The sequence below is a fragment of the Telopea speciosissima genome, chromosome 4, assembly GCF_018873765.1.
Source record: "Telopea speciosissima isolate NSW1024214 ecotype Mountain lineage chromosome 4, Tspe_v1, whole genome shotgun sequence".
Lineage (NCBI taxonomy): Eukaryota > Viridiplantae > Streptophyta > Magnoliopsida > Proteales > Proteaceae > Telopea > Telopea speciosissima.
Genome location: NC_057919.1, coordinates 37,977,036 through 38,121,214, shown reverse-complemented (window position 1 = coordinate 38,121,214; position 144,179 = coordinate 37,977,036). Strand labels below are relative to the sequence as shown.

At 41.9% G+C, this 144,179-nt stretch overlaps 2 protein-coding genes across 2 annotated transcripts; one reads left to right on the top strand and one right to left on the bottom strand.

Annotated features, from left to right (window-relative positions):
• Positions 1 to 123,685: 123,685 nt before the first annotated feature.
• Positions 123,686 to 124,396, bottom strand: LOC122659272. Its single transcript, XM_043854403.1, has 2 exons — positions 124,344 to 124,396; positions 123,686 to 123,950 (listed from the first exon to the last, which is right to left on the bottom strand). The coding sequence occupies exons 1-2, from the start codon at positions 124,394 to 124,396 to the stop codon at positions 123,686 to 123,688; spliced, it is 318 nt and encodes a 105-aa protein (XP_043710338.1).
• Positions 124,397 to 125,363: 967 nt separating this feature from the next.
• On the top strand, positions 125,364 to 125,939 carry LOC122659271 (uncharacterized mitochondrial protein AtMg00310-like). Its single transcript, XM_043854402.1, has one exon. The coding sequence runs from the start codon at positions 125,364 to 125,366 to the stop codon at positions 125,937 to 125,939; it is 576 nt and encodes a 191-aa protein (XP_043710337.1).
• The last annotated feature ends 18,240 nt before the right edge of the window (positions 125,940 to 144,179 follow it).

Here is a 144,179-nt window from a genome sequence, read left to right as displayed (position 1 = left end):
AAGGATAAAACTTATCTAAAATCACAGTAAAGGACGATCCTACCAGGGCGTAACCTGAAAAACCCCTTGCGGTAGGTAATTTTATTACACTTTCTCCCCACACTACTAACACCTATAATGGGCCATTGCAATCATGGAATAAATGTCACCGCCACAATTCTGGTCCATTATAATTTATCACGAGAGTATGGAGGACTTTGATTGGCCATAAAACTCTTTGAAAACTCTTTTCCAAAATATATTTAATTTAATATTAATAAAATAAAGTACTCTTTGCAAACACTTTACAAAATACCAAGGCCTTGGATTTGGCACAATCAAATCCGTTCACTCTCTTTTTGGTGTTCTCCCTTTATGACAGTGGAAACTTTATTGAGCATCACATCCATAACTATTTACATTGTGCACACTGAGCGGCCGATATATAGTCAGTCCTTTCAGTAGACATCAACCATTGACACACCATAAATGTACAAAACATAAATAAAATGGCTAGTGTCTCTCAAGTATAGAGAAAATAACTACCGGAGATTCCCGTTGCAACTACAACTTGACGGTGAATAATTCGAGAATCCCCATGGATCATGTTCAACACAAAATGTGCCTATATTTACATTTTGGTCCAATCACTATTATATGAATGTAAAATATAGCAACCATAGAACAGATTGCCCAAATCTATCTGTAGTTGTGAACAAAACAGTTTGAATTGGGTAGATGCAATATACAATTATGACAAGCACATAATTAAATAAAACTAAATTAATTAATTTACTCAAACTAAATTGGGTTTGATGGACACATAAACGTTACATCCAACACCCAATACTGGCAGGGAGATATTGTTGGGAATCTCATTCTTGGTTTTTGCAGTAAGCTCAAAGGTCTTAAGCAAGTGCTTTGTTCTTGGTCTAGGACTGCTTTTCCTAACATTAATATGGCATTGGAAGCTGCCGAAGCCAAGCTAAAAGGATGTGCAGGATAGAGTATGGAGAGGGATGGCATGAATGATAGTCTTTTTAATCAAGAGATTGATGCAAAGATGGCGCTTTTGAAGGCCACGGAGCTACATGAGAAATCGTGGATGGAAAAATCAAGAATTAGGTGGATGAAAGAAGGGGATAGAAACTCTATATTCTTCCATCTTTCCACCTAAATTCGTAGAGGTAAGAACATCATTCGGTCTCTCAAGAAGGAGAATGGTGAGGTAATTTCTAACCAGGATGCTATTGCTGATTATGTGGTTAGCTTTTATGAGTCTTCTCATAAAGAAGTTCCCCTTATTCCCCATCGTGATCTCCTTGATTTTATCCCTTGTGATATTGATGAGGTGGATAACATGTGCTTGGAGATGATTCCCTCTTTGAAGGAAATTAAGTCTGTTGTGGGATCTCGACCCAGATAGCTCTCCAGGTCCGGATGGTTTTCCAGGGGCTTTTTTTAGAAGTGTTGGGAGGTGGTGTCTTATAATTTTTGTGCTGCAGTGAAATTATTTTTCTCTTTTAGAAGGCTGCTAAAGGGGTTCAACAATTGTTTTATTACTCTAATTCCTAAAATCGAAGGGGCTCAGTCCTTGGATAAATTTAGGCCTGCCTATATGGGCAACTTTATCTGTAAAACCATCTCAAAAGCGATGGCCATGAGACTGGTGAGTAAGCTTCCCAGGTTGGTGTCTAAAGAACAGGGTTTTTTTTAGAAGGGGAAAATTATTTATGATAATATCAGCTTGGCTTCTAAGTTGGCGAATCTTATGTTCTTTACTACTAAAGGAGGTGGAATGGGTATTAAAGTTGTCATCTAGAAGGCGTATGATACCCTGTCGTGGGATTTCCTATTTGGTGCTTAGAAAAATGGGTTTCTCTGAGGTTTGGGTCAGGTGGATCCATTAGCTCCTTCTCTCCTCTAGAATCTGTGTGTTATTGAATGGCGGTCCGGTTGGTTTCTTTGGAGTTGAAAGGGGTCTTCACCAGGGTGACCCAATTTCCCCTATGCTTTTTATCTTGGCGAAAGAGGTGTTGTGTAGAGGGCTTCGATCCTTGCTTACTTCCAAAAAGATTAAAGCTCTCCTAGGTCCGAGAGGGGTGTAAACTCCAAGTCACTTATTATTTGTTGATGATGTATTTATCTTCATGAATGCTTCTAGCATGTACATTCTTAATCTAAAGAATTTTCTAACAAAGTACCAGGAGTTTTTGGACCAGAGGGTGAACTTGGAGAAAAGCAAGTTGTTTTTTGGCAATGTCCCTATTCAAAGGTGTAATAGGATCTCTATTGATCTTAGTGTCCCTATTTGCTCTTTGCCTATGAGATACTTGGGAGTGGAGATTTTCAAAGGCCGTGTCAAGCATGATCATATTTTACCTTTAATGGATAAGATCAAGGCGCGTTTATTGGGTTGGAAAGGAAGGTTATTATCCTTGGCTGGGCAGGTGGAGCTAGTCAAAACTGTGATCTTTGGTATTCTAGTTCACAACTTTTCCATTTATTGGTGGCCTGAGTCTTTAGTGAAGACTCTTGAGAGGTGGATGAGAAATTTTATTTGGGCAGGGGATACAGATTCCATAAAAAAAATTATTGGAAAATGGGACTCGGTTTGCAAGCCCAAATCGGAGGGAGACCTAGGTATTCGTCGTATGCGAGATGTGAATATCTTCTATGCAAGCTTGTTTGGCAAATTAAGCATGGGCAATCAGGTTTGGGTCAAGGTCCTTAAACCAAGGTTAAAGAGTTGCTATAACTCCTCTTCGATTTGGCTTGGTATTAAACGGCTTTGGGGCATGGTTTCTACTAACGAGAGATGGGTGGTGGGCAATGGAAACCGCATTCTCTTTTGATTTGATAAATGACTGGGTCATTCCTCTATAGCTAAAATGTCTTCGTTAGAGCCGGCTGCTTTCAAGGGCTTTGGAAGTAGGGTGGCAGATTTTATTCATGAGGATCTCATTGGAGTCTCCCTCAAGTGGAGTCGACTTTCTTGAAGAATGTTTTTGAATCGGTGAGGTAGATCACCATCCCCTCTCTTCGCTGGATGATAGGTGTTTTTGGACTCTAAAACCTACTGGTGTCTTTTCAGTGAAGTCCGCTTCGGAGGTCATTCGCCTAAGAAACCCAAAGCCGTCGTGGTCTTCTTTGGTTTGGAATAATCCATTCTCGTCACTCAATCTTTGGTTGGAGAGTGCACCATGGTAAGCTTCCTATCGATGATCTTGTTAAGAAGTTGGGCATTCCTTTTCCTTCTAGATATGGTTTTTGTTTTTGGGCCGAGGAATCTTTGCACCATATTTTTTGTGAGTGCCCTTTCGCTCAATTTCTGTGGTCTTCCTTTGTGAATCTATTCGACATTGGTTGGCAGCATCACAGTTCTTTTATTGAGTTGAGCTCTTGGTGGAAGAGAAAGACAGTGTCGATTCCTCTAAGAGAAGTGTGGATTTGTGGCCTGATTTTGATTTAGTATTTTATTTGGCTGGAAAGAAACGGTAGAAGGTTTGAAGGCCGCTATAACAGCCAATTACAGGTTCGAAGATTGATTCGTAGGGAATTAGTGGCTATTTCTCAGGCCTTCTCTTGCCATACTATTTCCATTCAGGATTTTATGCATGGGAGAAGTCTGAATATTAATTTGAGGAGTCGCGGCCCTACTCGATTATTGGAAATTTTTTGGGCTCAGCCTCTTCCAGGATGGTTCAAACTTAATGTGGATGGATGTTCCCTGGGAAATCTAGGCAGATCCGGGGCAGGGCGAGTTTTTCGTAACTCTGATGCTCAAGTGGTATTTTTCTTCAGGGAGTTCTTGGGCATGGCTACAAATTTTGAGGCTGAATTTCATGCGTTAATCATGGGTTTGGAATTTGCCAAATCTCTTGCCATTTCAAATCTCTGGGTTGAGTGTGATTCAGTGGCTGTCTTTTTGTTAGTTTCTTAGAAAATAGTCCCCTGGTTCTTATGGCAGCGTTGGTATGGTCTCTATTCTTTTCTGGAGACGATCATTTGGAAAATCTCTCACTGTTACCAGAAATCAAATCCAATTGCTGATTTCTTGTTAAAATCAGCAGCGACTCAGCAAATTTCTTCTATGATGGTGCCATTCTTTGCTTTGATTCAGGATGACCTTGCATTGGATGCGCAGGGTAGACCGAGATTTAGATTGGTTTACCCCTGATTTCTTTGTTTCTGTTGTTTGTTTGTTTTGGCAATTAGTTCTTCCCTACTGATGGCATTGCCGAAGGTGGGGGAAACTTTGTTTGCTTTCTGGGGTTTGTTCTTGGCCCTTTGATTTTTTTTTTGGTTCTCATTTTTTCATTTATATATATATATATATATACTAGTAAATATGCACCTGCAAATGCACGGGTGAGCATTTATTATATGGCAGAGAGAGAGAGAGAGAGAGAATGTAGTTGGATCCAATGAACCACCACATGAGAGAAAGAGAATATGTGTGTGTATGAAAGAGAGAGAGAGAGAGATTGGGTGTGTTAGATTAGCATTATCACCTATCAGAAAAATAATTGTAATTTTTCATCCCCTGCTTTAGAATGTTCTCAATGTATCACATTTATATATAACAGTGAGCGACATGCAGAACATATTTTGTAAGGTTAACAATACCCTTTAGCATGGCAGCTATATGTTTTTCACACTCTCATCACATTTGACTGACAAGGTTGTAGCGATCTACCACCTACAATATCAGAAGTTCATACCAGAGAGCAACATTCAACCACACTCATGAGTGAACTGTAATCTTACAAAATATAGATACATATTCAAATGCAGAATCCACATAGATACAAAAGGGAAGGATTTACAAACCCCCAAGTTTATCATTTGGAATGCCAGGAAGCCATAGAAAATGTATCCTATGGTTATTTTACAATCTGATTTTCCATCACTCATCAGGTAATAACCCAATGCTTTGTTAAGGGGTGCGTTCCTACAAAGTGTCCAAAATCTAGTGTGTTTTACACTACAAATTCAAATTGTATTAATGCCATCTCTAATTATGGAGAGGGAAAAAGGAGCAATACTTTGTCAACGTACTTCCTCTCAAAATACAGTATGTGCTTATTTTGACAAGTTTTCAGAGAGAAAACTCAAGTATGTTAATTTTAACAGAAAGCTGCACATAATAAACTGCAAATTTTATTCTAAGGCTGATTGATGAACGAACATATATTCAAGAAAAGAAAATTCTGTCAATCTCAGAGATTTCAAAATTATGAAAAGCAACAATTCATTCTTGTTCTCTCCAAATACCATTAAAGAACCAAACTACTTGATAAAATTTTCACATAGAAACATGACAAAATTCCCATCTTACCATTCTCCCATTAGGAGCTTTTAATGGACATGCAGAGGAGTACTGAAATCTAGTCTGAGGAAGAATAACTGGTTGTTCTCCTATAACCCTAATTCCCCTGCTAGAAAGAAATTTCAAGTTAAAAACATTTTTGTAACATCCCAATGCAATAAAAGGATAATAATCTAAGAAGATGATAGGAAACGATATTAGTAAATAATAATAGGAATGAATGAATTTACAAATGATGAAACCGACCAAACATGCTCAACTTTCCCATTGTCATCTGTGATGATCAAATGCCTCCTAAAGAAGCTGAACAAGGCGATCTGAATTATTAGCAATTCTGATCTTACACAAAGTAAGTACTACTCTTTTGAAGGTTATCTACAACCCTCATTGTACACACTCCTGACCTAGATGCTAATCCCTTAAAAAACCAAAAAGGGCGTACCCAGTGCATGGGGCTCCCACCATTGAGGGTTCTGGGGAGGGTAACTCTGAAACACCCATAGAGGAAAATATTGAGGCAATTAAATCATTACTTAGAGAAAATCATAAGGAATAGGTAGCTGAAGCATTTCATGGATTCATGTTATTTATAAAGGATGTAAAGAGTGATCCAAATTCCTACTTGAAGAATAAATACCTCCATCCACACCTAAAAACTCTATTGATTAGAAAATTAATTTTACTTCAGATTTCATATAATTCTTTAACAAAGGAGTCTTTCTCATATTTAAAAAGCCAGCTTCCGATTTTAAAATGGTAATGAGGATAATCAAAGTAACTAAAGAGTGGAACAAAGATGCTGCAACTCTTATCGCTGCCCTTAGCTTGTTTGTATAAAATGTCACCAAGCAAAGAAATGAAACATTATCTGATTTACACAAGTGAAGATAAAGATGTAACAAAAAACATTGGGTGTCTATGGGGAATGACCATGTATCTCAATGAAAGTCATGGTCACAGAGATTTGAACATCCCTTCAATCATTAATGGGTTCTATCATGGTGATGCAGTGAGATCTCTCATCATTCTGGGCTGCATCTTGGCCAATTGATGTGTAGATACCAGTGACTATGTTGCTTGCATGTGCATTGAAACCACCCAGAGCTTTGACCATTGCTAATCCATGCTAGGTTCTTGAGCATGATAAGCTCTACAAGTGCAGAGACACTGATTTTGAGTACCTTTCTTACCACATTTTCTTTGATAATTGCATCGCAGACTACAGATTTTGCACGCCCCTTAATCCAGTTCACCACAACTGGCTAATTTGGAACAAAAATATCTAGAAAAGATGAGATAGAGAAATGATTTCAAAAATAAAATTGAGAGACAATGCTATTATGTTGTCAACAGTTGGATATTAATCAAAACGACATCCATAACCATATGCTCCTACATAAATTCCCTTCAACTGCCTACCCAACTATTGACAATTCGATAAAATCCACAATGGTGATTACAGAGTCAATAACTCTTGGACTATAAAGACATTAGTCTAGTTTTTGTACTTGGAGTCCAGCCAAATCAATATAGAGTCAACAGTCCCAGTTAGAACATCAAATAAATTTTCATTAGTGCAAGGTGTGGGACGGCTTTTTTCAGTCATACAAAATTATTCTGAGATGCTTTTCACAAAAAAAAATGTGGAAGAAAGAAAATTGCAACTTCCAATGAATACAAAATATAAATTACCATCCACAAGTGGGAAAAAGAAAAAGGAGAAAATGCTAAGCTTCACATATTTCATAGACAGAGCATGTGCTGACTGACAGTTGCATTGGATGGCATTAGGATTGGGGATTCTTAACCCTACTATAACAGCTACAGAGGGATCCTCTTTTGCTGCAGTTCCCATCTAATGTGATTCAATGAAAGATGGACATAACTTTAATCGAATGGTTGCAATGATCCTCCGTTAATGATATGAGCTCGAAGTAGCTCCTCCTCTCAAACCTGCTTGTCACAATAAAAAAGAATTAGGAGAGGAGAAGAGCGACAATAATGGAGTACTAAACTCTCTGTCATCACTCTAGATTAAACTTATGACAAAAAAAGAGAAGAAAAAAAAATCTGAAGCCATCAAACCAAGGAATTCCAAAATTCTACAGTAGAAGAATTAAGTTTCATCATAAAATTGCAAATGTTCAATCTTTCATCTTTTTCCCTCCTAGCAGTGATTAAATTATTTCAGCTATTCTAAGGAATATTTTATTGCTGCAAGTGATGCTTAGAAAGTATGCTTTTGGTGGTGGGGAGAGAAGGATGGTAGTTGTTGTGTGACAACAGTACTATTAGTTTGAACAATAAGGATAGGTTGGGGTTAGCTTTTTCAGATGGCCTGATAAGAACATTATTACACCAAAAGATTGTTTGCCACAAGTCCCATAAGTCAAAAGAGAATTTGCAACTTTTTTGACATAAGTGGTTTTCTTCTACTTGGTTAACCATGGATGAGTTTACTTGCTCTTTAAATACCCATTTAACATCCAGACTCCCAGAGGCATAAAGAGTATATGTGACATTAAAATAATCCTGAACTAATCAAGGTTAAAAAAAAATAATATTAAAATAAAATAAAATAAAATAAATGAAATCGGGAATGGGACTGGTTTTCATTGATTTTGATTTGAATCAACTCGGAATTGGCCAGTGTTTGCGGCCCAAACCACCTGATTCTGATTTGGTTGGGCCAGGTGAGGACCAAGAAAGGGCCATCAGTGTTGGGCCGAAATCAAGGAGGAATACAAAGACGTGGTTGCACCCTGGCAGTTAGAGGGTGGCCCACGTGGCAGAGGCATGGGTGGTTCCAGGCGTAGATCTGGGTCTCGCAGGGAAAGAGATTGATGGCAACGTTGGTGGGACCCACCACTGCTACAACAGTTGGAGTGAGAGCAAGGTTGGTGGCTTGCATGGCAGCACTTGGTTGGAGCTTGGGAAGCATAAGCCGAAGAGGATGGTCTTGGAGGGAACGGTTGCACAGGCTGATAACTGCCAAGGCTTATCCTATATAAGGAGGGAGGCTTTTTCGTGGGGAAAAGGACACACACATCTGACAATCAACATTTTTTCTTTACTCATTTTGCACTTTACTTTTACTTGTTTGCTCTGCATTTCTTTATTGCTTTTTGTCATTTGAGGCTGAAGGGAATGTACGGTCACATACTAAAGATAGTAGGGGTGTATGCGCAAGGCTCGCACTTGTTTCTGGTATGATCGGTTAATGCATTTACTATTTCAGTTCATTATTGTTTGTGTCTCAAGGTTCTTTCCCTTTTTATTTGAGCAATAGCATTTTTGGGCTGCAGTCCGTAGTTTGTTGGCTTAACCCAAAAGACCTTAGAGCTACTCAGGCAGGAGGGAAACCTACTAGCCTGGTAAGGAGTCGAATTAGGCTATTCTCGGCCTCATTTGAACCTGTGCAAAGGTTCTGGCACGCCCACATTATTCGCACCACATGCGTACCGCGCGTGTAAGTGTTTGGGGAGTTTTTTCACCAACACATTTTGGCATGCCCTGTGGGACCCTTATAAGCCAACGACTGCTATGGTCAAGCAAGAGAAAGGACCAGGACGTCCTCGTATCCAAAAGGAAAATATGGTGGATGAAGAAATGGACAATCCTACGGCGGCTGAGTTTGCAGACCAAGCCGAGGACGAACCATGCGGTTCACATGGCAGTAACGCCAACCATGACTCAGCACATCAGCTGGCGGTCATGGTACATGATGCTGTAGACCCCCTCGCGAGCAGTATACAGCAGCTTGTGGACGTCTTTAGACCCATTTTCGATGATTTACGCCACATGATGGCTGCGGTTGATAAGTCCGTAGCCAGTCAGCAAAGTCAATTCGAGGAGTTCCGGGAAACCCTTGTTGCCTTGAGGCAGCAGGCCACGCCAGGGGCAAGACCGAATGCCACTGTCACACCACTTGATGGGACTATCGTAGGGGCCGAAGGTAGAGGACTAGAGGTGGGCCGAATAGGCTTGTTGGCTCAGGCCACGCTTGGCGGTAGTTCGAGCCAAAATCCCTTTGTTGGGGACCGGCCAAGGGTCAGTCTGCCAGCAATGACTTTCATCAATCCCCTGTATCAGGCCGTACCACTCGGTGGGGAGCTATGTGGCCAGCAGCCCTCTCGCAGGCATCTAGGGGGGCGCTAATCAGGCAACAACCCTAGGGGTAGGCCATGCACCCATAGCGGTTATCCCCGCGGTGCTGCAGTGGCTAGCAGCTGCGAGTACTGCCCAAACAGGGGGCATCAGGTCCATCCCGGGGTCCAGTAACACGGCCGCCATAGGGCCAAACGCTGTTCCTTTAGGGGGATACCCCCCTCTAGGACGTGGTAGTGCGACCACAGGAGTGCCTGGGTACAAACCCATAGGGGCTAACATCAGGGATAGTATGCCTGGATTCAAACCAAGGCCGGAGGCGTTCCCAAACGCTCAGCCCGGCCTGGCTTATCCCGGTAGCCAATAGCCGCCACACGCGGCGGGGTATCCAGCCGCTCAAGGGGTACCATTGATAGTTGATAGGGGAGAACTGGCCAGGATCATCCAGGACAACATTAATCCCTTCTATAGGACGACCCCATGTCCTGCATATAGGAAGCCCTACCCCGAGTATTTCGATGCAGTGGACCTCAGGAGGAATCCCAAGATCCCAGAGTTCACCAAGTTCTCAGGCAAGGACATGGTGTCCACTATCGAACACATAGCCCACTTAATGGTCCAGTGTGGTAATTTGGGTGGACTGGAAGCGGCCAAGCTCAGGATGTTCCCCAACTCCCTTACGGGATCGGCCTTCACTTGGTACTTCAATTTACCTGCCAATTCGGTTCAGAGTTGGCAGGCAATGGAGGACCTCTTTCACACTCAGTTCTACCAGACCGAGCCTGAGATTACCATAGGGGACCTGGCCAAAATGACCCAGGAGCCAGGTGAGGCTATCGAGAGGTTCATTACCCGGTTCAAGACAGCCAAATACAAATATCCGACCACTTTGCCCCGAGGCCGAATACGGGAGGATGGCCTTGGGGGGACTCGATTTTGAGCTTCGAAAAAGGTTTGCTGCTTAGTACTTTGCTGACCTCGGTCAGCTGGTGCTGCAAGCCACGCCCTATGAGAAGCTCTTAAAAGAGGAGGGTCAACAGAAAGCGGCCTCTATTGGAACATATTATAAAGATGCAGCTAGCCATGCCTTCTTGCTATTCAGAAACAGTGAGCAAAAATAGATTGACTACATTGAGTTTGAGGTAGATGCTGCAGAAATCACAGAAGGAAAACCCTATGTATGTAAGGCTCTGGCCAGGCCGAATGATCAGGCCAAGTAGACCGAGCCATCCAAGGCTGCTCCTCAGAGGACCTTTGATTCGAAGGTGATATACTCCTTCGACATTTCAAAGGCCGAATTGATCTTTGACCAGTTGCTCAAGGATAAGCAGATTAAGTTGCTGCCAGGGCACCAGATACCGCCCAGTCATGAGCTAAAAGACCAAAAATACTGTAAGTAGCACAACACTCATACCCACGCTACTACTAACTATGTGGTTTTATGTAATGCCTTGCAGAAAGTAATTACAGCTGGATGTTTGCAGTTCCTTGGAAAGGAAAAGGGGGTCATGATGGTCGATGAAGACCCTTTTCCAGTCAACATGGTTACTGTCGACTTTTCAAGGATGGCCAGTCCAAGAGAGGATGTAGTGACAACTATGAGGATCGGGCAGGGAGCCATCCACACATGCCGAATCCAGCGGCATAGTCATCAGGATCCCATTTGAGCCCATGGGCCACTCCTTTTCGCACCCAGGCCAACAGCGGCCGGGCAGCTAACAATCTGGGGGATGCATTGGGTGAAATGGCGCAGGTGTGCTTGGCCCCACCTGAGCGACCCAGGGCACCTATCATGGGCCGGTCCAGTAATGTGCTAGCTTAGTCTGAATAGCAGGACAGGGTCCAGAGACGGCGAAGGAGGGGCAGACGGCCCACAGTGAATCCTCGCTATGAGTTTAGGCTGCAAGAGGAACCAAGAGGGGCAGAAGGACTTAGGACTGGCACACCCAGGCTGAGTGAAGCACCAAGGATCAACCAGGAAGTCTGTCCCAGTTGCAGTCGCTCAATCAAGGGACGACGAAATAGAAACGCAGCTTGGTCAGGCCGAGCACCGTCTGATCAGGACACATGGTCTTCCCTCAGGGTACGAGAGGAGATTAATCCAGTAGATAGGAGGCAAGTTCCTTATCAGACATCACACACTTCCAGGCCGTCCGCCAAAGACCGGCTTGGGAGGGCTTCAGTAAGGAGGCGTTTGACGTATGAACAGTGCGGACTTAGCTACTCGCGCTCAGAATACTCTGGATGGGAGGCTGCTCACCACCAGGAGGGCCACAGGCCGAGGATGGTTGTTCCTAAGATAGATGAAGAACGATGGAAGGTTGCAAGGCATCAAAAGTTCCTGGCTAGCCCTGATCCAGCTCGCCTATCCAGAGCCCAAAAAAGAAGACGATAGAGAAGGAGGGGGGCCCAAAGATGGTACTAGCAGGCCCAGACCAACGAGGGCCATACTAGGGGATTCCCCCAGGTCTAGGTCGAAGAGGGCATAAGCTCCGAGGTACAGAGCCAGGTGATCAAAGGGGCATCAGGGGCAAAAGAACCAAATAATGCCGTAGGCAGAGAAGGAGCTCTGGAGCCAGAGGTGTCAGACTACAAGACCGAGGACAGTAACCCTGAAGTCTTCAGAGACATAGTGATGGGCGCTAGGCTAAGAGTTGACAGTACGGACAACAATGGCCCCATCCAGTCACTAGATATCGACTTCGGGGGGTTGGTTGAAATGATGTTCGGCTTGATCCCGACTCAGTTACAGATCTCAACGGTGTATGTCCTGCCAAAGACATTCCAGTATCAGCCCGGCCAGGTGATGCAGCTGAAGGGAGACGTAGATGAGGGAGGCTCGCATCCAGAGATATTGGGGATAGAACTGGCACCCAATCAAGAACAGACCGCGAAGAAGGTGGACTGCAGTGAGCCAGACCAGCAGGGCCCCAAAGACAACGTTAGGATAGTCATCACCAAAGACACACAGTACACCTTCGATAATCCAGTGCCATGGGGGAAGGTGGCCGACATATTCGAGGAGCCAACTCGTAAGATGATGCGGCACCTAAAGTCGTTGTACATACAGTCTCATATGGACGGCAAGCCAATAACCAGGGTTTTGGTCAATGGAGTGGTTGTAAATATTTTACCCTCAAGGATGATGAAATGTCTCGGTAAAGATGAGACCGATTTGCTACCCGTCGATGTATCGGTCATAAATTTTCTGGGCGGCTCGACCAGGCCAAGAGGAGTACTCCCGATCGACCTAAAGGTGGGGAACCATACGTCCTTGATGGCTTTCTTCGTTATGGACGCCATGGCCAACTACAACACCCTCCTAGGACGATACTGGATCCATGCAAATTCATGCGTCCCATCGTCCTTACACCAATTCTTAATACTATGGCGGAAAGGGAAGATTGAGTTGGTGCTGGCTGATAACCGGCCGTTCATGGTCGACGCCAACCATCCGGAGGTCGTCTTGTACGATGGATGCATCGACCCTATCCAGTTCACTGGAGTAGATGAACACAGGAGGCCTACATCTCTGATTACCTCGTCTATGATCTTAGAAGAAGTATTCTAGTTGAAGGGACCGCAGACGAAAGCCCTGCCGAATCTTGGAGAACGGCGGAGGAAGACTGACTAATACTACCTATGAAGACAAGCCAAAAGGTTGTAGCAGACATAATGCGCTGGCTGACAGTTGCAAGCCTAGAGCAGAAGATGTCTCACGAAATAGGATTGGTGGCTGAGGTCACGGCCAAGGAGCAAGCCGTGGCTGGCCCTGAAGTCAGGCTGCAAGATCTACCACCAGCACTGTCGAAGATGGAGGAAACTTTGGCGAAGGTCCAAGATCCCTTGGTAGTAGTAGACTTAGGAACGGCCGAGGACCACCGGCCTATTTATGTTAGTGGCCTACTCTCACCCGAGTTAAGGGGGGATATTGTAAGTTTATTGAAGGAATTTAAAGACTATTTTGCTTGGGACTATTCTAAGATGCCTGGTTTAGACCGAAAGTTGGTCAAACATCGATTGCCCATCAAAGATAACTACAGACCCATAAAACAGCTACCTAGGCGAATGGCACGTGACGTTGTCTTGAAAATCAAGGATGAAATTGAACAGCTGCTTAAGGCAGGCTTCACCAGGACTGCCAGGTACGTGGAATGGGTGTCGAATATAGTGCCGATCATAAAGAAGAATGGAAAACTAAGGGTGTGCTGATGAACACATTTATGTGTGAAATCTTAGGGCATAAAGCATACATTTTACCACATTGGACAGAGTTACTTGGTGCTTTCTTGTGCTTTTCAGATTTTAGGTGAATTCTTGTGAAAATGGAGGAGATGATGCTAAGAAAATGTTTTTAAGCTATTTAGAGGTGTTAATGCATGGATACGTAGCCCATCGAGTCAGCTTCGTAACGGTTCAAACGACACTTGATTCCGAGTTGAAACGAAGAAGTTATCGTCGTTTCTGTAACGACGCGCGAAAATGGTCTATAGGGGTTTATTTATAATTATTAACAGTCGGATAGGGACAAAGTGAAGCGGAAGTTCGGATTTCAGGGGCCTTAATGCAATTATCAGAAGTTACTTTACTGAACCCGAAAGATTCCATTTGGAAGGCTCTGGACAGTCCAACTTCAATTTGAGATATCTTGGGCTCCCCAACTCCGAATTGGACGAAATTTGGGTCTATTTTAAGTGATTTTTTGCAAGGAACACAATGGTGAGGCCTATATAAGTACCCCATGCTTCACATTTTCTGAAGGACAGAATGGGTATTTTATTTATTCTTAGAGGAATCCTAGTCATCACCCTTACTCTCTCTCTCCTCCAACTTCTCAAGGGCACTTCTGGAATTCTACTTGGGATAGATTTATATTTTCTCATCTATGGAAGGTTGAAAAATCAAAGATGCTTTGATTTTATTGCTTGGAGAAGATATCTACAAAGAAAAGGAAGCACTTGTTAGAATTGGAAGTTTATTTTTCTAGAAATAAAAGGTCTATGTAAACAATCTTCTCTTCTTCTTTTTTCTATTTTTTTCTTTTTTTCTTAGGATTCAAGGCATTGTAAAAGAGGAAAGAGAAGAGAATATTCTCTTTTCTTAGGGAATATTTCTCCTACACTTCCATCTTCTCTCTTCTCCTTTCTTCCACCTATAAATACCCCCTACCTCTCTTGTAAAAATTGTTCATTCACTTAGTGAAATTTCTTCTCTTCTTCTCCTTCTAATTTGTGATTTTTGATTTTTCTAAGTTCTAGTTTGCTTTTATGATTTTTAGTTAATGGTTATAATAGGTTTAGTTTATACTTTAATTTCAATTTAAGTCTTCAATTGGGTTGTAATTTCTTAATTCTAGTTTAGGTTTTAAGCCTTCTAGTCTAAGTTCTTAAGTTGATGACAAGACTTGAAGATTTAGAAGAGGAGGCCATGGTAAGTTTATGCAAGTATTCAAGCTTTTCAATTACATTCATGCAAGCACATCCAGGTTTTACTATCTAAACTCTCAATCTCATTCTCCATCTCCTCTATCTCTCTCTATCTTCTTCTTCTTCCCCCTCTATTTCTTTTATTTTAATTTTATATGGTTGTGGTTTATGGATGCATTTTTATTCCCTTATTTCTTTTTATGTGGTTAGTATGTGTGGCTGCATTTTTATTCCTTTCAATTCGCTTTAGTTTGATAGGTTGGATGCTCATGTGTTAGGACGCCGAATTAATCCCTTAATTTTGTTAGATGCTTATGAGTTAGGATGCATTGATTTTCGTTTGTTTAATTAGTTTAATTTAAAACTTTAATTTGGTTCACTTTGCATTACTTTTAAGTTAGTTAAATAGAGTGACGTATATCTCCTCGTGTTTGACCCGTAGCTACGATTGACCTGTACGCTTGCAGTTTTATTTTAACTCAAACATGTGCATTGACCTTAGAGACCTGAACAAGGCCACCTCCAAGGATGAATACCCAATGCCAGTGGCCGTCATGCTGGTTGATGCGGTCTCAAAAAACCACATCATATCTTTTATGGACGGCCACATTGGATATAATCAGATCTTCATCATGGAAGAGGATGTCCCAAAGATAGCCTTTCGATGCCCGGGCGCTTTAGGGACGTATGAGTGGCTGGTCATGCCGTTTGGGTTGAAGAACGTTGGCACCACTTACCAGCGAGGAATCAACACCATTTTTCATAACATGATTGGCACCTTTGTTGAGGTTTACATTGACGATGTTGTGGTCAAGTCGAAGCAGGAGCACGAGCATCTGGAGCACTTGAGGCGGGTGTTTTCCAGAATGAGGAGTCACGGGCTGAAGATGAATCCGTTGAAATGTGCCTTCGGGGTAACGACTGGTAACTTCCTGGGGTTTTTGGTTCATCAAAAAGGAATTGAGGTAGATAAGAATAAGGCTAAGGCCATCCAGGAGGCAAGGCCACCTACAAAAAAAAAGGAGTTACAAAAGTTCCTGGGATAGGTGAACTTCCTTAGGTGTTTTATTGCCAACTCCGTAGGGTGGACAAAGGTCTTCTCCCCGCTGCTAAAATTGAAGGCTGACAAGGACTTCAGATGGGAGGAAGCCCACCAGGAGGCGTTCGACCAGATAAAGGCCTACTTAACAAAGCCTCCGGTCCTAATGCCTTCAAGGAAAGGAGTACCTCTAAAACTGTACGTGGCCATGGCGGAAGGTTCAATAGGGAGCCTACTTGCGCAGGATAACGAAGCCGATAAAGAGTAGGCTATGTTCTACCTAAGCAGGGCCTTAACGAAAGTAGAGCAAAAGTATCCTGCGATCGAAAAGCTTTGTCTGGCATTGTTCTTCTCCTGCAGCAAGCTTAGGTACTATCTATTATCGGCAATAGTGGACGTGGTTTGCCAGACCGATGTCATCAAGTACATGCTCACAGGCCCAATTTCTAGGGGGAGGGTGGGAAAATGGACTCTCGCACTTACGGAGTTCGCCCTCTATTATGTGCCCCAGAAAGCAGTCAAGGAGTAGGCGCTTGCAGATTTTCTGGAAGATTAGCCACCCATCAAGGCTGAAAGGGAAGTAATAGAGGTCTCCCTCCTCGGCCTAAGGCCATGGAAGCTTTTCTTGGATGGGTCCAAGACCGAACAGGCGCCCCAGGCAGGAGTTATCTTGCGGTCACCAGAAGGAACGGAGACTTAGGTAGCGTTTCGGCTCGACTTCCCTTGTTCGAACAACCAGACCAAATACGAAGCTCTCATACTAGGGTTGGGCCTGCTTTTGGGCCTTAAGGCCGACACCATGGAAATCGTCGGAGACTCATAGCTGGTAATCAAGCAGCTGGCCGGGGAGTATCAGTGTGAGAGCGAACACTTGGTGGGCTACCTTACGTAGGCCAAGAAGCTAATCGAAGGATTTCAGGACGTAGGGGTGCGTCACATCCCACGATCAAGGAATCAGGCCGCGAACCGATTAACACAGGCGACGTCTGGCATTGGTCTGCCAGAAGGCAGCGCAGAGAAGACGATCGTCATCAAAAGGCAGACACGGTCTGCGGTCCATGATGGCAGCTACTTAGAGGTCAACCACGTCGAGGATATGCAGCCTGACTGGCGAACGTCGATCGTCCAGTACTTGAGCAACCCCGGGCCAGGGTTTGACCGAAGGATCAGAGATAGGGCGACGGGGTACGTGTTGATTGGGGAAGACCTTTATAAGAAAGGGAAAGATGACTTGTTGCTCAAGTGTGTCAGCCTGAATGAGGCAACGTTGGTCATGGCTGAAGTTCACGAGGGCATCTACAGAGCGCACCAGGCCGAGCCAAAGATGAGATGGTTGATCTGGCATCTTAGTTATTATTGGCCAACCATGAATACCGAATGCATCAAATACGCTAAGGGGTGTTGGGCGTGTCAGACTCATGGGCCAGTGCAGCGGTTGCCAGCGATAGAATTCAACCCAGTGGTTAAGCCGTGGCCATTCAGGGGTTTGCCAATGGACCTCATAGGGAAGATTACCCCGCCAGCAACACAGGGGCATTGCTTCATTATTGTGGCCACGGACTATTTAGCTAAGTGGGTTGAGGCCGTGCCAATGAAGGGAGTCAGTCAGGCCGAAGTCATCCAATTCCTCAAAAGCCACATCATTCACAAGTTTGGACTACCAGAGATTGTTACATGCAACAATGGAAGCGTTTTCGTTGGGGATGAGGTGGTGTTGTTTACAGCAGAGTTAGGGATAACGTTCACCCATTCCATACTCCCGGTTGGGACAAAGGATCCTAGGTCGGGCAAATGGTCCCCAACATGGGAAGGACCTTTTACCGTCTGCCAGGTGCTCCGAGGTGGGGCCTACAGGTTGCGTGACTTGGAAGGCTGCATCCAGATCATGCCGATCAACGGCAAGTTCCCAAAGGCCTTTCATCCTACGATCTGGGATTTAGGGTGAACAACACGAGGATACCACGCCATTGGAGGGAGGCCGCAAATTAAGGGAAAAGTAGGCTTTACTCCTAAAACAAGTTCAAACACGGCCTAAGAAGGCCGAACACAAAACAAGCTAAAAGACAAACAAAGTATCATTGTTCTTTTGGCAGGGGAAGGGAAGGCACGCAGGCCCATTTTAGAAAGTCCTGGGGGGTGGTCTCTTGCAGTTCACTCCACTTCTTTTCCATCACGGTCAGACGTTCCCTAGCTACGGCCAGATTAGCTTCACGACTCGGTCTCAGCAACTTCAGCTCCTTAACTTGGGCCTTGGCGACCGTTGCATCCTCGGTGAGGGCCCAAGAGCCAAGGAGTTTTTGTTTGTTGTCCTGGTTTAGGGTGGTTCTCTATGATCGAAGATCTGTGAGCTGGGTCTCCAGGTCCTGAATGTTGCGGTCCAACTGGGCTAGACGATCGTCTCCTTCTTTCACCTCATCCAGCACCTTCTTTAGGCCGTCTCGCAACTTTCGAAAATGCTCATCCGTGGTGTCGGTCTCCTTGAGGAGGGTCTCGTAGCGCTGAACGTTCTGAAGAGCGAGAGGTGCTGAGGTAGTTACGTTAAACATAAATGCAATGGCCCCATCCAGCCATGCCTGGGACGGGTCTGGGAGATTTGGGGAAGACAACAGCGTCCGAAGGGCCTTGCCGATACCTACGGCCTTACAAAAAGGGGATTGAAAGAAGGACTATAGGCACACTTTCACCTCAGTCACCTGTGCGGGGGTGGGACTAGAGCCCGAGGTGGCACCGACATCTTTATCGTCTTCGGAAGAGCTCAACTTGGCCAGAAGCGCCTCAAGGCTGATGACCTGAGAAGAAAGGAAGGGTTAGCATCAACGGAACGTGAGAGGGAGCGATGGAGTTAAGAGGCATACCATAGGGGTCACTGCAAGAACAACTCAGTCTGGGGAGGCCGGAGGCTTTGGGTAATGTATCAGGGTTTTGGACCTACTAGGCTCTGTCTCTCCATGACCACCAGGAGCATCGCCATTGTTGTCTCCTTCTTCTTCTTCTTCTTCTTCTTCTTCTTCTTCTTCTTCTACTTCTACTTCTTCCTCGGAGCTACCCTCTGATTCATGGTGGGAGGAAGAAGCAGACCTAGAGGTGGAGGAGCTGGTGACAACGAACTGGGCAGTCTGACTGGACACCGCCTTCTTTAGGCGCTCGCTCGGTCGTGTATGGTCTTTCACAGTAGCTAGAGGAGGTGCAACTGGGCTGGGAGGCTTGGTACTTATGGCCTGACCATGTGAAAACATGCGAGGAAGTCCAGCTCGGAGAGGGAAGGCTTTCACCGGGCTGAGACTCTTGGATTTCTTGCTGACTGGAGGGGGTTCCTCTTCTTCATCTGACTCTTCAGGGTCGTCTGGTGATAGACCGTTGTCTCTTCGCATTGACTGGGCTGAGGAGGTTGGTCGGGCTGAGGACTTGGCAGTGGCCATAAGAGGTGTCAGTCCAAAAGCGGGTGGGGGGTGCTAAGGAAAAGGGGACCAGCCTTAAAACTTACCCGTGGCTGGCTGGGAGGCTATTACTTTCTTCCACTTGGAGGGAGTTGATTGATGACTGGCAGTGCCTGAGGCCGACGGAGGACGCTTGCTGCCTTTGGGGCAAGTCTGGAATGGAAGCAGAGAGGCGAAGTACTCACCCCACCAGGCTGTGAAGTCTTCGATCGTTGTTGGCTCTAGGAGGAAGTACTACAGGTCAAACTTGGAGAGGACCAAGGCATTCAAAGCCGAGGCGTGGAGAAGGACAACGACCTTTGAGTAAACTGATCTTTCAAATTCACAGTCCATAACTGAATAGAAGTTGGGACAGGGGATCATTTGGCGCAGACCGAATTGACGCATGCAGAAGTGGGGGTTGTACAGTTCAAACCCATAAGTATTGTTACCGGACGGTTCAAGAGTGGCACCGATATGCAGGTCTCGATAGACTAGGAACCTGGCCCATAGGGCCTGGGTCGATGGAGGACAGTCCATGGCCAGGGAGAGCCATTCAGGGATAGCGTCCCTAGATTCGAAGGGAAGGAAAAAGGTACCACCGGAATCAGGCTCAAAGGAGGAGAAGAACTGGTAATACTCTTGAAGGGGCTTCAAATCATGAGAAGGGGAAGAAGCAAACAAGTACCTGGCCACGGAACAGACTGGGAGAGGTGACGGCATAGCATACAGGTCAGTGAAATAGGCCTGGAGCCACATTTGGAGTAGCCAAAATGGGCCGCCACCATAGTCTAAATCAGACTCTATAATATCGTGGCAGCCCCAGAAGAGGGCGGCCAGGGCGAAGGAGGCCAGATCGATCACTCAGCCTAGCGCTAGGGCGTTGGCAAGGCGAAGAAAGGTCTTTGAGATCTTGTTGGAGCGGACACAGGCTACATAGCGATAGATCCAGAAGAGGAAGAAGGCTGTGAGCTCCCGAGCTGAAACAGAACCGCGGGTTTGGCGGTAGGTGCGCAAGTAGTAGCTGTAACTGGATGACTTGGAGAATTCTAGGCCATGGTCAACCTCATTGTCATGAGCATCGGTTTGACCTACCGATGAACCATTGAATCCCTCCCCTTCGGCCTTCAGGCCGGTCAGGGCGCCAACATCCAGAAGGGTAGGGCCTGCCATGCCGAATCAGAAGTGGAAGGTGCGGATGACCTCGACCAAAACTGAAGGGCGGCCATAAGCAAGGGACGATCGAGGGGGACTGGAGTGGTCGAGAGCTGTATGACATAGAGGACGTTGAGGTTGATCAACAAGTCAGAACGATCACAAGCCACCCGGTCAACCCAAGTCTTCCAATCTGGAAGAAAGTGAGGCCAGAGTCACACAAAAGCCTTCTCCTTCACTTGCAAGGGGGTAGGATTTTAGAAGAGAAGTTGCTCTTGGTTATATTTGGGGAAATTCGACACATCAGTGGGGCAAGAAGTGAATACAGGGCCCAGCGCGAAGACAGAAGATTTGGAATAAGGGATTAGTAGCTCAAGTTGGACCAAACTAGGCAGGAGCGAGCGTTTTTGCGCCAAAAGGCTTTCCACCTCTTCTACCATCGGTGGAGCTGCAGGTTTTCAAGCCATGGTGAGAGGAGGAAGGTAGAGGCACGATGGTGAGGGGTGACGCTTTTAGCAAGAGAGGAGAATGGAAAAGAGAAGAAGAGGGCAAGAGTTCGTTGAGCTCTCAAAAATTGGGGAGGGTTTAATGAAGGCTGGAAATTGTGTCATCATTATGGCGCTTGGGTTTAAAATTTAAAACCCTAATGGCCCGAGAAGACGAAGCAGTGAAGGATTTTCGCGTGGAAGGACAGCTGAAGGTGACCAACGTTTCGGCCACAACCTCCCAGAGCTTGGGCTATGTGGCGTCGCTCAGGGAGGTTGTGAGGGGCATTGTTTGCGGCCCAAACCACCTAGTTTTGATTTGGTTGGGCCAGGCGAGGACCAAGAGTGGGCCATCGACGTTGGGCCAAAATCAAGGAGGAATACAAAGACGTGGTTGCACCTTGGTAGTAAGAGGGTAGCCCACGTGGCAGAGGCACAGGTGGTGCCAGGCGCAGATCTGCGTCTCGTAGGGAACGAGATTGATGGCAACATTGGTGGAGCCCGCCACTGCTGCAACAGTTGGAGTGAGAGTAGGGTTGGTGGCTTACGTAGCAGCACCTGGTTGGAGCTTGGGAAGCATAAGCCGAAGAGGATGGTCTTGGAGGGAATGGTAGCACAGGCTGATAACTGCCAAGGCTTATCCTATATAAGGAGGGAGGCTTATCCGTGGGGAAGAGGACACACACATCTGACAATCAAAATTTTGTCTTTACTAGTTTTGCATTTTACTTTTACTTGTTTGCTCTGCATTTCTTTATTGCTTTTTGTCATTTGAGGCTGAAGGGAATGTACGGTCACATACTAAAGACAGCAGGGGTGTATGCGCAAGGCTCGCACTTGTATCTGGTATGATCGGTTAATGCATTTACTATTTCAGTTCATTGTTGTTTGTGTCTCAAGGTTCTTCCCCTTTTTATTTGAGCAATAGCATTTCGGGCTGCAGTCCGTAGTTTGTTGGCTTAACCCAAAAGACCTTAGAGCTACTCAGGCAGGAGGGAAACCTACTAGCCTGGTAAGGAGTCGGATTAGGCTATTCTCGGTTTGAACCTGCGCAATGGTTCTGGCACGCCCGCATTATTCGCACTACATGCATACCCTGCGTGTAAGTGTTTGGGGAGTTTTTTCACCAACACATTTTGGCACGCCCGGTGGGATCCTCATAAGCCAACGACTGCTATGGTCAAGCAAAAGAAAGGACCAGGACATCCTCGTATCCAAAAGGAAAATATGGTGGATGAAGAAATGGAGAATCCTACGGCGGCTGAGATTGCAGACCAAGCCGAGGACGAACCATGCGGTTCACATGGCAGTAACGCTAGCCATAACTCAGCACATCAGCTGGAGGTCATGGTGCATGACGCTGTAGACCCCCTCGCGGGCAATATACAGTAGCTTGTGGACGTCTTTAGACCCATTTCTGACAATTTACGCCACATGATGGCTGTGGTTGATAAGTCCGTAGCCAGTCAGCAAAGTCAGTTTGAGGAGTTCCGTGAAACCTTGGTTGCCCTGAGGCAGCAGGCCACGCCAAGGGCAAGACTGAACGCCACGGTCACACCACCTGATGGGACTGCCGCAGGGGCCGAAGGTAGAGGACTAGAGGTGGGCCGCATAGGCTTGCCGGCTCAGGCCACACTTGGCGGTAGTTCGAGCCAAAATCCCGTTGTTGGGGACAGGCCTAGGGTCAGTCTGCCAGCGACGACTTTCATCAATCCCTTGTATCAAGCCGCACCACCCAGTGGGGAGCTATGTGGCCAGTAGCCCTCCCGTAGGCGTCCAAGGGGCGCTAATCAGGCAACAACCCTAGGGGCAGGCTATGCGCCCATAGCGGTTATCCCCACGGCGCTGCAGTGGCCAACAGCTGCTAGTGCTGCCCAGACAGGGGGCATCAGGTCCATCTCGGGGTCCAGTAACATGGCCGCCACAGGGCCAAACACAGTTCATTTAGGGGGATACCCCCCTCCAGGACGTGGCAGTGCGACCACCAGAGTGCTTGGGTACAGACCCATAGGAGCGAACATTAGGGAGAGTATCCCCGGATTCACGGGTGGTCTACACTCACCCACAAATCAAAACCTCCTTATCGTTCAAATCTTCGTTCAGTAATTCAATTGCCATCATTTTCGACTACTCACAGCTTTCAATTGCAGGTCCACGAGTGGAACATCTCTGCAATTTCCCGCAAGAGGATCAGATTCAAAAGCATTGCTGCTTGTTTTTCCTGTTTCATGGCTTCCTTTTGGCAGCCTTTTTGCTCAGAGTCTTCCCTTCTTCCTCCACAACGGTGGTTTTAGTGTCATTACTGTCATTCTGAGAAGGGGTTTAAGGTGGGTCTACAGATTCTAATGCCAGAGAGAGAATTGTGTATTTTTTATTTAAAGAAAAACATAGAAATTCAAAGATCAGATTGTCATTAACGGAATAAGAGTGACAGTATCTTGGTTACTGGTTCATAACAGAGTAATGCCGCATCAAATCTTTCCAATTGGAATCGGTGGGAGGACGACGCAAAAATCAGCGGGAGAATCTTATATTTAGTTTTAGGGAGAGAGAACTAAGGAAATCGTGGAGAGAGGGAGTGGGAGGAGGATTTGGAAGATCTGACAATCTTATACAATTTTATATTTAGTTTTAGGGGGAGAGAATTAAGGAAGTCGTGGAGAGAGGAAGTGGGTGGAGGATCTGGAAGATCTAACGAATAAAGAAGGGATACGAAGGGAGGATTTGAAAGATCTGACGAATAAAAAAGGAAAAAAAAAAGATACTTTTTGTGGATTCAAATAGAGAGAGAGAGGGGAGAATGGGAGATATCGTTGAGAATAAAGTATTTGTTGAAAAAAAAATAAAAAAACAGCAAGCAAAAGAGATAGAGAGAGAATGAATATCTACCTTATTTAATTAAAGGTTTTTTTTTAATTGCCTTAATTTTATGAGAGAGAATTGGAGAGATTTTCTCTCCATAATTGTTAACCGATTTACTTTTGGTAAATCTAATTTTGTGGAGAGATTTGTTTTAAATAATAATAAATATTATTAATATTAATTATTACTAAGGGTACCTAAGATTATGAAATTATAAGAAAGAATGACATAAAGATTAAGAATTGAAGAATGGAACTTTAGATAAGAATGAAGGGTAGAATAGGTAACTGAAAGATTTCCCACAACGTGCTTTTATATAATAGTATGATAGTATGATATATATATATGATCTTTTAGCGAAAAAACATTTGATTTGAAATTCTTTACCATGATTTGCCTTGTATGAGATGTAGGAATTAGTTTATTAATTTTCAAATTATGTGTCTATATAACCATAACTTGTTGGTCAACTATATCGCAATATATACTTGGATTTAATTAAAAAAAAAAATTCAATCTTACTAAATAAGGGAATATAGTCCTACTCTATCTCGCATACCTTGATGGGAGGTTGCATACTTGTTAATTTTCTTCATTATAGCAGTGGAATCAAGTAAGGGAGAATGACCTGCCTTGGGTCCTGACGTAGTTTTTCCAGACGTTGTTGTCCAACTCTAATAATGTCCGTTCTCTAGTGAAATTTTCCTTAATCCAGAAATGTATCCGTGTATTTGTCAATGGCCTCACAAATGAAGATTATTCTTTGGCTTTTGTCTCTCACTATAACGTATGAGAAAGTGTTAGATATGGGTATCCATCAAATCCGATTCAATCCGGTTCGACCCGGTTTATTATGTATTAAACATTTCATACATTTTTGTTTAATATGACCACATGCGATATAAATTTTCTAAGCAATGTATGTCCATAAGTATTACTTTAAATTGGTAGTCACGTTTACCAAAAAACAAAAAAAAAATTTGGTAGTCACAACTCACGACTAGGGATTGGGTTGGGCAGCCCTTATCATATGGTCGTCGCATTGGGTATGCCTAGACATGTTTGATGTTGAGGTACGAATGCGAGTACGCACATGTCAATGTGTGTAGTGGCGAAGAATCTTATTTTTTCAATTCCTTCATGTATTACTGCCAGATGTAGCTTTGGGATAGACATGTGTCACCGAAACCCAGTACCTGAGAGGGCCTTGTCACTGCATGATGTGAGCATATTCTTTGGTTCACCAATGACTGCGGTTCAAGAGAACTAAAGCCAATGTTTTGAGAATGCGTAAATATTATGTGAGTGAAAGAGTCACTCAACATGGTATCCACTGCTCGATTGAGGAACATCAAAGGGAGTAAGTTTGTGGATGGTCATATTTGATTTAGGATCCTATACCGTTTTGTTAAATGGTTTTTGCAAAACGTATTTTCACATAAAATGATATATTATAATTATGTATTTGATTAAATTGTTTAATCTTGTTTTGTGGATTCCGATCACGTACATAGATGCTCCGATACGGGCATGTACATGGAATGGGGTTTGGCAGTATGAGTGTACATGCCCTGGATTCCATGACGATGATGTTGTTTAGTGGAGGGTTAGTGCATAAATTGATATGTAGGGGTATTTCTGGGATTTTCTAATTATAATTAATTTATTTAAATTAGTATGGATTTGATGCTAATTAATTTAAGGCCCATTAATGTATAAATTTATTAATTATAAATATTTCCTTTTAGATTCTACTTCTTTACTAATTAGAAGCCCATCAGGAAAGCCCATCAGGGTTTTAGGTCAAACAAGAGAGAGAGTGTCAAACTCTCATTGGGAATGAGGGAGCTCCTTAGAGCTTCACCTATTTAAACACACCAAGGAGGGCGGAAGGCATTCCAGCCTTTAACGAATTGTTCTGTTCCCGCTCTAGAAAATTTGCCCCCTGGCACTCTCTCTCTCTCTCTCTCTCTCTCTCCTCCTTGGTTCTCTTGCTCTCTAGAGTTATGAGACCATGTTAGGGTTTTGGAAACTTGGATTTTTGGATTGGATCCAGTTTTTGGAGAAGATATTATGGTTTGGCTTTAGGATCTTCTACTGCATCAAGGAGATCCAAGTTTGGGCTTTCTTGAATGGTTTGTTAGGGGAAGAACCATTATCTGGAGGAGGAGCAACACTTGAGGCTCTACAGGTTAGCAGATCTTAATGTTTATTTTATATATTAATTATTCGGTAATCATGGGATGTGAAAGTAACCAGCATCGATTTATTTTATGCTGCGTATTTAGGTATGGCATGGAAAGAAGATGACCTGCTCTATTCTTGTGAATCCCATAATTTTATGGGACAGGAAAAGAGAGGGTTTGGTGCAAAAGTTTTATACCAAACCCTAATTGGGATTCACTAGGGTTCCCATGGACAACCATGGGAGCACCCAATTTTTATTTAGGGTTTTCATGGGCAACCATGGGATTGCCTTAGGGTCCCATGGCTGACCATGGGGTGACCCAGAGATTTCCAATAGTTGTGAACCCAAGATGATCCCATGACTATTCCAACAGAAAGATGGTATGCTTGTTGCACAAAGTAAAGCCAGAACCCCGATATTATATAGTTCCTATCTAGGCGTAACCACTGCAATCAAGCAATTACCCATTGTGATAAGTGACTACGTTAACCACCCACTAGAAAATCTTTGGGATGGTGATACGGCATTTGGGCTACATTAGCCAACTTTACTATCTTTATAAATAGGACTCAAGTATTGGGAAATGTTTCTCTCCACATAATTGTTTTGATGATAATAAACACATGAATATACTAATGTTTATGTCATTGATCAATTGTAGTAGCAAAACTCAGAAATAATCAAAGCTCAAGAAAGAACTTAGAAGATCTTTGCCACTTACACAAAAGATTAAATTGAAGATTGAAGATCATCTCTTGAAGAATTAAAGTACAAGCACTCACAGGCAGATAAGTCAAGTACAAGCACTCACAAAGCAATGAAGTCATGAAGATGGTGGTGTCCATTTAGGACACAGTTGAATAATGTATTTTGCATATGCACATCATGTGCATTTTCTAGAGGCCCTAGGAGACACTCGAATATCCTTTTTAACCTTAGTATAAGTTGGAAAGAACACAGAATAAAACCACAAAGACAGGCTGCCAAAACTAGCAAGAAAAGCCTCTCGATTGATCCATCAGTTGACAAGTAAAACAGGCCTTTTCGATCGGTAGAATTAGAAGGCACAAACTGGTAGACTTGTTCTGGTCGACCAGATCATACCGATCGTTCTGCTGGTCAACCGAACATTGACTAGTAGGACAAGAAATGTCCCAACAGTTAGATTTTCTTCAATGGTCATATTCTTTGGCTGACCGGTAAATCTGTAGGTTGACTGGTAGGACAAAAATATAGCAATTTTATATCTGTTGGAGCTAAAAGTCACATGTCTTTTGGAGCATTAAATGAGGCCTAAAAATATAAACATTGTCAGACCTTTTAACTATCCAATACAGTCCAAAAGAGAACTTTATTAAGAGTGACATACTTGACTTAAGGAGTTTGTCAAGTCCAATCAAGGTTGACTCAAGCATTCAAGACCTTTCTCTCCTTGAAGTCTACATCATCAAAGGAGTTCTAAAAGAAGTTTCTTTATTGTGCATTCATTTCATATCATTCTTCACATAAGCAAGGAATATCTGTCACACGCCTTGCCTAGGTAACTCTTAACTATTCTATTTTAATTCTTACTGTTTTCTCTTTGAGTTGGTTTAGCTCTAGATCTGTTACATTCGTAACCAATCCTATACTAATTTAGACTTATGTGTAGGGGTGGAACTCTCCTATGTTGGTGATCTTTGGACCATTACCATGACGCCGACATATAAGATCTTTGGGAGGTCGAATGGAAACCCCGTTGAGGAAAGATTCCTTGATAAAATCCATGGAAGGTTCGTCAATAACTCCAGACTTGTGGACCTCCCTCCGTACACTTTCCAAAGATGTAAAGAAGGCCATAGGAAATACCCTAGATCACCCTCCTCGGATGAATGAACGTAATGCATTTTATATTTTAAGGTTCCAATTATACCCTTGGGTAGTTTAGCGTGTCAACCTTATGGGTTATGCCCACTACTGCCCCCATCACTTGTATTGACCCCTCGAGAAAGCCCCATCCCATTTTAACCCCCAAAAGTCACATTTTGGACCTGACGGCTGATACAGCAGGCGGATGATGCATGAGCCGCCAGCACATCATTCACCAGGTAAATTTAACTTAGTTTGATCCTAACCCAGCCTAGGGTTTAATCGTCACCTAAATTAGACCTTGTGGGACCCAAATGACTTAGCTAGACCCTAAGACCTTGAGCCTATGATCTATGTGGGTTCCACCATGTGCCAAACCCATTTTGGACCTTAAATCAACCCCAAACAAAATAAGGCCTAAGGTCCTTAGCTAAACTAGGAAGGAATCCAGTCTCTCCTCATTTCTCTCATCTCACAACCCTAAAGAGGACTCAAAACGTGGAGAGCAAGATAGGGGAGAAGAAGGAGGGAGGAGAAGGAGCAAGAGAGAGGAAAAGGAGGAGAGAAGACCCCCAACCTCCATTGGAGCTGCCCACAAGCTCACAAGACCATCCACCTACTGATGTGCAGCTTTGAGAAGCTTGGATTTCGTGGGAGCTGAGGAGTTGAGCCCTACTTCAACCTTGGAGCTTGCCCCTTGATTGTTCTAGCTTGTTCATGCGTAAACCCTCTAACCTATGTGAATTCCTAGCTAATTCCTACATTGAATTGATTGGAATCTACCCAATCTTATACCTAACCTTAGGGATTTTCATTCTTGATGATATATTTGTCTAATTGGATGCTTAGGGCAGCAATTGATACTTAAGAATTGTCCTAATCCCTGCCCTTTGGCTTAGGTGCCATCAAAGCCCATTGTAGACCCTCAACTTTGGAGGAAATTGATGTGAGGAATCAAACCCTTGCATGGTGGATCCTAAATGGATCAAATCTATTGATTGGGTAACTCCCCTGGGGGCCATTGATACCCCCACATAGACCCTTGATGGCCCTTGGCCATTGGCCAAAGAAAGGCTCGAGCCTAGGCCAATTGCTGCATTTCTAGCCTAGGCAGACGATACAGCAGGTAGACGATGCATGATCCGCCTGGCTACAGAGCATTGTCCGCCTAGTGTAATCTGCTACTATTTTGGAGTTTCAACTCTAGGACTTCAACCATACCATTTCTCACCTATTGTACACCTGTGTATTGGCATGCTAGGCTAACATACGCGTATGAAAGGAGCGTGCATTGGATGGGAGCTAAGATCATCTACGTTCCGACTTCTGTGAGTGGATTGAACATTTGGACTATTTTATGGCGTGTTTCTCATTAGGCATCAATCTAAGTTATACATGATGATTTGTGTGAGTACTTTGCATGATGAGTTATTTTACACCTCTTATTATTATGAATTGGTACGAAGTGCGATGAATTGTAATCTTGTATGAATGATGCTGTATATGGGAATGGAATGTGGTTAGTGTGTAGAATTATAATTGTGGAAACCTTTATGATGTTTAATTGATTGATTGAATTCGGGTGGTGACCGGCCGACCGTTACATCGGTATCATACCCACCGTAACTTTACTTGTGTGGGTGTAAGCTAGAGGGGCGAGAAGGTAGCTGGCCTCCGGATAAGGCCCTATGGACTCGACCTCTAGGCTACACTATAGACGCTAAATTTTGTCACCCCCCTAGCGATGATGACAATTGGACGTAGAAGACTAGTAATATCCTTGAAAACAAATAGAGTATCAAAGAACATCTCCTCCCATCTTGTAAAGCGTACATCGTGCACGTGATTCCAGACAGTCCCTACCGTGCGGTGCTGTGGCCTGCATGGCCCTATCATGCGGTCCCTTGGGCACCCAAAATCTGATTTTTCTCCTTTTTTGCTTTGCTGTGGCCCTACCATGCGGCCCCGTACATTTTCCGCGGCATCGCCGAACCCAAAATTTGCCTATAAAGGGGGGTCACCCCCCTCATTTGAAATAGAGAAGTTTTTGGGAGAGGGGACACCCCTAGAGCTCCAATTTTCTAGTTTGTCCTTGTTTTTCTTGTTTCAAGGCTCTTCCCCAATACGATTTTGAGCCTTCGAGTCTCGCTCCTCTGTCCGAAGTCCGGGCTATCCGAGTCCGGCTTCCTCGACCCTTTCTTACCCAAATCTCGGAAACCTCCCATGATGTAGCTACTTTGTCCGGCCTTTGAGCCCCTAGTTTCCAAAGCCTTGAAACGCCGTTATTCTGTCCGAGATTGTAAGATTCGACACTCGCAAGTAGTTACTCTGTCCGACAAAGGGACAAAGTCAGTCTTTTGCCTCCACCTGAGCTGGGGAACGCCGTCTGTTTTGCATAATTGCATTTATTTAAAGAGTACAGGTATACATTTCTTCCATTAACATTTAATTTCAATACAATGTAGTCCTTTCAAGTACTCTTGTGTAGTGTACAGTAGTTAGTGTAACATAGTTTAATTTAATTAAATAGTTTGTACATCATTATTTAGCAATAATGTGGGAATAAGACATTCATAAAGGGAGAATATTCGAAAACAAGCATCTAGTAGAAAGACCAGTTCATCCGGGCGAGGTGGGTGCTTAACACCTTCCCACTCTCGTAACCTGACCATTTACTCCGAATCAATAACCAGGCCAACCGAAGTCTCGTAGCCCTAGAAGGGCTACACCAATTGGTCCTAGGCCCTAACCCTGGGTGGGGACTCCATTTTATTTTATTGTATGTAATACCAGTGCCCAAAATATAAGGGTAATTTTGACTTTTTACCTTGTGTGCAGAATTTGTACCAGTGGACCAGTGAAGGATAGAATCTTGGTCGTTAGTATACACACTCGAGGTAAGAACCTTGCTAGTATGTTTAAAGTGTAAGTGCTTGGTAGGCATACTTGTAACTTCACCTGTGCATTGGTTATAGGCAATTTTTATGTAAATATATTTATTTGTAGACCTATTAATATCTAAACTAGTTAGCCTAGTGGTTAAGACTTGGTAGTTTATAATCAATGATAAGGTCATCACCATCTTGGCCAATCCTGAAGTGAAAAGCATGCTTGCCAATGTAGAGGCTAGCAAAGAATCAGATTCTCAAATAGCCGGTTTTTAGTTCGACATTGTGTGTGTCACATACCCGGCACAACCCCTAAGGGAGAAGCTTCCCCTTACCCACCTAAACAGTCACAATGTAGCAGTCCCAAACATGCTCAAGAAAATGGGGTATTTTCCGGATATGGACCTTGGAAAGTCACATCATGGAACGTCTGAGTTCGTCTTACCCTCTCACAACAAAGAATACTATGGTCTAGGTTACACCCCAACCAAAGAGGATCTCTTCAAACGGGTCCAGAAAGAGAAATAGAGAAGGTGGGAAGCTTACATGAAAAAGCTATATGAAGAGGACCCTGAGGAGTACAAGAGGGTAAAGAAGTCAAAGAGCCCAAAAGCTAAGGTAAATGTCACTACATCTTACCCTACAACTCTCAATGGATATTTCATCAAAGAAGGGATACCCTCCCTTATTGTGGATTTAATGAACCATGGTATGATGAAACTTCTCAACTACTAATGCCAGAACTTGAAATCTTCTTTATAGTTCAAACGGGCTGGTGGGAGATCCTTCAAGAAGATCGTGCAGACTCCAGCAAACACTGGCAAGATAAAGTGGCTTCTTTCCAAATTGAAGACCTATTCGAAGGAGTGACCGCAACACTAGTCGGCCCTGAAGATTAGAATCCAAATCCGCAAGCACTGATCTATCCAACTGAAGGAGTAATACCGAATTGGACCCAATTTCTGGAGTACCGCTTCTATAAAGATGTCGATAGTTCTAGTCCTAGCCCTAGTTTACATTTCAGGTCTTCTAGTTCCAGTTCTGGGTCTGAGTCCGAGTCTAGTTCTTCCTCTAGTTCTTCTGAGTCCATGTTTGAGTCCAATGTTTGATTTCAATGAATTACTTTATTCTCGTTATATTGTGCCTCTTCTTACTTACATAAATGAGGCCGAGATGTTCAACGATCCTCCACCTAATCTCCTAAAAATAATCCAAATGAGGAACAAAAAGCTCAACCCTCCCCGAGAGCTTTAAAATCATCAATTTGGGATCATCAGAATTGCCAAAAAAAATAAAAATCGGCTCAACTCTGAATGAACAGGAGGTTAAATCTCTGATTGAACTTTAAAGGAATTCATGGAAGTATTCGCATGATCATACGTTGACATGCCCAGAATTGACACCAACATTGTCACACACCATCTACCTTTATACTTGGGGATGAAACCAGTAAAGCAAAAGCTCAGATGAATGAGACTGAAATAGATCTTAAAAATCAAGAGGATGTCACTAAACAACTCGAAGCAGGATCCTTAGAAATGACGGAATACCCTGAATGGTAGGCCAACATTATGTTAGTGCCCAAGAAGGACGGACGAGTCCAAATGTGTGTAGACTTTAGGGACCTGAACAAAGCAAGTCCAAAGGACGACTTTCCCCTACCACACATTAACATACTCGTAGACAATACGGCCAAACACATTCTTCTATCCTTTATGGACAGTTTTTTAGGGACAACCAAATCAAGATGGCACCCGAAGACATGCAGAAGACATCCTTCATAACTCAATGAGGAACATACTGCTACAAAGTAATGCAATTTGGACTTAAGAATGTTGGGGAAACCTATCAAAGGGTGGAAACCACCATTTTACATGACCTGATGCACAAAGAAATCGAGGTCTATGTCGATGATATGATCGTCAAGACAAAAGAACGTGAGGGACATGTTGAAGCCTAAAGAAAATTCTTCGAAAGAATTAGAACATACAAGCTAAGGCTAAACCCCCAGAAGTGTGTGTTTGGAACCATGTCTGGAAAACTCTTAGGCTTCGTAGTCAGCCACAGGGGCATTGAGGTCAACCCCAACAAGCTTAAGGCAATTCTAGATATGTCACTACCCAAAACCTAAAAGGAAATTAGAGGATTTCTTAGAAGAGTATAATACATCAGTCGTTTCATTTTTCGGTTGACCATGCTGTGCGAACCAATCTTCAAGTTGCACAAGAAGAGTGAACCAAAGGAATGGAATAAACAATGCTAGGCAGCATTTGACACAATCAAAGAATACATGGCCAACCCTCCGGTATTGGCACCGCCAATATCAGGTAAGCCTTTGTTGTTATACCTGTCTGTAATAGACACGGCCATGGGAGCAATGCTAGCACAACACTAAGAAGATGGCAAGACAGAATAGGCCATATACTACCTGAGCAAAAAGTTTGTGGACAATGAGACTAGGTATACACCACTCGAAAAGGTCTATGCGGGTCTGATCTGGACCACAAGGCGGTTGAGTCATTACATGATAGCTCACCAAGTATTTTTAATCTTGAGGATGGATCCAATCAAATACCTAATCAAGAAACCTGCCTTAGTAGGGAGATTAGCACGATGGTTGCTCTTATTGTCAGAGTTTGATGTCAAACATGTGACACAAAAGTCAATCAAAGGACGAGCAATTGTTGATTTCTTGTCAACACATCCCACCCTTGAAACCATACCATTAGGAGATATATTTCCCGATGAGGACATTGCACAACTGGAACTGGAAGAAGCCGATACGGTCTGGCAATTATTATTCGATGGAGCAATCAATCACAAGGGTTGTGGAGTAAGCATACTACTAATTAATCCTAATAGAACCCATATACCCTGGGCATTCAAACTAAACTTTGAATGTACCAACAACATAGCTGAATACGAAGCTTGCGCCATAGGACTTGAGGCTGCCTTATCAAAAGGACTCAAGAGGCTAGAAGTCTATGGGGATTCTTCATTGGTCATATGTCAAATACAAAGAAAATGAAAAACAAAGGATGAGAAATTAATTCCCATTCAAGAACATGTTGAGACACTATCTAGGGAATTCGAGGAGATCACTTTCTCCTACATGCCAAGAGATAACAATAGGTTTGCCGATGCTTTGGCTACATTGGCATCCATGGTTCAGATGGAATCCGAAACAAAAGTACATCCATTCACAATCAACCTCCGACATCAGCCAACGCACATCAATCACATCCATACATTGACGGTTGATGGAAGACCATGGTATGCAAGCATAGTGGACATCATCAAAGAAGGACGATACCCTAAGGATGCTACAACCAAAGAAAAGCATTTCTTGAGGAGATATGCTACGCAGTTCATTCTATTGGAAGACATTTTGTACAAAATAGGTACAACTGTTATGTGTTGATGAAGAACAATCACAACTAGTCATGGATCAAATCCACCAAGACATATGTGGGCCTCACATGAATGCAAGGATGATGGCCAAAGAGATCCTTAGACTAGGATATTATTGGAACACCATGGAAGCCGTCTAGGCATAATACGTAAAGAAGTGTCTCAAGTGTAAGATATTTGGCAACTTCGTACATACACCACCTTCAGAGTTACACACACTAAGTTCTCCTTGGCCATTTGCCACTTGGGGTATCGATGTCATCAGCCAGGTGGTCCTTAAGTCTTTCAATGGTCAAGAATACATCCTGGTCGCTATTGACTACTTCACTAAGTGGGTGGAAAGCCCAATCTTTTGCCAAACTCACGATAGCCAAGGTGGCCAAGTTCATAAGCAACCATATCATATGCCAATATGGAATCCCTCGCAAGCTCATATCAGATCAAGGGTCTCACTTCAGAGGAGAAGTGAAGAAATTATGTGTCAAGATGAACATTTAAAGGCATACATCATCACCTTACAGACCTTAAACTAATGATGCAGTAGAAGCCACCAACAAGAACATCAAGAGGATAATATAGAAAATGGCCGACAAGCACAATGATTGGGCTGACAAGTTACCCTACGCATTGTGGACTTACAGAACATCCATCCAAACTTTAACTGGGGCAACACCCTACTCACTAGTCTATGGAATGGAAGCGGTCCTTCCGGTCAAATTGGATATGCCCTCTCTTCGGGTCATGATGGATAGTGAAATTTTAAAAGTGGAATGGATCAAGACCAGGTTCCAAGAAATAAACCTCATTGACAAGAAAAGGATGCGTGCCATCGATAACATGAGAAAATATCAACAAAGGATGACATAAACATTCAACAAGAAGGTAGTGCCACCCCAATTATCCATTGGCGATATGGTACTCAATGAGCAACGAGCACCTATACATGATCCACGAGGCAAATTCAGGCCCAATTTGAGTGGCCCATACATGATCAAAGAGATTCTACCCGGCCAAGCAGTTCGAGTAGTGGATCCAGACGGTATCGAACTCCCTTATCTGACAACCATGGATCAGCTCAATAAGTACTATGTCTAAAGATTCCTAAACAATAGAACTACGTTCGACTGGATCCCTTAAAATCTTAAGGGTACGTAGGCATCTTGGTGAAACAACATCGAGACCGGTCATATCACATAAAAAAAAAATCAAACTTTCAAGCTAAGTTAAAGTTCAGTCATAAATTCAAAGTCAGAGCCACATCAAAGTTCAAAAAGAAAAAAAGAGCAAAATACAAATGCAAAACAAACAAGTATAGCACTATTCTTGGCAATCAAAATACCCTAATAACTCAGGTCTTCCAGCTTCTTCTACAACATTATGATCCTTACTTTCAAAACAATTGGGTCATCCATGTCCTCAACATCGTCTTCTTCCACTTCTCTGGAACGCTTGGAACTTGAAGAGCTTGAAGTCTCCTTTCGCTCCCATGTCAACCTTCTCCTATAGCCTTCTCTTTCTTCTTTCCTTGAGTCTTCACCCAGTCTTCATACTCAGTAGTCACACCATCATCTTCAACCACTCCCATAGTCTTCAATATTGTCTTGGATCGCCATAAACTTACAATCCTTCCCGCCAACTCCTTGTCCAATTATTCCGATGGATAAAAATTCACCAAGTCCTCAGGCACATCTTGAGTCAGTCTAAATTGTCGACGCAGCCGATTGGGTATATAGAAAGAAGTGTGACCTAATCCCATCAAGCGTACATAGTTACATCCAGAAGAATTTAGCACCGGGGCATTGACCTCCCACCAAGAGCATCGCCAACGGATGTCGTCAAAAGAAATGTAGGATAAAGCTTGCTTCCAAGAATCCCAGTAGTGATACTCCATCACCACCGAATAGAGACGATAATGTTTGATTTTGAAATCTCCTCTCATTGGCTTCACAAACTGCAACCTCTCACAAAGCCAAACTTTCCATACAAATGGAAGCAAGGGTAATTCCAAACGCATGGTAGAAAAAGAAAATTACAAGGAAAAGAAATACCTGCAGCAAGTACGGGCTGCCAGCGAAATCTTCACTATAAGGAGTGTGACTTTCACTCAAGATATCCAACACCCTCATTGGATTTGCCTAACAACCTCCATTAGTACAAGGGAAGCACCACGAGCACCAGAACGAAGAAGAAATTGAGCAACTACACACAATAGGAAAGCCCTCTTCCTACATTCCATGAAACCATGGTTACCCCTATGTTGGCTAGCAAAAAGGTGAATAATTGCCAGAACATCGACACGGTGACCATGCATAAAGTGGGGAAGGCGTCCTCTTTCTAATCCAAAGAAGGACATGATATCTTTGGAATAGCCATCCTTCAGGAGAGGACGTATTATAGCACCATGACAGGGGGAGAGAAAGCATGCACGAAGTTCTTCATAGATCGGACATACCTCAGCCATGCCAAAGTGGAACACATGAGTTTTTGGGATTCAATAGCGAGAAACACCTCGAATCAAGTCCCATGCAAGCGTCATGTTCTTCAAACCCATCAAAGGTTGGAGATGCACTCTCCCAAGGCTTCATGATCATCTCTCAACGTGGAATCCATCCACAGACTCAAAGCCTTGTCTATCGAATGAGAGGAAACAGCAAAATAAAGAAGGAAGAAGGGAAGATCCCAAGCAAGCACCTCAAGAGTAAAGCGAACAAAAGTAGAGAATTTCTACACTCCAGAAGTCCCTTAAAACAACCCCAAGGACGAGCAAAGGCCTAGGAAGGGAAAGCAAATAAAAAAATCTTGCAACTGGGCATTCCAAAAAGGAAACAAACTAAAATTGGAAACACAGAGTCGATACTGAGAGAGCCCGATTCGACAGCGAAACATGTCACCATCGACATCGAGACTTTGTCGAGGAATCCACTTCGATGTCGACCCAAAGTAGCTCTGTCACACACCAAACCACCCCCTGGGAGGATTAGGTAGGTGACCCAAATTGCATGCCAGCAATCCGCTAAATCCCACTGATCTAGAAGCAGTTTATCCATTCATAGACACACATCCACCATAATACAGCATGTAAAACTGAGGGTGCTGTAGAAAACTATATTTACATTAAAACATAAGAGAAGCGTAGCAGTACAAAAAATGATAATATGTACAATAATGTGTCTGATCATTCCCTCTCTCACTCCCACAGATAGAACAGTAGTAACAACCATATACAACTTCTAAAATAAAAGAAAATATATATACAAGACGAGATAACTCGAGCCCCAAAAAGAAGAAGAAAACTAAAGGCAGAAACGGGGAGAAACTCTTGTCAAAAACAAAAAGGAGTTCCCAAGATAAAAAGCATCAACCACAACAACACCCTTCACAGGTCATCATCAGTAGTCACCAAGAACACTCGCATCATCGGTACGACCTCCGTCGGGGTCCACACCAATATAGTCATAGCCACCATGGCTCTCCTCCGGGTAACAAGTCTCCCCGCTCCCCGCCACAGTGACATCTACCTGCAGAATCATCTAACAGAAAACATGTATAATAGAGTGTGAGCTCCACGAGCCCGTGAATGAAACATATCATCATGCATGCATATGCAATCACAACCATATGAGTCCTACATGAGGTGTAGTTCAATTATTTATTAGCCACCTAACATCACAACTAAGGCAAGTTAGTGCTACTATAATCCCCAATACATGTATCCCTGGTGCGGGCTTTTAACCCCTTCCCGCAATACACCCATTGAGTTGTCGAAGAGGACCAGTCAGCTCCCGCATCAGTCAGCAAGGTCAGCTCGACTAGCCCTCTATGATTAACCTATGAGGCATCCATCCCTTTTTCTTTTCTTTTCTTTTCTCTGGCTTATAGCCCATAATTCACCTTTTCGGCGCAATCACATTTCTTTCTTTTCTTTTCTTTTCTCATATATATGGTCACTCTCACAGGCATCTAACAACTTAAACCCTATTGGCAAGGGTGCGTAGCATGGGTGATGAACCTCTAGCCCCATGTCTATATGGCATCATATGAGTCGGGCGGTGTCAACCGTATCCCATTCTACGGGCTACCACAGGCCTCATTTCCAAGCGACATCTAGTCTAGCATTCACATACAACATTCAATGTCCATTTATAGAATCCAGTAGTCAAACATATAATTATTTTCAGATTTCAAGATTTAATGAATTAAATAAACAACACAATTCATTATGTTTAATTCATTTCAGCATATTAATTATGTTACATCTACATACACGACGACATTCCACTCACCTTGGTCTGGTCCTACAGGTTCTGTTGCTGGTTCAGTTTTGGCTAGTGTCTGGCAGTGCACCTTGAGCGCGGGATCAAATCCTAAAGTAATAAATCAGCAATGTATTATTTAGTTGATCAAAACTATTTTTGGTGTCCTAGTGCTGATTTAGGTTCACTGGTCTGACTCGGTGTTCAGTCTGGTATCACTTAGAATTCTCTGGGTCTTGCACTGGGCCTTCGGGTCCAAGTCCCGGTGCACCATCCAGAGATGTGGAATAGGGTCAGATCTGGTATTTACCAGTGTAATCAATTGTACATGGTCCTGATAGTCTTACAAATCAGTCCTCAGGTTAGCAGTTTAGCTGGACCATTACTGGCAGGGTTGCTAGGCCATGTGGGGCCCACTTGGGTAGGTATGAATACAAGTGAACAGAAGTGAAGAGGGGTATTTTGGTCATTTACCACTCCCTCACACTATATATGGTCCACTGGTGAAGGCCCACAAGAGATAAGACATCAATATAGTCCATTTCCATTCTCCGAGCAATTCTCTGGTCAATAGGGTAATCGCCCAGTGCATCTCCTAAAGCCTGTTTGAAGCATGAATAGGTTCCAATCCTAGATTTTTCTACATGGGCAGTGCCTAGGTCGATCCTCAATGCATGTGGGGTTGTTGTGGACACCCTGAAGAGTGGATTCCAATGGTCCACATTGATCGTGGCCTGGGTCCACCATTTGGCAGCCAAGAGCTGTCTAGCTAGCTCAAAGAACAGCAGCCAGCTATGTCTCAGCTCAAGGCCACATTTTGGGGAACATGCAAGGACAGATTTATGTGCAATATCATGGTAGTAGGCTGTCCCTACAAAGATCCAGGCAAGGGCTAGCTTGTATGCACAAATCAAAGCCCAGACTGCCTGTTCTGGGTGTAACTAGGCAGTGCAGTCTGGCACAGAGACTGATCTTAGTCTCAGATGTACAATAGCAGGTATAATATGAGTAAGATGCTTAGATCTTACATGCAATAGGTTTGCATGTCAGATCTGAGGCAGCACAAGGCAGCCCCCAGGTGTTCTGGGTTGTCCTTGGCCAGATTCACCTCCATAGAATAGAGATCCATAAAGGAAAGCAAAGGACAATAGCATGAGGGGATGTAGATGTATACTTGAGATGGCAGACGGCTGGAACTAAAGCCAGATGCAGCAGCTCAGCTATGTTCCTCCTCCTTCCTTCCCTCTTCTTCTCCTTCTCTTCTTCTTCCTTTCTCTTTCTTTTTCCTTCGCTTTTTCCTCTCCTTTCTCTCTTCCACGATTTGAACAGTGTAAGGGTCTAATTTCAGGGCTAGAACTACCTATTTATAGACCAGCCCAACTTAGGGTCTGTTTGGCAGCCAGCCCCCTCCTCAAGAATGCATTCTTCAAACTGATTCTGGGCCATTCTGACCACACCGGTGGGGTCCACAGGGGTCCAAGGGTAGGTAATGGTTCCCAAGACTCCCATCTACCTCTAGAGGGTGTCCATGGTCTGGAGTTCAAAATAATTAATTCAGCCACTCTAGGTGATAGGTCCAATCGCTCAGTGCATCGCCTAGAGAATACAACAAGGCTGTAAATCCTCTGTGCTTGCATAGGGGCTTGGCCCAGGGCTTAGGCCTTGTACCTACATCTCACCCAGGGTCCAATACACATCTTTCCAGGTGTGGGACCCACATTTTTGGATAGGAGAGAGAATACTTGGAGTTTATGCAGTACATTATGCAGTGTGCAGTGCAACTGCATGGAGCTGCAATCCACCTTCTGGCAGGTATGTAGGAGGTCATCCTTAATGGTTCAGCTACTGGTGTGATGCTCCACAGGGTGTTTTGATACTTGGCCATTCATTCAAAATTTCCAGCCAGTCAATGGTAGGTTTGACATTTCTCCCCACCTTACAAAAATTTTGTCCTCGAAATTGGCTTACCTTATAGCTCAAAAAGTTGGGGATACTTTTCCTGCATTTCCTCTTTACGTTCCCATGATGCTTCCTCTATGGGATAGTTTCCCCATCGAACCTTAACGAATGCGATTGTACGGTTACGGAGGTTATGTTCTTTCCTGTCCAATATCTCCGTAGGCTGTTCTTCATAAGTTATATCCACATCCAATTGTTCAGGTTTAGCTGAGAGTACATGTGCCGGATTGTTGATGTACTTTCTTAGAATCAACACATGGAAAACATCATGGATGCCCTATAGAGATGGCAGTAATGCCAGCTGATATGCTATGGGTCCCACTTTGTTAAGTATTTCATAGGGACCAATAAATCTTGAGCTCAGTTTGCCCTTCTTGTTGAAGCGTAGCAATCCCTTCGTTGGAGACACTCGGAGAAATACCTTCTCTCCAACTCTAAATTAAATATTCTTGCTCCGATTATCGGCATAACTCTTCTATCTTGATTGGGCCGCTTTAATCTTCTCTGTAATGATATCCACCTTTTCACAGGTTGCTTGTATCATCTCAGGCCCAAGATACTTTCGTTCTCCGACTTTGTCCCAATACAATGGGGTCCGGCACTTTCGACCATAAAGAGCTTCATACGGTGCCATGCCAATGATGGAGTGATAGCTATTATTGTATGCAAATTCCACCAAAGGTATGTGGGCATCCCAATCGTCATTCATTTCCAATACACAGGCTCTGAGCATGTCTTCTAGAGTCTAGATCGTTCTTTCAGACTGTCCGTCCATCTGAGGATGGAAAGCTGTGCTGAGATTTAGTTGAGATCCCAGTGCCTTTTGTAAACTTTTCCAAAATCTTGAGGTAAATTAGGGATCCCTATCAGATACAATGCTGACAGGCACGTCATGTAAGTGGACTATATTCTCGATGTATATTTGGGTGAGCTTTTCCATCGAATAGTTTATTCTGATGGGAATGAAGTGAGCCGCTTTCGTCAGTCCGTCTACAATCACCCAAATTGCATTCATCCCTTTCCTGGTGTTGGGTAGATTGGTTACAAAATCCATGGTAATTCTCTCTCATTTCCATTCGAGAATAGGGAGTGGCTGCAATAATCCATACGGTCGGTGTCTTTCCACCTTTATTTGTTGGCAAGTGAGGCATTCGGACACGTATATAGCAATGGTTTCCTTCATCCCAATCCACCAATAGTACTTCTTCAGATCCTTGTAGATCTTTGTGCTCCCAGGGTGGATTGAATAGGGTGAGTTATATGCCTCCTTAAGGATTTGGTCCTGTACCTCATAATTGTCAAGCACGCACAATCTATCTTTGAACTTCAATGCCCCGTCATGGGCCAGTGAAAAGTCTGGCTCCTTGTGGACACCTTGCTGCACTTCCCAGATTATCTTGGCCCGTTTGGGGTTAAAAGGCTGCTTTTCGATTATCTTTTCCCGGATCGACGGTTGTATATCCATGACTGTTAGCCGCGTAGCCGTTCCCTCGATTATAAGCTCTAAATCAAACTTTCGAGCTTCTTCTATCAGTTGCTCACTCATAACCAAGGAAGCGAGAGATGCGGTCTGTGATTTCCTACTTAACGCATCCACCACTACATTGGCCTTGCCAGGGTGATACTGGATCTCACAGTCGTAGTCCACCAATTCTAACCATCACCTCTGTCTCATATTCAGCTTCTTCTGGGTAAAGAAATACTTCAGACTCTTGTGATCGCTGAAGATCTCACTCTTTTCGCCATAAAGATAATGTCGCCAAATTTTCAACGCGAAGACTACCATAGCCAACTCTAGGTCGTGAGTGGGGTAGTTCTTTTCATGTTCCTTCAGTTGCCTGGAGGCATAGGTGGCCACTTTACCTCTCTGCATTAACATGCCACCCAATCTTGTTTGGGATGCGTCGGTGTATACCACCATTCCTCCAGTGCCATCTGGAATGGTCAAAACTGGCACCGTCACCAATTGGCTCCTTAACTCTTGGAAGCTTTTCTCACAAGCATCATTCCACTCAAACTTTGTGCCTTTCTTTGTCAGCTTCGTCATGGGCGCCGAGATGCACGAGAAATTCTCAATAAATCAGCGGTAGTATCCGGCTAAACCCAAGAAGCTTCGATCTCAGTGGCATTCTTTGGAGTCTCCCACTCGAGAACCACCTCCACCTTGTCTGGGTCTACCTTGATGCTGTCCTTGGTGACGATGTGTCCCAAGAATTCAATTTGGTGAAGCCAAAATTCACACTTGCTGAACTTGGCGTACAGTTGGTGCTCTCGCAATCGCTGCAACACATAGGTAAGGTATCGAGCCTGCTCCTCTTCGCTCTTGGAGTACACTAGAATGTCATCGATAAATACGATAATGAACTTGTCCAACACGTTATGGAACACTCTATTCATCATATCCATGAACGCAACTGGGGCGTTGGTTAACTCGAATGATAATACTAGAAATTCATAATGTCCGTACCGAGTTTTAAACGCCGTTTTATGAATATCGCCACTCTTGATCTTTAATTGGTGGTATCCGGACCTAAGATCGATCTTGGAGAAAACTCTTGTTCCCTGTAGTTGATCAAATAGGTCATCAATGTGCGGCAATGGGTATCGATTCTTGATCGTCAGTTTATTTAGTTCACGATAGTCGATACACAATCGCATACTCCCATCCTTTTTCTTCAGGAATAGCACGGGTGCTCCCTAGGGAGACACGCTGGGTCGTATGAAACCCTTCTTCAGTAAGTCTTGTAGTTAGACCTACAATTCTTTCAACTCAATAGGTGCCATTCGATATGGTGCCTTGGAAACCAATGCCGCCCCAGGAATCAGATCAATTGCAAACTCTGTCTCGCGATCAGGGGGTAGCTGGGTCAGGTCTCTGGAAAAATGACAGGAAATTCTCTAACGACGTTGAGCTCCTCCAAAGGTTTTATCCTTGTCTCGGTATCCATCACCGTGGCCAAATAGCCTTGGCACCCATCATCCAGCAAATTCCACGCCTGGAGAGCAGATAAGGTTATTCTTTTAGTCTTCCTCATCGGTTTACTTTGGTAGGTGAAAACCGAGCCATCATTTAACTTGAATGTGATCTTCTTCTCCGCATACATGACATTTGCTCCATATGCGGATAGCCAATCCATGCCTAGAATCATGTCAAAGTCCTTCATATCAAACTTGATCAGACGAGCGGCCAGGTTCTTCCCACAAATCTCTATCGGACAGGGGTCATAAACTCCAGACTCATGACACTACTAGTCGGTGTACTGACTACTAAATCATGCCCGATGTCTCTTGGTTGTACAGTCATCCTACTCGTAAAGATAGTGGAAACGAAAGAGTGGGATGCACCCGAGTCGAATAATACTCGTGCAGGAAAGGTTGAGACATTCAGGGTACCTAGGGTTTATATAGAATTTAAGTTTCTTGCATAAACCAGGTTATTTTCTACAATTTAGTAGTGTCCAGTGGAATTACCTGTCATTACATTAGGGTTTGCCTCCTCTTTTGTATTAGTCAGCGCGAATACCTTTCCTCGTGTCTGATCGTCCCACGGCTGAAAAGGTCGAGTGTGGGACTGGTTTGGCGAGTAAGTGTTGTATCCGCGGTGCATGCATTCCCTGGCCATATGTCCTGCTTTGTTACATACATAGCATCTGTTGGACAGTATGGTCGGTGATGAGACTTGGCTTATGGCAGGTCGGGCTGGCGAAGCTGCTGTTGTCGCTTGACTCGTAGTTGGTTGGGTAGGCCAGTTATAAGTGGGGCGGAAAGGATTGTGGCCTACACCTGGCCTACGATACAGAGTCGGATTGGGGCTCGAACTAGCTCCTCGAAAAACCTTGTTCAGCCAACCAAAATTTTGGTAGTTGCTTGGCCTCTTACCCAATCCGGGCGACGTTGTAGCTTTCTCTTTTTCTTTCTCCTTCAATCTATCTTCCATAGTTTTTGCCTTGTCGACCATCTAAGCGTAATCCTAAATATCCATAATTGACAAAACGGACCCGATCTCTGGTTTGAGTCCCTTCTCAAATTTCTTCATCTTACTGACTTCCCCTTTTAGGTGTTCTGGAGTGAAATGGAACAGATCTTCAAACTGCTGTTGGTAATCCAGCACTGACTTGGTTCCTTGCACAAGTGCAGAGAACTCAGCTTCCTTCCTATCCCTAAAGCTCTCTAGGAAGTAGTTCTTGAAGAAAACATCTTTGAATTGCTCCCAGATAGGATTGGATGAGCGGCTTCGAGATTAGGCTTGGTGGCCTTCCACCATGCTTCAGCCTCATTCTGTAGTTGATAACCTACACATATCAGCTTTTGCGCATCCGTACATTCAAGTACATCGAATGCCTTCTCTAAGGCGCTAATCCACCGTTCCGACTGCATTGCCTCAGAAGTTAACTTGGAAAATGTGGGCGACTGGAGTTTCTTGAATCTCTCCATCACCTTGGCTGTAGAGTTTTTCGCTAGGCGTTGAGGCACAGACGGTGGAAAAAGTATTGGTCGGTTGGGTGGTGGCAGTGGTACTACACGCTCTTACATCATCGTAAATTATGTAGACATTTGGCCCAGCAGCTCCTGTTGTTGCTGCATGGTCCACATCATAGTGGTCATGAAGGTATTCACCTCTCCAGCTGCTATACCTGGCTGAGGTGCAGCGATAGTGGCTTGGGCAGCCATAGGTACCCTCGGCGAGGTAGCCGACACTTCAAAATTCTGAGCCTCAGTTTCGCCCGATAGCTCAACTTTTGGGACATTTCGAGGGCGTCTTCCTCGATGACCACCTCGATTGGTTCTAGTGTTGACCATGGCTGTCCTTTTGGAAGAAGTTACACGTTCAATATTCCAACACTCTTATCAAGGTCAACAAATAACTTCTAACCATAACATGTACATTACCTATTCCAATGAAATCATGTTGTCATCCCAGTAAGGTGTGTTATTTATTTAATGTCTTATTCGTGTTGTTTGTTTTCTGTTCGAGGAGTGTTTTATGCTATGATATGTTATGAATGATGTCATGTTGAAAAGTTTTTAACAGAAAATTCCTCAAATTTTATACCTGTGTCTAGCATGCAAGCCTCTGCAACTTCCACCCGGTGATAAGAGGCTGCACGTAAAGGTATCCTATGTCACCTCTAACCTCGTCAGCTAAGGAAAGGTAGATGGCTCGACCCACCGGTCCACTAGTATCTGCAAGTGCTGGGTAAACAACCAATTAGTTCTCGGCACAGGACTGTATCTCTCGTATCCGAGCTAGTCTCTTTCTCAGTTGTCTAATGTAAAGCATGTTGTTGGGGTCTCCAAGCCCGAGCAACACAATAAGGTCCTGTCATGGAGAAGTTCTAAGTATCAGGTCACTATGGTTACTTATTCTTAAAATTAAGTACGGCACTATAGGAAAATTAAGTAGAATAGACAGGAAAAATAAATAGGTCAGCCCGAGGTTGCATGCGGTATCTCAGTACATACGGGTTTCAAATCTTACTCGGCAGCCTATTAGGTCTAATCTTTGTTGAACTAGGCTATGGGCATGGTAGGGCCTACGTTCCCTAAAATTCTACATCCACACAATTCAACATACCTATATACCTATGTTCAAGTTTGCACAGCATCACTCATACCATGGTTCGTACACACATGTATATATATACATAATATTTAAATAATTAGGTGTATAGATTATTTTTCTAAATTAACCCAATTAAAAAGAAAAATTTTATTTTCTTAAACCCTCTCATTCCTTACTTTATTAGTTTATACCTATTTGATATTCCCATTTTTGCTTTATTTATCCATTAATATTTGTTATTATTTATTTATTTATATTATTATATTATATATATATATATTTTTTTTTTATTCACCTGCTAAAATTTCATTCTTTGGGCGATTCTCTGGGCATTAGGCCCTATCGCCTAATGCATTGCCCAGAGAATCAGGGCTCAGGCTATTTCAGTCCGAGAGCTGTCCTTTTCACTCCATTTTCAAATCTAAGTCTTCTAAACTCCTAGAGCAGAGCTCCAAGGACCTCTTTGACTACTTCCATACCAAATCCACGTGTTTGCACGAGTCCCCTACGCACCCACGCAAGTCTAGGGTAAGTTCTTCACATTTTCTTCTATTTTGGACTGCTATCCACAGTCTTCTTGCCTTTTTGCTTTGAAATTACAAATTTTGGTGCCCTAATTTTGTTTTTATTCATTCATCTTGCTTGCAGCACCATGTCTACAAGTGGTAGGCATAGTACGGCGAGGAAAGCAGTAACACGCAAGCGGCTGCAGTTTGATCCCGTACCTTCTTTGCCATCTACTGTACCTGCTGCCTCACTAGGAGAGGATTCTTCATTAGAAGAGCCAAAGTTTGATTGGTTTTGGTTCTCTAGGTTTGAGCATTCAAAGGACTGGGCAAAATTTAAATCTAAGAGTATAGTGAATGGGAGGATGGTGTAGGTGGATGACTTCCACCAATATGGGCTATATTCTAGGTTTAATGCCCTAGGTTGGGCATCGATGCTGTCACCCACACAGCCATGCTACCCGAACCTGGTTTGGTACTTTTACTGCAACCTTGTACCAGCCTCTGGGGTGCAAGGGTTTGGGCTGGAGGGTAGGGTGAAGGGAGTTAACATGAGATTCACCCCTGCCATCTTGGCAGAGATATTGGGACTGCCCAACATAGGTAAGAGATGCTACTACAAACCTAGGGTAGATATCTCTGATATGTTCTCTCCAGAGACCAGGAGGATAGTGTTCAAGGCATTGACTGGGTCAGAAGGGGTTCCAAAAGCTGAGGCTGACTATAAGCCTACGCCTAGGATCATTAGCAGATGCATCTCCTACAACATATATCCGAAGGGCGGTAACTGAGGTAGTATCTCTATGCTCCGGGCTTATATTACCTATTGTTTGTTGGGGGCTAGTAAGGGGGGTCCGGTGATCAACCTACCGTATTTGCTGATGCAGGCGATGCTTTATCATGCGCAGAACCCATCTAATGGGAACCTACCCTATAGGAAGTTCCTAACCCTGTTGTTTCTGTATTTTGGAGTTACATTAGCTGGAGAGTATACGGATGGGGACAGGTCGAGACCCATTAGTAAGACCTCGATCCAGAAGATGAAGATGCAGGGGGAGCCTGAGAGTGATCCTAAGGGCGGTGATGAGATGGAGATGGAGCAGGAGCAGGAGCAGGAGTAGGAGCTGGAGGTTGACTTAGATGAGCAGGGTGGTCTAGAGGGTACTAGGACACAGTTTACAGATCTACCCTCCTATAAGCTAACCGGTGCTACTAGTTCACAAGTGCCAAAGTCCTACGGATGGTCTGACATGATAGCACAGTTTCAGGGCCTCCGCACCCAGCTTGCAAAGATGTCGACGTGGATGGATCAGGGCTTCACTTCCCTGGAGGGAAGAGTAGGTTCTGTTGAGCGGCGCTTAGACTTCTGGGATTCCTATTATCGCATCGACTCCAGATAGACTCAGCCTCCGCCGAGCGACATACCTCCCCAAGAGTAGCCTTTCAGCACGAGTTTATATATAGTCTGACTTGACGTAGTTCTCTCTCTTTTCTTTTATTATCATGGTGTATGTAGTTTTTTTTTTTTTTTTTTTTTTGTTCTAGCAGATGTATTTGGAAGTAGTACTTCCATTAAAACTTTATGTAGTGGCTCCGGCCATAGTTTACCTTATTAATGTTCAATATATGTGTTTTTATGTAATTACATTTACCCCCTGTAGCTTTTAATTATTGCATATTTTATTTTCTTGCAATTTATTATTCCTATTCTACTGTCTGTGAATGTAGAAAGAGCTTCTCGCTCTGATACAAAGCTCTGTCACACCCCAAACCACCCCCTGGGAGGATTAGGTAGGTGACCCGAATTGCATGCCAGCAATCCGCCAAATCCGACAGATCTAGAAGCAGTTAATCCATTCACAGACACATATCCACCGTAATACAACATATAAAACTTAGAGTGCTGTAGAAAACTATATTTACATTAAAACATATGAGAAGCGTAGTAGTACGAGAAATGATAGTATGTACAATAATGTGTCTGATCATTCCCTCTCTCACTCCCACAAAGAGAACAGTAGTAACGACCATATACAACTTTTAAAACAAAAGAAAATATATATACAGGGCGAGGTAACTCGAGCCCCAAAAAGAAGAAGAAAACTTAAGGCAGAAATGGGGAGAAACTCCAGTCAAAAACAAAAAAGAGTTCCCAAGACAAAAAGCATCAACCACAACAACACCCTTCACGGGTCATCATCATTAGTCACCGAGAACACTTGCATCATCGGTACGACCTCCGTTGGGGTCCACACCAATATAGTCATAACCACCATGGCTCTCCTTCGGGTAATAAGCCTCCCTGCCACAGTGACATCTACTTGCAGATTCATCTAACAGAAAACATGTATAACAGAGTGTGAGCTCCATCGAGCCCGTGAATGAAACATATCATCATGCATGCATATGCAATCACAACCATATGAGTCCTATATGAGGTGCAGTTCAATTATTTATTAGCCACCTGATCGTGTCGTTAACCGGTCAAAAATAAAACCCTAAATTAATCTAGCAAGTAGCAAGTAAGGGGTCGATCTACGGGGAACTAGAAGAAATATTGCAAAGAATGAATTAAGCTAATTAAAGGTAACTAGAAATTAAACTGAACATAGAACAACGATAAACAAAGAATAATGTGAATGATAAGATGAAAAGAACTATCCTTAGGTCGAATTCACTCTATTAGATTGATTTAATTCGCTATCTCGCACATTACAGTTCACTGTGGCTACAAGCCCAATGACACAACAAAGTATAGGGTTCCTCCTAGATATAGGGTATCTTGACAAGTACTATCATCCTTCGCTACAAGGCTTGGCAGGCTTAGCTCGTTCAGTTATAACCTATCTACGGTACAACCACATGGGAAAAGAAAATCACTATTTGAACGAATCAATCGAATCACAGAAACAAAAGATCCTAACTAGATGTCATCATTAAACCAAATCAAAGAATTACAGCAGTCTTAACATCAAATAGTCAATGTGCAAAGAAAATAAAATAAATTAACTTCACAAAGTTTCATCTCCCAGAGAATAGGTTGGGAATTTAGCTACACATGGCGATCAAGGGAGCACAGCTATAGTCGATCCTCATGGCGGCAATGGCAGCGATGGTGATCTCGATGTCTCCAAATAGAAACCCTAAGACCCTCTCCACTCTCTTGGCCGCACAAGTATGGTCCTCCTCTTTTTTTCTTCTTGCTTTTGGTGGGTGAATAAATCCCAATCTGAATTCTCTCCACTAATTTAATGAGTCCCTTTTTAAATCAGTCCCCCTCCCACATGACTAGGTTAGATAGGTTTTTAAAATTAAACCAAGATAAAGATAAAGGGGATCGGATTGGAATGGGAGAGTAAAAGAGAGAGAGATACGTGTGAGATGGGGATGAGAGAGAGAGGTAACATGTGAGATGGGGATGGCTTTTTAAAATTAGAAAAAGATAAACAAAGATAAAGATAGAATATGGTTTGGAATGGGAGAGTAAAAGAGAGAGAGAGAGAGAGGCTTATGTATGATGAGAGATGGAGAGAGATGGAGAGATAGATATATAATGGGATTGGTTTAAAAATTTAAAAAAAAAAAAGAAGAGATAATGGAGTTAAAATAATGATGAAAAAAGGATTTTTAAATTTGCCATCTTTCTAAATTGCAATCAAGTCCATCTTCTATAATGTATTCCCAAGCTGCCCCCTTTAGCAACAAATATCTGTAAACTCCAATATTCCTATAATAACCAATAATTCAAGTATTTTAGTGCAATAAACCATAATTATTGGACAAGAGCTGCTAAATTAAACAAGAAATGTATATATAAATGCAGCTCAATCACCACCTAACATCACAACTAAGGCAAGTTAGTGCTACTACAATCCCCAATACATGTATCCCTGGTGCAGGCTTTTAAACCCTTCCTGCGATATACCCATTAAGTTGTCAGAGAGGACCAGTTAGCTCCTGCATCAGTCACCAAGGTCAGCTGACCAGCCCTCTGTGATTAACCTATGAGGCATCCATCTCTTTTTCTTTTCTTTTCTTTTCTCTGGCTTATAGCCCGGCTTATAGTCCATAATTCACCTTTTCGGTGCAATCACATTTCTTTCTTTTCTTTTCTTTTCTTTTCTTTTCTCATATGTATGGTCACTCTCACAGGCATCCAACACCTTAACCCCTTTTAGCAAGGGTGCGTAGCATGGGTGATGAAACTCTAGCCCCATGTCTATACGGCATCGTATGAGTCAGGCAGTGTCAATCGTATCCCATTCTACGGGCTACCACAGGCCTCATTTCCAAGCCGGCTATGACATCTAGTCTAGCATTCACATACAACATTCAATGTCCATTTACAAAATCCAGTAGTCAAACATATAATTATTTTCAGATTTCAAGATTTAATGAATTAAATAAACAACACAATTCCATTATGTTTAATTCATTTTAGCATATTAATTATGTTACATCTACATACACGACGACATTCCACTCACCTTGGTCTGGTCCTACAAGTTCTATTGCTGGTTCAGTTCCGGCTGGTGTCTGGCAGTGCACCTTGAGCGTGGGATCAAATCCTAAAGTAATAAATCAGCAATGTATTATTTAGTTGATCAAAATTGTTTTGGGTGTCCTAGTGCTGATCTAGGTTCACTGGTCTAATCGGTGTTCAGTCTGGTATCACTTGGAATTCTCTGGGTCTTGCACTGGGCCTTTAGGTCCAAGTCTCGGTGCACCATCCAGAGATGTGGATTAGGGTCAGATCTGATATTTACCAGGGTAATCAATTGTACATGGTCCTGATAGTCTTACAAATCAGTCCTCAGGTCAGCAGTTCAGTTGGTCTATTACTGGCAGGGTTGGCAGGCCCTATGGGGCCCACTTGGGTACCCAAGGTATGAATACAAGTGAACAGATGTGAAGAGGGGTATTTTGGTCATTTACCACTCCCTCACACTGTATATGGTCCACTGGTGAAGGCCCACAGAGACAAGACATCAATACAGTCCATTTCCATTCTCTAGGAGATTCTCTGGGCAATAGGGTAATCGCCCAATGCATCGGCCAGAGCCTGTTTGAAGCGTGAACAGGCTCCAAATCGTGGATTTTTCTACATGGGAAGTGCCTAGGTCGATCCTCGATGCATGTGGGGTTGTTGTGGACCCCCTGAAGAGTAGATTCCAATGGTCCACATGGATCATGGCCTAGGCCCACCATTTGGAAGCCAAGAGCTGTCCAACCAGCTTAGAGAACAGCAACCCAGTTGTGTCTCAGCTCAAGGCCACATTTTGGGCAACATGCAACGCCAGATTTATGTGCAATATCATGGTAGTAGGCTGTTCCTACAAAGATCCAGGCAAGGGCTAGCTTGTATGCACAAATCCAAGCCCAGACTGCCTGTTCTGGGTGTAACTAGGCAGTGCAGTCTGGCACAGAGACTGATCTCAGTCTCAGATGTACAATAGTAGGTATAACATGAGTAAGATGCTTAGATCTTACATGCAATAGGTTTGCATGTCAGATCTGAGGCAGCACAAGGCAGCCCCCAGGTGTTCTGGGTTGTCCTTGGTCAGATTCACCTCCATAGAACAGAGATCCAAAAGGGAAAGCAGAGGACAGCAGCATGAGGGGATGTATATGTATACCTGAGATGGTAGACTACTGGAACTGAAGCCAAATGCAGTAGCTCAGTTGTGTTCCGCCTCCTTCCTTCCCTCTTCTTCTCCTTCTCTTCTTCTTCCTTTCTCTCTCTTTTTCCTTCTCTTTTTCCTCTCCTTTCTCTCCTCCATAATTTGAATAGTGTAAGAGTCTAATTTCAGGAGTTGGGACTGCCTATTTATAGACCAGCCCAACTTAGGGTCTGTTTGGCAGCCAACCCCCTCCTCAAGAATGCATTCTTCAAACTGATTCTGGGCCATTCTGGACACACCGGTGGGGTCCACAGGGGTCCAAGGGTAGGTAATGGTTCCCAAGACTCCCATCTACCTCTAGAGGGTGTCCATGGTCTGTATGGGTGGTCCCCACTTGTCTAGAGTTCAAAATAATCAATTCAGCCACTCTAGGCGATTCACTGGGTGATAGGTCCAATCGCCTAGTGCATCGCCCAAAGAATACAGCAAGGCTGTAAATCCTCTATGCTTGCACAGGGGCTTGGCCCAGGGCTTAGGCCTTATACCTACATCTCACCCCAGGGTCAAATACACATCTTTCCAGGTGTGGGCCCCACATTTATGGATAGGATAGAGAATACCTTGAGTTTATGCAGTACATTATACAGTGTGCAATGCAACTGCATGGAGCTGCAATCCACCTTCTGGCAGGTATGTAGGAGGTCATCCTCAATGGTGTAGCTACTGGTGTGATGCTCCACAGGGTGTTTTGATACTTGGCCAGAAGTCCCTGTCCTTCATTTAAAATTTTTAGCCAGTCAGGGGTAGGCTTGACAGGTTCACTGTCGAGCAAAACCTTCTAACTATCTAACTCAATTCGATAGCCAGTGAATGACACTCGACAGTCAAGAAGTTCCTTTCAATGTCGATGATAAGCCCTTCACTATCGATCAACACGACTTCGATGTTGATGTTGTGCTGTTCAGTCTAAGTTAAGCTTGCACATTTTTGGGTAGTCCGCACTACATCGGTGGATCCCTGCCATCCCCACACATCATCCTGTACCTTGGGGTCATGATGGACCATTCCATAACACACTCACATCCACGTAACACATTTTCACCATTCCACATAGTCAATTGATCAAAAATCCTAAATTTAGATTAAAAAAATTAGACGTTCAAAATCATTCAAAAACCTTTACAGGGCTTTAAAGCCTGAAACTATTTTATTATCCATCCACTTTCAAAACAAAAAAAATCTACCGATCTACCCCGTCCTCATCAGACTCATCTCCATCCTCCTCCTCTCCCTCCTCATCCTCCTCATCCTCAATCTTGCTCCTGCTCTTCTCTTTCTCATCCTCAACCCGAGCCCCGTGACCACTGACAGGATCATCAATCTGGATAGCAGGAGGGTCAAGCACATAAGCCTCTGTAGTTGGGGCAGTCTGGACAGTACCCAAAGCCTCATCCCTCTCCTTCTGAAGTAGATTAGTAGTCGTCTTGTACCCTAGAATGTCACCCTCCTACATTATATGACAAGCATTAGCATCCATATATTTTAAATGTATAGACTAACCATGTAGGTACTAGCACAATAAGAACCACCACTTACCAACTGAAGGATCCTCTTACTCTGCGAGGCAACCAATTCCTTCAAACCGGCAGCCATCTCCTTCAAACCGGTAACCATCCCCAATAGGTCATCATACCTATAACCAGGGACCTATACGAGCAACGATGGTCACCCATTACAAAGGAAGAGAAATACAATACATGAGAAGGGACAAAGTTCTTAAGAAGTCAAAGCCGCACGGATAGCCGGCCACAGAAGAAGAAGGACGAGGGATAGGCACCTCCTTACCCTGACATACAAGGGACCACCCAGGCACTGGGAAGAAAGCATCGGGTACCTTGTGAGAACACAAAGGAATCGACGATGACCTAGCAGTAGTATCTGGAGGAGGGACCGTCCCAGGAGCAGACTCGAATGAGGTGGCCCCACAAGTGCCAACAACAGCAATGGTCTCATCGACTTCATAAGGCTCGAGGCCAGTCGGAGCCTAAGTATACCACGGAGACAGTTAGCAAACAAATAAGCAAATAGAAGGACAAGAAGCAAATGAGTTTGAAGCTTGCCCATAAACCCTGATGAGCACATTTATGTGTGAAATCTTAGGGCATAAAGCATACATTTTACCACATTGGACAGAGTTACTTTGGTGCTTTCTTGGGTTTTTTAGGTTTTGGGCTATTCTAGACTATCGGGATGTCCCAAGTTACACATAAAGTTGCCATTTTTCCTTCCATGGCTATAAAGAGGACTAAATTTGGAGCAAATTGGACGTGAAGGAACGCAAGTATGCATTCGTCTAGCCCACCGTATAGTTGATTATTCTTTTCAACCCAAGAAACGATAATGGGTCAGAAAGGAGCTGTAGTGCAAACCCATAGTCAGTCTACCACCGCCTAAGGAAATTTTTAACATTATAGAAGATATTTCTAAGAAATGGTGGAGATCTATTGCAAGTACAGGGCCATTTTGGCAATTTTGCATTCTTGAAGAGAGAGAAGGACTGCTACCCACATGGAGGGACCCACATTGCCATTACATTCTATTAATTTTGAAGGCCCACAAGGTGTCCACGATTTTTATGGGCTGCATTTAATGCCCCACGATTTTTAGAGGACATTTTGGGGATTTTATTATTTGGTTGAGTGGAATCCTAGTCATCACTCTCTCTCTCCTCCAACTTTTCAAGGGCATTCCTAGAATTTCACTTGGGATAGATTTATTTTGAAAGATATTTTCTCATCTATGGAAGGTTGAAAAATCAAAGATGCTTTGATTTTATTGCTTGGAGAAGATATCTACAAAGAAAAGGAAGCACAAGTTAGAATTAGAAATTTACTTTTCTAGAAATAGAAGGTTTATGTAAACAATATTCTTTTCTCTCCCTCTTTCTATGTTTTTTCTTTTTTCTTGGGATTCAAGGCAATGTAAAGGAGGAAGGAGAATAGAATATTCTCTTTTCTTAGGGAATATTTCTCCTACACTTCCTTCTTCTCTCTTCTCCCCTTTTCCCTATAAATACCCCCTACCTCTCTTGTAAATTTTGGTCATTCACTTAGTGAAATTTCTTCTCTTCTTCTCCTTCTAATTTATGATTTTTGGCTTTTCTAAGTTCTAGTTTGCTTTTATGATTTTTAGTTAATGGTTATAATAGGTTTAGTTTATGCCTTAATTTCAATTTAAGTCTTCAATTGGGTTGTAATTTCTAAATTCTAGTTTAGGTTTTAAGCCTTCTAGTCTAAGTTCTTAAGTTGATGACAAAACTTGAAGATTTAAAAGAGGAGGCCATGGTAAGTTTATGCAAATATTCAAGCTTTTCAATTACATTCATGCAAGCACATCCAGGTTTTACTATCTAAACTCTCAATCTCATTCTCCATCTCCTCTATCTCTCTCTATCTTCTTCTTCTTCTCCCTCTATTTCTTTTATTTTAATTTTATATGGTTGTGGTTTGTGGATGCATTTTTATTCCCTTATTTCTTTTTATGTGGTTAGTATGTGTGGCTGTATTTTTATTCCTTTCATTTCGCTTTAGTTTGATAGGGTAGATGCTCATGTGTTAGGACGTTGATTTAATCCCTTAATTTTGTTAGATGCTTATGAGTTACGATGCATTGATTTTCGTTAGTTTAATAGTTTAATTTAACACATTAATTTGGTTCACTTTGTATTACTTTTAAGTTAGTTAAATAGAGTGGCGTATATCTCCTCGTGTTCAACCCGTAGCTACGATTGACCCGTATGCTTACGATTTTATTTTAACTCAAACAAGTTTTTGGCGCCGTTGCCAGGGAGATTATTGTCCATTTTATTTATCTGATTTTTAAGTAGTTCGAAGTGTTTTAGTTTATTATTCTCTCTTCTTTTTCTGAAGAAAAAAAAATCTGTTTTTGAAAACCTCTTCTGTTTCAAATAGTGTACGCCCAATCTAAAGTCCTTTATATGCTTCAACCCTCCATCTTTTGGTGTCTCTCATAGGATTAAGTTACCTATGACGCTACATCTTGACTTGGTTGGGTGGATTGGCATGTGACTTATCTTTGGAGGTGACCACTCTTGATAACAGGAAAGCGACATAGTGAAAGCGTTGGAAACATAAACGTATAGTAGTCATCCACTCTACATCAGAATCCATTTGGAGTCGCCCATAGGTGGCTATAGAAGACTATACGGGTTCCCTTGCTATCAACCTATATGACATCCTTACAGCTTTGGAACCATTGTTTCAATTTTTGAGGGATAGATGCCCTATCTACCTTGGGCTCCCTCTTATTTTTAGTATTTTTTTTTCCTTAAGTCTTTTTTTTTTTTTTCTTTATTTTTCAAAGGACACCTTATATCTGTTTAGGTGGCTACGGTGTGGACTCATGATTCATCTAATCGTCTTATTAGAATACCACCTCCTCCACTACCCTTAACCCCATCTTTGACCATGGTTGACCAACAGCCCAAGACTCTTAAGGATAGGTTCTACCCCACCAAGGCTGCACAACCCTCATGCATTAGTCTGCCTGTTGTTACACGGAATAACTATGAACTCAAGACCAACTTCATCAGCATGCTACCCCATTCCATGGGATGGCTAATGGGGATGCATATCTTTTCCTTAGGGAATTTAAGGAGGTCTGTGTTCTAATTAAGGTCCAGAATTTGACTGATGATGCAGTTAGGCTTAGGTTTATACCATTTGCCCTGAAAGACTAGGCCAAGAAGTGGCTTTATGGACTACCTACAAACTCCATTAATACATGGGATGAGTTCACCATTGTCTTTTTTTAAAAATTCTTCCTTCTTCACAAGACCAATAAGCTTAAGAGTGACATCCTCCAGTTCAGGCAGAAACCACATGAGTCATTTTCTAAATTCATGGAAAGATTCAAGGACCTCCTCTTAGAATGCCCTCACTATGGTTTCGACTTGTGGCAACTATGCCAAATTACTTATGAGGGTATTGATTATCAGACCATGCAACTTGTAGAGTCCATGTGTTCAACAGGCTTTACTTCTTTTTCTGAGGAGAATGATGCATGGACATTCTTAACCAAATTGGCTGATAAGACTAGGGAATGGGAATCTTCCCAAGAGGCTGAAAGGACCACTAAGGGGTATCTCATTGAGGGTATGCCAGCCAAGGAGGCCAAACTTGACAGCCTCATAAAATGGTTGGAATCCATAGTTCTTAAAGAGTCTATACCAGTTAATCAGGTCAACCATGTGTCGGTATGCAGTTGGTGCCAAAACCCTGGACACCTTTCTGAGGAATGCCCCAACACCTTGGTGGGCAATTCCAGTATTGAGAATGTAAGTGCTCTCTACCAAAATAACCCATATAGCAATACTTACAAACCAGGATGGAGAAATCACCCCAATTTCTCCTGGAATCAAGGGAACCAAGTAGGCCCATCCAACTTTAACCATCAAGGCCAACCTAGTGTCCAAAGGCCCAACTTTGCATCACAAAACCAAGGGCTGCCTCCTAACTTTTTCCCCCCTCATCTTCATCCAGGACCTTCTATTAATTCTGCTAGGCCTCCTCTCCTTACACCTTATCAGCAACCCCCAAGGTTTACCAATACAGGAGAGGCAACAAGACTGAATGAGATGGACAACAAGATAGCTCTTCTCATAACAAGTCACAATAACATGGAGAAACAACTCACTCAGCTTGTCACAATCCTGTATGAGAGGGAAACAGGGAAGTTACCTAGCCAACCTGAGCCAAATCCTAGGCATCAAGTTCATATTCAGCAAGGTACCCAAGCTCCTCCAACTAATGTTGCACAAGGCCAACAGCACCAAGGGCCCTCCAGACAGGTAAATGTTGTTTATGCTTTAAGGAGTGGCCATGAGTATCAACAGGCTAGTGTACCTCAGTCTTTACTATCTCATACTCTTGTTGACTCTCCCCCTTCTGAAGAGGCCATTGAAGTGCCTACTGTTCCAGGTTCGTCTGATGAACCTGAAGATATTCCAGATGATTTGGTTGAGGAAACCAAAGAGGATTCTGTTGAGGAAGTTAAAAAGCCCAACCCTAAAAGATTTTATACCCCACCTGCCCCTTTCCCAAATAGGTTGGTTAGCAAGAAATCTCCTTCTGTGAAGAAGATATTAGATGTGTTCAAATAGGTTCAGGTGAATATCCCCTTGTTGGATGCCATTGCCTAGATCCCCGCTTATGCTAAAGTCCTCAAGGACTTATGCACCCAAAAATGGACCACCAATGTGCCCAAAAAGGCATTCTTGGCTGCTAACAGTAGTTCTCTCATCTCGCAGCCAGTAGAAGTCAAGCATAAGGATCCTGGCAACCCCACCATCTCTTACACTATAGGCAATACTACCATTGATCATGCCTTATTGGACCTTGGTACAAGTGTGAACCTCTTACCCTTTCATGTCTACCAACAACTGGGATTGGGAGAACTGAAGCCCACCAAAATCACTCTTCAGCTTGCAGATCGGTCGATTAAAGTTCCTAAGGGAATGATTGAGGATGTCCTATTGAAGGTTGGGAAATTTATTTTTCCTATGGACTTTATTGTTTTAGATACCCAACCTACGGCCAACTTCAAGGACCAAATCCCTATCATCTTGGGTAGGCCATTCCTAGCTACCAGTAATGCTTTAATCAATTACAGGAATGATCTCATGAAATTATCTTTTGGCAATACTTTTGTTGACTTTAATGTGTTTAGGTTGGGCAAGAAGCCTGATATGGATGATGAGGTGCATATGCTTCAAGGATTTTTCGATGATATTGATACGTTCTTTGAGATTGATTTTGATCGAGATTTCAAGAATGTATACAGGAATTGGAGGGTGTTGATGATACCCCCTTATCTGAGGTTTAGAGCATCCAACCACCTTTGGAGCCCCTTGGACCCCTATCCACTTCCATTCCCAAACCCTCTATTATTGAGCCCCCCACATTAGAGTTGAATGCATTTCCCTCCAACCTCAAGTATGCCTTCTTAGGACATGATCATACTCTTCCTGTTATTATTGCTTCTGATTTGACTTCTATTTAGGAAGAAGAGTTGATTAAGCTTCTAAAGGACCATAAGGAAGCCATAGGTTGGACCATGTCTGACATCAAAGGTATTAGCCCCTCCATTGTTCAACATCATATACATCTAATGGAGAGTTCCAAACCTTCTAGGGAACCCCAAAGGAGGGCTAATCCTATGATGAAAGAGGCAATCAAGAAAGAGATCCTAAAATGCTTGGATCATGGCATCATTTATCCTATTTCTGATAGTCAATGGGTGAGTCATGTGCAGGTTGTGCCTAAGAACAGAGGAGTCACTGTAGTTGAGAATGCCAATAATAAGTTGATTCCAACCCGTATCCAAATGGGATGGAGAGTGTGCATTGACTATAGGAAGTTGAATGCGGCAACTTGGAAGGACCACTTCCCTTTGCTTTTATTGATCAGATGTTAGAGAGACTAGCTGGCCATGAATATTATTGTTTTCTTGATGGTTGTGCAGGCTATAACCAAATTCCTATTGCTCTAGAGGAACACAAGACCACTTTCACATGCCCTTATGGAACCTTTGCTTATCGGCGTATGCCCTTTGGGCTTTGCAATGCCACTGCTACATTCGAAAGATGCATGATGAGTATCTTTTCTGATATGATAGAGCACTTCCTAAAGGTGTTTATGGATGATTTTTCTATTCACGGCTCTACTTTTTTTAATTGCTTGCATCATCTCTCTTTGATTCTTAAAAGATGCATAGAAAAGAACTTGGTCCTGAATTGGGAGAAGTACCACTTCATGTTGAAACAAGGCATAGTTCTTGGTCACATTGTGTCCAAAGAAGGGATCAAGGTTGATAGATCTAAGGTGGACTTTATTGCCAATTTACAATCACCCAAAAGTGTGAAGGACATTGAATCTTTTCTTGGCCATGCAGGATTTTACAGGAGATTCATCAAGGACTTTAGCCAGGTAGCTAGACCTCTCACTTCTCTTTTGGCAAAGGACTGCCCATTTGATTTCTCTTCTGAGTGTCATGATAGTTTTGAGCAATTGAAAAGAGCTTTGACCTCAGCCCCCATTATTCAAGCTCCAAATTGGACAGTTTCATTTGAGCTTATATGTGATGCCTCTGATTTTGCTATAGGGGCTGTTCTTGGGCAAAGAATCAACAAATTGCCCTATATGATTTATTATGCAAGTAGGACTCTTAATGATGCATAGCTTAATTATACCACTACTGAGAAAGAATTTTTAGCTGTTGTGTTTGCTTTAGAAAAATTTAGGCCTTACTTGGTTGGATCACATGAAATTATTTATACTGACCATGCAGCTATCAAATATCTTGTGCAGAAGAAAGATGCCAAGGCTCGCCTCATTAGGTGGGTCCTTTTGTTACAAGAATTTGATCTTGAAATTAGGGATAAGAAAGGGTATGAAAATTTGGTTGCAGACCATCTATCCCGGCTGCCTAATTCCTTGACTGTTGATTCTCCAGTCAACGAGAATTTTCCTGATGAGTATCTGATGGCAGTGTCTAGTGTACCTTGGTTTGCTGACATTGTTAATTATCTGGTTACGGGTGTGACACTTGCACATTGGTCCACCTAAGATAAGAATCGTTTCTTTTCATAAGTTAAGTATTTCTTTTAGGATGATCCTTATCTTTTTAAGACCTGCCCGGATCAAGTAATCCGGAGATGTGTCCCTGATCATGAGCAACAATCTGTCTTATCTTTTTGCCATGATCAGGCTTGTGGAGGCCATTTTGGGCCTAATAAGACTGCGGCCAAGGTTTTACAGTGTGGATTTTATTGGCCTAGTCTGTTTAAAGACGCTTTTACTTATTGCAAGGTATGTTCTTCATGCCAATCCTTAGGGCATCTTACTAAGAGAAATATGAAGTCCCTCAACCCAATTCTGGTGGTTGAGGTGTTTGATGTATGGGGTATTGATTTCATGGGGTCTTTCCCTAACTCTTTTGGTAACATATACATGTTACTTGCTGTAGACTATATGTCCAAATAGATCGAAGCAGTTGCTTGTAAGACCAATGACCACAAGGTGGTTGTGAAATTTCTGAAGGAGAATATCTTCTCCCTTTTTGGTACTCCTCGGGCTATCATTAGTGATCGGGGCAAGCATTTTTGTAATCGGCCTTTTGAGGCCCTCATGAGAAAGTATGGTGTCATCCATAAGTTGGCCACACCCTACCATCCCCAGACCAGTGGTCAGGTTTAGGTTTCAAATAGGTAGATCAAGCAAATTCTTGAGAAAACCATTAACCCGAACCGCAAGGATTGGTCTAACCGGTTGGTAGATACATTGTGGGCCCATTGGACAGCCTTCAAGACCAATCTTGGTCAATCTCCGTACCATCTGGTGTATGGAAAGGCATGTCACTTACCTGTAGAGATTGAGCACAAGGCCTTTTGAGCTATTAAGAAGCTTAACTTTGACCTACCCACTGCAGGTGCCCATAGGAAACTCCAACTATCTGAGTTGGAAGAGCTTAGGAATGAGGCATTCGAGAATGCCCAGATTTATAAGGAAAAAACCAAGGCTTTCTATGATAGGCACATTTTGAGAAAATCTTTTGAGATAGGCCAAAAAGTTTTGTTGTACAATTCTCGTTTGCATATCTTTCTAGGTAAGCTGCGTTCTAGATGGGATGGCCCCTATATTGTTCAAAAAGTTTATCCTCATGGGGTTGTTGAAGTCCTCAATCTAATTACAGGAGCTACTTTCAAGGTCAATGGCCAAAGATTGAAGCCACACATCGAAATGCCTACTCCAGTTGAAGAATAGGTCATGGATCTCCATGAGCCTCTTTACCTTGACCCCTGATATCTTGGTATGTATCCCCTCCCTTGTCCTTATTCTTTCTTTTCTGCATGCATTGAGGACACTGCATAAATGAAGTGTGGGGGGGTATGTTGGACTTTAATTATGAATTTTGATTGTGGCGATAGTTTTTGGTTATGTGCATAAGTCTCTTCGATTTGCAAAGCGAGAGAGAGGAAATTAGGTGCCCTAGCATGCGAAATAATAAAAAAATCCCTTTTCAAGGATGGCAGTTGGTTTGTATTCGGTGATGGGGATTGAGTTTGAAAATATGAGTACTACTTCATGTGATGGTTAGATTCCTCTATGTGTTTATGGACCCCTTTGATCTTTTGGCTAGTAGTTGAGACCAATTTGTTTGTACCAAGGCATAAAAGTGAAAGTGAATGAAAAAAAAAGAAGAGAAACAGAAAGAAAAGTGGAATTCCTTGGGACTAGACAAGGCACTGTGCCTCATGAAGCAGGGTGACTTGATTGAAATTCCTTGGAAGGAAACTCAAAAAAAAAAAAAAAAAAAAAAACTCTTGCATTAATGTCTCAATGTCTTATGGATACATGCAAAAAGCAAAGCTGCCAAGTATTTGGGTGTCTGGTGTATGCTCCACCATGTCATTCAGAGAACAGAAGTGGAGTAGAAAAAGAGTTTGTTGTTGAGAAAGAAAAAAAAAAAAAACTTTTGCCTTAATGCCTAGAAAAGAAAGTATGGTAAAAAATACTCAATGCCTAAGTCTTTCCATCGGTGCTATGAGTGGTTTACTTGAAGGTGAGTAGTGTTCAGAAAATATGAGGAGATCCCTTGACTTTGATGCATGCTTGTTACTTGAATTGATGTGGGGTGATAAAATTCAAGTGTGGGGGAACCTTTGACTCCTTAATCTTTAGTTGAGTATTTCTTTGAGATTGTGTGCACTATCTTACTTATGCCATGAGAAAAATTTACATCATTCTTTTTGATTTATTGAATTTTGGGTGTATATTCATTGCAAACACCCACGAGACACAACTCGTCCACTAGGGGTAATCTAGGGGTTGAAAGGCTTGTTACACATGCTAAGTTCAACCGTGATTCCTATGAAAGTGAATTAGGATTTTTTTTGCATTTTAGGTTAGTTTTTCTTTTTGGTTTACTTGAGGACAAGTAACATTCAAGAGTGGGGGAATTCGATGAGCACATTTATGTGTGAAATCTTAGGGCATAAAGCATACATTTTACCACATTGGACAGAGTTACTTTGGTGCTTTCTTGTGTTTTTCAGGTTTTGGGCTATTCTGGACTATCCGGAGCTACATATCCCAAGTTACACGTAAAGTTACCATTTGTCCTTCCATGGCTATAAAGAGGACTAAATTTGGAGCAAGTTGGACGTGACAAAACGCAAGTACGCATTCGTCTAGCCCACCGTACAGTTGATTATTCTTTTCAGTCCAAGAAAGGATAATAGGTTAGAAAGGAGCTGTAGTGCAAGCCCATAGTCAGTCTACCACTGCCCAAGGACATTTTTTACATTATAGAAGATATTTCTAAACAATGGTGGAGATCTATTGCAAGTATAGGGCCGTTTTGGTAATTTTGCATTTTTGAAGAGAGAGAAGGATTGCTACCCACATGGAGGGACCCACATTGCCATTAGATTCCATTAATTTTGAAAGCCCACAAGGTGTCCACGATTTTTATGGGTTGCATTTAATGCCCCACGATTTTTAGAGGACACATTGGGGATTTTGTTATTTGGTTGAGTGGAATCCTAGTCATCACTCTCTCTCTCCTCCAACTTTTCAAGGGCATTCCTAGCATTTCACTTGGGATAGATTTATTTTGAAAGATATTTTTTCATCTATGGAAGGTTGAAAAATCAAAGATGCTTTGATTTTATTGCCTGGAGAAGATATCTACAAAGAAAAGAAAGCACAAGTTAGAATTAGAAATTTACTTTTCTAGAAATAGAAGGTTTATGTAAACAATATTCTTTTCTCTCCCTCTTTCTATTTTTTTCTTTTTTCTTGGGATTCAAGGCAATGTAAAGGAGGAAGGAGAAGAGAATATTCTCTTTTCTTAGGGAATATTTCTCCTACACTTCCCTCTTTTCTCTTCTCCCCTTTCCCCTATAAATACCCCCTACCTCTCTTGTAAATTTTGCTCATTCACTTAGTGAAATTTCTTCTCTTCTTCTCCTTTTAATTTGTGATTTTTGGCTTTTCTAAGTTCTAGTTTTCTTTTATGATTTTTAGTTAATGGTTATAATAGGTTTAGTTTATGCTTTAATTTCAATTTAAGTCTTCAATTGGGTTGTAATTTCTTAATTCTAGTTTAGGTTTTATGCCTTCTAGTCTAAGTTCTTAAGTTGATGACAAGACTTGAAGATTTAGAAGAGGAGGCCATGGTAAGTTTATGCAAGTATTCAAGCTTTTCAATTACATTCATGCAAGCAGATCCAGGTTTTACTATCTAAACTCTCAATCTCATTCTCCATCTCCTCTATCTCTCTCTATCTTCTTCTTCTTCTCCCTCTATTTTTTTTATTTTAATTTTATATGGTTGTGGTTTGTGGATGCATTTTTATTCCCTTATTTCTTTTTATGTGGTTAGTATGTGTGGCTGCATTTTTATTCCTTTCAATTCGCTTTAGTTTGATAAATTAGATGCTCATGCGTTAGGACGCCGATTTAATCCCTTAATTTTGTTAGATGCTTATGAGTTAGGATGCATTGATTTTTGTTAGTTTAATTAATTTAATTTAACACTTTAATTCAGTTCACTTTGCATTACTTTTAAGTTAGTTAAATAGAGTGGCGTATATCTCCTCGTGTTCGATCCGTAGCTATGATTGACCCGTACGCTTGCGGTTTTATTTTAACTCAAACAGACCCGAAGGAGTAAGCCTGCACACATCAGCTCCTTCTCCCTATACCCACGGTAACAACCCCATGAGTTAGGCTCAACAAAGGGCCGTGCATCAACGCCCTTAATGAACCGGTTCATCTCCCTCTTGGAGAGTCTCTCCGGCTCAAGCACGAAGCGAGGAGGCCTGATGGGAATACAAGGCCTCTCGATACCAGGCCACTGCCTATAGGCCCGGTCTCCCAGATACCAGGCATACCTGGATGGCCCGACAAAGTCCATTCGCCGTGGCATAAGCCTCCTGGCTGCCTCTAGCCGAGCCTGAAAGCCCAACTCAAGAGACTCAAAAGGCTGCTATACGACCTGTCAACACAAATCCATCTAAATCGGGGTCAAAACCAGAAATCAAAGTTAAAAAAAAGACAACACGAGCAAAAGAGAAACTCTTACCTCTTGAGGGGAGAGTCGGTCTAGCATCTCCCTTACCGCAGACACCATTTCCTTCCTCTCCTTAGGGTGGATTTTATCAGACAACCACATCCCTGCCCTAGGGAAGAAGGAATTGTCCCTAGTTATCAACCTGGGAGCCCGCACTCCCAGGTGATCATAGCACCAGCACTACAATCAAGACAACAGACATTAGTACCAACAACTACAAATCGAAAGCAAAGTATAAGATAGGAACGACAGATTACCTCTGGTACGAACTAAATGCCGCCGACACACTGGGTGCGCCGCATAGCCAAGGAATCCAGTGTCCTCAACATATGAGCGTAGCCCGCTCCAGTCCAGTCAAACTTCTTTACTTTCGACAGATCTCTAAGGTACCACACCATGGAGATATGGATCCTCATACCGCTAGTACTGAACAAGGTGTTTCCCAAGAGGTAGAGAAGGAAATACCTAGCTTATTGATCCAGCTCCTCACGGCTAGACGAATCGGTAACCGTCTTCTTGTCCCACTCCCGATGGAACCATTGTACCGCCCACATTGGACTCAGAGCGGAGGGATCCCAGAAGCCTCATCAGCTCCTCATCTTCTACCAACAAGCCACTAGGGCATCCAAACACTGCCTCACCGCCAAAAGTAAGGCCCGTATACAAAAAGTAGCAGAGTGGCGTGATCGTCATCTCGCCCACAGGTAGGTGGAAAGTATGAGTAGTAGCCCACCACCTCTCAACCAAGGACTGTGCCAAGGATGTATCAAACAACCTAGTCTGGAGAAGAGCTAGATTCTCGAAGTCGGCTGCCATAATTTACTATCGGACAGCCCTGCATAGCTGGCTATACTAGCTCAACACGGTGGAACTTGACCGATACTTATGATAGGTCATAGGTTCCTGCACATTAGAACAAGACAACAGTACATTGATTAGTTCAAAATCCCCAATGGGTCAAATCAAGCAAAAATGGATCAATCCTACAGCATGGATCAACCTTAAGACGAAGACACTTTCCCCAGTGGATACCAAAGCCTCAAAAGTAGTCCATCAGAGGCATTTAATCCCTAGCAAACCCAATCCTGGACATGGTCAATAACAAATAATACGGGTTCAAGTATGGCCATACGACATTGGGCATCACACACAGAGAACTTGAAGCGGACAAATCAATACAAACACCACAGAGCCTAAGAAGGAATTAACAGAGATGAATACAGAGATTTACATGCAAAGCAAGTAGTATGGCATTCCAAAACCAAATCCCAAAACACGGAGTTCAAATCTTATCTTGGGCGGCTTCCAGGCATTGCTGCAAATGTGGGATAGTGTATCCCTGAGCAGATGGCCCTCGTACCACGAAGCCCTCAAAGACTCCTTGCAATCACTAAGGGCATCCTCATCGGGATCGTACTCCGGGCGACGAACCAAATCGTCCCTCTCCCAAATCATAATACCCAAACTCCTCGGCTTCTTGGGAAGAGGGGGTGTGCCATCGAACCCCATTGGTCTCTTGCCTTTATCTCTCCCAAACATGGTAAAGAATACAAGGAGAAAATGAGAAAACAAGGAAATCCAAGGGAAACTTGGATTTTCTCACAATTCGACTCAGATACAAATAGAGAGGAGAAGGAAATGATCAATTAGCCTAGGAATGCAAGATTTGATCCACAAACATGGTTACACGGCCTAAAAATGTAGAAATCCCACATTGAGCCCTAAAAATCCGAAAGGAAAGGAGTTAGAAATGAAAATGGAAGTGACTCTTCATATTCATAAACAAGACTTTTCACGCAGAATTGACATCGAACCAAGTCCCACTCGACATCGACGCCCTGTCGAATCAAGCATTTCGATGTCGAGGCAGGCTCTCATTGTCGAAGCATCCTTTTTCAATGTCAAATTACACATTTTGCCGCCAAGTTCAAGTTTTGAGCAAGTAGGTCCACCCTCACGATGACATGGCACCTCTAGCACACCAATGCTCACCTTACACGTGGCCCATACCCATAATTAGGCAAGATTCCCAATCTCCAGTCAGGCCCACAATTGGCGATTACCAACTTGGGATCCCAATCAAAGTATCATGCATGCCCCTGTATTGGGAAAATTACCAAATCACCCCTATAACACGCCCTATCAACGGTGAATCAATCCCCAGGAGTGCCCAAACTATCGACAATTCTCTTCAACTACACCATGCCCTATCAATGGTAATTACTCCCCAGAGCGCCCGAACTATTGGTGATTCTCACCAGCACCCTTGCTTTATCAACAGTGATTATTCCTAATACGCCTGTAACAATGGCGAATACTGTTTACAACCCCGATGAAAGAGTCTGCACTATTGGACAAACTTGTCACCCCAGACAACGCAGCCCGTACTATTGGCAGCCAGAGCATTACTACAGTTCAACCGATGGAGCCACCTGTGTAGGTATGCCTCTATCTCCCACACTCTAATGTCCCTAAGCAAGGCACTGGCGAGTTTTTGCTTAATCCGATGTGACGAAGTGTTCGCAAAATCACTTCTTTAACTTACAACTGTGCACAGTCTCAGTCAAAGAGGGGCATTCTGTAGACACCTTATTTTGTATTTTCCCCTGGAGGTTTCCCATAACGATGATGAGCACCCTCTAAGGCCTAGAGCTGATGTATCTATGGATGTAGCATCAGTGTACACTGCCTGAATCCGTTTATCGATCGTCCTTCCCTTTGCCGGAGCCTGAACCAGAGCCTCTAAGCCCTCTAAGAACCCTTGGAAAGGCCAGCCTCGACCTAGGCCCCTTGAAACTAGCTTGGCCCAGCTCAAAAAAACCTTGCCCAAAGCCTAAACCACCCAAGCCATACCCATCGACACTAGAACCCACCTCGACACTCAAAAGCCCCGATTCGACACTGAACCAACCTCCCATCAACGAGCCACACCATTCTACTGTCAAATAGTACCTTTTGACTATCTATCTCACTTCGATATTCAGCTAATGGAAATGGACACTCAAACGCCAGCATTCAACGTCGAGTCCTGTTCATTGACAACCACGCGATGTCGAATATACCCCACTTTGATGTCGACTCGGGAGATTTCACTGTCGAATAGCAGCAAATCCGAGGAGCCCAAATCTTCCATATTTAGCTCTGATTGGGATACCTTTCACATCCCAGTCTATTTTTGGCACTTTGGATCTCAATCTTGGTTCCCTTAGACCCCAAGAAATACCCCCTAAGGCAACAAAACACTTGCCTCCCATCCATTGGTCCTTACCTTGACTTTACACCCACTGTCGATGTAAAGACACCTTTGCTAGACGATCCGGATTAACCCAGCCATACCTACACGAATTTGGGAGTGCACACACCCCTCTACATCTATAAATACACCCCCTCTCATGTTGAGGAGGGTTATATGTACTTTACATAGTGTTGGCCACTTGCTTCTGCGCACACAGTCCCCCATGCCCCTTCCATGAGCTCCACTCAACCCATCACTCTCTTTACAACTACAACCCCACTTACAACATCAAACTTTGAGAACACCAATCCAAAAATCTCGGCTTAACTATGAAGTGCTTGAGTTCAAGAGATAAGAGAAGGCATAACAAATGGTGATACTTACTCGACGTACGAATCTCTTGAGTTACACAAGGGAAACCTCCACCTCTTTGTTTTGATCCTCCACTTATTAGGTAGGCCTTCGTTCTTTCATCTCATTCAAATTTCATTGTTCTTTATATATTATTACATTTTGCATCTCCAAGAGGAGTGTGATCCCATCTTCCTGATGGTGATCACACCCCAATGTTCTTTCTCCTTTTTATTTTTCATAGACATTGTATCATTCTCATGCATGCATTTTCATGATCCCAATCCCCCATAATTTAAGATTCCCTCATGCACTATTGGTATACTTTTCTTTCTTCCTGCTTCATTCCCATGTTTCCCATGCATATGTATTGAACTAGCATTTATCACATCATCATGCTTAGCCTAGAGCCAATCATGTTTAGGTTATTTAGGTTTGTGGGCCCTTTGTTTTACTTTCCTGTATACTAACCCTTACCTTGCAGCCGAACCTCTAGCTATGTGCTCCCTTCACTCTCCTTGTATTTTACTTTCTCGCATTTTACCTACATCTTATACACTGTCAAAGCATGTTTTTATTCCATAATGCCTACCAATAGAAAGACTGGTAAGTTCGGGCAGACTGGGGTGCCTAATACCTTTCTCAGATCGTAACTTGACCCGTATCCAAACCAACGGACCATTTATCCCCAAAAGGATGTTTATGAGAGTCATTACATTTACATCATGGGTCCTAGACCCTCCTCTAGGTGGCAACTCCAACATTCAATTCATCTTCCTCTCTCTTCTCCCCAAAGAGGGATGAGGTGGAGGACACATGGTGATTCCCCACCATACGATCATTGTCCTCACAATGCCCTATTTCTTGTATGAAGAGTTACACAATTGAGAGAGACTTAGATGCATAGTTAAACTAACGCATCCCATGTGAGCGAGTGGGAAATGTAAATCGAACATGGGCCAGGCCAGACCCAACCCAACCTGCTGCATGTGGAGAGAACCAGCCACTTAAGTGGCTAGGTCTCTTCCCCCCACTTTGATCGACTCCCAGTGGGAGTCTAAATAGGGGCAAGAATCTTAGGGTTTTGGCTTTAAATAGAAAGCCTGTAACCCTAAGACTAGATAATCTGAGAAATCAAATTCTCCCTCTCTCTAGTGTTTTGTGTTCTCTTTGGGATTTCATCTCTTCCCAGAAATTTATGGTGTGGAGTTCTTTTTCGTGGAGAAACCTTTCAGGATATTCGAAGATCGAGAGAGAGATTGTTCGAGTTCGTGAAGCTAGTAACCAAACCCATAAGAGGTCCTCTTCCGCTGCGTTCCCATAATGTGGTTTCTTATTTATTTTTCTTGGCTAATCGATTTGGGCTTGTATTATTACTCATTCTTCTTTTCATTTCTTGCTTGTTTTTGCAGAGGGAACTCCTTTTATATTCTATGTGTAAATAAATCATCTGAAGGTGCATATCTGAACAAACACTTCAGGACGATCATATTTTTGGTAGGGCAAAGTGTACAATTTTTTCCCTTTCACTTTAACAATTGTTGTGAACATGTTGACGAAGATTAATGAATTTGATGTTGATTTGTTTTTTACCTTTGAACCAAGAACAACAGAAATACATTCACATGATCACTCCAATCCAATCGAATTAACATATTCAAAAAGTGGATGGAAAAAAAAGATTTTTTATGGTAAACATCTCATACTCAGAACTACTATCACGTTACAAAGACTAAAAAAATGCCCAAGTAATAATCGGGAATAATACAAGCCTAAATCAATCTACCAAGAAAATAAAATAAGAAGAAAACAATGAGGAGGCCAAATTTATGCTGAAGAACCAAATGGAGTTAAGTGAGTACCTCTAATTTTGTTATAGTAGATTTGACCCCCCAAAAAAAGATTTTGTTATAGTAGAGACAGATTTATTCCTAGAATCAACCGTATGTTTTCTTGTGCTCTCAATTTCTTCCAATTAAAATATAGAAGTATAGAGCCCCCTGCCTTTAGAGGATGCATATTGTTGATGTTAGGGTTTGAAAGATGGTGGTTTTACAAGAAATAGAAGCAAGGGTTTGCAGAGAATGATGTTTTGTTTGATTGAGGAGTGTTTCACCATTAGTTAGCCCGCTAAGTAAGACGGAAATACGAACTTAGAGAAAGAGAAGAAATATGATGAGAGAGAGAGAGAGAGAGGGAACATGGAGGAGGGGAGAGCACACCTTGTATGCTTAGGCTCTCAACCTCTTTCTATTAATACATAGAACTGCCTTGCCTTTGGAGGATGCATCTTGCTGATGTTAGGCAGAAATATGGACTTGGATGAAGAGAAGGAATGCAATGTGTGTGTGTGTGTGTGTGTGTGTTTGAAACAGAGAGAGAGAGAGAGGAAGGGGGGGAGGAGGAGGAGGTGGAGGTGGAGGTGGAGGGGAGAACACATCTTTTCTCAGCTTCCAGGTCTTTGAATCCTCAATAGGTCGGGGGAGAAAGGGGAGAGGGAGAATGAGGATGAAGGAGGGTTTGGGTTCGAGGAGAGAGCATAATTTAGATTAAAAGTAAAAATATTAAGAATAAGGATACCAAAAGTATATAAAAGTAAAAAGAAATGGCATAGTCTACCTTAAAACACTCTCACCAATCACACAACTATCAAATCATATATTCACAAATTACATATCCTATCACATTTATACCTTCTTCATTTAAGAATTCCTACAATTTCTTACTTTCATTTAAGCTTAGTAAAACATAGGTTTATTTCTTACAGTTGATACCATTCTCACACTCACGCTGGAATGCCCTCCCATCATAGTCACACATACACAAACACACGCTTTAACTCTTCATGTTTATCAAGACTCAATTAGACACCATACCGACACTCATAATGCAATGAACTCAATCACAATACTTCTATCATTACTTCATGCCATCGATCATGTGGCCTTCATTTTTTCTGTACCATCCACTCTTTCCCTTCTGCTAAGCAAAGTACACCATTAATTTCTTTCTCACTCCTCCCCCTACTAAGGAATTTCATTACTTCCCTCTCACTCTCATACACAGTGTGCACTCACCCCTCCTTCCCCTCCTAAATGAGGCACCACACATACACTGTTCGTACATCAATGTTCATAGGATTTTTATTCATACTCTCAACTATGACCATAATTATTTCTTTACTAGTCACATTCATATATGCATCATTCTACACAACCCAGCAGTTAATGTCATCATTATTCATCTATACATTGCCATAATCAAAATTTCACAATTAGTTATACCATGCATCTCATCCCAATATTACTTTCATCATCACGAACAAGTGAGACATCATATGGAAGTATCATATGTACTTTCACCAAACATAGTCATCTCATTACAATCATAAAATAAACAGACAACACTTAATTTGGAGATGAATCTTAAGGTCAAATCCACTTACAGCTGGTTATTAGCGGATTGTTCAGTTCAAAGGTTCTGGGCTTCCCGTTACCCATTCATCTCCTATACTCATAGGTCATTAAAATGTGTTAGCGTACTTGAACAACCTATGGTTCCATCCCAATGGGCCCCACATGATGCAATAGATAAAAGTACAAAATAGGGCTGAACCGGGCTCCACTGTTGGGCTCACTGGTTGCAACTACACACCCTTTCGGGCTCACCATCTGGCAGCTGCACAGTCTGTTGGGGTCACAGGCTAGCAGCTATTCATTCTGTCGGGCTCACCATTTGGTAGTCAGGCTCGCAGACATCCACGCTGGAACTCTCTATTTACAAAATTGAAAACAGACGCGGAGAATCAATTTGAGCCGGGCCCACCAGCTGGTCGGATCTACTCGTTGGTTGTTTCCTAGAAACAGTTCGGGACAGCAAAACACCAGGAGGGATGGGGGTCTTTTTATGGGGTTTCTTACCTAAGTTCTCATACACAAGTCCTATCATTCAATAGGCCTGAATCCCTCTTGCATTCGTCGTTAAACATGGGTTCCAACTTAGGGTTTTAAATCCCCACTTGGTCTTATTCATTCCACCAAGCTCAAGCTTGGGTTCCCTCTTATATTCTCTTCAAGGAGCATTACCACTAGCTGAATTGCTTACTAATGAGTCCCATACTGTTGGATATGTATGTCCATCAAACCTAGTTCGTTCCAGTTCAACCCGGTTTATTATTTATTGAATCTTTTATACATTTTGGTTTAATATGATCACATGTGATATAAAATTTTTGAGCAATGTATGTCCTTAAGTTATACTTTAAATTGGTAGTCACGGCTAGGGTTTGGGTTGGGCACCCTTATCATATGGTCATCGCATTGGGTATGGCTAGGCATGTTGTTGTCAGGGTATGAATGTGAGTACACATATGGGAGTGTATTGGCAAAAAATATTATTTTATCAATTCCCTCATGTATTACTGCCAAATGTAGGTTTGGGATAGACATGCGTCATTGAGATCCAGTACATGAGAGGGCCTTGTCACTGCATAATGTGAACGTATTCTTTGGTTCACCAATGACTGCGGTTCAAAAGGACTAAATCCGGTGTTCTAGGAATATGAAAATATTATGTGAATGAAAGAGTCACTCAACATGGTCTCCACTTCTCGATTGAGGAGTCGAACCAGATTGAACCGGGTTAGATGGACACACACATCCAACATCAAGGGGAGTTAGTCTGTGGATGGTCAGATCAAAATTAGGATCCTGTAGCATTTTGTAAATGGTTTTACAAAACTTATTTTCACATAATATGATATATTATATTTATGTTTTTGTTTAAAGAATTTAACCATGTTTTGCGGATTCTGATCACATACACAAACACTCTAATATGGACAAGTATTATGTAATGAGGTTTGGCAGTATTATGTGCATGCCCTAAATTCTATAACGATGATGTTGATGTTGGATGTGTATGTCCATCAAACCCGGTTCAATCTGGTTCACCCCAGTTTATTATGTATAAAATATTTCATACATTTTTGTTTCTTATGATCACGTGCGATATAAACATTTTGTGCAATGTATGTCCATAAGTTTCACTTTAAATTGGTAGTCACGAATAGGGTTTGGGCTGGACATCCCATATCATACGGTCGTCTCATTAGGTATGCTTAGACATGTTGATGTCAGGGTATGAATGCGAGTACGCACATGGGTGTGCATTGACGAAGAATCTTATTTTATTGATTCCCTCATGTATTACTGCCATATGTAGGTTTAGGATAGACATACATCACCGAGACCCTGTACCTTAGAGGGCGTAGTCACTGTATGATGTGAACACATTCTTTGGTTCACCAATGACTGTGGTTCAAGAGAAGGGTTTCTGCGTAAGGGGCCAAAAAGCAAGCCGCTAGCTAAAGCCGGTGTTCTGGGAATGTGTAAATATTATGTGAGTGAAATAGTCACTCAACATGGTCTCTATTGCTCGATTAAGGAACATCAAGGGTAGTTAGTCTATGGATGGACAGATAAGAATCAGGCTTGTACCATTTTGTAAATGGTTTTCGTAAAACTTATTTTCACATAAAATGATATATTTTATTTATGTTTGATTGAAATGTTTAAACGTGTTTTGTGAATTTTGATCATGTACACAAACGCTCCGATATGGACATGTACCATGCAATGGGGTTTGGCAGCACTAGTATACATGCCCTAGATTCCATGATGATGATGTTGTTTAGTGGAGGGTTGGTGAATAATTGTTATGCAAGGGTATTTTTGGCATTTGATAATTAATAAAACTTTAATTATTTTTATCTCCATTTTTAGATTCTTCTTCTTCATAAATTAGAAGCCCATCAAGGTTTTAAGTCAAACATGAGAGAGAGAATGTTAGACTCCCACTAGGAGTGTGTCACACCCCAAACCACCCCCTGGGAGGATTAGGTAGGTGACCTGAATTGCATGGTAGCAATCTGCCAAATCGCAAGGATCCAGAAGCTGTTAATACCATTCACAAACACACACATCCACAATAATGAATAAAATAGAACTTAGACTGCTGCGGAAGCTAATATTTACTTTACACATTAAAACTAAATATATACAAACATCATTTGTTCTAGTTCTGTCCCTCTCACACTGGCAGTCCCAACTCTTCCAACCAAGCTTTACAAAAAGAATATCAAAAGGGCAAGACAACCCAAGCCCCAAAATAAAGCTATACAAAAGGGAATTCCTAACTACAACAAAAGAATCCCATGGTCAGAAGTAGAGTCAGCCGCCCGCCCATCACGGGTCCCCATCAACTATCACAGAAAAGACTCGCACAAGAGGTATGACCTCCGTCTGGGTCCACACCAACACAATCATAATAATCATGGCCCGTCTCTACGAGATGAGCCTCCCCACTACCGAAACATCCACCTGCAGGATCATCTAACAAAAGACATATACAAGAGTGTGAACTCCACCGAACCCGTGAATGAAACATAACCATGCATGCACATGCAAGCACAACCAAATGAGTCCTACATGAAATACAGTTCATTTTATTTATTAGCCACCTAACATCACAACTAAGGTAGGTGAAAGTGCTACTACAATCCCCAATACATGTATCCTTGGTGCGGGCTTTTAACCCCTTCCTGTGATACACCCATTGAGTTGTCGGAGATGATCGATCAACTCCAGCATGCTTTCCATGGTCAACCCGACCAGCCCTCTGGGATTAATCTGTGAGGCACCCATCATCATTTCAATATAACATATTCCTTTTCCTGGCATTCAGCCACATAATCACCTTTTCAGTGCAAAAAAATTCTATTCCATTTTCTCTTTTCCTTTTTCTCTTTCATATAGGTACTCTCACAGACATCCAACACCTTAACCCCTGTTGGCAAGGGTTCGTAGCATTGGTGATGATACTCTAGCCCAATGCATTCTATATGGCATAGTATGAGTTAGGTGGTGTCAATCGCATCCCATTCTATGGGCTACCATAGGCCTCATTTTCAAGCTGGCTACGGTATCTAGTCTACCAATTGCACATACAAGCATCATTGTCCATTCTCATTATCCATCAGTCAAGAATTCAGTATTTAACAGAAGACACAACAATTGAAATAAAAGAATAGAGTAAATAGTATTATTGTATTTGTCATGACTCGTTAGTCATGTTACATTTACACACACGGTGCAATTCCACTCACCTTGTTCTAGTCCCACTTGCTTAGTAGTTAGCTCGGTCCCGGTCGGTATTGGACACTGCACCTCAAGCTTGAGGTCAAAACCTAGTTAATCGGATCATTAAAGTATGTCAAACAATGTTCAAAATTACATTAGTGTCCTAAAGTTGGTCTAGGTTTAATTGGACTCAACTCTGCATACATGGGTATCATTTACAATTCTCTGGGTCTTGCATTAGGCTTTCAGGTCAATCTCCCAGTGCATCATCCAAAGATGCAAGGTTCATTCTTCCAAGCTTTTTTTATAGCAAGGTCTGCCTAGGTATGGCTCCATCAATCCCATAAATCATTGCCCAGGTTCATAGCCTAAGAGAAACTTGGTCTATGTGTGGTTTCCTGGCTCTGTGGGCCCACTTGAGCACCCGAGGTGTGGATGAAAGCAAGGACGAATGGGGAAGGGTTTTTAAGTCATTTTCATCCTCCCCATGCTATTCTAGACCTGTTGGTGAAGGTCCAAAAAGCAGGAATTACATCTGAACCCAAACAGCAACACTGGGTGTTTGACTGGCGGTTTGGGTGAATCGCCCAGTGCCTATTAAACACGAGAATTGGCTCCAATTCTTGGATTTGGCAGCAGGCTTGGCCATGATTTTGATCAAGGATGTTTCTAGGAGGTTTGTGGTCCAAAAATGGAGCTAAATGAACTGGTCCTAATGGATTCAAAGCCTGGTTATCTATTTGGAAGCTGGGTTGGGTTCCGACAGCATAAAGAATGGCTGCCATGGCTAAGCTCAAGCTTTGGATTCAGTTTTGGCTGCATGCATGGCATGTATCACTTGTATTTACTTACAACAGCTCTGATTTTATGCTAAGGCATGAAGAAATCCATTTGCATGCAAAGATCTATGCCCATACAGTATGATTTGGGTGCAAGTCTGCAGTGCAATAACAGCTTCAGATTCTAACTTTAAATGACCAGATCTTGCATGCAATTCTCATGCATGCAAGATCCAGAGCCCTACTAGGCATCCAGGTGATGCTTTGACCATTACTGGCTAGAGATACACCAGAAAGTTATATGAACCAAATGCAACATAGATGGACAGCAGTGTTAGGGACTGAAACATATACCTTTAGCTTATAAAGATGCTTAATCCAAGTTCTAATCCAGCCCTTATCCTCTTCTTCCTTCCTTCTCCTTCTCTTTCTTTCTCTTCTTCCTCCTCCTTCTCTTTCTTTCTTTCTCTTATTGTAGAGGCAGCAAACGAAAATGGGTGGGCTGGTCCCTCCTATTTATAGGTTTTAAACTCTTAAGGTCTGTTTGGCCATGAACCCCCTCTTCCAAGAATGCATTTTTGAGTGCATTCTGGGTCATTCCAGCTGCATTGGTGGGGTCTACTTGGTTTCAGAGGTGGGTAATAGTTTCTAAAATTCCCATCTACCTCTAGGGGGTGTCCACGGGCTATATGCATTATCCTCGAGTGTCTGGAGTTCAAAATATAAATTTCAGATACTCTGGGCTTTTCACTGGGCGTTTGGGTCAATCGCCCAGTGCATCGCCCAGAGAATAAAATTTTTGCTGTTTTGCCTTGGCCTTGCACAAGGGTTGAGTCTTACACTTGGGTACTTCACCAATACCCTTTCCAGGACCACATACACATCAAAATAAGTATGGCCCTTATGTATTTGGGAGGGAGAGAGATTACCTGGACTTGGAGCTGTACATCAGGCTGTGGGCTGAGCCGCTGCATGGGTCTATAACCCATCTTCTCACAAGTATACTGGATGACATCCTTGGAGGTTCTCCACTGAATTCAACCACAGGGGTGACACTCCACAATGTGCTTGGGCGATTGGTCACAGGCTCCTGTCCTTCAGGTAAAAATTTTAGTCAATTTGGGACAGGTTTAACATTTCTCCCCACCTTACAAAAATTTCATCCTTGAAATTGGCTTACTCAGTAGCTCGAAAAGTTGAGGGTATTTTTCTCGCATTTCTTCTTTGTGTTCCCATGAGGCTTCCTCTATTAGACAGTTTCCCCACCAAACCTCAACGAATGCGACCGTGTGGTTACGGAGATTATGTTCCTTTCTGTCTAGTATCTCTGTCGGCTGTTCATCATAGGTCATATCTGCATCCAGTTGCTCAGGTTCAGCCAAGAGTACATGCGCCGGGTTGTTGATATATTTCCTTAACATCGGCACATGGAAAACATCATGGACACCTTGCAAGGACGACGGTAGTGTCAGTCGATACGCTACTGATCCAACCCTCTTCTGGATTTCATATGGGCCAATATATCTTGGGCTCAGATTAACCTTCTTGTTGAAACGTAGTAACCCCTTTGTTGGAGAAACTCGGAGAAATACCTTCTCACCGACTCCAAATTCAATGTCCTTCCTTCGATTGTCGGCATAACTCTTTTGTCTAGATTGGGCCAATTTGATCTTTTTCCCTAATCACATCTACCTTTTCGTAGGTTGCCTGTATCATCTCAGGCCCAAGATACTTTCATTCTCCGACTTCATCCCAGTATAATGGTGTGTAGCACTTTTGGCCATATAAAGCTTCATACGATGCCATGCCAATGGTGGAGTGGTAGCTATTATTGTAAGCAAATTCCACCAAGGGGATCTGGGCATCCCAACTGTCTTTCATTTCTAATATACAAGCTTTGAGCATGTCCTCTAGAGTCTGAATGGTTCTTTCAGATTGTTCGTCTGTCTGGGGATGGAAAGATGTGCTGAGATTTAGCTGGGATCCCAGTGCTCGTTGCAAACTCTTCCAAAATCTTGATGTGAATCGAGGGTCCCTGTCAGGCACGATGCTGATGGGCACGCCATGCAGGCGGATCATGTTTTCAATGTATAACTGGGCGAGCTTTTCCATCGAGTAAGTTATCTTGATGGGAAAAAAGTGAGCTGCCTTCGTCAGTCCGTCAACAATCACCCAGATTGCATTCATCCTTTTTTTGGTGTTGGGTAAGTTGGTCATGAAGTCCATAGTAATCCTTTCCCATTTCTATTCAGGAATCAAAAGTGGTTGCAACAATCCATATGGTCTGTATCTCTTTATTTGCTGACAGGTGAGGCACTCGGACACGTATAGTGCTACGGTCTGCTTCATTCCGATCCACCAATAGTACTTCTTCAGATCCTTGTACATTTTGGTGCTTCCAGGGTGGATTGAGGAAGGTGAATTGTGCACCCCTCTAAGAATTCGGTCTTGCACATCATAATCACCAGGCATGCCCAATCTGTCCCTAAATTTTAATGCCCCAACATTTGCCAACAAGAAGTTTGGGTCTCCATGGACTCCTTGCTAGGTCGGGGTCTCTGGGCTGCTTCTCAATTATTACTTCTCAGATTAACGGTTGTATGTCCATAACTGCTAATTGTATAGCCGTCCCTTCAATCATGACTTCTAGATCGAACTTTCGAACTTCTTTTATTAGCTGCTCGGTAACGACCAAGGAAGCGAGGGATGCGGTTTGGGATTTTTTGCTCAATGCATCCGCCACTACGTTGGCCTTGCCAGGGTGGTATTGAATATCATAGTCATAATCCTCTACCAATTCTAACCACCATCTCTGTCGCATGTTTAACTCCTTCTGGGTAAAGAAATACTTCAGGCTCTTGTGATCGCTGAAGATCTCGCTCTTTTCACCATAAAGATAATGTCGCCAAATCTTTAACGCGAAAACTACCGCAACCAACTCTAGGTCATGAGTGGGGTAGTTCTTCTCATGCTCCTTCAACTGCCATGAGGCATAGACAACTACCTTTCCTCTCTGCATTAGCACACCACCCAATCCTGTTCGGGATGCGTCTACATATACCACCATGCCACCGGTGACATCTGGTATGGTTAGTACTGGTGCCGTCACGAATCGATTTTTTATCTCTTGGAAACTTTTCTTGCAAGCGTCGGTCCACTCAAACTTTGCACCTTTCTTCGTTAGCTTTGTCATGGGTGCTAAGATGTGCGAGAAATTTTTGATGAATGGGCAATAATACCCGGCTAATCCCAAGAAGCTACGGATCTCTGTGGCATTCTTCAGAGTCTCCTACTCGAGAACCACCTTCACCTTGTCTGGGTCTACCTTGATGCCATCCTTGGTGACGATATGCCCCAAGAATCCAATCTGGTGGAGCCAAAATTCACACTTGTTGAATTTGGTGAACAGTTGGTGTTCCCGCAATCGTTGCAATACGAACCTAAGGTGTTGGGCATGCTCCTCTTTACTTTTGGAGTAGATTAGTATGTCATCAATGAATATAATGACAAACGTGTCTAACACATCACGAAATACCCTATTCATCATGTCCATGAATGCAGCTAGGGCGTTGGTTAACCCGAACGACAACACCAAAAACTCATAATGTCCATACCGCATTCTGAATGCCATCTTGTAAATGTCACTACTCTTGATCTTCAACTGATGGTACCTAGACCTAAGATCAATTTTAGAGAAGACTCTTGCACTTGCAATTGATCGAATAGGTCATCGATGCGTGGCAATGGGTATCGGTTCTTAATTGTGAGTTTGTTCAATTCCCGATAATCGATGCACATCCGCATGCTTCCATCCTTCTTCTTTACAAACAACACGGGTGCTCCCCAAGGAGACACGCTTGGTCAAATGAGTCCCTTCTTCAACAAATCTTGTAATTAAATCTGCAACTCTTTTAATTCTACAGGTGCGATCCGGTAGGGTGCCTTGGATATAGGTGTTGCACCGGGATTAAATCGATCGTGAACTCCGTTTCTTGATCAGGTGGTAGTTGGGTCAGATCTTCCAGAAAAACATCGGGAAATTCCCTAGCAACATCAAATTCTTACAATGGCTTAATCTTTGTCTCGGTATCCATTATCGTGGCTAAATAGCCCTGACATCCTTCATCTAACAGCTTTCGTGCTTAAAGGGCGGATAGAGTTATCCTCTTGGGCTTCTTCCTCGGTTCATTTTGGTAGGTGAAAACCGAGCCGTCATTCAACTTGAATGTGATCTTCTTCTTTGCACACATGACATTTTCTCCATAGGTGGATAGCCAATCCATGCCTAGTATTATGACAAAGTCCTTCATGTCAATCTTGATCAGTCGGGCAGTCAGATTATTCCCGCAAATTTCCACCAAGTAGGGGTCATAAACTTCTTTTAGGCTCACGACACTACTAGTTGGTGTGCTAACTACTAAGTCATGCCCTATGTCCCTTGGTTGGATGGTCATCCTATCCACGAAAGCATTAGAAACGAAAGAGTGGGATGCACCTAAGTCGAATAACACTCACGCGGGGGCGGACGAGATAGTCAAGGTACCTAGGGTTTGTATAAAATAAGGATGCAATTAAATTCTCTGCACCCATTGATCAATTCCTATAGTTTAGCAGTGTTAGGCGGACTTACATGTCATTACCTCTGGATTCGCCTCCGGTTCTTCATTATTCAGCGTGAACACCTTTCCTCGAGCGGGGGGCTGGATCGGAGGATATGCATGTATCCATGGTGCATACATTCTCTAGCCATGTGTCCTGCTTTGTGGCATACAAAGCATCTGTTGGGTAGAGCTGCTGGGGAAGAGGTTTGGCCGGCTTGGCTTGTTGCAGGTCAAGATGGCAGGGTAGCAGTTATTGTTTAGCTTGTAGTGGGTTGAGCAAGCCGACTGTAAGTGGTGTGGAAAGGGGTTTGGCCCACGTCTTGCCATCGATTTTGTCTCGGGCTGGGGCTCGAGCTAGCTCCTCGAAAAGCCTTATTTGCCCACCCAAAATTTTGATAGTTGCTTGGCCTTTTGCCCAAACCAAGCGACGTTGCAGCCTTCTCCTTCAATCTATCCTCCATAGTCTTTACTTTGTCGACCATTTGGGCGTAGTCCCGAATATTTAGGACCAATAGAATAGACCCAATCTCCAGCTTGAGTCCTTTTTCAAACTTCTTTGTTTTGCTGGCTTCCCCCTTTATATTTTTTGGGGCAAAATGAAACAAATCTTCAAACTGTTGCTGGTGATCCAGCACGATCTTTGATCCTTGTATGAGAGTAGAGAACTCGGCTTCCTTCTTGTCTCTAAAACTCTCAGGGAAATAGTTCTTAAAAAAGACTGCTTTAAACTGTTCCCAGGTAGGATTGGGTTGAATTGCTTCCAAGTTAGGCTTCGTTGCCTTCCACCATGCTTCCATCTCATTTTGTAATTGATACCCAACACATATCAGCTTCTGCGCATCCGTACATTCCAGCACGTTGAATGCTTTCTCGAAGGCGTTAATCCACCTTTTCGGTTACATTGCCTCAGAATTTAGTTTTGAGAATGCAGGCGGTTGGAACTTCTTGAATCTCTCCATCACTTTAGCTGTGGAGCCTTTCGCCACGTGTTGAGGGGCAGGTGGTGGAAATTGTAGGAGTCGGTTGGGTGGTGGTGGTGGCACTGCTCGCTGTTGGATCAAGGCCGCGAATTGGGTAAACATCTAGCCTAACAACTCCTGTTGTTGCTGCATGGTTTGCATCATGGTAGTCATGATGGTGTTCACCTCTCCAGCTGCCATACCTGGCTGGGGTGCAGCTGCAGCTGCAGCAGCTGGGGCAGCCATTGGTACCGGATTTGGGACGACTCGTGGTACCCTCGACGAAGTAACCGATAATTCAAAGTTCTGAGCTTTAGCTCTATCCGGTAGCTTAACTTCTAAAACAAATCGAGGGCGTCTTCCATGACGACCTCCCTGGTTGGATCTGGTGTTGACCATGATTGATTTCTAAAAGAGACTCTATGTTTAATATTCCCACACCCCTTAGCGAGGGAAAAATTTACAGTTTAACTGTCACATATAGGCTATCATTTCTATATTTTTGGCGTAATATTACTAGCATTGCAGTAAAGAATAATAACTACCAAGGATATTTCCTACTAGGTTGTCGTTGCTAATAATTTCATGTATTGGACGAGTTTTATGTTATGGTGTTTCATGCAAGATGATAGAATAAGGGTTCATAATAAAAGGCAACTGTTTGGTCTATACTTGTACCTAGCATGTGAGTCGCTCCAGTCTCTTTCCAGTTATAAAGGCTTAAATGTGTAGGTATCGTAGGTCACTCCTAACTTCGTCAGCTAAAGCAAGATATATGGCACGGTCCTCCACGCTACTAGTATCAGCAAGTGCCAGGTAGACAACTAATTTCTTCTCTACCCAAGACTAAATCCCTTGGATCCAAGCTAATCTCTTTCTTAACCGCCTAATGTAGAGCATGCTGCTGGGGTCCTCCAAACCCCAACAACACAGTTAGACCCTGTCATGGAGAAATTTTGGCCATTAGGTTCCTATGGTTTCCTTAACTCAATAAATATACTTAACACTACATGAACTTAAGCAACATGATCAAGAATCTTAAATGGAATAGCTCGAGGATGTACACAAAACAATGATACTCTATCGGATCTAGCACACCAGTTAGGTACAGGCATGTGTAGTGAATAAACTATCTATACCTCCCTATGGTCTACTGTGTTTAATAACCAACCAGGCTAGACTACTGACAAAGTATGGAGCCTAAGCCCTTGTAATAACATAGATGCTCCCAACTACACATTCCTATTTACCTATGTTTGAGTTTCCACATACAAATTCATACATTCATGGTTATATACATTATTTATGTATAAGTATTCTTTTTTTTTTTTTGATAGAGGATGGACCTTGGTGCAATGGTTAGGTTGCTCCATTGTGACCAAGTGGTCACGGGTTCGAGTCTTTGAAAGCAGAAGAGATATATAATCACATGACTTTATTTTAGAGTTTAAAATTATAGAAATGAATTGGAAAAATCATTCACTTCCATAACACACAAAGCATGACAGAAGAAATCACCATTCACAACCTGTCGCTATTTATGTATAAGTAATTACACCTGTAGTAGGTTTTCTGAAAAAGAAAAGAAAAAAGTTTCCTTTTTGCATTGCATTAGCACATTTATTCCATATATTTATTGTTATTGTCTATTTATTATTATATTTTTTTTATCAAATAAATATTATTAATTTTTTTTTTTGTGTTTATCCATATTGACTAACTAAGTGCTTTGGAGAGCCCAATATATCCTTTTAATGCAAGATGTCGTAAGCCCATTCATTAAAATTAAATTTTCTATTGTTTTCCATTCTTTCGGCGTTTCACTGGGCGTTTGGCTCAATCGCCTAGTGCATCGGCCAGAGAATCGGGGCTTGCTTTTTATTCAGTCTGAGACTTCATTTCTTCATTCCTTCTTCCATTTTGAGAGCCCTAAACCCCAAGGTTGTGCCCAAGTGAGTTTGTTGACCATTCCCCCATTATTCCCAAGCATCTAATCTCTTCTTCCTCGCATCTACGCGAACCCTAGGTGAGTTCTAATGCAGTTTTCCTTTCATTTCTATATCTATTTTCTTTTTCTTCTTTCTTTTTATTGGATTTCAGATTGTATGACCTAACTTCCATGTTCCCTTTTCTCTTGCTATGTTGCAGCCATGTCTTCAAGTGGAAAACATAGCACGGCAAGGAAAGTGGTGACCCACAAACGCCTATGATCGGATCCATCGCCGCCATTACCATCGGCTGTGCCACCTCTAGCTTCCAAAGATGATTCTTCATACGAAGAACATGAGTTTGATCGGTACTGGTTCTCACGATATGAGCACTCCCGTGATTGGGAGAGGTTCTCTTCCAAAAACATAGTGAATGGTAGGGTGGTGCAAGTGGAAGACTTCCACCAAGTTGGGCTTTTTGCAAAGTTCAATGACCTAGGTTGGGCACTGATGTTGTCTCCTTCATTACCTTGCTACCCAAACCTGGTTCAGTATTTTTATTGCAATCTTGTACCGGCTTTTGGGGTACAAGCCTTTGGTCTTGAGAGTAGAGTGAAAGGGGTGGACGTGAAATTCACTCCAACCACCTTGGCAGAAATTTTAGGGGTACCAGATAGTGGTGACAAGTGCTACTACAAGCCTAGAGTTGACATCTCTGATATGTTCTCACTGGACACTAGGAGGATGGTGTTCAAGGGTCTTACTGAGGTCGAAAGGACTCCAAAATCTGAGGGGGATTACAAATCGACAACGAGGATTTTGAGTAGGTGCATCTCCTACAACATCTATCCCAAAGGTGGGAATCGGGGCAGCATTTCCATCCTACGGGTGTACATCATATATTGTTTGCTAAGGGCAGGCAAGGGAGGTCCGGTGATCAACCTTCCTTATCTTCTTATGTATACTCTATCATGCCCAGAACCCTACTAATGGGAACCTACCATATGGGAGATTCCTTACCCAGGTCTTCCTGCATTTTGGAGTTTTTCTTGGTGGAGAGTATGAGGGAGGTGATAGGTTGAAGCCTATCAGTAAAACCTCCATCAAGAAAATGAAGATGCTAGGGGAGCCGAAGAGTGACTCATAGTTTGAGGAGGAGGAGATGGAGGAGGGTCATGAGGTGGCTGAGGGAGTTGGAGTTGGTGGTGGTGAGCAGGAGGGCGACCAAGTGGATCCAGGCACACAATTTGGGGATCTCCCTACTTATGAGCCTACAGGAGTTTCTAGTTCATAGGTACCACCTCAGGCACCGGAGACTTCTGGTTGGGTAGATATGATGGCACAGTTCCGAGGTTTACACACCCAGCTTGTCCAGATGTCTTCGAGGATGGACCAGGGTTTCACTTCCCTGGAGGGGAGAGTAGGTTCTATCAAGCAGCATCTAGGCTACTGGGACTCCTACTACCGAGTTAACTCGCAACAAGCTCAGCCTCCACAGAGCGGCGATCCTCCATAGGAGTAGTTCCTCCAGATCTGGTGTTTTTGCTTTAGGAACCTATTATTGGGGTAAATTCCACACATCACCCATTATGGTTTTGATGATAACAAATAAGTTAGTTGTACTAACCTGTGTTATATTATATAGAGAGACTTCATAAGAGATGAGCATCAAGTAAGGGGGAGCATGTAAAAGCTTGATGCACCAAGACAAAGATTTCAAAGAATGTTGTGAAGTGAAGGACTACTTTCAAGAGTTCTATTCAAGCAACTCTTTGAGATACATGACCTCAAGAACGTGTTTATTCTTGTATCTATTTGTATCATAATTTAAAGTTACAATTGTTGTAATGCACACACATGCATGTATTCATTTAGATGGACTTTAGGAGGTTTTAAATTAACCCCAATCCATGTGACCAAACCCATTTGGAATCTCCCAAGTAACTCCAATAAAAGACTTAACAAATTTCAGCAAAAATTTGGTGAAAAGGTATACCGGATCAGAAAAAGGCTTACTGGATCAAGTGAACCAACATACCGGATCATGAAACGGCATACCGGATCAATGTTGCAATATCAGGAAATTACCTACAGTAGCCTTCTAGCCCACGCCGGATTGTAATCCAGCATACCGGATCATAATCCAGCATACCGGATCAATAAAAGGCTATTATAATTTGACCATTATTCCTCTGTTTAAAAAGAAAATTAGGTGATCCGGCATACCGGATTATATATGGCTTGTGGAATCCGATCCTTACTTGGATTCTTAATTAATTCAAGTCATCTAGCTTATAAATACCCACTTGTTTAATGCTCTAAACACCGCAGCTAATCATCATTAAGAGCCTCCAAAGACAAGCCAATCTCAAGTGAGAATTCAAGCACTCATTCAAGGCATTCTTTCTCACTTAGCTTCCTTCACTCATTTTGCATAAAACTTCATAGTTTGAAAGGTAGCAAAGCTTCACTAAGGTTGAGGTAACTTTAATCTTAGTATTTTATTTACATTTTATATGTTGTTTTGAGTCCTCTTGCTCAGAATCAAGAGTAGGTTGAGTCCTCTTGCTCAATAATTAAGATTAGTTGTTGTTGAGTCCTCTTGTTCAATAATTAAGATTAGTTGTTGTTGAGTCCTCTTGCTCATTTCTCAAGAGTTGTACGAGTCTTCTTGCTCTTAATCAAGATTTGACATAATAAAATTCTCTCTACGGTGAGAGGAGTGGTCGTAGGCAAACTTGGCCGAACCACTATAAATTTTATGTGTTATCTTTGTTGCTTGTTTGCTTTACTTTCCTTACTCAGATAAATTTTTTTATTCCGCATTATTTTAGCATATTCCGTTATCTTCACCTATTCACCCCCCTCTAGGTGAATTCACATTTGGTATCAAACCGAGAGCTCAAGACCGTGATTGTTTTTCAATCTAACTAAGAGTTTAAGACCATGGGATCCTTTGTCAAACGTAAGATTGAAGGATACAATATTATCCGACCACCCTTCTTTGAAGGTGAAGGATTTTCCTATTGGAAAAATCGCTTCAAGAACTTCATTTGTGCCAATAATATTAACGCATGGGAAGTAATTGAGAATGGATCAAACACAATAAATAAACCCAAAGAAGAGTGGACTCAAGCTGATAAAGCAAAGATTTAACTTAATTATGTAGCTATAAGTTACATTCAATGTGCTCTAGGAGAAAAGGAGTACAATGGAACTTGTATGTGTGATTCCGCTAAAGAGATGTTTGATAAGTTCGTCGTTACCTATAAAGGTATTTTGGAGGTCAAAAAGTCTAAGATTGACATGCTTGTAAATGAATATGAGCTATTTAAAATGAAAAATGATGAGGATATATATGCAATGTTTACCCGTTTTACTAACATTGTAAACAAGCTGAAAGGTTTAGGGAAGATTTACTCTAATGGTGAAAATGTTCAAAAGATATTGAGATTTCTTTCAAAGGAATGGAGACCCAAGACTATAGCAATCAAAGAATCCAGGGACATCGACAAGCTAAGTCTAGATGAATTGTTGGGATCACTCCAAACCTATGAAATGGAACTCAAACTGGACACCAAGGAGGTTGAACCAAAAGAACCGAAGAAGAAGGTTGTAGCATTTAAATCATATGAAATCAGTGATGATGAAGAAGAACTATCCGATGACGAGATCGAATATCTCTCAAAGAAATTCTCAAAGTTCCTGAAGAACAAAGGCAAAACCTCATTCAACAAGAGAAAACTCTCAAGAGACCAAAAAGGTAAGGGTACTTCTAAAGAAAATACTGACTCTTCTTCAAAAGATATTGTGTGTTATGAGTGTAGGAAACCAGGACACTATAGGCGAGATTGCCCAAAGATAAAAAAATATAAAAAAATATACAAAGCCGAACACTCATTGATTCAAGTGATGAAGAAGAGGAAGACGAAGAATCTCAAGAAGAAAAGCAAACCAACCTTGCATTTGTGGCTATTGAAGATGAAGAAAGTCAAAATGAAGTAACCCCCACTTCTCTATCTCATAAGGATAAAGACTTTCTAGAATTAGAAGAAGCTTTTGAAGACTTCTACCAAAGTAGCATGGAATTAGCTACTACAAAAAAGAATCTCTTAAAAGAGATAAATACCCTCAAAGACCAAAACACGACTTTAACTTCTCAAATTAACGACTTGGAAGAAGAAAAATAAAAGTTGTATAAGGACTTAGAATCTTTTACTAATGGTAAAAAGAATCTTGATATTTTACTTGGATTTTCATTCAAAGCACCTTTCAATAAGGAAGGGCTAGGCTATGATGTGAACATAAGTTCAACACAAACCCAAAACCCAAGTTCAAGTAAGATAGCAAGCAAGGGAGCAAAGAAAAATAAATACTGTAACTACTATAGAAAGAAAGGACACTCTCTTAAGGAATGCTACTTAAGAAAGAAGAGCCCTCAATTTAGCAAACCCAATCCCAAAGGGAAGACTCCCTATATCCGTCAAATTGTTGTATGGAATAATTACAACAAAAAGGGACATACTATCTGGGAATGTCACCACATGAACCAATCTTTCCACTATCCTAGAAGACCTTACAATGGTCAAAATAGGAGGAGTCAACCAAAGGTGCAAAGACCTACTAGAACTCCACCTAAGGTGCAAAGATCATCCAAAAATCAAGGTTCACATAGAGTACTCCAAAATCAATAACATTGGAACCCCCAATCATACCCAAATTGGTGTGGTAACCAAAGGGTAAATGAAAACCAAATGGTTTGGAGACTAAGAGGAATATATGATACTGACATTGACGGACCCAATACACAATGGGGACCAAATTTTTATTAAGTTTTTTCTTTCTATCCCCGCTTTTTGATAATGCCAAAGGGGGAGAGAAATGGGGAGATAAAGTTGTAGTTTATCTTTTGCACATCAATTGTCTTGATATTATCTCTTTATATCATTTGACACTATTTATTTGTCATCATCAAAAAGGGGGAAGTTGTTGGGATAAATTCCACACATCACCCATTATGATTTTGATGGTAAAAAAGAAGTTAGTTGTACTAACTTGTGTTATATTGTATAGAGAGACTTCATAAGAGATGAGCATCAAGTAAGGGGGAGCATGTAAAAGCTTGATGCACCAAGACAAAGATTTCAAAGAATGTTTCATAAGAGATGAGCATCAAGTAAGGGGGAGCATGTAAAAGCTTGATGCACCAAGACAAAGATTTCAAAGAATATTGTGAAGTGAAGGACTACTTTCAAGACTTCTATTCAAGCAACTCTTCGAGATACAAGACCTCAAGAACGTGTTTATTCTTGTATCTAGTTGTATCATAATTTAAAGTTACAATTATTATAATGCACACACATGCATGCATTCATTTAGATAGACTTTAGGAGGTTTTAAATTAACCCCAATCCATGTGACCAAACCCATTTGGAATCTCCCAAGTAAGTCCAATAAAAGACTTAACAAATTTCAGTAGAAATTTAGTGAAAAGGTATACCGGATCAGGAAAAGGCATACCGGATCAGGTGAATCGGCATACCGATCAGTGTTGCAATCTCAGGAAATTGCATGTAGTAGCCTTCCAGCCCACGCCGGATTGTAATCCAGCATACCGGATCATGAACCGGCATACCGGATCATAATCTAGCATACCGGATCAATAAAAGGCTATTATAATTTGACCGTTATTCCTCTGCTTAAAAAGAAAATTAGGTGATCTGGCATACCGGATTAGAATCCAGCATACCGAATTATATATGGCTTGTGGAATCCGATCCTTACTTGGATTCCTAATTAATTCAAGTCATCTAGCCTATAAATACCCACTTGTTTAAGACTCTAAACACCACTACTAATCATAATTAAGAGCTTTCAAAGATAAGTCAATCTCAAGTGAGAATTCAAGCACTCATTCAAGGCATTTATTCTCACTTAGCTTTCTTCACTCATTTTGCATAAAACTTCATAGTTTGAAAGGTAGCAAAGCTTCACTAAGGTTGATGTAACTTTAATATTAGTATTTATTTACATTTTATATGTTGTTTTGAGTCCTCTTGCTTGGAATCAAGAGTAGGTTGAGTCCTCTTGGTCAATAATCAAGATTAGTTGTTGTTGAGTCCTCTTGCTCATTTCTCAAGAGTTGTACGAGTCCTCTTACACTTACTCAAGATTTGACATAGTGAAATTTTCTTTACTGTGAGAGGAGTGGACATAGGCAAACTTGGTCGAACCACTATAAATCTTGTGTGTTATCTTTATTGCTTGTTTGCTTTACTTGCCTTACTTAGATAAATTTTTTTATTCCGCACTATTTTAGCATATTCCGCTATCTTCACTTATCCCCCCTCTAGGTGAATTCACACCTATGTCTTACATTTCAACTCCACTTTATGTGTTTCTCTTTTCTTTTTCGAGCTTTATGTAGCTTTTTATTTTTTAGTCCCTTCTCTTTTCCTGTTGGGTTGTAACTAGAAGTAGTACTTCGAACTAAAAGACAAAATGTAATGGCCTCTGCCAAGTTTAGAATTTTATGGAATCTTGTTTACTAGTGCTATATTTGCCCTCATGGTTTATTATCTACATCTTATCTCATGTTAATTTAATTTCTATTTGTTTAGCTTCTTATAAGTTGTCAACCTATTCCGCTGTTTGTGGATGTAGAAAGAGCTTCTCGCTCTGATACCAAGCTCTGTCACACCCCAAACCACCCCTTACGAGGATTAGGTAGGTGACCCGAATTACACGGTAGCAATCCACCAAACCCCAAGGATCCAGAAGCTGTTAGTACAATTCACAAACACACACATCCACAATAATGAATAAAATAGAACTCAGAGTGCTGCGAAAGCTAATATTTACTTTAAACATTAAAACTAAATATATACAAACAACATTTGTTCTAGTTCTCTCTCTCTTACACTGGCAGTCCCAACTCTTCCAACCAAGCATTACAAAAAGAATATCAAAAGGGGGCAAGACAACCCGAGCCCCAAAATAAAGCTATACAAAAGGGGATTCCTAACTGCAACAAAAGAATCCCATGGTCAGAAGTAGAGTCAGCTGCCCGCCCATCACGGGTCCCCATCAACTATCATAGAAAAGACTCGCACCAGAGGTATGACCTCCATCCAGGTCCACACCAACACAGTCATTATAATCATGGCACGTCTCCACGAGATGAGCCTCCCCACTACCGAAACATCCACCTGCAGGATCATCTAACAAAAGACATATATAAGAGTGTGAGCTCCACCGAGCCCATGAATGAAACATAACCATGCATGCACATGCAAGCACAACCAAATGAGTCCTACATGAAATGCAATTCATTTTATTTATTAGCCACCTAACATCACAACTAAGGCAGGTAAAATTGCTACTATAATCCCCAATACATGTATCCCTAATGCGAGCTTTTAACCCCTTCCCGCGATGCACCCATTGAGTTGTCAGAGAGGACCGATCAGCTCCAGCATGCTCTCTATGGTCAACTCGACCAGCCCTTTGGGATTAGCCTGTGAGGCACCCATCATCATTTCAATATTACATATTCCTTTTTCTAGCATTCAGCCACATAATCACCTTTTCGGTGCAAAAAAATTCTATTCCTTTTTCTCTTTTCCTTTTTCTCTTTCATATAGGTACTCTCATAGACATCCAACACCTTAACCCCTTTTGGCAAGGGTTCATACCACTAGTGATGATACTCTATTCCAATGCATTCTATATGGAATAGTATGAGTCGGGTGGTGTCAACCGCATCCCATTCTATGGGCTACCATAGGCCTCATTTCCAAGCCGGCTACGGCATCTAGTCTAACAATTGTACATACAAGCATCACTGCCCATTCCCATTATCCATCAGTCAAGAATTCAATATTTAATAGAATATAAAATATTTTAAATAAAAGAACAAAGTACATAGTATTGTTGTATTTGTCACGACTTGTTAGTCATGTTACATTTACACACATGGTGCAATTTCACTCACCTTGTTCTAGTCCTGCTTGCTCAGCAGTCAGCTCGGTATCTGACACTGCACCTCGAGCTCGGGGTCAAAACCTAGTTAACTGGATCATTAAAGTATGTCAAACAATGTTTAAAATTACATTAGTATCCTAGAGTTGGTCTAGGTATAATTAGACTCGACTCTGCATACATGGGTATCATTTACAATTCTCTGGGTCTTGCACTAGGCTTTCACGTCAATCTCCCAGTGTATCATCTAGAGATGCAAGGTTCATTCTTCGAACTATTTTTACAACAAGGTCTGCCTAGGCATGGCTCCATCAAACCCATAAATCAATACCCAGGTTCATAGCCTAAGAGAAACTAGGTCTGTGTGTGGTTTCCTGGCTCTGTGGGCCCACTTGAGCACCCGAGGTGCTGATGACAGCAAGGACCAATGAGGAAGGGTTTTTAAGTCATTTTCATCCTCCCCATGCTATTCTAGACCTGTTGGTGAAGTTCCAAAAAGCAGGAATTACATCTAAGCCCAAACAGCAACATTGGGCGTTTGACTGCGTGTTTGGATCAATCGCCCAGTGCATTGCCTAGTACCTATTAAACACGAGAATTGGCTCCAATTCTTGGATTTGGCTGCAGGCTTGGCCATGATTTTGATCAAGGATGTTCCTAGGAGGTTTGTGGTCCTAAAATGGAGCTAAATGAACTGATCCTAATGGATTCAAAGCTTGGTTATCTATTTGGAGGCTGGGTTAGGTTCTGACAGCACAGAGAATGGCTGCCATAGCTAAGCTCAAGCTTTGGATTCAGTTTTGGCTGCATGCATGGCATGTATCACTTGTGTTTACTTACAACAGGTCTGGTTATTTGCTAAGGCATGAAGAAATCCATTTGCATGCAAAGATCTATGCCTATACAGCATGATCTGGGTGCAAGTCTGCAGTGCAACTCATCTCAGAGACTGGCATCTATCTCTATTGCAATAACAGCTTCAGATTCTAATTTTAAATGACCAAATCTTGCATGCAAGATCCAGAGCCCTACTAGGCATCCAGGTGATGCTCTGAGCATTACTGGCCAGAGATACATCGGACAGGTATATGAACCAAATGCAACATAGATGAACAGCAATGTTAGGGACTGAAACACATACCTTTAGCTTGTAAGGATGCTTAATCCAAGTTCTAATCCAGCCCTTATCCTCTTCTTCCTTCCTTCTCCTTCTCTTTCTTTCTCTTCTTCCTCCTTCTCCTTCTCTTTCTTTCTTTCTCTTACTGTTGAGGCAGCAAACAAAAATGGGAGAGCTGGCCCCTCCTATTTATAGTTTTTAAGCTCTTAAGGCCTGTTTGGCCATGAACCCCTCTTCCAAGAATGCATTTTTGAGTGCATTCTGGGTCATTCCAGTTGTATTGGTGGGGTCCACTTGATTCCAGAGGTGGGTAATGGTTTCTAAAATTCCCAGCTACCTCTAGGGGGTGTCCATAGGCTGTATGCATTGTCTCCAGGTGTCTGGAGTCCAAAATACAAGCTTCAGACATTCTGGGCGTTTCACTGGGCATTTGGGTCAATCGCCTAGAGAATGAAATTTCTGCTATTTTACCTTGGCCTTGCACAGGGGTTGAGTCTAACTTAGGCACTTCACCAATACCCTTTCCAGGACCAAATACACATCTGAATAGGTATGGCCCCTATGTATTTGGGAGGGAGAGAGATTACCTGGAGTTGGAGCTGTACATCAGGCTGTGGGCTAAGCAGCTGCATGGGTCTGCAACCCATCTTCTCAAAGGTATATTGGATGACATCCTTGGAGGTTCTCCACTGAATTCAACTGCAGGGGTGATACTCCACAGTGTGCTTGGGTGATTGGTCATAGGCTCCTGTCCTTCAGGCAAAAATTTCAGTCAGTCCGGGGTAGGTTTAACAGTGTGTTCAATTTAAACGAACCGAAGGGGGGCACCCAACACAGAAGGTTGGACGAATTTTCTGCCCCCTCTCTCTCTCTCTCTCTCCTCTCTCTTCTCCCTTGATCTCTTGCTCTCTTGAGTTGTGAGGCTAGTTAGGGTTTTGGAAATTGTAGGTTTTTGGATTGGATCCTGTTGTTCTTGGAGAAGAAATTCTGGCTTGGCTTGAGGACCTTCTACTGCATCAAGGAGATTCAAGTTGGGGCTTTTTTGAAGGGCTTGTTAGGGGAATAACCATTGTCTGGAGGAGGAGCAACACTTGAGGCTCTACATGTTAGCAGATATTAATATTTATTTTATGCATTAAGTTTTAATTAGTTATTTGGTATTCAAGGGATGTGAAAGAAGCCCGAATGGATCCCTGTCCCCTGCACATTCGAGTATGGGATGGATCCCTCTTTCCATGGGAAGGAAAAGAGATGACTTTCTCTATTCAATTTGATCCCATAATTTATGGGACAAGACAAGAGATCGTTTGGCAAAAATTTTTATACCAAACACTAATTGGTTTACAATTGGTTTCCCATTGGCAACCATAGGTTGACCTAGACTTAAAAATTCTTGTGAACCCAAGAGATGATCCCATGACTCTTCCTACAATTTGGCATCAAAGCCACTTTTCTCACTCATGGTTATCACATAATTAGTTATAAAATGTAATTATTGTGTATGGGATGCCAATTCTTGAATTCAAAGATTCTTTTTTAATATAATTATGGTTTCTTATTTCCTTTTGGAAAGTCAAGATTCCTTTTATAGATGCTTGCACATGGGTAGTTATTATATCGAGAATTGGTTGTTAATTTTTGTAACAACCTTCCCATGTAGGTTGGTTAATTTTGACCATGGGTTTAAACCTTAGTTTTCCAAAAAAATTGAAATTTACTACCCAAAGCAAGGGATTAATTATTTTTTTATGAGGGCATGGCACGCGGGGGTGGAGCGCACACTGCCTAGCACCCCTGCACGCCATGTGCCCTACCCCTGCCCCTACCCACTGCACACACAGCCCACTGCCTGTGCGACCTGTGCGCCTGGCACGTGCGGCAAGTGGCTGCAGCAGGGCCACGACCAGCACCATGTGCATGCATGGTCTGCCCTGCACAGGCTGCACGTAGCCTGTGGGTGTTGCCTGTGGTCCGTGTGCACGTTGTTTGGAATTTTTTGGACTACGGTATTTTTCCCTCCAAAAATTAAAAAGAAAAACAGAATTGATTAATTTTTATTTTAATTAGTTTTGTGGTTGGAGGAAGAAGATGGGTGAAGTGATTTTTTATCTCCACCCACTTGGAATTAAAAATTATAATTTTTATTTATGTGGGCTTGGGTACATGTTATCAAATGTGATGTGGTGGTTTAATTTTTTGGTAGAATCCATATGGTTTGCTTTCTCCCATACATAATGTTGCATTGACTATGGGATTGGCTTTCTAATAAAATGGATGGCTATGTGATGCATGTGATGCGTTGGTATATTTTATGGGTTATGGGTGGATGTGATGCTTCTCTCTCTCTCTCTCTATCTTTTTTATAAACAAATGTACTCCACCCCATGGGCAGCCCAAATGGTGGGTTGGATTCTCCATGGGGGTTTTTTTATCTTTGGAAAGGAAAATGTATAGATTTTTCCTAGGTTTCCATTTTTAGCGGAGTTAGGTCTAAGGGCATGTTGATGTTGATCCACATGTGGCGTTCAAAGCTTATGGAGATGCAAATTACCAACTTTGAAGACTTAATCGGGCAGAGGAGATGGATGAGGCATGCCTTCTGGAACATCCATGGCATGATGATGCACCCATGATTCATAAAATGTTATTAGAATTTTTTAATTTTTTTTGGGAGGGTTTAATTATCACTTTTATTTTAAATTGGTGTCATCCCAGAATCATTTTAATTTTTTGCTAACGGTATAATGATATCCATGTGATGATGTGAGAGTTGTTTTTCAATCCCTCTTTAATTGTAATGTATGTATGATATGGATTAATCTAATCTGGTAGATCAATTCCATGGCCTCCCATTGAGGATAAATATAGAGGTTTTGTGATATGGCCTCGTTGATGCCAACAGGATAAGACCTAATTTATATAACTTAATTATCTACATCTATCTCCTTTTGGATAAGTTAGGGCATGGATAGTCAGGGGGCATTGCGATAGTGAGTCATCCTTCATGTTTCCATGACAATAACAAATGTGATGGGTATATACATGACTTGAGTGTCTGTCAGTCGACAAGATCTGAACATGGCACTTAAGTGGCTAAAAATATTGGAAGCCCTAGGGGCGAACAACATAGTCCACACTGCCAAGGTATGTATAATGACTCCCGATAGGGTAAGTTATGCATGCAAGGGTAGTAGGTTTCCAATTCGCTTTACAAGTCATGAGGGAGACTTGAATTGTGAGAGACCATTGATGATGACTGCTTGCTTTTAGTATTTTATCAATGGTTATTAATTTATGTGATCAAATTTATTCATGTGCAGATTTAAATTACGATGGATGTCTTGAATTCAAGTTTATTAGCCCTTATTAGTGACTCAAAATTGACTGGACCCAACTTCATTGACTAGTACCGGAGCATTAAGTTGCTCCTAACTATAGAAGGACTCGTCAGTGTTCTTGATGAGGAACCATCCCAAGATCGCCACCCAGATGCTGACCCTGAAAACATAAAGTTTTATCAAAAATTCATTATGAGGGATTCCAAAGCTCCACTGTACATTCAGGGATTCATTGATAAGTCATTAGTGGAGTCTATCAAAGACATATGAACTGTTGGGGGTAAAATGGACAAGCTTGGAGAGTTGTTTAATCGACAGCAGACTCATGCACACTATGATGTGGTGAACCAGATCATAATACCCAGATATCCCAAGGACCCCAGTAATGGATCATCATGTCATGAAAATGATAAATTTGTTTGTGAAACTATAAACCAGGGGAACAACATTCGATCTTCTTTGCAAGACAAATGTGATTTTAAACTCTCTGCCAGGGTCTATGCTCCCTTCCAGATGTCATATAAAATTAGTCATAGAGAGTTGGAGTTGACTGAATTGGCCAATGCTTTGGTTGAGGTAGAGAAGACCCTTAAAGGGAACAAGCCTGAGGTTAACACCACTGATGCAAAGCCTTCTTCCAAGCAGAAGAAGAAGAAAAAGGGCAACAAGGTAAAGACCCCGAAAGCCAAGGGTGGGGTGATGGCAATAAGAAGGCACATGGGAAGTGATTTTATTGTAAGAAGGAGGGCCGCTGGAAGAGAAACGTATATTGTGCATTCTTGGCTACTGTGAAAGATAAGAAGCCAAAAAAATCTGGCACTCCTAAAGAAGGTACATTTGATATAAATGGTCGTTATGAGTCGATTTGTCTATTGAACCATCTAATTCATGGTTAGTGGAGTCTGGCGCCACCATCCATGTTTGCAATGTATTGCAGGGGTTCAGGGAGATAGGGAAACTGGAAAGAAATGATGTGCGCATGAGGATGGGCACTGGACCTGAAGCCATGGTGATGGTTGTTGGAAATTTTACTTTAAGTTTTGGTTCTGCTTATTTAGTTTTAAAGGATTATTACTATATACCCTCTTTCAAGAGGAAGATTATTTTAGTTTCAAAACTAGTTTTGGACGGATATAGTTCTTCCTTTAATTCTAAATTAGTTATTCATTTAATAATTCCTTTGTGGCATCCAGTTATTTACAAAATGGATTGTACTTTCTGGATTGCCCTGATAAAATGAATTTTGTTTCAAATGTTGATCTGAAATGAAAAGCAGCTCCAATGAATCTAACGTACTTGTGGCATCTAAGATTAGGTCACATTAATATGGACCGAATCAGTAGGCTGGTACAGGATGGAACTCTAGAGAGTCTAAAAGTCGAATCCTTTCCCACTTGTGAGTCATGCCTTCAAGGCAAAATGACCAAGAAACCCTTTAGCAATAAAGGTATTAGAGCCACAAATTTGTTAGAGTTAATACACACTGATGTATGTGGACTCATAAACATACAAGCTAGGTATGGATTTGATTACTTTATAACATTCACTGATGATTACTCTAGATATAGATATGTTTACTTGATGCGTAGAAAATCGGAAGCCTTTGAGAAATTCAAGGAATTCCAAGCTGAGATTAAAACACAGTTGGATAAATGCATTAAGTCCTTATGATCATATCACAAAGGAGAATATTTATTGGATGAGTTTACGGAGTATCTCACATTAGAGGGGATTGTTAATCAGCTAACAAATCTTGGAACACCAAAACAAAATGGTTTATCCAAATGGTGCAACCAGACTTTATTAGATATGGTTCGAAGTATGCTCACTATAAGTGAGCTCCCTCTATCTTTCTGGGGGTTTGCCCTAGAGACGGAAATTTATATCTTGAATAGGGTTTTAACTGGAGGTAAAGAACAACATATGCGTTGCTCTAGAAGATGCGATTTCCCTCGGGATGAGGGTTTGCTTTTCACTCTCCTCAAGATCTGAGGTTTCTTCCCTTTAGGGTTTTGTTACCATTGGCTCTGCGGTTTGGCATTCCTTGGTGTGAGGTATCCTTCCTGTGAGGGGCATGGTGGCTTGGTGCAGATCGTCCTTACTGGTGTGTGAGGTCGTGATTGTGCTTAGCGATTCTTGGTGGAATGTTTCTGCGATTCGCTGGATTAAGTGTTGGTTTGGCTAGGGTTTGAATTAGTTGTTTTGAATGCTACAGGAGCTGGTCTCGGATTTCTTGTTGGCATAATCTATAGAAATTTCTATTTTACAGATCTGTGGTTGAGTAGCGTTGTGCATTTAGCCAAGAAGTTCTCGTAGTTGTAGTTTGTGCTTCTTGTTTACTATGTTTAAGGTTCTTGGAGAGTTTCTTGCATTACAGTAGACAATTAGCTCTTTCCATCTTGTAGAGTTGTGGTTGAGCAGTTTGTGCGTTAGCTAAGTGGTCTCTTGATGTTAAAGTCGTGGTTCTTGCGGTTGTTAAGTTTGTGGTTCTTGAACTATTTTTGTGCTTTGTAGCTCATCAGTAGTTCTTGTTTAAAATTGACGGTTCTTGGAAAATTTTGGTTTGTTTTAATCTAGATATGTGTGTAGGAGGTGACCGTGCATTTGTGGTTATCGGCCTTGTGTCCCTTTTATAGATTACTAATTCTGGATTAAGGTACTGTAGATAATTGTGTAACAATCGACTGTGATGTAATTGCAGTTAGGTAACCATGGCAAAGTGGCTACAGATGTCAGAAAATGTGAATGAGGATAGCTTTGCTGGTGAGGATTCTGAGTTCTCTACAGGATCAGATGGTAGTGATCTTGATCTCATGACAAATGTGGAAAATGTAAGCCTGATCGACTGGTCGTTATTGCTGGTGGGAAAGAATTTTTTGGCAAAAATAATCTCCAGTGCAACAATCTCAAGCTGCTTAACTGTGTCTGGGGGCACCAAAGCTGTAGTAAAGGTGCGACAAATAGCGAATAAGCTTTTCCTTATCCAAGCTGTGGGTTGAGTTCGTTTATGCTAAGATGCCAATATTACGCTTCTTCGTGGGATGTTAGGTCACGAGATGCGTAGTTGTAGGGAGAAGCATAGGGGGGCTTTGGAGTTTGGCATTCCATTATTTCGATCCCTGGCTCCCCATTCTCGGTCCTACTGCTTTGAAGCTATTTACGGTGAATGGATGAAGTTGGGTGGTTCTGTAGCTTGACCCCTAGCCTTATACCAGATGAGGCTTATGGCTAAGGCCATAATCATTAATAAGAGTCGAGTGTTCCATTATCTGTTCCCTAACTCTGATCCCTTGTTACATGGGGGCTCCATATTAGCAGCTTCAAATGTTGAATTCTCTTGTCCGATGAGAGAAGGGGAGGAGTCTTTTAATTCTATAAAAGAGTGGAGCAACCACCTGGTTGGCCTAGTAGACCATTGCCTAAATCCTGGAGCTAGCTTTAATGTCTGAAATGTAGAGCTGCCATTTATGCAAAGTAAGCAGCGGTGTGGTAAGGCTGGGAGTCAACCATCTGTATTATGGCCTAACCCGAAAGAAACTTTGTTTGATTCCTCCACGTCTTCAGTGAAAGAGAGGGCTAATCAGCAGAATATAGGGAGGTCTAAAACTCTGCCTAGCAAGTTGGTGCCAAGTGATACCTCTATGGTGGCGGAAAGGGGGAAAGCTCCCCTAGTTTTGTCATCTGAGATTAGGAATAAACAAGTCCAGCTACTACAGGGAGGTCCTAATGTGTTTGATGGTGAAATAGTTGTAAATAAAACCTCTGATGAGGGGATTCTGGTTTGTTCTGATGTTCCCAAGGACCCTATGGGGGTTAAGACTGTTGTGGGTGAAACAATAGCAGGTTCTGCTATTGCGCCTATTAAGAAGATTATACTTACCTTTGAAGGCAGCAAACTGCAATCCCCCAAAAAAGTGTCGTCAGTTGTCATTGAGGAAATGGAGACTATAAGACATGCTAATATGTATGGCAGTAAGAGGAATTCTGAGTTGTTGAATAGTCCTTTTCTGAAGAACTTTAAGAGACTTCGAATTTCCCATTCTGAACCTAAACCACCTCTGCCGGCATTTGTACCTAGAGCGATTGTTGGGTATCCTGTGAGTACTCGTAAGAAACAGCCAGCTAGGCGTGGCATCCTCTGTATTCAAGATACATCTTCTAGCTCTTCCCCGGATGGTAACTATAGGGATTGGGTGGCTGCCCTGAACCAGCCACCCCAGGGGCCATGAGTCTTTTATTTTGGAATTGTCAAGGGAGGGGTCGGGCCTTGACAATTCATTACCTGAGCTGTGTATGCTCTACCACCCGACCTGGCTTACTATTTCTTCTAGAAACAAAGCAGCAGAGGCCCTATATTGAAAATCTGAGAAGGAAGCTGGGGTTCTCCCATATGTGGTGTATGGATCCTAATGGCAGATCTGGAGGTTTTGCACTCTTCTTTTCCTCTTGTGTTACAGTTAATATTCTTTCAACAACAAATAATTTTTTTGATTTTTCTATTAATGCTAGCTTTTTGGTTTGTACTTTGCGACTGACCTTTGTGTATGGGGAGCCTAATCGTGACAGGAGGAGTCTGGTTTGGAGAGAGCTGGTGCAGTTGGGGTCGATAGTGGATGGTCCGTGGCTCTGTTTGGGGGACTTTAACGAGGTGCTTAAACCAAGTGAGAAGGTTGGAGGTATACCTAAAACTTTTTCTCAATTAGCTGATTTTTGTGAGGCTGTTACTGCTTGTAATTTGTTTGAACTGCCTTTTTCGGGTCCAGCTTTCTCTTGGTCTAATAAAAGAAGTGGAGAGGATTTAATCATGTCTAGTATAGATAAATGCTTGGGTAATAGTGCAATGTTAGTGTGCATCGGCATGCAATGTTAGGATCTGACTACACTCCAGTTTCGGTTAATTTTCAAACCAATGCATATAGGCACCCATATTGCTTTAAGTATGAGGCAAAATGGGAAGACAATCCTGAGCTGGGGAGTGTAATTAAAAAAGCTTGGCTCCATGATTCTTTGGGATCTGATTCTTTCAAATTGTATAAGAAAATGAGAAAATGTAGGGATCATCTTAGAAGTTGGAGCAAAAAAGTCTTTGGTAATGCCAGGATAGAAATCTGTAAAGTGAGGGAAGAGTTAGAGAAAATCCAAAATGATCCTGGTTGGGTGAACCTTTGGAGAGAGGAAGCCCAACTTGCCTATAAGCTTGAGAATTTATTGAAACAAGAAGAGTCCTATTGGGCTCAAAGGTCTAGGGTTAGGTGGTTGACAGCTGGAGATAGGAATACCTCCTTCTTTCATACCACTACTGCAAGAAGAAGGCATTTTAATAGGATAACCAGACTCAAGGATCGAAAGGGTAATTGGATTAATGAAATTAATGACTTACATTCTTTAATTGTGTCTTATTTTCAAGGGGCTTACTCCTCAGCCCAGCCTGAACATATTGATGAATTTCTTCAAAATATCTCCCCTAGGGTAACTGCTGGGCAAAACAGTGAGCTATGTGCACCATTTTCTCCTTATGAGATTAGGAGTGCTATTTTCCAGATTGGAGCCTTCAAGGCCCCAGGGCTGGATGGACTGCCGGGAAGATTTTTCCAAGCTAATTGGAACACGGTTGGTGTAGATGTGGTTAGGGCAGTGCAGCATTTTTTTAGGACTGGGTTTATGCTTAAAGAATTTAATAAAACTGCCATAGTTCTAATCCCTAAACAAAGCTGCCCGGAGGAACCTAGTCAATTTAGACCAATCAGTCTTTGCTCTTTTGTCTACAAGGTCATTGCCAAATGCTTAGTGAATAGGTTAAAGCCCATTCTAAATTCATTAGTTAGCCCTTTCCATAGTGCATTCATCCCTTCCCGTGCCATTTCGGATAACATCTATGTTGCTCACGAAGTTTTATTGCATATGAGGCACTCTAAAAGGAGGGATGGGTTAATGGCTTTGAAAATGGACCTTAGTAAAGCTTATGATAGAGTGGAGTGGATATTTTTAGAGAAATTATTTGGCCGTTTGGGCTTTGATGACATGTGGATTAATTGGGTAATGCAATGTGTCGCTACTGTGGAGTATTTTGTCAAATTTAATGGGGGGGTGATTGGTCATTTTTTTACCTTTAAGGGTTTGAGGCTGGAATGCCCACTAAGCCCATATTTGTTCATATTGTGTCAAGAATCCTTGTCCTGCGCCATATCTCAGGCTGAAGTTTTTGGGTGTGAAAGTAAGTAGAATGGGTCCTAGCATTTCTCATTTGTTTTTTGCCGATGATTGCTTACTATTTTCTAGAGCTGAGGTTAGTGACTGTCATGCCATTTCTAAGGTGCCTAGGGATTATTGTAGTGCTTCGGGGCAAGAGGTTAATTTTCGTAAGTCTTGTATTACATTTAGCCATACTACCAATAGTGCTGCCCGTGCTGATGTGTGTAGGGAGTTTAACCTTGTTGAAGTTTCTGATTTGGGGAAATACTTGGGTATCCCTACTACTTTTGGAAGATCAAAAAAATCTCTTGTTGTTGATGTCATGGCTCGGCTTGAAACCAAGCTGGCTGGATGGAAGAGTTCTCTCTTATCCCAAGCAGGGAAAGAAATCTTAATTAAAGCAGTAGCAACCAGCCTTCCATCTTATGTAATGTCGATGTTTAGTCTCCCAAATGATATCTGTGTTGAATTGACTCGTTTGGTAAACAGGTTTTGGTGGAAAGATGGTGAAGAGAGGGGTTTTTTGGAGAAAATGGGAGCATCTCTGTAACAGTAAAAGAGAGGGAGGGATGGGTTTTAGAGACTTTAAATGTTTTAACCAGGCTTTACTTGCCCGGCAAGCTTGGAGGGTGTTGCATAACCCTACAGCCCTTTGGGTCCGGGTGTTGAAAGGGAAGTATTTTCCTTCATGCCACTGTTTAGATGCCAAACCTAGTCAGGTGAGTACTTGGGGTTGGAAAAGTATTCTAAGGGGGCGTGAACTACTGCTGAAGGGACTTAGAAAGAGGGTGGGTAATGGGAGAACTATTGAAATTTTTAAAGATTCCTGGGTTCCTTCGTTAATTAATGGTCGTATATTGAGTCCAAGTAGAGATAATGTGCTGTATGTTTCTGACTTGATTCAGCCTAATACCCATCAATGGAATGCTGCTCTAATTAGACAAATCTTTAACCAAACTGAAGCTCAAGCTATTCTGAGAATTCCTATTTGTATATCCTCTAAAGAGGATGATTGGTTTTGGAGTTGTACCAAAGATGGCTTGTTTACTGTAAAGTCTACCTATTATTTGGCTTTATCAAATGTGGCTTCTGACTCTGCTAGCTCTTCTGTATCAAGTGGTGAGGTTTGGAAAAAGTTGTGGAATTTGCCAGTGTTGCCTAAGTTGAAACACTTTATTTGGAAATGTTGCTCAGATGCTCTGGTAGTTCGTTCTCTTCTTGTGAAGCGTAATATTGTGTCTAATGGAAAATGTCCCATATGCAATTCTGCAGATGAAACTGTGATTCATGCGTTGTTTCATTGTAACTTTGCTGCTGATGTTTGGCTGGCCTCCCCTTTTAGGCTTTGTACTCAGTCCCTAGCTGGGTCATCCTTTAAGGATATGTTTATGAATTTTCTGAAGCTAGCTCCATCTTTTCCTGATAAAGTAGATGCCATTATTCATTGGGTAACGCTGGTGTGGCAGATCTGGAAGGCTAGGAATCAGTTTATATTTCGACATACTAATCTCTCTTTGTATGATACCATATAGGGTTTCTATCGGTGTGTTCAAGAAGGAAGGCTGGGAATAAGTGGAGAGAAGTCTAAGCCTCTAGACCCTCCTGTTCCTTTAAATATTGTGTTACCAGCTACTAATACTTGTCGATATAAAATTTACACTGATGGTGCTTGGAACTCTGTCTCTTGTTTAGGGGGTAGAGGTGCCATGGTTCGCAACTATAAAGGAAAATTTGTGGCAGCAAAGTGCAAGCATGGCTGTAGCGATTCTGCAATGGCAATGGAGGCTGAGGCGATAACGGATGCTCTCCTGCTCGCGCGTAGTATTAAATTAGACTGTATTTCGAATTTTTCAGATTGTAAGACTCTAATTGCTCACCTGAATAATGCCCACTCTTCTCTTGATTGGGCATCAGTGATGGTGGTATCGGATATTAGAGAATTAGTTGGTGAATTTTCCTCTATTGTTTTCATGTATATTCCTGGGTTGTTAAACAAGGAAGCCCATGTGTTATCTAGAGGGGCTTCCCTATTATCTCTTTCTTCTGTGTGGTGGATTAACCCTCCTAGCTTTGTGGTAAATCCTTCTCTTCTAAAGAGGAGGGACTTTGCTGCGTGTTTTGAATAAATTTGTTTGGGCCGAAAGGCCTTTTGATGGACTAAAAAAAAAAAAAGGGTTTTAACTAAAGTTGTAGCTAAAACACCTTTTAAGTTGTGGAAATGGCACAAGCCTAGCCTACAACATCTTACGGTATATGGTTACATCGTACACGTGCGTAAGCAACAAACAGATAAGTTGGAATTCAGGACTTCAAGATGCTATTTCTTGGGATACCCCAAAGGCACGATAGGTTATTACTTCTCTGACCCCGATGAACAAAAGGTCATTGTAAGTAAACATGCTACTTTCCTTGAGGAGGAAACACTTGTTGGATATGTGTGTCCATCAAACCCGGTTCAGTCAGGTTCAACCAGGTTTATTATCATTAAACATTTCATACATTTTTGTTTAATATGATCACATTCGATATAAAATTTTTGAACAATTTATGACCGTAAGTATTACTTTAAATTGGTAGTCACGACTAGGGTTTGGGTTGGGCAGCCCTTATCATTTGGTTGTCACATTGGGTATGCCTTGACATTTTTTATTTTGGGGTACAAATGCGAGTATGCACATGTTGATGTGTGTATTAGCGAAGAATCTTATTTTCTCAATTTTTTTTTTAACCCGAATATTCTTTGGGACCCGAGTCGGCCCCTAAGATTTTATTAAATTAAATCAAAATGAATAAGAATACAAGAGGGGGGGACATACCCGCCTTACCCCTAGCCCAATTTGAATAGAGATAGTATAGAAAACTTAGTCACTCCAAAGAGCTCACACCTGACTACCCTGGACACACTAGCCTAAGATCTAATAACTGGCAGTCCCATTGCATCTTCGCGTGCAATCCATCGAAGCTCTTGAGGCAAGTGTGACTCCCCATAAAAAACCAAATCCCTTTTCCTTTCGCAAGCTAAGTTCGCCAGACAATCTGTAGCTCTGTTCCCTTCACGGAAGGTGAAAGAAATCATTGGACCAAGAGAGCTTACCAAGCCCAAAACTTCCTGAAACCAATACCAGCACTTCCAGCTACCATGTGTTTTCTTTGCAATGCTCGACACTGTTGTCATCAAATCAGAGTTGACATGAAAGTCCTTAAAACCTAAGCTTTCACATAGCTTAAGCCCGTCTCTCAACGCCCTTAATTCTGCAATGGTGTTCGTACAGTCGCCGTAGAACTTGGCAAAGGCAGCTACCACAATTCCTTCCTTGTTCCTAATGACCCCTCCACCCCCTCCTAAACTGAGATTGCCTTTACACGCCCCATCCACGTTAAGTTTAATGGAAGAGAAGGGGGGGGCACCATGACACTAGAATAGGCAATTTATGTGCTTTGGGGCAATGAGAGATGCCAAAGAATTGAAGAGTAAGGGCTTCCTTAAAGGAGGGGGTATTACCTTGTGAGAAGCAAAATGGTGTTTCAACGATCCAGCTCCTTACAGCCTTCACTATACAAGTAGCCAAACGCCTCTTTTCCCCATGCCTTTGGTTATTTCGTTCTTTCCATAATTCCTAGACTATGAATGAGGGAAGCATGCCTATAATCAGACCGTATAACTTCATGTCGTTTGCATGGCTATGTCAATGGAGAATGCGGTTGCGGACATCCTGCAAAGGAACCAGTTCCACATCACACAGTCAAGAAAAAAATCTCCATACTTTACATGTCATTCCACCTGCAACCATCAAATGAGTCTCCCCCGCACCTTGGTTGACCACAACACTGACACTTTGATGCAAGCGGTACCCCCATCTTCATGATCGTATCGTTTGTAGGAACCCCTCCGCACAAAACCTGCCAAGAGAAAAAAAACCCACTTTGGAGGGGAGTGTCCGATTCCAAAACCACTTTGCGGACAGTTTAATAATCGAGTTGTGCCTTATTTCATTCCATAACGACTTTGTAGTAAGTTTGCCATCTCTCGCAGGGGTCCATACCAAACAATCTTCCAGGTTAGACAGAAAGAAAGTTCCATTCAATAAGCTATTGCGCACAATATCGGAGCTGATCATATTCAGGATCTCCATGTTCCATGTTCCCTGATGAGCACATTTATGTGTGACATCTTAGGGCATAAAACATATATTTTACCACATTGGACAGAGTTACTTGGTGCTTTCTTGTGCTTTTCAGGGTTTAGGTGAATTCTTGTGAAATGGAGGAGATGATGCTACGGAAATGTTTTTAAGCTATTTAGAGGTGTTAATGGCTTGGATGCGTAGCCCATCGAGTCAGCTTCGCAATGGTTCTAACGGCAGTTGATTCCGAGTTGAAACGAAGAAGTTACGGTCGTTTTCGTAACGAAGCGCGAAAATGGTCTGTAGGGGTTTATATGTAATTACTGACAGTCGTCTGGGGATAAAATGAAGTGAAAGTTCGAATTTTAGGGGCCTTAACGCAATAACCAGAAGTTATATTTCCTGTACCCGAAAGATTCCATTTGGAGGGCTATGGACAGTCCAACTTCAACTTGAGATATCTTGGGCTCCCGAACTCCAAATTGGACGAAATTTGGGTTTATTTTGGGTGATTTTTCTCAAGGAACACAATGGTGAGGCTTATATAAGCACCCCATTCTCCACGTTTTCTGAAAGACAGAATGGGTATTTTATTTATTCTTGAAGGAATCCTAGTCATCACCCTTACTCTCTCTCTCCTCCAACTTCTCAATGGCACTTCTGGAATTCTACTTGGGATAGATTTATTTTGAAAGATATTCTCTCACCTATAGACGGTTGAAAAGTCAAAGATGCTTTGATTTTATTACTTGAAGAAGATATCTACAAAGAAAAGGAAGCACTTGTTAGAATTGTAAGTTTACTTTTCTAGAAATAGAAAGTCTATGTAAACAATCTTCTCTTCTTCTTCTTTCTATTTTTTTCATTTTTTCTTAGGATTCAAGGCATTGTAAAAGAGGAAGGAGAAGAGAATATTCTCTTTTCTTAGGGAATATTTCTCCTACATTTCCCTCTTCTCTCTTCTCCTCTCTTCCCCCCATAAATACCCCTTGCCCTCCGGGTTGTAAGAAGTTAGTTTTTTAGTTCAGTTTTTATTTAGTTTCTAGTTCAATTTTTAGTGTAATTTTTAGTTCATTCACTTAGTAAAATTTCTTTTCTTCTTCTCCTTCTAAGTTGTGATTTTTGGCTTTTCTAAGTTTTAGTTTGCTTTTTGATTTTCATTTAATGGTTGTAATAGGTTTAGTTTATGCTTTAATTTTAATTTAAGCCTTCAATTGGATTGTAATTTCTTAATTCTAGTTTAGGTTTTAAGCCTTCTAGTCTAAGTTCTTAAGTTGATGACAAGACTTGAAGATTTAGAAGAAGAGGTCATGGTAAGTTTATGCAAATATTCAAGCTTTTCAATTACATTCATGCAAGCATATCCAGGTTTTACTATCCAATCTCATTCTCCCTCTCCTCTATCTCTCTCTATCTTCTTCTTCTTCTCCCTCTATTTCTTTTTTTTTTTTTATATGGTTGTGGTATGTGGATGCACTTTTATTCCCTTATTTCTTTTTATGTGATTATGAAGTGTGGCTGCGTTTTTGTTATTCCTTCCAGTTTATGATAATTTGATAGGTTAGATGCTCATGTGTTAGGACGCCAACTTAATCCCTTAATTTTGTTACATGCTTATGAGTTAGGATGCATTAATTTTCAGTAGTTTCATTAGTTTAATTTAACACTTTAATTTGGTTTACTTTGCATTACTTTTAAGTTAGTTAAATAGAGTGGCGTATATCTCCTCGTGTTCGACCCGTAGCTACGATTGACCCGTACTCTTACAGTATAATTTTTAAACTCAAACAAGTTTTTGGCACCGTTGCCGGGGAGATTATTGATCACTTTATTTTTTTGATTTTTAAGTAATTCGAAGTGCTTTAGTTTCTTCTCTTTTTCCTCTTTCTCCTCTTTCTTTAAAAAAAAAAAAAAAAAAAAATTTTGAAAACTTCTTCTTGTTTCTCTTCTATTTTAAATAGTGTGCGCCCAATCTAAAGTCCTTTATATGCCCAAACCCAGCCAATCTTGGTGCCCCTTAATTCATTGGGTGGTTTGGATTGGCATGTATGTGACTTATCTTTGGAGGTGACCACTCTTGATAACAGGAAAGTGACATAGTGAGAGCGTTGAAAATATAAATGTATAGTAGTCCTCCACCCTACATTAGAATCCATTTGGAGTCACCCGTAGGTGGCTCGTGAAGACTATACGGATTCCCTTGCTGTCAACCTATATGGCAACCTTACAGCTTTGGAATCATTGTTTCAATTTCTGAGGGATAGATGCACTATCTACCTTGGGCTCCCTCTTGTATTTAGTATTTTTTTCTAGTCTTTTATTTTCTTTAAACTTTTTTTTATGGGAGACCTCAATTTGGGATAGGTGGTTAATTTAGAATAATGGGAGATACACTTCCATATAAGACTTTGGGGGAAAGATGGACCTATGCTAAGGCAACCATGATTTTGGAGGAAATGTTTAAACAGGTTAGGAAAGCCAAAACTAGTGAGATAGAGAACAATTTTGCACCACCCCCAGTACAATTTTTCTCCCCAACCCAACTATGGGCTTTCGAAAAATTTTGATTGGTCACTTTCCCAGACAATCCATGTTATGGAAGGATGCCCTAATCTTTATGGGGGTAGCTATGGTGATGAGAATGTGAGTCCTCAATTTCAATACAATTCTTTTGGCACTTACAATCAGTGGTGGAGTGATCATCCCGATTTCTTGTGGGATCAATGGAATAACCAAGCTGGACCACCCAATTTCCAATATCATGGTCAGTTTGGTCCTCCAATGCCCAACCCTCCATTAAATCTCAATGGGCCACCTCTCCTTGAACCATATCACCAATCCCTTGAGTTTCAAAACATGGGTAAGGAGGCCAGACTGAATGAGCTTGAGAAATACATAGACCTTCTCACAACAAGCCAAAATACCATGGAGAAGCAACTCTCTCAACTGATAACTATGGTGCAAGAGGAGGAAACGGGTACATTACCTAGTCAGTCTGAACCGCCCCATCCCCAATTTAATGATATTGAAAGTCCACCACCCCAGTTTGAGGTTAATGAGAGTCATTCCCAACAAGCTGCTTTTCATGATGATTTATTTGTTGAGATTGAGTCTCCTCAGGATATTAGTGAAGCAAGATTTGATGAGCTACTTGGGGAAGTCCAACTTTTTCCTGAAATTTTTTATTTTAGTAAGCCTAGTGTTTTTATTGATTTAGAATCAAGTTTTCATGATAACATAGAAACCCAGGAAATTCGATCTCCCCCTCTCTTTGGAAAACTTAGATAATTGTCATTTTGAGGATTCCATTGTCTCACATGTTGATTTGTCCAAACCTCCTAGGTTTGATGATTTTATTGAGGAGGACAATGTTAGTCATAATGCCTTTCAAGCATATTTCCATGATCCTTATTTAGCAAACCAATTTCTGCAAAGAGTGGATAGTTGTATTGCTAGGATTGATTTGAGTAAACCTCCAATTTTTTTATGATTATTTAGATGAGGTTATTCATAATCCTTTTTATGCTTATTGTGATCCATTTCTGGTTGGTTTTTCAAAGAATGACAGGTGTTCTACATTGCAAGTGGGAGAGAAGGGACAGATTTATGGCCTGAGTTTTATTGCCTTCATTTTTCACTGTCCCATGAGGACAGATTTTTCTATTGGATATTTCTCAGTTGTGCTTAACTTCTGTATTATTTCTTGCTTTACTCAAATTCATGGTCGAGTATATTCTGGTTCTAAAGCTCTTTCTACATTTACTGACCATGGATTGAGATTTCTGTTACTGCCCCTAGTTCTTTTTGTAGAGCTCATGACTCTTCATGACCCTTTTTTTTTTATTATATCTGGTAAGCCCCTTCATCTCCTCCCTTGTCCTTATTATTTTTTTTATGCATGCATTGAGGACACTGCATGAATTAAGTGTGGGGGGGATGTTGGATTAATTGATAAATTTTGATTGTGGCAATGGATTGGTTATGTGCATAAGTCTCTTCGATTTGCAAAGCAAGAGAAAGAGGGAATTAGGTGCCCTAGCATGCGAAATAATAAAAAAATCTCTTTTTAAGGCCTATAGTTGGTTTGTATCCTGTGATGGGGATTGAGTTGAAAAATATGAGTGCTACTTCATTTGGTGGTTAGATTCCTCTATGTGTTTATGGACCCCTTTGATCTTTTGGCTAGTAGTTGAGACTGATTTGTTTGTGGCAAGGCATGAAAGTGAAAGTGAATGAAAAAAAAAAGAAGAGAGAAACAGAAAGAAAAAGTGGAATTCCTTGGGACTAGACATGGCACTGTGCCTCATGAAGCAGGGTGACTTGATCGAAATTCCTTGGAAGAAAACTCAAAAAAAAAAAAAAAAAAAAAAAAAACTCTTGCATCAATGTCTCAATGTCTTATGGATACATGCAAAAAGCGAAGCTACCAAGTATTTGGGTGTCTGGTGTATGCTCCACCATGTCATTCAGAGAACAGTAGTGGAGTAGAAAAAGAGTTTGTTGTTGAGAAAAAAAAAAAAAAAAAAGTTTTTGCCTTAATGCCTGGAAAAGAAAGTATGGTAAAAAATACTCAATGCCTAAGTCTTTGGTTCCATTGGTGCTATGAGTGGTTTACTTGAAGGTGAGTAGTGTTCAGAAAATATGAGGAGATCCCTTGACCTTGATGCATGCTTGTTACTTGAATTAATGTGGGGTAATAAAATTCAAGTGTGGGGGAACCTTTGGCTCTTTAATCTTTAGTTGAGTTTTTCTTTGAGATTGTGTGCACTATCTTACTTGTGCCATGAGAAAAATTTACTTCATTCTTTTTGATTTATTGAATTTTGGGTGTATATTCACTGCAAACACCCACGAGACACAACTCGTCCACTAGGGGTAACCTAGGGGTTGAAAGGCTTGTTGTATATGCTAAATGCAACCGTGATTCCTACGAAAGTGAGTTAGGATTTTTTGCATTCTAGGTTAATTTTTCTTTTACTTTACTTGAGGACAAGTAACGTTCAAGTGTGGGGAAATCTGATGAGCACATTTATCTGTGAAATCTTAGGGCATAAAACATATATTTTACCACATTGGACAGAGTTACTCGGTGTTTTCTTGTGCTTTTCAGGGTTTAGGTGAATTCTTGTGAAATTGAGGAGATGATGTTAAGGAAATGTTTTTAAGCTGTTTAGAGGTGTTAATGGCTTGGATGCATAGCCCATTGAGTCAGCTTCGCAACGGTTCTAACGGCACTTGATTCCGAGTTGAAACGAAGATGTTACAGTCGTTTCCATAACGAAGCGCGAAAATGGTCTGTAGGGGTTTATGTGTAATTATTGACTGTCGTCCGGGGATAAAGTGAAGTGAAAGTTCGGATTTTAGGAGCCTTAATGCAATAATCAGAAGTCATATTTCCTATACCCGAAAGATTCCATTTGGAGGGCTCTGGACAGTCCAACTTCAACTTGAGATATCTTGGGCTCCCAAAATCCAAATTGAACGAAATTTGGATCTATTTTGAGTGATTTTTCGCAAGGAACACAATGGTGAGGCCTATATAAGCACCCCATGCTCCACGTTTTCTAAAGGACAGAATGGATATTTTATTTATTCTTGAAGGAATCCTAGTCATCACCCTTACTCTCTCTCTCCTCCAACTTCTCAAGGGCACTTCTGAAATTCTACTTGGGATAGATTTATTTTGAAAGATATTCTCTCACCTATGAAAGGTTGAAAAGTCAAAGATGCTTTGATTTTATTACTTTGAGAAGATATCTACAAAGAAAAAGAAGCACTTGTTAGAATTGGAAGTTTACTTTTCTAGAAATAGAAAGTCTATGTAAACAATCTTCTCTTCTTCTTTCTATTTTTTTCATTTTTTCTTAGGATTCAAGGCATTGTAAAAGAGGAAGGAGAAGAGAATATTCTCTTTTCTTAGGGAATATTTCTCCTACATTTTCCTCTTCTCTCTTCTCCTCTCTTCCCCCCATAAATACCCCTTGCCTCTGGGTTGTAAGAAGTTAGTTTTTTAGTTCAGTTTTTAGTTAGTTTCTAGTTCAATTTTAATTCAATTTTTAGTTCATTCACTTAGTAAAATTTCTTTTCTTCTTCTCCTTCTAAGTTGTGATTTTTGGTTTTTCTAAGTTTTAGTTTGCTTTTTGATTTTCATTTAATGGTTGTAATAGGTTTAGTTTATGTTTTAATTTCAATTTAATTCTTTAATTGGATTGTAATTTCTTAATTCTAGTTTAGGTTTTAAGCCTTCTAATCTAAGTTCTTAAGTTGATGACAAGACTTGAAGATTTAGAAGAGGAGGCCATGGTAAGTTTATGCAAATATTCAAGCTTTTCAATTACATTCATGCAAGCACATCTAGGTTTTACTATCTAAATTCTCAATCTCATTCTCCCTCTCCTCTATCTCTCTCTATCTTCTTCTTCTTCTCCCTCTATTTCTTTTATTTTTTTTTATATGGTTGTGGTATGTGGATGCATTTTTATTCCCTTATTTCTTTTTATGTGATTATGAAGTGTGGCTGCATTTTTGTTATTCCTTCCAATTTACGATAATTTGATAGGTTAGATGCTCATGTGTTAAGACGCCAACTTAATCCCTTAATTTTGTTAGATAGTTATGAGTTAAGATGCATTAATTTTCAGTAGTTTCATTAGTTTAATTTAACACTTTAATTTGGTTTACTTTGCATTACTTTTAAGTTAGTTAAATAGAGTGGCGTATATCTCCTCGTGTTCGACCCGTAGCTACGATTGACCCGTACGCTTGCGGTATAATTTTTAAACTCAAACATTCCCTCTCTATCTTATTTTCTCAATTCCCTCATGTATTACTGGGAGATGTAGGTTTGGGATAGACATGTGTCACTAAGACCCAATACCTAAAAGGGCCTTGTCACTGCATGACATGAGCGGATTCTTTGGTTCACCAATGATTGTGATTTAAGAGAACTAAAGCCGGTGTTCTGGGAATGCGTAAATATTATGTGGGTGAAAGAGTCACTCAACATGGTCTCCACTGCTCGATTGAGGAACATCAAGGGGAGTTAGTCTATGGATGGTCAGTTTTGAATCAGGATCCTGTACCGTTTTGTTAAATGGTTTTTATAAAACATATTTTCATATAAAATGATAATTTATATTTATGTATTTGATTAAAGAGTTTAATCGTGTTTTGTGGATTCCAATCACATACACAGACACTCCGATACGGACATGTACCATGGAATGGGGTTTGGCAGTACTAGTGTACATGCCCTAGATTCCATGACGTCGATGTTGTTTAGTGGAGGGTTAGTACATAAATTGGTATGCGGGGGGTATTTTTGGGATATGCTAATTACTAATTAATTTATTTAAACTAGTATGGGTTTGATGCTAATTAATTGAAGGCCCATTAAAGTTTAAATTTATTAATTATAATTATTCCCTTTTAGAATTTGTTTCTTCACTAATTAGAAGCTCATCAGGGTTTTTAAGTTAAACATGAGAGAGAGTGTCAGACACTCACTGAGAATGAAGTTCATTAGAACCTCATCTATTTAAACGCACCAGAGGGGGACAACCAGGGGCATGTTAGCCTTGGGCAAAACTTTCCCCCTAAAAATCGTCCTGCCTCTTTCTCCTCTCTCTCCCTTCTCCCTTGCACTCTTGCTCTCTAGAGTTGTGAGATCAGTTAGGGTTTTGGAAAGGCTGGATTTTTGGATTGGATCCAGTTTTTGGAGAAGAATTTCTGGTTTGGGTTGAGGATCCTCTACTGCATCAAGAAGATCCACGTTGGGGCTTTCTTGATCGGCTCATTAGGGGAAGAACCATTATCTGGAGGAGGAGCAACACTTGAGGCTCTGCAAGTTAACAGATCTTAATGTTTTATTTATGCATTAAGTTTATTAATTATTTGATAATCATGGGATTTGAAAGAAACCTGAATCGATCTATTTTTCGCTGCGTATTTGGTTATGGGATGGATCCCTCTTTCCATGGGATGGAAAGGAGATGATCTGCTCAATTCTTATAGATCCCATAATTTTATGGGACAAGAACAAAGAGGGTTTGGTGTAAAATTTTTATACCAAACTCTAATGGGTGACCATGAGGTGATCCAGAGATTTCCAATAGTTGTGAACCCAAGATGAATTTGACTTCTATTCAGGAAGAAGAGTTGATTAAGCTTCTAAATGACCATAAGGAAGTCATAGGTTGAACCATGTCTGACATCAAAGGTATTAGCCCCTCCATTGTTCAACATCATATACATCTGATGGAGAGTTCCAAACCTTCTAGGGAACCCCAAAGGAGGGCTAATCCTGTGATGAAAGAGGCAATCAAGAAAGAGATCCTAAAATACTTGGATCATGGTATCATTTATCCTATTTTTGATAGCCAATGGGTGAGTCCTGTGCAGGTTGTGCCTAAGAAAGGAGGAGTCACTGTAGTTGAGAATGCCAATAATGAGTTGATTCCAACCCGTATCCAAACGGGATGGAGAGTGTGCATTGACTATAGGAAATTGAATGCGACAACTTGGAAGGACCACTTCCCCTTATCTTTTATTGATCAGATGTTAGAGAGACTAGCTGGCCATGAATATTATTATTTTCTTGATGGTTATGCAGGCTATAACCAAATTCCTATTGCTCTAGAGGACCAACACAAGACCACTTTTATATGCCCTTATAGAACCTTTGCTTATCGGCGTATGCCTTTTGGGCTTTGCAATGCCCCTGCTACATTCCAAAGCTGCATGATGAGTATCTTTTCTGATATGGTAGAACACTTCCTAGAGGTGTTTATGGATGATTTTTCTATTCACGCCTCTACTTTTTCTAATTGATTGCATCATCTCTCTTTGGTTCTTAAAAGATGCATAGAAAAGAACTTGGTCCTGAATTGGGAGAAGTGCCACTTCATGGTGAAGCAAGGCATAGTTCTTGGTCACATTGTGTCCAAAGAAGGGATCAAGGTTGATAGATCTAAGGTGGACCTTCTTGCCAATTTACAACCACCCAAGAGTGTGAAGGACATTAGATCTTTTCTTGGTCATGCAGGTTTTTACAGGAGATTCATCATAGACTTTAGCCAGATAGCTAGACCTCTCACTTCTCTTTTGGCAAAGGACTGCCCATTTGATTTCCCTTCTGAGTGTCATGATAGTTTTGAGCAATTGAAAAGAGCATTGACCTTAGCCTCCATTATTCAAGCTCCAAATTGGATAGTTTCATTTGAGCTTATGTGTGATGCCTCTGATTTTGCTATAGGAGTTGTTCTTGGGTAAAGAATCAACAAATTACCCCATATGATTTATTATGCAAGTAGGATTCTTAATAATGCACAGCTTAATTATACCACCACTGAGAAAGAATTTTTAGTTGTTGTGTTTGTTTTAGAGAAGTTTAGGCCCTACTTGGTTGAATCACATGTGATTGTTTATACTGACCATGCAGCTATCAAATATCTTGTGCAAAAGAAAGATGCCAAGGCTCGCCTCATTAGGTGGGTCTTTTTGTTATAATAATTTGATCTTGAAATTAGGGATAAGAAAGGGTGTGAAAATTTGGTTGCAAACCATCTATCCCAGCTGCCTAATTCCTTGACTATTGATTCTCCAGTTAACGAGAATTTTCCTGATGAGTATCTGATGGCAGTGTCTAGTGAACCTTAGTTTGCTGACATTGTTAATTATCTGGTTACGGGTGTGACACCTGCACATTGGTCCACCCAAGATAAAAATCGTTTCTTTTCACAAGTTAAGTATTTATTTTGGGATGATCCTTATCTTTTTAAGACCTGCTCGGATCAAGTAATCCAGAGTTGTGTCCCTGATCATGAGCAACAATCTGTCTTATCTTTTTGCCATGATCAGGCTTATGGAGGTCATTTTGGGCCTAATAAGACTGCGACCAAGGTTTTACAGTGTGTATTTTATTGACCTAGTCTGTTTAAAGACGCTTTTACTTATTGCAAGGCATGTTCCTCATGCCAATCCTTAGGGCGTCTTACTAAGAAAAATATGATGCCCCTTAACCCAATTCTGGTGGTTGAGGTGTTTGATGTATGGGGTATTGATTTCATGGGGCCTTTCCCTAGCTCTTTTGGTAACCTGTACATATTACTTGCTGTGGACTATGTGTCCAAATGGATTGAGGCAGTTGCTTGTAAGACCAATGACCACAAGGTGGTTGTGAAATTTCTGAAGGAGAACATCTTCTCCCGTTTTGGTACTCCCCGGGTTATCATTAGTGATCGGGGCAAGTATTTTTGTAATCGGCCTTTTGAGGCCCTCATGAGAAAGTATGGTGTTGTCCATAAGTTGGCCACACCCTACCATCCCCAGACTAGTGACCAAGTTGAGGTTTCAAATAAGCAGATTAAGCAAATTCTTGAGAAAACCATCAACTCGAACCGCAAGGATTGGTCTAACCGGTTGGTAGATGCGTTGTGGGCCCATAGGACAGCCTTCAAGACCAATCTTGGTCAATCTCCGTACCGTCTGGTGTATGAAAAGGCATGTCACTTACCTGTAGAGATTGAGCACAAGGCCTTTTGGGCTATCAAGAAGCTTAACTTTGACCTACCCACTGTAGGTGCCCATAGGAAACTCCAACTATCTGAGTTGGAAGAGCTTAGGAATGAGGCATATGAGAATGCCCGGATTTACAAGGCAAAAACCAAGGTTTTCCATGATAGGAATATTTTGAGAAAATCTTTTGAGGTAGGCCAAAAAGTTTTGTTGTACAATTCTCGTTTGCATATCTTTCCAGATAAGCTGCATTCTAGATGGGATGGCCCGTATGTTGTTCAAAAAGTTTATCCTCATAGGGCTGTTGAAGTCCTCAATCCAAGTACAGGAGCTAATTTCAAGGTCAATGGCCAAAGGTTGAAGACGTACATAGTGATGCCTACTCCAGTTAACGAAGAGGTCATGGATCTCCATGAGCCTCTTTACCTTGACCCCTGATATCCTGGTATGTATCACCTCCCTTGTCCGTATTCTTTCTTTTCTGCATGCATTGAGGACACTGCATGAATTAAGTGTGGGGGGTGTGTTGGACTTTAATTGTGAATTTTGTGAATTTTGATTGTGGCGATAATTTTTTGTTATGTGCATAAGTCTCTTCGATTTGCAAAGCAAGAGTGAGAGGGAATTAGGTGCCCTAACATGCGAAATAATAAAAAAATCCATTTTTCAAGGACGATAGTTGGTTTGTATCCGGTGATGGGGATTGAATTTGAAAATATGAGTGTTACTTCATTTGATGGTTAGATTCCTCTATGTGTTTATGGACCCCTTTGATCTTTTGGCTAGTAGTTGAGACCAATTTGTTTGTGGCAAGGCATGAAAGTGAAAGTGAATGAAAAAAAAAGAAGAGAGAAACAGAAAGAAAAATGGAATTCCTTGGGACTAGACAGGGCACTGTGCCTCATAAAGCAGGGTGACTTGATCGAAATTCCTTGGAAGTAAACTCAAAAAAAAAAAAAAAAAAAAAAACTCTTGCATCAATGTCTCAATGTCTTATGGATACATGCAAAAAGCGAAGCTACCAAGTATTTGGGTGTCTGGTGTATGCTCCACCATGTCATTCAGAGAATAGTAGTGGAGTAGAAAAAGAGTTTGTTGTTGAGAAAGAAAAAAAAAAAATCTTTTGCCTTAATGCCTAGAAAAGAAAGTATGGTAAAAAATACTCAATACCTAAGTCTTTGGTTCCATCGGTGCTATGAGTGGTTTACTTGAAGGTGAGTAGTGTTCAGAAAATATGAGGAGATCCCTTGACCTTGATGCATGCTTGTTACTTGAATTGATGTGGGGTGATAAAATTCAAGTGTGGGGGAACATTTGGCTCCTGAATCTTTAGTTGAGTATTTCTTTGAGATTGTGTGCACTATCTTACTTATGCCATGAGAAAAATTTACATCATTCTTTTTGATTTATTGAATTTTGGGTGTATATTCACTGCAAACACCCACGAGACACAACTCGTCAACTAGGGGTAACCTAGGGGTTGAAAGGCTTGTTGCACATGCTAAGTGCAACCGTGATTCCTACGAAAGTGAGTTAGGATTTTTTGCATTATAGGTTAGTTTTTCTTTTGCTTTACTTGAGGACAAGTAACGTTCAAGTGTGGGGGAATCTGATGAGCACATTTATGTGTGAAATCTTAGGGCATAAAGCATACATTTTACCACATTGGACAGAGTTACTTTGGTGCTTTCTTGTGTTTTTCAGGTTTTGGGCTATTTTGGCCTATTCTGTACTATCGGGAGCTGCATGTCTCAAGTTACACGTAAAGTTGCCATTTTTCTTTCCAAGGCTGTAAAGAGGATTAAATTTGGAGCAAGTTGGACGTGACGGAACGCAAGTACGCATTCGTCTAGCCCACCGTACAGTTGATTATTCTTTTCAGCCCAAGAAAGGATAATGGGTCAGAATGGAGCTGTAGTGCAAGCCCATAGTCATTCTACCACTGCCCAAGGACATTTTTGACGTCGTAGAAGATATTTCTAAGCAATGGTGGAGATTTATTGCAAGTACAGAGCCATTTTGGCAATTTTGCATTCTTGAAGAGAGAGTAGGACTGCTACCCACATGGAGAGACCCACACTGCCACTAGATTCCACATTTTTGAAGGCCCACAAGGTGTCCACGATTTTTATTGGGCTGCATTTAATGCCCCATGAATTTTAAAGGACACATTGGGGATTTTATCATTTGTTGAGTGAAAATCCTAGTCATCACTATCGTTGTCATCACTCTCTCTCTCCTCTCTAACTTTTCAAGGACATTCCTGGAATTTCACTTGGAAAAGATTTATTTTGAAAGATATTTTCTCATCTATGGAAGGTTGAAGATCCTTTGATTTTATTGCTTGGAGAAGATATCTACAAAGAAAAGGAAGCACTTGTTAGAATTGGAAGTTTACTTTTCTAGAAATAGAAGGCTTATGTAAATAATATTCTCTTCTCTCCCTCTTTCTATTTTTTTTTCTTTTTCTTAGGAGCCAAGGCATTGTAAAAGAGGAAGGAGAAGAGAATATTCTCTTTTCTTAGGGAATATTTCTCCTGCACTTCCCTCTTCTCTCTTCTCTCTTCCCTCTATAAATACCCCTACCTCTCTTGTAAAATTCATTCATTCACTTAGTAAAATTTTCTTCTCTTCTTTGCTTTCTAAATTATGATTTTTGGCTTTCTAGTTTTTAGCTTTAATTTCATAAGATTAGTTTCTTTCAAGTTTTTAGTTTTGATTTCATGCTCTTAGTTTTAATTTCTGAAGCCTGGTTTAATGGTTGTGATAGTTCTAGTTTAAAGCCTCCTAGTGTAAGCTCCTATGTTGATGACAAGACTTGGAGATTTAGAAGAGAAAGCCATGGTAAGTTCATGCAAGTATTCATTCAAACTTCTTTAATTAATCCGATTCAAGCACATCTAGGTTCGCATTCTCTAAACTCTCAATCTTGTTCTCCCTCTCTTCTATCTCATTCTCTCTCTCGTCTTCTTCTTCTCCCTCTATTTCTTTTATTTTTCTTTTATGTGGTTATTGTGTTTATGTGAATGTGGATATGTGGCTGCATTTTTATTACTTCTAATTTGCATTAGTTTGATTGGTTTCTTTTATTCTTTTATTCCTCTCAATTCGCTTTAGTTTAATAGGTTAGATGCTTGTGAGTAGGATCCGTTAGTTTAATTTAGTACTTTGATTGATTCGGTTGATTCGGTTCACTTTGCATTATTTTTAAGTTAGTTAAATAGAGCGGCGTATATCTCCTCGTATTCGACCCGTAGCTACGATTGACCCGTACATTTGCGATTTTATTTTAACTCAAACAGTCAGCTAGGGCATTAGCCAGCCCAAGGTAGGTCTTGGTGATTTTGTCTACTCGAGTGCAAATATTCCGGTCTTTCAACCGGACCTTGGTCTTTTCTAAAACGGGTTAGATAAGAAGTATAGCTTGCCCGTTTTGAAAAATCTAAGCCCCATTCTTCTCTTGAACCTTTAGAAACTCCATTGAACTCTCTGCCTTCAAGCTTACGGCCTAAAAGAGCACTAATGTTCAGAAGGGTAGGACTCATCATCCCACAACTAAAGTAAAAGGTATTGGTTGATCAAGACCAGAAGGAAAGAACGTTGTAAAGAAGATTGGTATTGCATAGGAAAAAGATCGTGGACATAAAGATGGCAACATAAATACCAAATTCTTTCTAGGTTTATTTTTTCTCAACGGAAATTCTCTCAACCCAAGCATTCTATTCGTCACAACGAGCAGGACACATTTTAATGGGGATCTCCTCAAGAGAGATCGAGGATCGCTTGGTAGAAGAGAGATTCAGGAGGTGCGAGTTGTTATCGCATGTGATGAAGAATGGAAGGGAGGTGTTATTTTATGTGTGATGAGGCGTGTGAGATGGATAATGGCGTGAGAGAGGGAGAAAGAGAGAGAGAGACAGAGAGACAGAGAGTAACGTGGAGGGGGAGAGGTTAATGGATGGAGTGAGATAATGGAGGTGGTAACGTGGAGGGAGAGAGAGCTGGAGGAATTAATGTGGGAGAGAGGGATTAATGGATGGAGAGAGAGAGGGTTATATGGGGTAACGTGGCTGGTGGATGAGAGGGAAAAGGAAGTGGTGTGGTGGAAGCGTGAGGGTGGCTCGGTGGTGGTGAGGCCGCGGCTCTTCTAGGCCGTGGTGGTGGTGGCTCTCTTCAAGGAGCGGATGGGGGTGACGCTCTTCTAGGCGCGGGCTGCTCTTCAAGGCTGGCGATGGGTGATCTCTTCAGGGATCGGTGGAGCTAGGTGCTTCTCAATATTTTCTCATAAAATTCTGTTTCTATTCATTCCATGGTTGGGTATTTAAAGCCCAAGAATGGGTTACAAATATTTGGAAATAATGAAAACAGAATCTAAAAATAATAGAAAACCTTCCTAAACTACTAAAGCTTGCAACCCAAGTTGCATATCTCAAGGGACCCTAAGCACATAAGGAAACTAGTAAATAGGGAAGCCAATAAATATGAAAACTAATAAATTGGAAGGTAAATATTCTAAAACATATTCTAAAATCTAAAGATATGTTAGGCCCCAATATCTTGTACTCCAAGGAATGATGTGGCGCCTAGGTGACGTGGCGAAGGTGTTGGGACGGTTGGCGCACCCGTATGGAACGCCTAAGCTCTTTGGAATGGTTGCGATCGGGGTCCACCCGATCAGCCATATCCGATGCTGCATCACAATTGGGTGAATGCTTTAAGTTTCAGCTTGGGGGAGGAAGGTTTCCCCTTACGAAATAGAAGGGAGTCATCAAGGTTGAATGGAACAGAAATGGAAGAATCACGCAGATTTGGGCCTACTTTAAAGTGATTGAAGCGAGGAACAAATACCTCTAGATTCATTGCGGCTGAAAGAGCTGCACGTCTTCCTTGCATATGCTACACCACCAACATTGAACTTCAAAAAGTTTGAGTTGGATAACTTATATCGGCTTAAATGAGAATGGAAAGAGCTCGCGACAGGGAAGAAGGCGAAAGACGATTCAGAGCCTGGAGAAGAGGATGAGAAATTCGAAAAAAGAAATGGTTTTAGAAGGGTATTAAAAAAAGGGGCTTCTAGCCTTTGGCAGTAGAAATTTCTAGGGAAATGGCGAAACGATCATGGGCATTCGTCTGGCGAAAAGGGAGATGACGCGTGGCACTGGCAAGATCCTTCAATAAAAAATGACATTCCAAGTACGAAAATGTATTTTTTGAATTAGAAAAGGAGAAGAGGAGTTGTTAAATCCAATGACCAACTCTTCAGCAAGATTCTCCACAATCCCTACTGAACTTTATCACTCCGTTCAAAGGGATTGACGGGCATTTTTTGTACCCTATTTTCGTCTAAGGGGTAAGGTCAGAAGAATATGGGCCTATGGGACATGAAGCATACCAGTTCAAAGATTGTCTGATATAGATAGAAGGACAGTGGATATGTTACGGACCTTTCGTCAAAATCATAACACCAGAATTCAGTTATCTTTATCATAGGAAGTAGAAGTAAATTAGTATAATCTTAGTTTGTAGGATTCTAGTATGACCATCTCTTGAAGAGATCAAATCTTATGTATTCAATCATTCAAAAGGGCGATTATGTTCAAATACAATTAACAAAGTGTATCTATTTTGTCCCTCTGGAGATCTTGTTTCAATTGAACATTTTTCATCAAAAAGTCCTTGGATCTACCGAGGCAGGAGAACATTCCATAGTTCCTGAATGAAATTAGATTAACATCTTTGAACTTATTTTGAGTTCTAGTGACTTTGACAGGTTCGCACATTCAACATTTGGTTCGTGACCGAAATTGATGAAAACACAAGGCAAGGAGGCAAAAAGAGGGATTCGGGTCCTCTGTAGCACGATACAGTGTGTAGCGCACCATTCGACGGCCCTATGTGCTCGGGCACGCAGCCCACCGCACAGGCAGGGTGTTGGGGGCCAGGGTGTTGGGCTGCATGCCTGAACACACAGAACCGTTGGGTGTGCGCTACACACTGTATCGCGCTACAGAGGAGCCCAACGCCAAAAAGAGAGATTGGGATAAGAATGCATGCTAGACAAGGCAACTACCACTATCAGAAGTTACTAATAAAAGATTGAAAGCCAAATTAATCACTTGATATTATAACCTAGTGGAATGTAGCCAATTGGCCAACCAAAGATAAAAGATGAGACGAAGTATAAGAAGGGGAGGGGTCACAGAATAATTTTCGAAGAGAAGAGATGATCCGGTACTACGTATCTACACCATCGTCGTGGCTTGAAAAGTGATGAACTTCCTTGGATTTTGCAGCTTCGATGGGGACATCTTCCATCACTTTCTCATGACCCTTGGGATAATAAATCCCGGTCTGATGATGTGGGATCCACCATGACCCACCATAGCCATCCACTTGGCAATCATCCTTATCGTCCACTCCCTTGAGCCCTTCTACCACTCCCTTCAACTCACTAGAAGATGATGAGCTTTCCCTATGATAGCTCTTATGCAGTGCTGTCCTGCAAAGCAAAAGCATGTGTAGTTTTACATGAATACCCTTTGAATGCAAACTGATCATAAGAATTAAACTGAAATTTTCTTTATTTGGTTACATAATTCACTAAATTGGTATTAACTTGGCTGTAAGGGAAAGCTCTCAAAAGAAAGTGAAAGATCTAATTATATATGAATGGTAGTGCAACTAATAGAATGAGCTCTTCTCTTTTTTGTGCATTACACATGGGTTTCTTGTTAGTTTTAACTGAAAGGCTAAATCATTTACCAAAAAATGGTTAAAATGACCTATCAATCCTATGTCTGACCAGAAAATATCTCAATAGTTTTTTAGATTTTGCTCAAGCACAAAGCCAAATGAATGCATTTTAGGATTAGAGAGCTCTATCTAGCCTTACTTGAGAAGTTTGGAATTCATGGATTGGACTCCTCTGGACATTGTTGTTGCCATCTCTGGCAGAGAGTGTTGTGTTAAGCCTGCAAGGAATGAAGAGAGGAAGAACACAGATCCTTTTTAAATTCCTTGTGAGGTTGAGTGGATATGAGAGCTTTTATAGATGGCAAAGATGGGTCTTGATTCATGAATGGATAAAGTAATGGCACAACTTACAATGCGATTGGCAGAAAGGGTAAGTTATGGCCCCTTTCAGCTAAACAACCGTTATGGGATACGTCAGGGAATCAGGGGTGTTTTTGGATGTTTGGCTGAGACTGCGATTTTGATTTGCTTACTTGATTGAGGGGAATGATGATTGAGAAGTTTTAAGGGGGAAATACGAGCTTTATCCCCTGAGGTTCATTGACTGGTACGGTTGTGCGATTCCTCTCATAGGGGGCTGAAATGATCATTCCATCCTCTGACCAAACACATTGCCCGGGTGGAATCTACCCCTCTTTTATTAGAGGCACTAGGAAACTGTACCAGACAGGAAAACCGCAAGTGATAAAAATTCAAAGAAAATAGGGGAGAAAATACAAATAAAGTGAATTGGGTCCAAGAGGACCACAAAGCTGCGAAGCCCATCTTTTGTCCACATTATAGTGTGGCATAGTACAGTTTTTTTCCTGAATGGGTGAAGGAGAATCTCTATGGGCATTATTAATTGATGCTTTCCACATCACATTTTATCTTTTTTTTTTGACAAATTACTTTTTGGAGTGACATCCCTAATTGTTCTAGTAAAAATCACAATGCTGCTTAATGCTTTCGTCCAATATGATTTTGGCCACAAATCATACAATGTGACTTTGGCACAAATAGAGTGATGGGAACATTGGAACTGTTTGATCTTACTTAAGATAGTTTCATAAAAATATAAAAGGCAAATTATTGTTGTATTATTAATGAATAATAGAGGAAAGAAAAGTTACTATCTCATGCAGGGAAAGAAGTGCTACTAAAGGCTGCGGTGACTCCTATGGCGTATTTTGCTAGTTCTCATTTTAAACTGCCAACATCATTTCATGAGTCGGTGAGAAAAGCTTCTTCTAGGTTCTATTGGAGTGATTCGGAGGAAAGGCAAAAGATCCACTGGATGTCTTGGCAACGTCTCTGCAGGCCCAAATCAAGAGGTGGTTTAGGTTTCAAGGATACAAAGCTTCAAAATCGGGCACTTCTTGCTAAAGCAGCCTGGCGTTTATGGACAACACCTGATTCACATTGGGCAAAATTCTTGAAATCTATCTATTTTCCCCACTGTGATTTCATGCAGGCTAGGATTGGAAACCGCCCCTCCTGGGGTTGGAGGAGTCTTCTCGTGGGTCGTGATGTTTTATTGGAAGGCCTAAGGTGGAAAGTTGGGGATGGGTCAAGGATTGATATTTGGGCGGATAGGTGGATTCCAGCCTTACCAAATTCCAAGTTGCAATACCCGAAACCAAAAGACTGTAATCTTACAGTTGTTGCTGACCTCATTGAGCCTATGACTCGTAGTTGGAAAATAAGCCTGCTTCAATCGGTTTTCCACCCTTCTGATGTGGATGCTATCCTGTAGATTCCCCTTAGTATTTTTCCTGAGAGGGTTTGGGGAGCATCTAGAGATGGTCGTTTCACTGTCAAGTCAGCCTATCGTTTGCTTGCAAGGAAAGAGGAGGAGGAAAATGGGGCAGTGCTTCATCTTCTAGGACTCGATATTGGGAACTTATTCCTGATACGGTGTGGAACCGTATTTGGGCAATCCAAACACTGCCGAAGATTAAAAGCTTTCTCTGGCGATCCTGCAACGTAGCATTGGCCATGGGTGCTGGCTTACTATCTCGGCAGTTTTGAGTCGACCCAAGTTGCATGAGATGTGGTGCTCCTTCAGAATCTGGTGATCATGTATTACTTGGCTGCCCTTTTGCTCAAAGTGTCTGGTTTGGATGCCCGCTGTAGTTCTCCCCACCTAGAGAAAATCCTAGGCTAGCTGATTGGATTCAAAGCTAGGATGTTTGGTTTCAACAGGACAAGAGGAAAGCCCGTGCCGATCTCTTGAGAGCTTCCTTCATTAGCTGGTATCTTTGGTGCTCGAGAAATGAGTTGGTTTTCAACAGTAAGGCGTGGACTCCTACAAAGGTCCTTATTGTTGCTGAGAAGGCTTATCAGGGGTTTGCGGCTGCCTTGATGCCGGGTGGACTGCCTCCAGCTTCGTTTGTTGGCACCCCCCAGACTTGCCAACACTGGGAACCCTCACTAGTGGGAGTAATCAAGGTAAACAGTGATGCAGCATTACCAAAAGGTAAAGCAAAGGATGGTTTGGGTCTAATTTTCTGAGATCATACTGGAGCTCAATGCATGGCGAGGTCCATCCCTCATAATTTTGGTACTATTATTCAAGGGGAGGTTCTTGCAATTAGCAGTGCTCCGTTGGCAGCATTGGAGTGGAGCTTTGCGAATATTCTCGTTGAGACCGACAGCAGGGATGCAATCTTGTTTATTGAAGGTAGGAAAAGCTCGGTGGTGGAAGTGGAGGACTTGATAGCTGATGTGGCCAGGCTCTTACCTTCTTTCTCCTCTATTGCTTCTTCATTTGTTCTAGGGCTATGAATGTTGTCTCAGATGCCCTAGCAAGGAAGGCACTGTCTCTTGTGTGTGTGACAGATTGGCCGAATTCCATTTGGTGGCTTCATGATCTTTGTGTTCTTGATGCCACTAGTTGTACACATCCCCCTCATCAGTAATATCCCCGTTTACCAAAAAAAAAATTAATGAATAATAGAAAAAGGATAGAAGGATCACAAAAGATTCTTATGGAATAAATAAAATAAATAAATATGACAAATATAAATACCTCTTGACAATAGTTTGCGTAGTAATTCCAACTAAGCAAATACTCCTTGTTGATATGGACGAAACAGGTACAATAGGTGAAGTCGTATTAGATATTTTCTTTAAGATTTTTAAGCGCCCCTATTAGTGCATAAAAATTGACCTACACTTATACCTCCAATATAAACCAACTCAAATCACAGAGGATGCACTTCCTAAATGTGATTACAATATAGGAAATCCGACAAGTTATACTTAACAATCCAACAGAAAGATGAACATAAATGGTAGACTAGAACACTTCAAAAGAACAGAATAGGCAATTGAACGAGTCTTTCCAATGTGATGCATGTACAAGATTGTTTGTCTATGTGTGAATGGGTACAACCATACATGTGTATGAGTAGGTACATGAATCCTTACTTAGTCAATGTATTTTGCTTTGGAGCCGAAACTGATTTTCAAATAAATTTAATTAATCCAAATTTTGGTGCCAAAATCAATGTATAAAAAGATAATCATTTAATATCCCACACCCACATCGGAACCCGACTTGACCTCGACCTTGGCTTGGCACACATGCACGTATGATTCAAAAGCACACTAGGGATCCCCCACATGCATGGGAGGAGGGAGAGTTCCTATCCAAGGAGCTTACATCCTTAAGAAACACATCTATATATATAACCCTTGAAACTTTCTTAAGTCTCCAATGTGGGACTAAACCAAAAGGCCAAAGGAGCTCAAGTGAGCTAAAAAAAGAGTTAAAAAAACAATTTGGAGGGAAATGATGTTTTGAAACTTTCAAATACCAACAATTAGGGATGTAAACGGATCGGATTCAACTCGGATAGTGCTATATCTGCATCCGCATCCAATTAGCTTTCAGACACATTCGGATAGTGCTAAACGGATACGGATCGGATATTTTATCCGTTTACATGTAAATATAGCTTTTCGGATAGCTATACCTTATCCGTATCCGTTTAGCTTTCAGACGGATTCAGATAGTGCTAAACAGATATGAACACAAATACGAAAATGGATTTCGGCTATTCATTTACATCCCTACTAACAATCCCCCACCCCACAAAGATTCGAAATATCGAGTAAACAAGAAATAGGGTAGTGAGTATATTAGTCATGAGAGGACACATCGTTGCTGGTGTCTTTTGGACTTGAACATACACTAGTTCTAGTGAACTTCGCTATAGAGTACAAGTGAAGTTAGACTTATTGAACCTTTCTTCATTAATGTAGCTGGCAAGTGGCAAGCTCACCATCCATATTCTATCACTCTACTTATCGCGTCATCCATTTTGTGACAAATTTTTTGGACATTTTTAACTGGCCTTGTCCCCTAGCTTTGTCTCATGGATATTTAAAGAATTTGCCTTTAAATTTTCATCAGTAGTGGCCTCATCTCCTACATCGACTTAGGTCAACCTTCAGTGCGCATCATAGTTGACACACCCCCACATTTCATGAGATGAGGCTTAATTAATAGTCTATGACTCACCCTCTTACATTGTGATGCTACTACTTTTCCATCTAGCCAGAGTGAGCAAATTTTAGTAATACGAAACAGATCATCCGGTGATTTTATGTATACCCTTTGAACCTAATTCAGTATTAAACCTCTTTGCATAGGTTGGGTGTCAATCACATGGTCTCTGACACATGCTTTAAGCTCATTCCTTTAGATGATACATTAAACATCATTGTAGGCATGAGTTTTGTAAACATTTCACCCTTAATTTCCTCTATAATATTTGTAACCCTAGAGTAAAATACAATATTCTATTCACCATTTGATCCATCTCCCGACATCGGTATTTTCAAAATTATGGAATTTCCATGATCATCACATTGGTATATCTAATTAATGTCATATTTGCGTATTTTCAATGGTACCTTATCCCACTAAGGTTCCAAAATCATCAATGTTATTATAATATTATTAAATTCCCAACACTCAAAAATTTTGGGGTACCTTCATTGCTTCTTTTCCAGGAAAAGAAGTTTACAACACGTGAGCCTTTTTCCTCCACGCTATAGACCCTGAATTTTGTCAACCCTGGCAATGATGACAACCAGACGTGAATTGATGAAGTTTCTCTCTCAAGGAGGGTAACCCCCCTAACTAACCCCACTATGACCCCGATAAGGTTCAGATAAGTAATTTTAAATGCAAAATGTTCAATGCTAGCCAAAGGTGCAGGAGCATTAATCAAAATGGTTGTCCTGAATTCCTTCGACACCCAACTAGGGTTTACATTTGTTTTCAAAACTAAGATATTTTTTACCAAAACTTAGACCAAATTTTGCACTATTGGATAGTGCCTAGAAAAACGATTCCAATGGTATATTACTCATCAATTTTCGACACCCAAGCGCGAAACTGTGTCCAAAACAGGAAAAATGCACATTTTCAGGCCAAATTGGGAGGTTTGGGCCCACCTCAAAGATTGAGGCGGATGCCCAGACACTTGAGAGTTATATAGTGTTTTCATATGATATTCGCGCCTCCTATCGATTTGTATCCTTTTGCTGCTCGAACAGTAGCATGAAATGCTATTCGTATAGTAGCAAATCAAGGTATGCAACGAGAAAAAGTCATGATAAAGGGTCTAGGTCTTGCAAGAGATGCAACATTACGAGCCATTCGTAGAAGTGGTATACTATTAAGTTTCATATGGAATGTCATGTGAACTTATGATAAAGAAGATAAAAAAGAATTCGTATACAGAAGTATACACTTTAGGTCAACATATATGTATGTCTGCTCAAAAAGCACAAAGAGTAATTGATCAGAATCGTGGGTGTTCCTACAAAGAAACACTTAAATTGATTTATTCTGCAGCAACAAATGCTACTCACAATAGGGGTTTCAACAAAGCAAATTTAATCATTAGCAAAATTTATGACGTTCAAAAGTTATAGATCCAATGTCACATTCAATAAAGATTTATGATACATGTATAGGATGTACTCAATGTGTACGAGTCTAACCCACAGATGTATCAGAAATGATGCCTTGGGACGGATGTAAAGCTAAGCAAATTGCCGATAATGTAAGGGCTCAAAAGGAATATCTTCAATAGAAAAAAAAAAATAATAGAGAGAATTTAAGATAGATTAACTCACTGCTGTCGCCAATTAACATAAGCTTTATGATGTTGTCGAGATTCGCTGATGCCATGAAGACCTTCCAAGTATGCCATTAAACAAGGTTAGAAGTTACAAAGAGACTTCATAAACATTAAAAAAAATATATAGAAAAATGAAAAAGAGATAACTAATATGTTGTGAGAAGGCTAATGTAGTTAGCGATCTCCAAATATTGACGATCTTCCCAGGAATAGATAGAGAAGGGATAAGGGAACAAACAGAGAAGGGGAGAGGGAGATGAGAAGGAGAGTGTACCTTGCTCCGTTGTTAGTGCTAAGATGATTAGAGGAAGGAGGAGTTGGGAGAATGAGATGGAAGCGAAAGCTCATTGTTTTCGAAGAGGCAAACCCGACATTTTTTCATGAACATTTTACTGACAAATTTTAGGTGAAAGTTTCCATTCTATTTTCTGGTAAAAGTAGGCTTTTGTTAAAAAAAAAAATTTACGTTAGTGAATTTTTTCAACTTACAAAATAAACAGCAAAAAATGTAGTTTTACCGAGTATTTTACATCGGCATGAATAAAATTAGTATCATTGTGTAGTACATGCATGTGCCTCAAATATGTATGCAAATAAATTTACATGTGTTTACATATATAAACACATTGTATATGCATGAAGCTTAGGTTTTCCACTTTCCCTTACCAGAAGGCAGGGCAGGGAGCTTAGATTTCCTTCCAATGAGCTCGGGCAAGGCATTAACCTAAGCCCAGCCAAATCCAACTGTGCTCGTTAAATTTTTTAAGCCCAAGCCCAACGTAAGGCCTAAAATTGTGCGTGTAAGAAATCCCAACTAGTACCACATGATAGAGAGTCTTCAAATTATATGCATTTTGGGAAAGAAATTGTTATTTGGGCCTCTACAGCCTGCACGTGTGTGCTGGCCAATGGGAGCACGCAAACAAGCATTGTCTTGGGAGGGATTTCCCCCTTCTCATGGGGGTAGCGTGGTACTTTTATACGTTTTTGTGTCTAACAAAAGCCACGCGATCAGGTAGCATTTCTTTTTCCTATATATGTTTTTGTGAGCAAAAAAAAATATTCAGAGCATACGCGCTTGTAAGTACCGCGGTCCTTCGGGACAAAGGTTTCCTCTGCCCTTGCCCTTTGTGGTATATTGGCGACATAGGGTTTTGGGAGATACATGTGTGTGTATGGATGTGGATAACGTTGTCAATGTATGATAAATAGGGGATTGGGATCATGCATTAAAATATGTTAACATAATGAGAAGTCGCCACCTAGGGTTAGGGCCTAGGACCCATTAAGTGTAGCCCTACCCGTGGTGAGCGGAATCGGGCTATGTGACTCCATATGGTCCGACCAAAGGTTCGGGTAAGGGGTCAGGTTACGAGTGTGGGAAGGTGTTAGGCACTCACCTCGCCCGGCCGAAGCCAGTCTCTCTGTGTTAGATGCTACATAAGGACGAATGTTGTCTCTCTCTTATTACGGGGATGGGGGATATTATGGACTACATTCAGATGCTATGAATTGAACTAAAGCATAATAAACTACATTATATATGTGAAAAATGCGGACTAAAACGGTAAAATACGAAAGGGCTACATTGGATCAACAAAAATGCAATAATTATACATGTATGGTTGTATGCCCCTGGCTCAGGGGAGATGGACGAATGGACCGACGCTGCTTCTTTCTCGGCAGAGTAATGGCTCTTTCAAGTGATTTGGGAAAGAGTAAACAGACAGAATAACGTCTGTAACAAAGGATTTTCGATGGTTGTCCGTGCACAGACGGGATACCAACACCAAGGAGCCAAAGCGCTCTATACTCAGAGGGACAATCGAAGGGTCTGTCCGCCACAAGAAAACTTCAAATACTCACACACTCATGAGGGAAGGAGGAGAAATGAGGGTGAAAAGGGAGAAAAAGAGGCTAGGAATCACTTGGGGAGGGTCTCTCTACCCAAAATTCCTTGGGAAATGTGGGAGGGGACCCTTCTATTTATAGGGAGGGACCCTTTCTCTCTCCTGGCTGGATAAGTCCTCCACGACACCGTGGAGATGTCCACGGCGCCGTGGGGGACTTTTCCACGGCGTCGTGGGTGACGTCAGCAGGCTGATGTCACACCCCCTCATGGCACCGTGGAAATCCAGTACACATCCCCACGGTGCCGTGGGAAGGCGTCCACGGCGCCGTGGGAGCGCAATGCCATTTTTCCTTGTTTTTGGGCCTAAGATGGGCCATTTTGTGCTCAGTATGGTTCTTGGTTTTATGGGTCAGGTATCTTTGGGTCTGAAAAGAGGGAGAGTGCATCGTCCATCGTCCATGTCCCGTTGTCATCATTGCCAATTAGGGGGTGGTAAAAATCAACGTCTACAGTTTGCCCCTCTTTGGCCGAAGCCTGTGCCAACAGCCGAAGGGTAAAGATAAAAGACCAACTAATTTTGTCACCAAGAGCATGTACTACTGACGCTTTGCTCAAAGGCGGCAAAGTTGCTAAAAACAGGCGGTTAATCGTGATGAAATCTTTCGATAATCCTCAAAAGGAAAACTCGAAAGAACCAAATCTTTATCTTGTGAGCATTACTCAAACAATTTTTGAGGGTGATAAGGCACCGCTCGACCAAAGACCTAGATAAGGCACCACTCGGCCCACAAGATCCAATATGAGGGACTCCACTGGGATAGAATTTTGAGGGTGATAAGGCACCACTCAACCGAAGATCTAAATAAGGCACTACTCGACCAAAAGTCAAACTTGGATGGTTATAAGGTTCCACTCGACCGAAACCATCAAGTTTGGAGGGTGATAAGGCACCACTCGACCGAAGATCTAGATAAGGCACCACTCAACCAAAAGCCAACTTGGATGGTTATAAGGTGCCACTCGACCGAAACCATCAAGTTTGGAGGGTGATAAGGCACCACTCGACCGCAAGTTAGTATTGAGGGACTCCACTGGGATAGAATTTATGCATTTATTTATATTAGCTTCATACCTCACCACATAGATTAGAGGTAATGTCCCTAGATTCTACCCCAAGCTCCTAATGGCACGCAAATCCAGGTAATGCCCCTAGATACCATCCTAGGCACCTAGTGGCACATAAATCCAAGCGAGGCCATCAGACACTACCCTAAGTGTCCTTTGGCACACAAATCTAGGTAACGCCTCTAGATACCCTCCTTGGCACCCAGTGCCACGCAAATCAAAGCGAGACCATCAGACACCACCTTAAGAGTCTTTTGGCATGCAAATCAAAGCGAGACCATCATACACTACCCTAAGTGTCATTTGGCATGCAAATCAAGGTAACACCTCTAGATGCCCTCCTAGGCACCTAATGGCAAGCAAATCAAAGCGAGGCCATCAGACACCACCTTAATAGTCTTTTGGCATGCAAATCAAGGTAACGCCTCTAGATATCCTCCTAGGCACCTAGTGGCACGTAAATCAAAGCGAGGCCATCAGACACTACCCCAAGTGTCATTTGGCACATGAATCAAGGTAATACCTCTAGATACCCTCCTAGGCACCTAGTGGTACGCAAATCAAAGCGAGGCCATCAGACACTACCCTAAGTGTCCTTTGGCATGCAAATCAAGGTAATGCCTCTAGATACCCTCCTAGGCACCTAGTGGCACATAAATCAAAGCGAGGCCATTAGATACTTCCCTAAGTATCTTTTGTCACGTAAATCTAGGTAACCCCTCTAGATACCCTCTTAGGCACCTAGTGGCACGTAAATCAAAGCAAGGCCATCAGACACTATCCTAAGTGTCATTTAGCACACAAATCAAGGTAACGCCTCTAGATACCCTCTTAGGCACCTAGTGGCACGTAAATCAAAGCGAGGCCATCAGACACCATCTTAAGAGTCTTTTGGCACGCAAATCTAGGTAACACCTCTAGATACCCTCCTAGGCACCTAGTGGCATGCAAATCAAAGCAAGGCCATCAGATACTACCCTAAGTGTCATTTGGCACGTGAATCAAGGTAACGCCTCTAGATACCCTCCTAGGCACCTAGTGGCACGTAAATCAAAGCGAGGCCATTAGATACTTCCCTAAGTATCTTTTGGCATGCAAATCTAGGTAACGCCTCTAGATACCCTCTTAGGCACCTAGTGGCACGTAAATCAAAGCGAGGTCATCAGACACTATCCTAAGTGTCATTTAGCACGCAAATCAAGGTAATGCCTCTAGATACCCTCCTAGGCACTTAGTGGCATGCAAATCAAAGCGAGGCCATCAGACACTACCCTAAATTTTCTTTAGCATGCAAGTCTAGGTAATGCCTCTTTTTACAGCCTCTCCCTCTTTCTCTTTTTTTTTGTTTTTTTAATTGTTTAATTGTTGTCCTCATTATCTCGGCTAACCATTTGCCTTATTTTTCTTTGCAGGGCAACTCCCTTCCTTCGTCCAAGAAATATTATGGGTTGGAAGCTGTTTCAGAGTGGTACCGCACTCTTTGCCCGACGGTACAATCACGGATAGTTCGGACTGGGTTGGGGCACATCGCCTCGTCCCTAGCTCACGAGTTGGACAGTCCGACTGCGAGGGCTCTGATAGAGAGGTGGTGGCCGAGCACCCATACATTTCACCTTCCCTTTGGTGAGGCGACGGTCACCCCCCTAGATTTCTACATGATCACGGGACGACCCTTTGGTGGGTTACCTGTGACACTGACTCCAGAGGAGAGGATTATAGCCTCGGCGGAGCCATCAGAGCGCCTAGAGTACTACAGGCAGCAGTTGGGATTTGTCGTTACAGGGAGAGAGATCCCCGCGTTGGTCCTGAGGGGTAGCTGGGATGAGAGGGTCATTACAGACCAGTTGCCGTCCATCCTTCAGAATCAGTAGGCTCGATGCTTCCTCCTATTCTTGCTGGCGGAGGTGATCTTCAGCGATATGACGGGTACGGTGACAGCCGATGCCGCATATGTTCGTTTCTTTGAGCATTTTGACGTGGCCGCGGGCAATGATTGGGGAGGCTCGGCCTACGCCTACTTCCTTGATATGTTAGACTATCTGGTTGTGGGGTCGCCGAACCTGATCAGATGCTGCTATGTCTTATGGGTTAGTTCTCTCAACTTTGCCTTTTTCTCTTTCCTTTTTTATTTTCATTTTATTCTTACCTTTTGAGCTCATTTATGATTGCCTATTGCAGACGTGGAGCTATGAGATCCTTCTATTTTGGGTCCCTACTTTCAGACCTGGGGATGACCCCAGAACCATCTTTCCTCGGACTACGGGATGGCGTAAGTCCCACTTGCTCAGGAGCGGTCGCCATAAGGACCTTGGGTCCATTTGCGGCCTCATGAAGGAGCTGCAACCGACCGAGGTAAATTTAAAGTGGTTGTTTATCTTATTTTCTCTTTTCTTGACTCTTACTTGACAGGCTTCTATCCGTCCTTATTTGGGGGAGGTGATTTTAGAGCCGGGCATGTTTGACAGGGCCTCAGCTCTCTCCACTCGCAGGGTCCTTTTTGAGGGCCCATGGGGGTTTTCTTTTTACTTGGGAGAGCGAGTGTCCCTACAGTGGTCTGAGGCTCGCTTGGTGCCCTGCCCTCCTCCTGCTCGGGTCCATCAGCTAGCCTTGATGGATCGGGATGAGATCAGGCACTGGAGGGTTGGTGAGCCTACGATTGGGCTAGTGCTAGCCGAGACGGACTATACCGACTTCCTTCTCCGAGAGATAGTCTGTGTCCCCCTCACCCGCGAGGGACCTCAGGTAAGATCTTCTCCATTTTCCCCTCTTCTCCTCAGATTGTTAATCTAGCTTTTATTCTGATGTGTTTCTCTTCTTGACAGTTTTTAGGTCGCCCCATGATTCCAGGGGTCTATGGTGGTGGGAGTTCTTCTTGCGCCTCTCGAGTAGGGGAGGTGGAGTCAGGTGTTGGGCCTTCTGGAGAGGTTCTAGCCCTGCGGATTGTTGGTCCAGATGACCACATTCCAGGGTATCATTCGTGGTTCATTCGCCACCACAAGCCTGGGATGGTTGAGGTCATCTTACCACCCCCTCGAGCTGCAGATACGGACCTAGGCCTCCCTCTTCTTTATGATGGGGTAAGCACATCCGACTTTCCTAACTTCATCCATTATTTTTCAAATTCTTGACATCTTGGGTGATTATCATGTTTAGGTGGATGCGAGCCGATACGCTGACATGAGGCGCATGATGGCGAGCATGGATGAGATGATCATCTCGCGTGTGGACATGGGCCATAGTATGGTAATGCTTCATCTCTTTCCTCCCCCCTCTCTCTTCTTTCTTCTTTTTTTTTATTTTAATTTTTTATTATTGTTATTTCTTGCTTATCTTTTGATTTTCCTCTCTCTCTCTTTCTCTCTCCTTTTTTAGAGGGTTGAGCTCGACCATTGTCGGAGAGAGATTGAGAGACTCAAGCTTACAAATGATCAGCTGCAGTTCAACCTTAGTGGGTTGAGGTCAAGAGGGATGCCCTGATAGCGTCCCAAAGCGGAGAGGGGGGAGGCTTGGATGTTGACGATTACTCCCCTGAGTCATGACCGCTCCTCCTTTTTTTTGTTTTTATTATTTGAAAATATTGTTACAACTATGTACATTTATTTTCCTTCCCTTCTCTTTTTTTCTATTTATACATTTTGGTATGGATACTGGTGCAATTTTTATGTACACTTTTCTTCTTCTTTTCTTTTTTTTTTTTGTACACATAAACGAATTGTTTATGAATTCATTGGATCTTTTTCTTTGCACATGAGACTCCATCCCTTTCCTTAGAAGCACAAATTCCATTGGTAAATGGTTCCATTACCTGATCAAGGACAAGAGAAAGTGAGAAAAGACAGACAAACAACTAAAGATAGGAACATCCAATTGATATCACTTATTTGTAACATCTTTCGGATAACATAGTCACTACTTCTTATGTCACATCTCTGGGGTTCTAAAATTCTCCATCTTAGGTCGTTCCTGTCTCGGAGATACTAAGGAAGTGATATAAAAACTGATGTGAGTTAAACCCATGAATCTCACATAATTGTTCCCTGATGTTTCTGATTTTTCTCTCTCGGTCTTCATCCAAGGGCAGCTCCATTGGGTTTCTTGGACACCCCTCTCCTCCAAATATTTCTTCCAGTCTTGGACCTTGTGGAATCCTGACTTTTCCCTTTGTATTTGATAATGCATAGGCCAAAGGTGAGGACACGGAATTGGTGTGACCAATTTTAGTTTTTCCATCAACCACATTTGGAATACCGCCGGATCCATGAAGGAAGTCTGTACCCTATTTCTGAGACTGACTCATGGTAACAAACCCTTTGAATGTTTCTGCTAAAATGGTAGGAGCAATGTCGCATCCTTTTTCAATTTGCTTCACCACTTCTGCAATTATTGGGGGAATGCCTTTTCCTGGAGATGCTAACAAGTACCTCCGAATCATGCAGAATAAGTACGCCCACTTTCTACGTCGGATCTGTCTTTCTTCTTCAAATCCATTGTTGTTGAAGATCTTCACAACTTTCAACGCATCCACCTTGTCATAATTGAGAACTTGCTTTAACTCCTTCTTATTCATGGCAAAGAAATCTCCCAAATTTTTGAAGAGCTGTTCTTTCTTCATAGTTGGGAGGAACAACTTTCCTCGAGGGGGTGACATCATGCAAGCCCGGAACTCTTCAATGGTCGGAGCCAGCCAGACTTTTCCGAAGCGAAACGCATGCAATTGGGGGTTCCAGCACTTCGACACTTCCCTTAGTAAATCATGATGGAGCTTGAAGCAACCGATCCTTCCCAATACTATCAGATGGTGATCCTCTAGAAGTGTAGGCTCATCCACATTCATCCGGAGAGTCCACTGACGCAACTGTTCGTCGAGTCCTTCTTTCTTTGGTCCTCTCATACTACCTGTATCAAGGATTGGGTTAGCATTTTGCGACACAGAATGAATAAATCCTTTGTTAATAACCAGCTCTAGATGACTTTACTCCTAAGCTAGGTCAAGGAATGGAAGGCCAAATAGCGAGATTTACCCATGTGTGCAAGGGATGCCGACTGGCGGAATTTATGGGGGGAAACCAATATAATGCCCTCTTTTTTTTTTCTTCTTTTTTTTTTCTTTTTCTCTTTTTTTTTTTTGAGACCGTACCCGAATACATTGAGTTGCCTACGTATCCCTTCGGAGGAATCAGGTCAAACGTAGTTCAAATTGCTTCACATATCTCAGACAAAATACTTCTTTAGCTGGTCCATATTGACCAGACCCCGAAGATCTTCTCCGTCAAGATCAGAGAGTTGGACCACCTGTCCTGGCAATATGGTCTTAACTTTGAAGGGTCCACTCCAATTGGGTCAGAATTTTCTTCTTGGGTCGTGGATTAGAGCTCGCTGCTCTCTAAGGACCAAATCTCCTTCTTCAATGCTCTGAGTGCGGACGCCCTTATTGAATGCCCTAGCCATTCTTTACTGATATTTCTTGAGATTGTCCATGGCCTTCATCCTTTTCTCATCCAGGAGATTGAGCTCTTCGTATCTGGCCCTTTCCCATTCCCCTTCTGGTAATTGACTATCGAGTAAGACTCGAAGAGAAGGGACCTGAATTTCTACCGGCAATACGACTTCCATCCCATATACCAGGGAATATGGGGTAGCTTCGGTAGTGGTTCGGATGGATGTCCGATACGCCCATAAGGCTAGTGGAAGTTTCTTCGCCCAGTCGTTGTGTGTATCTGTCATCTTTTGCAATATGACCTTCATATTCTTGTTGGCTGCTTCTACTGCTCCATTAGTCTGTGGCCGGTAAGTAGTAGACTTATGCCTCTTAATGCCAAATTGGTTACAGAGTTCTTCCACTTTTCCCCTGAAATGTAGGCCTTGATCTGAAATCAACTGTTGCGGCACACCGTATCTGCAGATGAGATTCTCTTTTATGAACTTTGCCACCTTGGTGGAAGTTAGAACTGCATAAGATTGAGCCTCTACCCATTTTTTGAAATAGTCGATGGCAACTAACACGAATTGATGTCCATTTGAAGCCTTTGGAGTTATTTTTCCAGCTACATTAATTCCCCAGGTAGAAAATGGCCAAGGGGCATTTAATGAGTGCAACTCTGTCGGAGGAATATGAATGACGTTGGCAAATATCTGGCATTTATGACATCGCCTTACGAAGGCAGCACACTCAGCTTCCATAGTGGCCCAATAGTATCCCATCCTGAGAATTTTCTTGGCCAGCATCCTTGCATTCATGTGTGGTCCACATATTCCTTGATGGATTTCTTCCATAATGATTTGAGCCTGATCCTCATCCACACATAATAGTTGGATACCATCATAAGACCTCTTATACAACAAGTTTCCTTGGAGGATGAATTGAGTGGCATATTTTCGCAAATGCCTCTTCTCTCTTTCTGAAAACTCTTCAGGATATCTCCTTTCCTTGATGTAGTCAACCACTGGAGCATACCAAGGTCTTCCATCCTCGGTGAGCGTATTGACTGATTTTCCATATGCTGGGCAGGTCCTTCTTTCTATTAGGAAGGGCTGGATCTTGTCTCAACTATCACATTCTACCATGGGCGCCAAAGTGGCTAAAGCATCGGCGAACCGATTGCTATCCCTGGGCAGATACTCAAAAGAAACTTCCTTGAAGCATTGCGTCAGTTGTTCCATATAGACTTGGTAGGGCTTCAACTTCTCATCCTTAGTCTTCCACTTTCCTTGTGTTTGACAGATCACCACAGAGGAATCTCCGTAAACTTTAATTTTATCAACTCCTATAGACAGAGCCATTTCTAACCCAATAGCACAAGCTTCATACTCTGCTATGTTATTGGTACAACTAAATTCCAATCTGAAGGCCATTGGCAAGTAAAAGTCCTCTGGGGTTATCAATAACACCCCTGCGCCAAATCCTTTTTGATTGGCGGCTCCATCAAAGTACAGTTGCCACCCCCTAGTTGGTCCAGCTTCTATGGAGTGCAAATCTTCATCTGGGAAGAGGTCCTCTGTTACTCGGGAATCATCCTCTGAGGGAAATGCTGCTAGATGGTCAGAGATTGCTCGCCCTTTCACAGACTTTTGACTGACATAAGTTATGTCGAATTCTGATAATAGCAACAACCACCTAGCCATCCTCCCTGTCAATGCTGGTTTCTCAAAGAGGTACTTAATTGGATCCATACGAGAGATCAACCTGATGGGATGTGACACCATGTAGTGCCTCAGGCGCTTAGTTACCCAAACCAGAGATGTAAATGTCTTTTCTACTGGGGCATATCGAGTTTCATACTCGATGAATTTCCTGCTCACATAATAGATTGCATGCTCTTCTCCATCCGCCTTGCCAACTTGGGCCATCATTGATCCGACCAATTGTTTCTCCCTCTTGACAAATATAGGAGCAAAGGTTCACCGAACACTGGAGGGACAAGTATGGGAGGAGAAAGTAGATACTCTTTGATCTTAATAAAGGCATCTTGACATTTCTCGTTCCATTCTTTCGGCTCTTTCTTCCTTAGGAGTTTGAAGATAGGTTCACAAGTGGATGTCAACCGAGATATGAATCTGCTAATGTACTGGATGTGGCCCAAAAACCCTCGTACCTCTTTTTTTGTCCGAGGTGGTGGCATTTCCGTGATGGCTTTTATCTTGTCAGGGTCCACTTCTATCCCTCTTTCGTTGATAAGAAATCCCAGTAATTTTCCTGCTTCGGCCCCAAACACACACTTCTGAGGGTTCAGCCTTAGCTTATATTCTTTGATTCTTTTAAAAAACTTTCTGAGAGCTGTGAAATGGCCTTGTCGATCAATAGATTTGACTATCATATCATCGACATATACCTCTACTTCTTTATGTATCATGTCGTGTAGGATAGCCGTGGCCGCTCTTTGATATGTTGCCCCAGCATTTTTCAACTCAAAAGGCATTACTTTGTAACAAAACGTGCCCCAGGGTGTGGTGAAGGCGATTTTCTCCCTATCCTCCGGGCACATACTAATTTGGTTATATCCTGAGAAACCATCCATGAAGGATAGTAGAGCATGGCTTGCAGTGTTGTCTACCAAAATGTCAATGTGGGGTAACGAAAAATCATCCTTCGGGCTGACCCTGTTTAGGTGACGAAAATCCACACACATTCTGACCTTCCCATCTTTCTTAGGGACTGGGACAATATTGGACAACCATTGAGGGTACTAGGTTACTTGAAGAAATCCTGCATTCTATTGTTTGATTACTTCTTCCCTGATCTTCTCACTCCATTCCACCGCATCCTTCTTAACTCGCTTGGTCAGGCGAGCCTCCGGATATGTTGGTAATTCATGTTGCACAATCTTTGGATCGATGCTGGGCATATCCTTGTAGGACCAGGCGAAGACTTCCTCAAATTCCTTGAGGAGAGAGATCATTTGGGATGTTTCGTTATTGTTGAGAGAAGCACCAATTTTGATTATTCGAGGACATTGATTGGTCCCTATATTTACGGGGTGGGTATCCTCTCGGACGGGTTGAGCTCTTCTTTGCTCCAATTATTCTAACAGATTACGATGTTCTAAGACATTATCATCATCAAAAGAATAGGAAGAAGAAGAAGAAACATACTCAGAATCAGTAATTTCATTCATGATAAGGGGAAGAGTATAGACAGACCCAATAGACTGGACATTTCCACCGGACTCAGATACAGACTCAGAGACAGACTTAGACAGGACTATGCTAGAGCTGGTTACAACTTCAGATTCATTAATATGGAAATCTTCCATCATTCTTGCCCAATTCGCTATGGATCCTTGGAGAGGTTGTATGAGAAGATGTGGTGCCAGTTCTTCTTCTTCTTCTTCAATGATCACTGCTACTACGAACAGTTCGCCGATCCCTTGATCCCCTGTGACTTCCTTCTTGCTGGCTTGATCCAATTCCATGGCTATCCAGTCTACTTCATTCTTAAAGAATATTTCAAGTCCTGGTAGACGTTCGCCCTGCTCTTGATTGAACCATGGTTCTGGATTTCCACAATAAGGGAAGTCTTCTCCCTCTTTCACAAAGTACCCGTTCAGAGTCTTGAAATATGGCTCACCATATGCCATACTATTCTTCTGTCCTGTGGCTTTCTTCCTTGGGTTTTTTAGGTTAAACCCTAATCCACAACGGTTGGCATTGGCTGGTATCTCCGGGAACGCCGGTACCCCCTGTTGGTTTTTTCCCAGTCCTAATCCAGGGAAATATTTCATCTTTCTCATAATCTTTATAGAGGCCTCGCTCCACATTGTCAGAAATTTTCCTAGACTCTGGTCTTCTTCACTTGCAGAGGTAGTACAAATGTGGCCAATTTCAAACCCCCCTAGCTGCACTTCTTGCGAGGATGAACCACCTACTTCAATGTTGGCCAAAGTGTGTACCATTTCTGGGTCTCCAAAAATGGTAATCACTTTCTGGTCATATATGAATTTCAGCTTTTGATGAAGACTTGATGCTAGGGCTCCCGTTGAATGCAGCCATGGTCTTCCAAGCAACATATTGAAGGATGCTTGAATGTCGATGACTTGGAAGTCTATGGTAAAGCAGGTTGGTCCAATCTTGACACTGGTGGTAAGAATCCCAATTACCTCCCTTCTGGAATTGTCGTATGCCCTGATGGTTTGACTAGACGATTTCACTTTGTGTAGAGATAAACCCATGCATCTGGCTGCTTTGAGGGGCATCACATTGAGGACGGACCCATTGTCTATCAGAACCTGGGGGACCTAATTCTTGTTACATTCCACCGTAATATAAAGCGCCCGGTTGTGATTCTTTTCTCCTGGGGATAAATCCTCTTCTGAGAAAAAGAGTGACTGAATGGCATAAGTGGCCCCCACTATGTGAGATAATTCCTCAGACCCCATTTCTATGGGCACTTGAACGTTGGTAAGAGCTTTCAAAATAGCTTATCGGTGGGTTGGCGACGCCATTAATAATCCCTAGATTGAGATATTAGCTTGGGCTTTCTTCAATTGGTCTAATACTCGGTTTTCTGGCTCCACAACCGTCGTTGATTGGTTAGACCGATATTTTTCTACTGTCAACTCTTTATTCTTGAAGTTTTGGCCACTCCTGGTTTCCGCCACCCTTGACTCTCTTTCTTTAATGACCAACCGGACTGGGCAAAAGTCCCCATCTTCTTTGTCACTATCAGTGATGATAAGAGGACCCTTGGGACAAATTCGGGTTTTACCTCCTTCATCAGACAAGGCCACGATAGACTTTCAGGCTTGATTTAGGATTCCTGACAGGGTTTTTTGCTTTTCAGCAACCTGCTGGACTGTATGGGATTCTTCTGGTATCAATTGGCCAATGGCATAAAAGGCTTCCGAAGCCGCTTGGTACATCTTCCTTGCTTCCGCCAATGACTTATAGAAGCTGCGATCCTTCTTTTCTCCTTGAGAAACTGAACTTTCGGACCTCTTTTCTGGGGTTGACATAACTGGGTGGATATTCCCTATTGGGTCATTTACTGCTTCTCCCTCATTGACATGACACATATAAAAATCATCATGTGCTCTTGCCCACGCACGGTATTCTCTGTTACCCTGATACGGAGACGGGGGAGGAGTCCCACATAGGTCTTGTGTCAAGGCCAAAGTTAACTGTACAGAGTTTTCCAAATGGCGAATTACTTGAGGGAGCGCCCACTATTCTCTAACAGGTTCCAGTTGTTGAAGCTCCTCCTGGTACTTATCATCCAAGACCGCCGTTCTCATGAGTGTTTCCTGGATTTTATCTACATCCTAGTGGATCTTGTTCGCTCGAAATGATAATTCCCATGGTGCGGGTCAGCAAATGTTCTCATACTTCTCCAAACGTGTCCTTGGTTGCCAAGGTTCCTCATCCT

Coding starts and splice junctions, on each gene's coding strand:
- LOC122659272 (XM_043854403.1), bottom strand. CDS start 124,396: ATGGCAACAACAATGTCCAGAGGAGTCCAATCCATGAATTCCAAACTT. Junction 123,951..124,343: donor ATGAATTCCAAACTTCTCAA/GTAAGGCTAGAT, acceptor TTTGCTTTGCAG/GACAGCACTGCATAAGAGCT.
- LOC122659271 (XM_043854402.1), top strand. CDS start 125,364: ATGGCGTATTTTGCTAGTTCTCATTTTAAACTGCCAACATCATTTCAT.